Source organism: Oncorhynchus gorbuscha, linkage group LG23 (genome assembly GCF_021184085.1).
Source record: "Oncorhynchus gorbuscha isolate QuinsamMale2020 ecotype Even-year linkage group LG23, OgorEven_v1.0, whole genome shotgun sequence".
NCBI classification, from domain to species: Eukaryota; Metazoa; Chordata; class Actinopteri; order Salmoniformes; family Salmonidae; genus Oncorhynchus; species Oncorhynchus gorbuscha.
The window spans coordinates 45,655,960-45,800,138 of record NC_060195.1 but is presented as its reverse complement, the minus strand read 5'-3'; the positions used below and the strand labels follow the sequence as shown (position 1 = coordinate 45,800,138).

Below are 144,179 nucleotides of genomic sequence, written 5' to 3'. Positions count from 1 at the left end.
ACCATGTCCCCTTGGGTCCTCTCTGAGGAGGGCCTGGAATCCTCTCCTCCCATTCCAAAACCCAAGGGAGTATTTGAGGTGCCTTGCTGAGGAGACGTTATCCATGTATCTCCCCAGAAAAGCCCTCACCTCGTGTAGATGTATTTAGCACCATCTTCGCAACAAGTAAAAATAAAAACCAAAGTGACCGCGCCTATCTGGTGAAACGACACAGAGACAGGAACAATCACCCACAAAATACAAAGTGAAACTCGGGCTACCTAAATACGGTTCCCAATCCGAGACAACGAGAATCACCTGACTCTGATTTAGAACCGCCTCAGGCAGCTAAGCCTAACTAGACACACCCCTAATCATTCACAATCCCAATGCTATAAAACCCCAATACGAACACAACACATAACCCATGTCACACCCTGGCCTGACCAAAATATATAACGAAAACACAAAACATTATGACCAAGGCGTGACACTGTAGGGACGAAGACAGTATATCCCAAGAAACAGAGTATGTTACAATCCTCTGATGTCTCTCTGGAAGGAGATTCTTGCCCTGAGCTCATCTACTTTATTATCCCGAGCCTGAACATTAGCGAGTAATATACTTGGAAGCGATGAATGTTGTGCGCTCCTCCTGAGTCGGACTAGAAGTCCATTCCAAATAACTCTTCTCTGCCGGCAGTGTTTTGGATCAGCCTCTGGAATCAATTCAATTGCCCTGGGGGGTACGAACAAAGGATCCAATTCGGTAAAGTCATATTCCCAGGCGTAATGCTGGTGAGTTCTACCGCCGCTCTGATATCCAAAAGTTCTTTCCGGCTGTATGTAATAACACAAAACATTTCCTGGTCTAATAATGTAAGACATAACACACACAAAACAAAATACTGCAAAATTGCTCTGGAGCTAGAAGCAGAGCTGCGTCATCATGCACATTATGTTAACAAACAGCATAAAAAATCCTGGCAAGCTAATTCAAATTTGTGACCAGACTCTCCTGGCCATATACGGTGCTTAGCAGGCAAAAATGTTTTTGACTAAGTTGGTTTGAACCGGGTATTGCCCTTTGCAGAATTTGGTTGCTTATGTACTTAGACATTGCACAGTTGGAAAGATCTGTGTGGGGCCAAGCCCGAAACTCTGGTGAATTGGTCACACGCTCCCACTTGCAAGAGCTAATTTAACAACAATGTTAGGTCTTGCGGATGGGAGATAGCATTGCCGTGCTCTGTCTTTTTTCTGTTTTCCAATGTGGCTTTGTGTTGGTAGCCTTTGAGAATGAAGGAACATACTATGCTAACATATGTGATTATTTTAAGAAGGTCATACCAAGGATCATTTAGCTATTTGATTTTGAATTTAAAGACCACTTGAAGTATCAAAAAATTTACACTGACGTTCAAAAGTTTGGGGTCACTTGGAAATGTCCTTGTTTTCCATGAAAACATACATGAAATTAGTTGCAAAGTGAATAGAAAATATTGTCAAGACATTGACAAGGTTATAAATATTGATTAATGTAAATGATAATTATGTCCTAATAACTTTGCTTTCGTCAAAGCATCCTCTATACAGCATTGCAGACCTTTGGTATTCTTTGGCATTCTAGTTGTCAATTTGTTGAGGTAACCTGAAGAGATTTCACCCCATGCTTCCTGAAGCACCTCCCATGAGTTGGATTGGCTTGATGGGCATGTCTTATACGTACCATATGATCAAGCTGCTCCCACAACAGCTCAGTAGAGTTGAGATCCGGTGACTGTGCTGGCCACTCCATTATATACAGAATACCAGCTGACTGCTTCTTCCCTAAATAATTCTTGCATAGTTTGGAGCTGTGCTTTGGGTCATTGTCCTGTTGTAGGAGGAAAGTGGCTTCAATTAAGTGCCGTCCACATGGTATGGCATTGGGATGCAAAATGGAGTGACAGCCTTCCTTCTTCAAGATCCTTTTTTACCCTTAACAAATCTCCCACTATACCACCACCAAAGCACCCGAGACCATCACACTGCCTCAACCATGCTTGACAGATGGCGTCAAGCACTCCTTCAGCATCTTTTCATTTTTTCTGCGTCTCAAGAATGTTCTTCTTCGTGATCTGAACACCTCAAAGTTAAATTTGTCTGTCCATAACACTTTTTTCCCAATCTTCCACTTTCCAGGTTCTGTCTTCTTTTGCCCATCTTAATATTTTATTTGTAACTTCTTATGGCTGCAGGGGCAGTATTGAGTAGCTTGGATGAAAAGGTGCCCATTGTAAATGGCCAGCTCCTCAGTCTCAGTTGCTAATATATGCATATTATTAGTAGTATTGGATAGAAAACACTCTAAAGTTTCCAACATATTGTCTGTGAGTATAACAGAACTGATATTGCAGGCCTGAAACCCTGAGAAAAATAAAAAAACAGGAAGTGGCTTCTATTTATAACACTTTTTTTTCCAATCTTCCTCTTTCCAGTGTGTGTTCTTTTGCCCATCTTAATCTTTTCTTTTTAATGGCCAGTCTGAGATATGGCTTTTTCTTTGAAACTGTGCCTAGAAGGCCAGCTTCCCGGAGTCGCCTCTTCACTGTTGACGTTGAGACTGGTGTTTTGCGGGTACTTTTTAATGAAGCTGCCAGTTGAGGACTTGTGAGGCGTCTGTTTCTCAAACTAGACACTAATGTATTTGTCTGCTTGCTTAGTTGTGCACCAGGGCCTCCAACTCCTCTTTCTATTCTGGTTAGAGCCAGTTTGCTCTGTACTGTGAAGGGAGTAGTACACAGCGTTGTACGAGACCTTCAGATTCTTGGCAATTTCTCAGAACAAGAATAGACTGACGCATTTTAGAAGAAAGTTATTTGTAACCTCAGCAAAAAAAGAAAAGTCCTCTCACTGTCAACTGTGTTCATTTTCAGCAAACTTAACATGTGTAAATATTTGTATGAACATAACAAGATTCAACAACTGAGACAAACTGAACAAGTTCCACAGACATGTGACTAACAGAAATTTAATAATGTGTCCCTGAACAAAAAAGGGGTCGAAATCACAAGGAACAGTCAGTATCTGGTGTGGCCACCAGCTGCATTATGTACTGCAGTACATCTCCTCCTCAAGGACTGCACCAGATTTACCAGTTCTTGCTTGAGATGTTACCCCACTCTTCCACCAAGGCACCTGCAAGTTCCCGGACATTTCTGGGGGGAATAGCCCTCACCCTCCGATCCAATCGGTCCTAGACATGCTCAATGGGATTGAGATCCGGACTCTTCGCTGGCACTAGCAGAACACTGACATTCCTGTCATGCAGGAAATAACGCACAGAACGAGCTGCATGGCTGGTGGCATTGTCATGCTGGAGGGTCATGTCAGGATGAGCCTGCAGGAAGGGTACCACATGAGGGAGAGGATGTCTTCCCTGTAACACACAGCGTTGAGATTGCCTGCAATGACGACAAGCCCAGTCCGATGATTCTGTGACACACCGCAAACCAGACCATGACACACCCTCCACCTCCAAATCGATCCCACTCCTCGGTGTAAAGCTCATTCCTTCGACGATAAACATGAACCCGATCATCACCCCTGGTGAGCCAAATCCACGACTCGTCAGTTAAGAGCACTTTTTGCCAGTCCTGTCTGGTCCAGCAATGGTGGATTTGTGCTCATAGGTGATGTTGTTGCCAGTGATGTCTAGTGAGGACCTGCCTTACAACAGACCTACAAACCCTCAGTCCAACCTCTCTCAGCCTATTGCGGACAGTCTGAGCACTGATAGGGGGATTGTGCCTTCCTTGTGTAGCTCGGGCAGTTGTTGTTGCCATCCTGTACCTGTCTCGCAGGTGTGATGTTCGGATGTACCAATCCTGTGCAGGTGTTGTTTCATGTGGTCTGCCACTGAGAGGAGGATCAGCTGTCCCTCCCGTCTCCCAGTAGTGCTGTCTTAGGCGTCTCACAGTACGGACATTGCAATTTATTGCCCTGGCCACATCTGCAGTCCTCATTCCTCCTTGCAGCATGCCTAAGGCACGTTCACGCAGATGAGCAGGGACCCTTAGCATCTTTCTTTTGGTGTTTTTCAGAGTCAGTAGAAAGGCCTCTAGTGTCCTAAATGTTCATAACTGTGACCTTAATTGCCTACCGTCTGTAAGCTGTTAGTTTAACAAATGTTCCACAAGTGCATGTTCATTAATTGTTTATGGTTTATTGAACAAGCATGGGAAACAGTTTTTAAACACTTTACAATGAAGATCTGTGAAGTTATTTGGATTTTTACAAATGATCTTTGAAAGACAGTGTCCTGAAAAAGGGATGTTTCTTTTTTTGCTGAGTTTATATTGCTTCTTTAATCAGAACCATAGTTTTCAGCTGTGCTAATATAATTGCAAAATGGTTTTCTAATGATCAATGAGCCTTTTAAAATGATAAACTTGGATTAGCTAACACAACATGCCATTGCAACACAGGAGTGATGGTTGTTGATAATGGGCCTCTGTATGCCTGTGTAGATATTCCATTAAAAATCTGCTGTTTCCAGCTACAATAGTAATTTACAACATAAAACTTTGTCTACACTGTATTTCTGATCAATTTGATGTTATTTTAATGGACAAAATAAAATTCCACTGATTCCACTCCAGTCTCTATCACGAGCGTGTTCTAGCCAATTAAGGTGCCACCAACCTCATGTAATCTCCATTCGGAAATTATTCAGACTTTTTCCAGATTTTGTTACGTTAAAGCCTTATTCTAAAATTGATTAAATAATCTATTTACACACAATATTTAATATTCACAAAGCAAAAACAGGTTTGTAGAATTATTTATGAATACCTTATTTACGTAGGTATTCAGACCCTTTGCTACGAGACTCGAAATTGAGCTCAGGTGCATCCTGTTTCCATTGATCATCTTTGCAATGTTTCTACAACTTGCTTGGAGTCCACCTGTGGTAAATTCAATTGATTCGACATGATTTGGAAAGGCACACACCTGTCTATATAAGGTCCACAGTTGACCGGGCATGTCAGAGCAAAAAAACAAGTCATGAGGTCGAAGGGAAAAAAAGGTCTGCAGCATTGAAGGTCCCTAACAACACAGTGGCCTCCATTTTTAAATGGAAGGGGTTTGGAACCCCCAAGACTCTTCCTAGAGCTGGCCGCCCGGCCAAGCTGAACAATCGGGGTAGAAGGGCCTTGGTCAAGGAGGTGAGCAAAAACCCAATGGTCACTTCATAGTTCCTCTGTGGAGATGGGAGTACCTTATAGAAGGATAACCATCTCTGCAGTACTCCACCAATCAGGCCTTTATGGTAAAGTGGCCAGACAGAAGCCACTCCTCAGTAAAAGGAACATGACAGCCCGCTTGGAGTTAGCCAAAAGTTCCCTAAAGGACTCTCAAATCAGTCTCAGATTGTCTGGTCTGGAGAAACCAAGATCTAACTCTTTGACCTGAATGCCAAGCATCACATCGGGAGGAAACCTGGCACCATCCCTAAGGTGAAGAATGGTGGTGGGAGCATCATTCTGTGGGGGAGCTTTTCAGCGGCAGGGACTGGGTGGCTAGTCAGGATCAAGGGATAGATAAATGGAGCAAAGTACAGAGAGATACTTGATGAAAACTCGCTCCAGAGCGCTCTGGACCTCAGACTGTGGAAAAGCTTCACCTTCCTATAGGACTACAACCATAAGCACACAGCCAAGACAACGCAGGAGTGGCTTCGGGACAAGTCTCTGAATGTTCAGCCAGAGTCCATACATGAACCCGATCGAACATCTCTGGAGATACCTGAAAATAACTGTGTAGCGAGCCTCCCCATCCAACCTGACAGAGCTTTAGAGGATTTGCAGAGAAGAATGGGAGAAACTCCCCCAAAACAGGTGTGCCAAGCTTGTAGCATCCTACTCTGGGATGTAATCGCTGCCAAAGGTGCTTCAACAAAGTCCTGAGTAAAGGGTCTGAATACTTATGTCAATGTGATATGTTTTTTATATTAAATTAGCACAAAAAAACATGTCTTTGCTCTTTCATCATGGGGGATTGTGTGTAGATTGACGAGGGAAAAATAAACAATTGAATACATTTTACAATAAGGCTGTAACGTAAACAAAAGTCAAGGGGTCTGAATACTTTCCGAATTCACTGTATCTCTCACTTCAACTGACGGTTTTTGATGGGGATTTTTTTATTAGGTTAATTATATTGAACAACAATATAGACGCAACATGCAACAATTTCAAGGATTTTTATGAGATTCAGCCCAGAAGAAAATGTTTAATTTTCAGTTTAATTTATATTTTTCTTCAGTGTATAGCCAACCCAACTCTATTTGTTGCCACTATCATGTGACCCGCAACCCCCAGAAAGGAGTGGTACAAAACGTGTAACCCCCGCGCTCGCGTGCAAACACGAATATGCGCACACATTCACCTGTCATTACAGTCATAAACAGTGATGCATTTTCAAAGCACAAGATATGCTACAGAATTATGCTTCCTTCTACACCTGCATTTGGAGTTGAAAGTCATTCATTTTAACAGCCAATATCAACTTGGGATATTCTGTATAATGTCACTTCTCTGGAGTGCAGAGAAAGCAAAATCATACTGGGTACTTGTAGCGGAGGTTGCAGGATCACATGGAAAGCATGTTCTGTCTACGCGGCACCATCACTTTGGAGGATAGCCTGCCTGCAGAATGCTCGTTGCCAGCCAGGTAGCCCTGTTCTTCCTTACAAATATCCTAATACATTTGCCAGACTGTTACATCTTCATCCCATAATATTGAAGCAAGTGCGATGTTACAGCTGCTTAACTTTAGACATATATTCAGTAGCCACCCAAACTAGGCCAATCTGAAATGTGAAAATTAGCAATGAAATAGCCAGGCAGCTTATTGCTCTGGCAAAGATGAGTCAGTAAGTAGTAGATTGCTAAACCGTATTTAATATGGATGAGAAACATAGGCCTACTCTGTTTTTGCCAGGCAAAACTGGAGGTTGTGAAATAAGTTCTTCCTGGTCACTGATCTGTATATGAAAACACACCAATGCTGATGAATGGTCAACAATCAAGACGAGCAGCTTTTTCGTTTTTTTCCGCACTGATAAGAATTTGATGACGAGTTGCGGGCAGAACAACAATGTCAAAAACATTTTGGGAGGAAATTATACCACCACCGAAAAGGACACTTTGGAGGATGGAAGGTCAAAGGGGCATGTGCTCTGCACAGTTCCAGCCCTATCTGTGCACATGCCTGCCTTTGCCCTGGTGGGTGTATGTCTCTGGCTATTGAAGCCTTGAGTTGTCGCTTGAGCTCCGGGGTTTCTAATACTTGTACACTACAATTGCGTCAGTAGTGCACTGTAAAGGTAATAGTGTGCTATTTGGGATACAGCCTAGGGCCTGCCTGGGCATATTCCCCTCAGGCTATCATCACACTTAAGTGAAGCGTCGTCTAGAACCCGCAGCTCTGCCGGAGAAAACTGCCAGTGGTGAAGCTTCCCCAGTACCTAGCCCTCGGGGCCAATAATTCTCTTTGAAGGTTTGCCTGACAATTTGCTAAGCAGTTTGTAGCTCAACCTCAATTCACTGAACTGGGAGTTTTACTGACAATCATTCCATGCACAAACAGCTGGAGATGCTTGCCATCGTCCATTTATGTCTGTCTATAGGAAGACAGGCGTGCTTACACTCACACAAAGAGCTGTGTTGTGTGTATAGATCTCCAGATTACAATGAACTTGGCCAAGGTTTGAAACCTCAGGGGCCAGTAGAGTAAGGATTGGCTTCAGGTGACCTTGAGAGACATCCATTTAATAATACATGGCATAATGATCAAAACAAGGTGGAAGCAAGTATACGCCTGGGAAGGCATGAAACAGGGACCGACTCAAGCTTGGCTCCAACTAGTGCCTGTCTGTTGCTTTCTGGGTAACCCAGATTTAACACATCACACACATTAATCACTCTGCCAAGTGGAAAAATTATAAGTGTGTGTCCGCCTTCGCTATAAGCCAGACCGACACGTATATGTATGTATGTATGTATGTATGCCATTTAGCAGACGCTTTTATAAGCTTACAGACCCACATGGGTGGTCCGTATATACCACAGGCATTACTCACAGCAGCTGATGCTCATGATAGGGAAGGAGAAACTATGCAAACCCGTCCATCTCTGTCTGATGTAAAATGTTCTCCTTTCCTCGTCAGCTTAGAAACATTTTAATGAAGGATGTCATTCATCAAGTCATCTGGATAGTCATTCTATGAATATTTGATTCATAACAAATCAGTTACAGTGCGATACACTCACTTACACTGACATGAGATGACGCATAATAAATAGAGTGTGTGTGTGTTTGCTCACATTCACACACACAGGCACACACACACGATTGTGCATGCTCTCACATACAAATAAGTGTGTGTGTGTATCTCTTTCAGCAAAATAACCGCTCGTAAAGGGCACAATTTCCCAGTGGATTGAAAATCATAATTTCATATTTTCTCTCGCCATTTTCTCTCTCACAGTGAATAATTCCCAATTAACCTGTAATTGATTGTAATAAACGAAATTGCCTCTCAGCGCTAGACTGAGAAATAGGTGAGTGGGAACTGCTGAATATTCAAAAGATAAGCAATGGATCAAAGACCACTTTTAATTCACCACAACTGATTTGAATAATTAAAATATCATTAAGATTTCACGGTACTGGTGAATTAGATGTCCTTGGTGGAGTTTGAATACTATTGATAAACACACTCACAGTCCATCCCTATAGAATTGCTTGCAGTACATTTGCTATGGAGTGGCTGCATTTGCTATAGAGTGGCTGGATTTTCTGTAAACCCGAGATGCTCCCGATTTAAAAAACTGTTTTCTGTGCAGGATATGCTTTCCCATAGCTGCTGTAAACTACGATGCCTATGTAGCTGCTGTACACTACACTGCCTACGTAGCTGCTGCTCAGTGCCTTTGTATGTTGTAGCCTGCACAATTCATGATGTACACAAAGGACATGTTCAAACTATATAGTGGTGATTGGGTGAAATCACAGGGGATGCCAAGCCAGGAAAAAAAGCCTTAATACTGTATGTTGTGATAGTAGTAATGTGTTGTGATAATTGCGTTAATTGCTCTACAACCTGTTAGTTCATATGCCTTGCCACCGTAATATATAAGCCTAAGGCCGAGACAATAAGAAGACACAGCTGCAGAATAAATTCACACACACCGTTGTTTCATCACAATACCGAAGAGCAACATCTGTCCGGTGGAGTCCACAAAGCATATTGCGTGTAAAAATCAGTTACATGACCTACAGCATGGTCAATCAAGTTAATGTTTCCAACATTTTGGGACTATTAAACAACTACTGATTAAGAACACCGGAGAGTTACCCCAAGTCGCTAAGAAAACTTCCTCCACTATTCCAGCACCATTTCAAATTCAACATTTCAACATCATCAAATCACCTATGCTTAGTCTAATATAGTGACAACTAAAAGATACCAAAAACAATTTAGTTCAATCAACATGAGGTAAATATCATGTGGCTGTCCATTGTATTAATTTCTGTGTGTGTGTTTTAAGTAGAGAAAAAATGTTGAATTATCCTACGTGTAAGGAAATTCCAATATCTTTCCTGTCATACAGTACATGATTTTAGTTTTAGTTGTCCTAGGCTACCTGGCTAAAACACTTGCTCGCTAGCCTGGCTAAAACACTTGCTCGCTAGCCTAACTTCCTTTCATGTGCAACGATGGGCCAGCTAGTTAACATAAACCTACTACATCTAGCTACATGTTGAACTTCCATTCTCTCAGGCCTGGGGCACAATGTGTGAATTATAGTTGGATCAGAATAGCGGTTATAATCATTGACCAATATGGCGTATTATGTAAAACCAGAATTCCAAATCCCTATCTCCATCTATGGATAATTTAGGAAAGAGACAGTTTTTCCGAGCTAGCCACCGGAGGACAACGAGATCCAACAATTCGTTTTTTTTTCTGTCGATGATGTTTGGCTTTTAATGTGATGTGATTGGTGTGAAGCCAAATTAAATAGTTAAACCTCAATTAAATAGTAGCTTTGCTTAACCCAGCCATAGCTCAAAATGACAGTAACAGGGTCGAACTCCAACCGTTACTCTGTGCCAAACCATTTTAACCCACTAGAGAGGAGGCAAGAGTGGGGTTGACACTTTTTTTTGGTGCACCAGGACCATTCACAGTTGAGCTCACTCAGTGCTGATTGGCTACTAATTATTAATAATTTTTTGATCAAGTGAGACCAAATGCTTGCTGGCTTCCCTTGCCTTCAATAGTCTACAACTGCAGCCCGCAATTCGGGGCATTCCTTGCGTGTGGGCATTCCTGCATTGCAGGAACTTCCCCTCCTCGAGTATCCCAACAGTTCCTTCATGAATACCCCCCCTCCCCCTCCCTCTTGAACATCTTCATGCTTGTGTGATGCTTTTGAATGTGGGTCAAAAGGGAAATAAAAGTATTATCTTGAGTTTTTTTCACCACCGCCTGCTGTGTCCTCTTTGCTGAGTCCTCTTTGCGAGCTAGCGGCTGACAGTGTCCTTCGCTCACGCCTGCCAAACATCTGCCCTCACCATCATTAACAGAACTGCAGGAAAACAGTGCCAGACAGCTAACTTGCTAGTTAGTTAAAATACGGTGTCGCCCCTGCTTCTCACCTGCTGTGTACCCAAGAAATCAGGTCGGGCCAAGGACAATGTCTACCGGTCATCCCCGCATCCCGCTAATACAGCAGGCGGAAGGCTGGGGCAACATTGTGTGCTAACTAGCTAGCTTGTTAGTTAGCAACACTGTGTGCTAGCTTGTTCATTAGCTAGCACACAGTGTCGCTCCCGCCTACTGTGAACCGGAGAAAACCATGCCCGACAGGCGGTGACGCCCCAACCTATTGCTAGCTACTGCAGTCGGGGGCGACACTGTGTGCTAGCGACACTGTGTGCTAGTTAGCTAGCTAGCAGTACTAGCAAACGGTGTCATCCCTGCCTCCCTCCTACTGTGTACCTGAGTCATCCTTAGGAGTAGCTGGCAAAGCTAGCACACAGTGTCCTTTGTTCCCACCTGTCGAACACCTGCCCTCGCTGTCGTTAACAGAACTGCTGGAAAACAGTGTCCAACAGGAAGAACACTCTACCGGTGTGAACTAGCTGTAGCTAGCTACTGTTGTCGTCTTCTGTGGAGTTTATCAGCATCCAAAATGATGGTGCATTACCGTCATCTACTGAAATGGAGCGCCCCTGCCTCCCGCCTATTTAATGGAGTTACAGCTTAAAAATTGAACAGTAGAAGTACAAAGAAGAACGCCCTGAATTGCAGGCTGCAGTTGCACCCTTTTCTTCACATCCAATGCTACCGGAGGAAACAATATCATACTCTTTTTGACCAAACAGCATCAGATATCGATTGGGAGTCCCATAGGGCGGTGCACAATTGGCCCAGCGTCGCCCGGGTTAGAGGAAGGTTTGGCCGGGGTAGGCTGTCATTGTAAATAAGAATTTGTTCTTCACTGACTTGCCTTGTTAAATAAAGGTTAAATAAATCAAAATAAAAAGATAGATGGGCTACACATACAGCGACAGAGGGGCACTGTTTCGTTCGCTCCGGTGAGATACATTCAGCCTCTTGTGACTTGAAGGAAAATTATGAAACACAAAAAGATAAATTATTATAATTTTTTGTCAAATTTTAGGACAAGCCCGGCATTCCTTGGCACCCATGAATACACACCACTGTAGGCTAGGCATAAGTGCGATTTTGTGTTATACACAAAGAAAGACATGATCAAAATGCTTGTACGAACTCTCAGATCGTTTTTTGTCCCACTGCAAAACTCAAGTGGGGAGTTACATGCAGTTTTATAGGCAGCATATCAAACACAAGCAAGACACAAACAAGCAGTCTAATTAGCGATTTAATGTTATTTTTTCATCATCATTGCAAACATTGGCTAAGCAAGAGACAGACAGGCAAACAAAGTAGTTGTGCTCTCATTCAGAAACGCTGGGTAGTGGCTACGATATGGCAGCAAGTACAAAGATTACCCGACATCATCACACAAAATGCTGATTGTTTTTGCTCAAATGTAATGGTGAAGGTACTGCGTCCTGCTTGTGCAACTGCAATATCCATTATGACAGAGAAGGTTGTCGCCCTTAATAATGGCCTTGAATGTTTGTTCAAATTGCTGCTGGGTTTTTATTTCAGCTGTCCAGAAGTATGAGGCATAGACCTTGGCTACATCATCAAGTGTGAGCAGCAGCTAGCTACATAAAAAAATGTTTGTGTAAAAGAACACCTGCGCAAAACGTGATCTGGATCTGTAGCTTTGAGAAAGAGGTCTCCAGAGTGGTGGGGGGCGGAAACTCTGTTCACAACCAAGGCCTATTTTCGAACATAGGCTCCAATTTAATTAATTATAGATAAATGAAACCGTACTGCATGTTCTCTCAGAATGTTTATGCTATATTGGATGTTAACCACGTTTGAACTGACACACCCCACAAGCTGTTCATCTAGCGCACATTGTCATTGGATACAGACTCGAAACCACCTGTCCTTACAGTACAGAGTAAAGTACACAGCCTATATCCGCTAGTTGTTGAATGGAGACTCTTTCAAAAGTACTCTAAACTAGCTATTATCTTGGGAGACAAACTATATGCACGTTTATATATATATTTTTCTATGGGAGGCTCTCTGGACTAATTATGTAATACAAAACACATAAGAGAGTTCCAAGGTGACATGAAACGTGAGTCAATTCTTCATCGAGGAAGGCCTAATTAATTAGGATGTCAAATTCAAGGAGCGCCCTCACTTAAATGTTTCTTCTTAATTGGGGAATCATTTGGAAGTCAGAGAGGCGTTGGATTGCAGGTAATGAAAATTGACACCTGTTAATACCTTGGCAACCTCTTCACAACCACAACATGAGTGGCTCTTTATTGACGGCTGGTGGTGACCTTCTGTAGGGTCACCTGGACTCCTGTGTTCGCTTTGAGGTCACAGAGTTCAGAATAATAGTGACTTGATCCCACCTCTGCTTTGTTTGTCCTCAAGCGTTTTTTACTGTTATTTGGCATGTTTTGTTGCTTGACAAGAACATGTGGTAGCTAACTAGCTTGTTAGTTGTTTAGAAACAAATTAGTGAATGTGCTAGAAAGCTGTGGCTTGCAACATTTGTGATTTGTTTCACATGAAGTGTGGAGCTGCCAACCCTCATATGAGGGTTCCTCATATGAGGAAGCATTTTGCTTGGTTGCAATGCATCTTGCTTAAATACAGTGCCAAACATTGGGGTGCTGGAAACAAGTAGGGATGATGAGTGCAATCTAGATGAGATAGTCGATGTATCAGCAGTGGGCACAGAAAATTACATGTTTGACTGTTTCAAATCGGAGAGGACTTCACTTTATCCATGTGAACTCAATGAACCTGCTGCCAAAATTAGACAAATTAAAACTCCTCGCTTCCAACACACAGGCTAGTTGCTGTGTCTGAGACATGGCTCAATAGGTCAATTGAGGACAATGAGGTTGAGCTACCGGGTTATAGCATTCATAGATTCATGTGTTTTTGCCAGGAAAGATGGGCATTTTAACCCTTGTTCAGATCTGAAAATGGATGGTCTTGAGGTCGCATGGATAGATATACTTCTTCCAAAATGTCGTCCTATACTTGTTGGTGTGTGATATCGGCCTCCTAAGTCAAATAATTTACATGATTAGCTTAAATTGAATTGCTGTGATCACAATGTATTTTCAGATAGGGAATGTATTCTGTATTGTGCAGTTAACACCTAAGAAAAGTACACTAGTAAATGCCCTGTATAACTTGAATCAGTTATTTGGACTAAAACAACTGATTGTTGAGCCAACCTGGGTGTGTATTAATAGCAAATCAACTTTGGATTTGATTAGTGTATCAGACCAAAAGAACGTCTGTCAGTCAGGAGTCTTAAATATTGTTTATTTGTGATCATATGGTAACCTACTGTATCCGTAAGAAATCCAAAATGCTACTTGAGCCAGGTAATAACTACATGAAGGGACAGTCTATGAAACAAAACAATACTCAAACGTTTTGTAGAAGTACTTGGAATTTAAAATTGGTCTCATGTTTTAAACTATGATGGTGTTGATCAAGCTGGGTATCTTTTTAAAGATCTGTTTCTGTCTGCACTCGACTCTGGCTCCGATGAAACAAATTTGAATCAAACGGCGGTCAGAGAAATGGATCACTTCCGAGATCTTAGACCTCATAAAGAAAAGGGATCGCTACCTGGCCAAATTAAGAAGGCCAAATATAAAACAAGATTATGATGGTTATATTAACTGTAGAAACCAGGCAAGATACAAAATGGATAAGGCCAAATCCCAACCTTACATAGGTGCTATGAATGAAAACATATATCAGCCTCATAAACTGTAGAAAATGCAGCATTGCATTTTAACAATTTTTGTTTTACTGCTATAGCCTCATCTCTGGTTAAGAATTTACCAACCTGCTCTGGACATTCTTTCATTAAATCTTTTAGCATAGCAAAGGTATCAAATGATTTGTTTGAGCTGTGTATGGTAACATAGGACAACGTTTCCAATATACTATGCTCAATGAGCACAAACCAAACAAACAAAGCAATTGGATAACCTTCCTGCAAGATTCATAAAGGATAGTGCTTGTGTCACTGCTAAAATGATAACGCACACTGAAAACATTTCTATTGGTAGTGGTACATTTCCCAATTATCTCAAAACAGCCCAGGTGGTTCCGCTCCACAAGAAGAGCAGTAAAACAAATGTAGAAAACTACAGGCCTGTGTCGATCCTCAGAACCTCATCCAAAGATGTTGAAAGATTAGTTTTTAATCAACTTGATAGATGCCTTCTCGAGCACAAACTTCTTTTTGAACTCCAATCTGGCTTCATAACAACTCATTCCACTGATACTTGCCATATCCACCTTTTTGACCACATCAAGCATGAAAGTGAGAAGGGGATCTGTACAGGTAAGGTCATTTTAGACTTGCAAAAAGCTCCTGACACTGTGGAACATGACATTCTCCTGAAGAAACTGAAATGCTTGGGTCTAAATGATGTAGCAGTAAATTGGTTTAGGTCTTATCTGACCAACAGAACACAAGTATGTAATGTTGGTGATGTTCTGTCAGAGGCCAAATAAAGAGTACCCCAGGGATCAATTTTAGGGCCTCTTATTTTTTATATACGTTAATGAAATGCCAGATACAGTAAAGTGCAAACTCCTGCTTTATGCTGATGACTCAGGCATACTGGTATTAGGGAAGGATATAGTTTACATAGAGGAGACCCTGAGTAAAGAATTGCATTTAGTTAGAGATTGGTTAACTGACAACAACTTGTCGCTACATTTGGGAAAAACTGATTCGATTTTGTCTGGAACAAAACATAGATTGCTTAGGGTTGACAAGATAAAGGTTAACTGTGCAGGCAAGGAGATTTAATCTAAAACAAGTGTAACTTATCTTGGTGTGTCCCGAAATCAATCCCTTTCTGGAGACCTGATTGCTGCTAAAATTGTTTTTAAATTAGCAAACAAATGTACATTTTTATATTGTAACACTAGATATTTTAATATCAAAGTTAAGAAACTGATTGTCTCAACTTTGATTCATTATCATTTTGATTATGCCTGCTCTGCTTGGTATAGTGGGCAATCAAAAAAGCTTAAAGAGAATGCAGGTCATGCAAAATAATGTTATCCGGTATGTGCTGAATGTCGCCCCTAGGACCACACATAGGGGTACAGGAGTTCCCGGTGGGCTTGTTGCCTTTGGAGTCCAGAATGGACCAACTTAAACCTAATCATATATTTTACATCTTAAATGATCGTGCAACAGGTTACATGAAAAACCACATTAATATGATCTACAACCAACACAGTCACAATACCAGAGCTAGTGTTATGTCTTGTAAATTCCTAAGAGTAAACAGTAATGTGAAGAGTACGTTTTTCTACAAGGCATTTGTATATCAAATAGCCTCCCCCTTGAGATCAAGCAAATAAAAAGTAAAATTAGCTTTAAAAAGCAGGCAAAGGTCTTCATTTGGACAAGTTTGTCTGAGTAAAAGAAGCCACTCCACTGCCCCTTGTGCCCCCTACTGCTGGTCAGGTGTATTTATTTGAAGGATCGGTATGATGTGCAATTAATAGATTGTTTTAATGTGAAATGAATATGGTTGATTTTTAAGATTAGGGAAAAGTGCAGTGACTACTGCAAACTTTTTACGATGTCAATAAATTTGGGTATTTTGTCTGGGAAACTGGGAAACGTCCATGGCGGGCATTGTTGGCATCTTAGCTTGCTCCATAACTAGGAAACATGAGCACCACCACCAATCAGCCTACACCAATGCACATACACCTGTCGTTACTATGACAACCAACATAGCCTTGTCAGTAAATGACTGCTGTCTGAACACAAGTGTCCGATGGTCACTTTTAACGTGCTGTTTGGGTAGTCGAAAATGGATTTGAGCATTGAGACCTTCCGTGTGAACAAGGAAAAATAATCATTATTTTGCAAGTTGGCAGGTTAGGAAACTTGATAAGGGTTAAGCGTGAGTGGATTGAAAATGCAGGCACACATCCTTTTCCATACACTAATCTTCATAGCGCCCACTCCTAATACGTTTTTATATCTCTCTTGCCGAGGTGAAATATCAGATTAATATCCCGGCTTTGAGTATATCATATTACATTGTTATCTAACATTGAGGGACTGACTGAGTAGTGGGGTTGAATTGCAGGGGATGGGCACAAGCATCAACTTTGGCAAGTTGGTCGTTCTTTAGGAATATTGAAAATGACAGTTTGTCTCTACAAAATTGTTTTTTCATATCCTGTGATTTGCTGGCATCGGGTGGATTATGTTTCCACGCATACCTTGTTTACAATGCTGTTGACAGAAATCATTCCCTTCCCACCACTGAGGTGGCAGTTAGGAATGAATCACTCTCCATTTGTGTGCACATAGTTTTCCAATGCGCTCTGCGGTAGAAGCGTTCAAGGTAAGGCCAATTAGCCATCCCCCTGAATATACTGTATGGCAGGCAGGCTTGGAGAGTAACTGATTACTTCTTGGATTACCTTAAATTAAGATTTTTTTTTAATTAATTTATGACACCTTTGTTTTCACAATGATTAGGGGAGAGTGGGGTAAATTGAGCCAAAGGGTTAGTTGAGCCATCCTTTGTTTCTGGGAAACCATACACAAAACAATTAATCATGATACCAAATATTTAGGAAGAGGTCATGATTTCATGGTGTCTGAAGGAAGAAACCACGTAATTAGTGGTAAGCAAGTTAGGTCCAAAAAACTGTACAAAACAATACTGTAGGTTTCACGATGCTTGTATCTTAATCAAAGTACTGTAGATAGTTTTGTACATAGGTTGGGGTCTCTATAAGCTACATTATGTGGTCCTAAACATAGCATGAAAGTGCATCCTTGTAGCAGTGTTGTCTAATATAGTCAAAATGTCTGCCTTGAGGTAAGTTGTGCCATTGGCCACCACATCCCATACAAATTATGATTGCATTTTGTCATTTTTATGCATATTATGCATAGTATTTATGCATTGTGTCATGCATATAAACTCATTTTTATTGTTACAGAGAAGACATCATGCCAAGTGTCTACAAAAGTAAAACAAGTAGGGACCCCACCCCTTTAAGATTCAATTAAGTGATAGAAGGGAATAAGTCCATTTGATCAACAACAAGGGATGAACAAATAAACTGAATTACATAGAGGTACATTGATGCAAAATAGAGGCTATGATAGAGTAACAGACGCACACAAGGTCTTATCTAATGACATGGACTTTGATCTTGCTAAACATATCAATCATCTTGCGAACCAGTTTCCTGGGCTTAGTAGCCTTAAATGCAGAGAACTTGCCTGCAAATTGGCACATCAAAAAAATATCCCTGTCCCGGACAACTGGTCAAGAAATGGAAGGGTAAGTGATATTGATCAGAGAGATCTACAGATAACTGCCAAAATAATAGAAACACTTCCGTAAATGAAGGATACAAAGTACATTGAAAGCAAATGCTTTCACACAGGTGTGGTTTTTGAGTTAATCAAGCTGTTAACATCCCACTATGCTTCTGGTCATGTATAAAATGCTGGGCAGGCCATTATTGTGGCTGCCATGGCTATTCCCCCACAGGATGACAATGCCCCCATTCACACGGTATGGGTGGTCACTGAATGGTTTGATGAGAATGAAAAGGATGTAAACCATGGCCGTCTCAGTCACCAGATCTCAACCCAATTGAACACAATTGATTTTGGTGGTGCACCTTTTCCACTACTATCATCATCAAAACACCAAATGCATGAATTTCTCATGAAAGAATGGTATTACGTAACTCCAATAGTTCCAGACACTTGTATAATCTTTGCCAAGGTGCATCGAAGCTGTTCTGGCTCGTGGTAGCACTTTACGTTGGTGTTTCCTTTATTTTGGTTACCTGTATTTCTTATTACTTTAACTAAACTTTGACCTACAGTCACAGGACACCATCAACCACTTACCCCAAGGTGGCTCAACTTACCGTGTCTCAAAGCTCAATTTACCCTATTCCTTTGTTTTAAAAACTGCTACGTTTACATTAATTCTGATTATTTCCAGGGATACACAACACCCTGAAATGTATGTAGATATATTTGTTATAAATAATACTATATTTCCCTTGAAGTAGTGATGCTGAATGCAAAAAAAAAAAATGCTCAACATACCCCACTCTCATCTATTCAATTCAGCATTGGAAAAAACCGTGCAAGTTTGCTCCACAAGTTAAGACACCATTATGATCAAACACACAATGCATTTGATGGATCATTTTTGTCTTCTTCTAATCCCTCTTAAGGGGAAAGTAATCAGATCACATTACTGAGTTTAGGTAATCCAAAAGTTACGTTACTGATTACAATGTTGAACAGGTAACTAGTAACTGTAATGAATTACATGTAGAAATTAACCTACTGTGCCCAACCCTGATGGCAGCTACGTTTGTACCATATCTGACCCAGGAAGGGATGCCTGCATGCGGAATCTCTGCATTACACATTGACCATATACACACAGATAGACATATGCTCGCAAGTGTACACACACACACACACACACACACACTGATGCGTGCATCTAGGCCTAAACACAAACAGTACACACACAGTTTGGTGATCCATAGGCTTTGGAAAGGTAGCATTTTGAGCAGAGGGAGTACAGATACAAACATCTGGCAAATAGGCCACAGAGCTCTTCATCGGGCACCTCGTCATCTTTGATGTTCACAGCTCCTCCTCCATAGGTAGGATGGATTGTCCACTTCTGAAATGTCGCACCCAACTGGGTGATGCTTTCAACGACTATAAAAACAAGTCAAAGTCAAAAACACATGTTCACATGTGAAATAGCTGTTTTCACTCATTGAGCTTAAATCTCACAAGTGGAACCATATTTTCACATGTACTGTATTAAATTTAGACTTCACATGTTAACACAACCTTTTCACGTGTCAATTGCAGTTTCACATATAAAATGTGCATTTTCACATGCTAATTTGTCACATGTGAAAATCTCCCTTTCACATATGGAATTGCAAAATCACATAAATCAACCACGTCAAATCAACCGTCTAATTTGCCGGTTCATAGGTGAAACTTTCACATTTGATTGTTTTTCACTTGAACTTGCAATTCCACAAGTGAAAGTGAAAATGAAATGAGCAGTTTCACATGTAAGAAAACTCCACATTTACTTCAATGTTTGTAAAATAGTGAATGTAAACAAACACGGTATAGCCTAAAAACATGATTAAAACTATAATTTTGATATCATGGATGGTCAGTCCTTGCATACATATTGTAGTCTATGGGTTTGAGAGTGGTTGCATTTCTCCAGCCCCATCCCTCAGCTTTTTCTCAAAACTGTGGCAGGTTAATGTTGGTTAATGTTAATGTTTCAATTAAGGATTGCTGCTTTAAACAACTTTAATAGAGTAATAGTGTTGTTACTTTACACTGTGTGCAAAACATTAATAACACTTTCCTAATATTGAATTGCACCCCCGCCCTCAGAACAGCCTCAATTTCGTTGGGGCATGGACTCTACAAGGTGTCGAAAGCATTCGACAGGGATGCTGGCCCCTGTTGACTCCAATGCTTCCCATAGTTGTGTTAAGTTGGCTGAATGTCATTTGGGCGGTGGACCATTCTTCATGCACAAAAGAAACTGTTGAGCGTGAAAAACCCAGCAGCGTTGCAGTTCTTGACACAAACCGGTGCGCTTGGCACCTACTACCATACCCTGTTCAAAGGCACTGAAATCTTTTGTCTTGCACATTCACTCTCTGAATGGCACACATACACAAACCATGTCTCAATTGTCTCGTCCTCTTCATCTACATGGTTAGAAGTGGATTTTACTGGTGACATCAACAAGGGATCATAGCTTTCACCTTGATTCACCTGGTCAGTCTATGTCCTGGAAAGAGCAGGAGTAATTCATGTTTTGTACACTCAGTGGTGCAATCCTCTAGTGAGTGAGTTACTCTCGTAGTATTAATTAAACACAAGAAAAACTTCTGAAGTCGAGAACAAAATGCTCAGTATTGCAAACAAAAATTATGCTATTGAAAGCAAGCAACCCCAGAAGTATTGATAGCAAAACAAAATATTGCAAGGAAATCATTTTTAGATGCGAGAGCAAATTAATTGTAAATGGATACAAAAATGTAATTTCGTGATACATTTTTTATGATAATGTATTTTTCAAAAACTCCATCTTTTTGGTTATGCTATCATGGCCTTTGCCTTCGCTGCCTTTTTTCCAGTTAAATTTTTTGTCACCTTGATTCCAGCAACATGGAACCCTGCATCCCATTGCTGGTTAGCCTCTGAAGCTAACCAGCGTTGATCCTGGTCGTTCCTGGATGGAAGACCAGATGTAGCTGAAAGATATTAATATTTTTTTAACTTGTGGGTGTTGTTTTTTCCACGGAGGAAAGACACCTGAAAAATTGACATGTGAAACTTCACGTTTCCGCAAACCACCTGTCTGACTCGTTAAACTTTCCTATGTGAATGTATTTTTTTAACCTAAGAACAAAAGCTCACACCTTGTGTTTTTTCCACATGGTTTTTTCATGTGGTTTTTGTGTAAGGGTAGGACCGCCACACCTCAGGACCACCACACCCCCTACGAGGCGAGCCTCTGCATCCTCTCACACCGCAGTCCACTTCCCTCTAGGAACCAGAGCAGTTTCCCAAAAAGCCGATGCTGTATATCTTGAGTTCCTGCATCATACAAATCGAATTAGCTTGCCAAGTCAAAACAAAACTAACTAAATTTTACTTATTACTCACAGCCGTTCCCACACAAATTCACAATTCCTTTGCTAGGGCCTAGATTCAATTTACACGTACCGTCTTTCCCCTGAATTTTCCCTCACACTTTTATGGAAGCAATTTTTTATTTTTACAACAGTTAATGAGAAATAAGATGCCGTACGGTGTCTAATCAATGATTTTGTCCCCACGGCGGATTCTCAAAGGCCATGAAAACACGGAAAGTGTCTCTCTACTGAATACTGCATCATGTACATTATGCCGGGATCGCTATACTCGAGTGTACTCCTTTTTGCTCCTACGCCAAAATATCACAATCATTATTTATCTCACACGACTTCATGTGGGCTACTTTACAATGTCTCTGCACCTGTTTCAGAGTCCATTGATAAAACATTACTGTACATTTCCATGTCCTCTGTGAGAAAAAGATACATGCAAATAGACATTACACAAAACAATGAATGCATCCGCTGGGTTTACACACCAGGAATACAATGTTATTATATTATTATTATATTATTTTCAAATCTGGTAAATCCACAGGGTTTCGATAAAGAAAGACCCCCTTAAGATGTGCCTTGCTCCTGAGTCCTGTCTTACGTGAAAGGAAGATATCAGGGCTGAGGCAGAGTAGAGGAGAAAAGCAAAGGAGTATTCGCAGGATCTATGACCAAGGTCACTCACGCATCACCTCTGTGGCTTACGAGTGTGCGGGCGGTTGCTAGTTGCGCCGGTCCCCACCTTTACAAGCGTTCCATCATACTATACAGTGGAGCCGGGCCCAGTCAGCTATCACGCCTTGACCATAGAGAGTCCTTGGATTCTCTATAGTGGTTTAGGTCAGGGTGTGACTAGGGCGGTGTTCTAGAATGTGTATTTCTATGTTGGTGGTTTTGTATGGTTCCCAATCAGACGCAGCTGGTAATCGTTGCCTCTAATTGGGGATCATATTTAGGAAGCCCTATCTCCCACCTGTTTTGTGGGATATTGTGTTTGTGTGTGTGCTAGTTGCACCACTTATGTTACTTGTTTATTGTTTTTGTTTAAAGTTCACTAAATAAATATGTGGAACTCAGAACACGCCGCACCTTGGTCCGTCTCTCCTCACGATTGTGACAGAATATCCCACCTCCGCAGGACCAAGCTGCGTGTAACGGAGGTAAAGGTGTTTTGGACCTGGGATGAAATCATGTCCAGATGTGAAACCCTTCCTTGGAAGGAGACACCAAGGAAGGTGAAAGGACAGCGAGGAGACGCACTGGAGGCGCGCACTGCGTCAGTGCCCAGTCCAGGCACGGCGTCCAGGCACGGAGTCCAGGCACGGCGGCACTCCCGCTCCAAGGCCAGAGCCTTCCTCTGCGCCGGTGACCAGTCCAGGCACGGCGTCCAGTCCCGCTCCATGGCAGGAGCCTTCCTCTGCGCCGACGACCAGTCCCGCTCCAAGGCCGGAGCCTTCCTCTGCACCGGTGCCAAGTCCAGGCATGGCGTCCAGTCCAGCTCCATGGCAGGAGCCTTCCTCTGTGCCGACGTCCAGTCCCGCTCCAAGGCCGGAGCCTTCCTCTGCACCGGTGTCAAGTCCAGGCATGGCGTCCAGTCCAGCTCCATGGCAGGATCCTTCCTCTACGGCTGGACTCCGCACCTTTGGGGGGAGGGAGGGGGGTACTGTCATAGAGAGCCCTCAGTTCTTTATGGTGTTTAGGTCAGAGCGTGACTGGGGGGGGGTGTCTAGTTTTTAGATTTCTAGGTTGGTGGTTTGTGTGGTTCCCAATGTTATGAGAGAGTAAACGAAGTCGTTAGGAGAATGAGGAACAGCTGGAAGCAGGAACGGAACAATAGAGAGAGAGAGGGATAAAGAGAGAGAAAGAAACCTAATACGACCAGCAGGGGGAAACGAAGAGAAGAGAAAGCACAGGGACAAGACATGACAATACAATACATGACAGTACCCCCCCATTCACCGAGCGCCTCCTGGTGCACTCGAGGAGGAAACCTGGCGGTAACGGAGGAAATCATCGATCAGCGAACGGTCCAGCACGTCCCGAGATGGAACCCAACTCCTCTCCTCAGGACCGTACCGGGAAACGATGAAGAGGGAATCTTAGTGCAATTATTATTATAAAAATGAGACACGGGTAGAGAACTGTAAGAGTTTGAGCAATCAGGACCAAACAGGCCAGGAGAGTAACAACTTGGGACAGACTGAGACACAGCAAGGCTAAGACCAGGAACAGGAGAGAGGCGGTGGCTGAGGACAGACTGAGACACAGCAAGGGCAGGAGAGATGCGGTGGCTGGGGACAGACTGAGACACAGCAAGGGCAGGAGAGATGCGGTGGCAGGGGACAGACTGAGACACAGCAAGGCCAGGAGCAGGACCAGGAGAGATGCGGTGGCTGGGGACAGACTGAGACACAGCAAGGGCAGGAGAGATGCGGTGGCTGGGGACAGACTGAGACACAGCAAGGCCAGGAGCAGGACTAGGAGAGATGCGGTGGCTGGGGACAGACTTAGACACAGCAAGGCCAGGAGCAGAAGCAGGAAGAGAGTTACCGGACTTAATCTGCGCGCAGTCCAAACAAGCAGCCACGAAACGACGCGTGTCACGCTCCTGAGTGGGCCACCAAAAACGCTGGCGAATAGAAGCAAGCGTACCCCGAACGCCGAGGTGGCCGGCTAACTTGGCAGAGTGAGCCCACTGAAGAACGGCCAGACAGTAGGAACGGGACGAGCGAAAAGAAGGTTCCTAGGACAAGCGCGCGGAGAAGGAGTGTGAGTGAGTGCTTGCTTTACCTGCCTCTCAATTCCCCAGACAGTCAACCCGACAACACGCCCCTCAGGGAATCTCCCCTCGGGGTCGGTGGAGGCTACTGAAGAACTGAAGAGACGGGATAAAGCATCAGGCTTGGTGTTCTTTGAGCCCGGACGATAAGAAATAACGAACTCGAAACGAGCGAAATACAGCGCCCAACGAGCCTGACGCTCATTAAGTCGTTTGGCAGAACGGATGTACTCAAGGTTCTTATGGTCAGTCCAAACGACAAAAGGAACGGTCGCCCCCTCCAACCACTGTCGCCATTTGCCTAGGGCTAAGCAGATGGCGAGCAGTTCGCGGTTTCCCACATCATAGTTACGTTCCGACGGCGACAGGCGTGAGAAAAATACGCGCAAGGGTGGACCTTATCGTCAGAATGGAAGCGCTGGGACAGAATGGCTCCCACGCCCACCTCTGACGCGTCAACCTCGACAATGAACTGTCTAGAGACGTCAGGTGTAACAAGGATAGGAGCGGATGTAAAACGTTTCTTGAGGAGATCAAAGGCTCCCTGTGCGGAAACGGACCACTTAAAGCACGCCTTGACAGAAGTAAGGGCTGTGAGAGGAGCTACCACCTGACCGAAATTATGAATGAAACGACGATAGAAATTCGCGAAACCAAGAAAGCGCTGCAGCTCGACACGTGACTTAGGAACGGGCCAATCGCTGACAGCTTGGACCTTTCTGCCTTCAGCGGAAATGACAGAACCGAGAAATGTGACGGAGGAAACATGAAAAGCGCACTTCTCTGCCTTCACATAAAGACCATTATCTAAAAGGCGCTGGAGGACACGTCGAACGTGCTGAACATGAATCGGGAGTGACAGTGAAAAAATCAGGATATCATCAAGGTTAACGAAAACAAAGATGTTCAGCATGTCTCTCAGTACATCATTCACTAATGCCTGAAAGACAGCTGGAGCGTTAGCGAGACCGAACGGCAGAACCCGGTATTCAAAGTGCCCCAAAGGAGTGTTAAACGCCGTCTTCCACTCGTCCCCCCTCTCTGATGCCACGAGATGGTAATTACGAAGGTCCAACTTAGTGAAAAACCTGGCTCCCTGCAGAATCTGAAAACTGAAGACATAAGGGGAAGCGGATAACGATTCTTAACCGTTATGTCATTCAGCCCTCGATAATCCACGCAGGGGCGCAGGATCCCGTCCTCTTCCTTAACAAAAAAGAACCCCGCTCCGGGGGGAGAGGAGGAAGGGACCACGGTACCGGCGTCGAGAGCTACAGACAAATAATCTTCGAGAGCCTTACGTTCGGTAGCCGACAGAGAGTATAGTCTACCCCGTGGGGGAGTGGTACCCGGAAGGAGATCAATACAACAATCATACGACCGGTGAGGAGGAAGGGAGGTGGCCCTGGACCGACTGAAGACCGTGCGCAGAGCATGATATTCCTCCGGCACCCCTGTCAAATCACCAGGCTCCTCCTGTGAAAAGGGGGCAGAAGAAACAGGAGGGATAGCAGATAACAAACACTTAACATGACAAGAGACGTTCCAGGAGAGGATAGAATTACTAGACCAATTAATAGAAGGATTATGACACACTAGCCAGGGATGGCCCAAAACAACAGGTGTAAAAGGTGAACGAAAAATAAAAAAATAAATGGTTTCACTATGATTACCAGAGACAGTGAGGGTTAAAGGTAGCGTTTCACGCTGAATCCTGGGGAGAGGACTACCATCCAAGGCGAACATAGCGGTGGGCTCCCCTAACTGTCTGAGAGGAATGTCATGTTCCCGAGCCCAGGCTTTGTCCATAAAACAGCCCTCCGACCCAGAGTCTATTAATGCACTGCAGGAAGCTGCCGAACCGGTCCAGCGTAGATGGACCGACAAGGTAGTACAGGAACTTGACGGAGAGACCTGAGTAGTAGCGCTCACCAGTAGCCCTCCACTTACTGATGAGCTCTGGCCTTTTACTGGACATGAAATGACAAAATGACCAGCGGAACCGCAATAGAGACAGAGGCGGTTGGTGATTCTCCGTTCCCTCTCCTTAGTCGAGATGCGAATACCCCCCAGCTGCATGGGCTCAACACCTGAGCCAGTGGGGGGAGATGGTAGTGATGCGGAGAGGGGGGACACTGTTAACACGAGCTCTCTTCCACGAGCTCGGTGACGAAGATCTACCCGTCGTTCTATGCGAATAGCGAGTTCAATCAAAGAATCCACGCTGGAAGGAACCTCCCGGGAGAGAATCTCATCCTTTACCTCAGCGTGAGACCCTCCAGAAAACGAGCGAGCAACGCCGGCTCGTTCCAGTCACTGGAGGCAAGTGCGAAACTCTATAGAGTAATCCGTTATGGATCGATTACCTTGACATAGGGAAGACAGGGCCCAGGAAGCTTCTTTCCCAAAAACAGAACGATCAAAAACCCGTATCATCTCCTCCTTAAAGTTCTGATACTGGTTAGTACTCAGCCCTTGCCTCCCAGATTGCCGTGCCCCACTCACGAGCCCGTCCAGTAAGGAGAGATATGACGTAGGCGATACGAGTAGTACCCCTGGAGTACGTGTTGGGCTGGAGAGAGAACACAATATCACACTGGGTAAGGAACGAGCGACATTCAGTGGGCTCCCCAGAGTAACACGGTGGGTTATTAATTCTGGGCTCCGGAGACCCGGAAGCCCAGGAGGTAACCGGTGGATCGAGGCGGAGATTGTGAATATCCTCCGAGAGGTCGGAGACTTGGGCGGCCAGGGTCTCAACGGCATGTCGAGCAGCAGACAATTCCTGCTCGTGTCTGCCTAGCATCGCTCCCTGGAACTTTGAGAGCTATATAAACACAGCCTGACTTCAATAGTTCTCATAAATGACTGGAATTGCAAATGCATGGTTAAGTGACTACGGGGGAGAATGCAGTTGAAATCCCAATAAGGTTTAAGCCTAATCGTAGAGCATCCCTTACAGAGAGAGAGAGTGACAGAGAGAAAGGTGAGAGTATTGGAGTGTGGGCCCTCTCTCTCAAGTCTCCAGTGTTACTCTAGCCTAGGTTATGTGTCTAGTGGTGAGGGGAAATTACCCATGAACGAAACAACTGCTTACACAAGGAGAATTATTCTTCCCTGCCTCCACGAACGGGGCCACTGGATTGTGAAATGCTGTGATACTGCCCCGCTCTCCCCGGTCCCTCAGAGTTTAGTAAACATTAGCTGACACATGGGGGCAAGGAATCCTCATAGCCCTGGGGATCACATGAGGTTGGTGGGCTCTTGGTAATGGCTAGAGTGGAATGGTATCAAATACATAAATCACAGGATTTTGGTGCCATTCCTCCTGGCTCAATATGCAGTGCTGCTACCGACTAACTGTCGAGGCTAGATTTTTGTATTTTACCTTTATTTAACCAGGTAGGCTTTTTGAGAACAAGTTCTCAAGCTCTCATTTAGAACTGTGACCTGGCCAAGATAAAGCAAAGCATTGTGACACAAACAACCACACAGAGGTACACATGGAATAGAGAAAGTCTATATACATTGTGTGCAAATGGCATGAGGTAAGGCAATAAATAGGCCATAGTAGCGAAATGATTACACTATGGCAAATTACACTTGGGTGATAGATGTGCAGAAGATGAGTGTGCGAGTAGCGGTACAGGGGTGCAAAGGAGAAAAATAAATAACAATATGAGGTATGAGGTAGTTGGATAGGCTTTTACAGATTGGCTATGTACAGGTGCAGTGAACTGTGAGCTGCTTAAAGCTAGTGAGGGAGAAATGAGTCTCCAGCTTCAGTGAGTTTTGCAGTTCGTTCTAGTCATTGGCAGCAGAGAACTGCCAATGAGTGCTCCTATGGTGCCCAGTGAGCTGAGATAAGGTGGGGCTTTACCTAGCAATGACTTATAGATGACCTGGAGCCAGTGGGTTTGGTGACGGATATGAAGCGAGGGCCAGCCAACGAGAACATACAGGTCGCAGTGGTGGGTAGTATATGGGGCTTTGGTGACAGAATGAATGACACTGTGATAGACTGCATCCAATTTGTTGAGTAGAGTGTTGGAGGCTATTTTGTAAATGACATCGCTGAAGTCAAGGATTGGTAGGATAGTCAGTTTTACTAGGGTATGTTTGGCAGCATGAGTGAAGGATGCTTTGTTGCGAAATAGGAAGCCGATTATACATTTAATTTTGGATTGGAGATGATTATTCTGAGTCTGGAGGGAGAGTTTACATTCTAACCAGACACCTAGGTATTTGTAGTAGTCCACATATTCTAAGTCAGAACCGTCCAGAGTAGAGATGTTTGACGGGTAGGTAGATGTGGGCAGCGATCGGTTGAAGAGCATGCATTTAGTTTTGCTTGCATTTAAGAGCAGTTGGAGGCCACAGAAGGAGAGTTGTAATGGCATTGAAGCTCGTCTGGAGGTTGGGGGCAGCAAATGGAATTTTGGATGAAAAGTATGCCCAAACTACGCCCTTCTACTCAGGCCCAGAAGATAGGATATGCATATATTTGGATAGAAAACACTCTAAAGTTGCCAAAACTGTTAAAATAGTGTCTGTGAGTATAACAGAACTGATTTGGCAGGCAAAAACCTGAGAAAAATCCATACAGGAAGTAGGATTTTTTGTTGTAGTTTTCTATTCAACGTGTGGCACCCCCATAGAGACAGAGGTCCGGACAACAGGCCCTACGATTGGCAAAATTGGTATAGTAGCCAAATAATTTGTCCGAATGGCCTCTTAAGCTAACAGTTCAATGTGCTCTAGACAGCTAGAAGTCTTGCAGATGGGCCTAGCAAGGCTATCTCCAGACTAATTGGTTCTTGCTTCGGGACAGAAATGTTAGCCAGGAGTAGCCTCTCAGATAGCAGCTAGCTAGCCAAGTGATCATAGGAGTCCTGTGAGTGGCTTCAGGCAGGTAGCGGGTTGGCGCTAGCAAGCTAGCGAAGGGCCTTTGAGGGACATTGCGATGGAAGAAAGTCTGTTGTGGTCCCCTCGTTCTGTGACATCGGCAGACGGATCAACAGGGCTCAGTGTGGTAAACCAGGCCAATTGACAAAATAGGTATAGTGACCAAAGATTTTGTCCGATGGGCCTCTTCAGCTAGCGGGCCAAGCCTAGCAGGCTAGCGGGTGGGCATACAGGAGAAGTCGCGACAGAGGAGTTGAAAAGAACCCTCGGCCGGAATTACGTCGGCAGTCCAGTCGTGATGGGTCGGCGGGGGTCCAGGTATTGTAGCCCAGGTATTGTAGCCCAATGAGTGGCTGATGGGCCTCTATGGCTAGACGGGAGATGGGCCTAGCAATGGCTAACTGACTACTAACTAGTAGACAAAGAGTGTATTATCCACTATGCTATATCCACCAATTTTTCACATTTGTATTATTTTCACTAAAAATCAATCCTAGTGGGTACGTGCATGTGTGTGTAATATATAACTGTTCTCAGATGTTTTTATTAATAGACTTTAGATGTGTATTTAAATGTTTGTTGTTTTGCAAAACACTATATATCCATCGTCTAAATTCAGGAGAGAACACTTTAACTAGTTGCCTTGAATGCAACTCCCTAGCAACTCAACAAGTACAACCTGTTTGCAACACTTCAACTAGTTGTCTTGAATGCAGCTCCACAACAAGCATCAGCTGCAAGTTGTTGCTTATAAGCCTCCATGCCTGTCCTCACTCTCCTGAGCACCACTGCCGCCCTACTTTAACCTGTCCAAATTAACATTCCTCCTCTTTGTTCTGCAATGCATGTTGCGTTGCACGGCACTGTGTGCTACGAGTCTTATCAAGGTTTGTAGCCCATCTTTTGTCATTTAGGTTCTTCCAAGCCTTCTTCTGTGGGGATTGTCATCACCACAGAAGCCTAACAACCACAGCCTGACAATGATGTCTACTTGAGATTCCAAGCCAAACTCTACAAAATCAACCCCCTGGGTCCTTTATCTGCAGCCATCATTCGGTCCATCCTCATTCTCACATCCATTCCATTTCCTCAATAAATATTCTATACCCATTTCAATGTCTAGTCCTTAAACTTGGGAATGGTATATTTGATTGTGATATGTGGATGTCTCAACTAGCTATCTCAATGCGCTATCTGTAAGTTGCTCTGGATAAGAGCATCTTCTACATGTTAAATGTAATGTTTACATACAGATGTCACGTTACTGTATTGATTCATTAACTATTTTTTATGTCATACATGTGGTTACATTTGACTGTAAAACCTAGCAGTACTACATATTTCTCTGAGGCAGATATACAGTACCAGTTTGGACACACCTAATCATTCCAGGGTTTTTATTTTTACTATTGTCTTCACTATTATTCTACATGTAGAAATAAAAAACTAAAAAATAACACATGGAATCATATTTTATATGAGATTCTTCAAAGTGACCACCCTTTGCCTTGACAGCTTTGCACACTCTTGGCATTCTCTCAACCAGATTCATGAGGTAGTCACCTGGAATGCATTTCAATTAACAGGTGTGTCTTGTTAGTTAATTTGTGGAATTTCTTTCCTTAATGCGTTTGAGCCAGTCAGTTGTGTTGTGACAAGGTAGGGGTGGCTTACAGAAGATGGTGTTTACCAAATAGGGCTAAGTCCATATTATGGTTAGAACAGCTCAAATAAGTAAAGAGAAATGACAGTCCATCATTACTTTAAGACGTGAAGGTGAGTCAATACAGAAAATTTCAAGAACGTTTAAAGTTTCTTTGAGTACAGTCGCAAAAACCATCAAGCACTCTGGGCCTCCCGGATGGTGCAGTGGTCTAAGGCGCTGCATCACAGTGCTAGCTGTGCCAGCAGAGATTCTGGGTTCGAGCACAGGCTCTGTCGCAGCCGGCCCCGACTGGGAGGCCCATGGGTTGGCACACAATTGGCCCAGCGTCATCCGCGTTAGGGAGGTTTTGACCGGCAGGGATATCCTTGTCTCATCACGAACAAGCAACTCCAGTGGTTGGCCGGGTGCAGTGTACGCTGACCAGCGGGTGACGATGACCGCCGAGCACCGCCCGAACAGGGAGAGGAGTCACCTTCAGTGGAAGTCATGACAAGTGCAGTAATAACAGACAATACATACTTCCTTTCTGTACATTTTTGGGAATTGTAAGAAATATAGAAATATTAAAACGAGCAACATCAGAGTCCAGAAAATGGGCATTATGTGAATAGAAAATGTGTGTTTTATAGTAGTTTTATAGTACAGGCCTTGACTAAAATACAGTATAGACATGAAGTGGGTAAAACAGTATGTAAACATTAGTAAATTGACCACTGTGTACATAGGGCAACAGTCTCTAAGGTGCAGGGTTGAGTACCGCATGGTAGCCATCTAGAAACAGTGACTGAAGTTCAGGGAAGGGTACGGTGTGGAGTCCGGCTAGTGGTGATGATGGCTTGGAGATAGAAGCTGTTTTTCATTCCCAGCTTTGATGCAAATCAAATCAAATCAAATTGTATTGTATTTGTTACATACACATGGTTAGCAGATGTTAGTGCGAGTGTAGCGAAATGCTTGTGCTTCTAGTTCTGACAATGCAGTAATAACCAACAAGTAATCTAGCTAACAATTCCAAAACTACTACCTTATAGACACAAGTGGGGATAAAGAATATGTACATAAGATATATGAATGAGTGATGGTACAGAGCGGCATAGGCAAGATACAGTAGATGGTATTGAGTGCAGTATATACATATGAGATGAGTATGTAAACAAAGTGGCATAGTTAAAGTGGCTAGTGACACATGTATTACATAAGGATGCAGTAGATGATATAGAGTACAGTATATACGTATACATATGAGATGAATAATGTAGGGTATGTAAACATTATATTAGGTAGCATTGTTTAAAGTGGCTAGTGATATATTTTATATCATTTCCCATCAATTCCCATTATTAAAGTGGCTGGAGTTGAGTCAGTGTGTTGGCAGCAGCCACTCAATGTTAGTGGTGGCTGTTTAACAGTCTGATGGCCTTGAGATAGAAGCTGTTTTTCAGTCTCTCGGTCCCAGCTTTGATGCACCTGTACTGACCTCGCCTTCTGGATGATAGCGGGGTGAACAGGCAGTGGCTCGGGTGGTTGTTGTCCTTGATGATCTTTATGGCCTTCCTGTGACATCGGGTGGTGTAGGTGTCCTGGAGGGCAGGTAGTTTGCCCCCGGTGATGCGTTGTGCAGACCTCACGACCCTCTGGAGAGCCTTACGGTTGTGGGAGGAGCAGTTGCCATACCAGGCCCGACAGGATGCTCTCGATTGTGCATCTGTAGAAGCCAAATTTCTTTTGTGAGTGCTTTTGGTGACAAGCCAGGAACTTTTCTTCAGCCTCCTGAGGTTGCGTCCACAATCATCTTCACGATGCTGTCTGTGTGGGTGGACCAATTCAGTTTGTCTGTGATGTGACCGCTGAGGAACTTGGGGCCCCAGTGTTGAAACTTACTACCCTCTCCACTACTGTTCCATCGTGGTGGATATGGTGTTAAATGGGGTGTTCCCTCTATTGTTTCCTGAAGTCCACAATCATCTTCTTAGTTTTGTTGACGTTGAGTGTGAGGGCCCTCACCTCCTCCCTGTAGGCCGTCTCGTCGTTGTTGGTAATCAAGCCTACCACTGTTGTGTCGTCCGCAAACTTGATGATTGAGTTGGAGGCGTGCGTGGCAGTGTCAGTGGCACTGTATTGTCCTCAAAGCGGGCAAAAAAGTTATTTAGTCTGCCTGGGAGCAAGACATCCTGGTCCGTGACGGTGCTGGTTTTCTTTTTGTAATCCGTGATTGACTGTAGATCCTGCCACATACCTCTTGTGTCTGAGCCGTTGAATTGAGATTCTACTTTGTCTTTATACTGACACTTAGCTTGTTTGATTGCCTTGCGGAGTGAATAGTTACACTGTTTGTATTCGGTCATGTTTCCAGTCACCTTGCCCTGATTAAAAGCAGTGGTTCGCGCTTTCAGTTTCACGCAAATGCTGCCATCAATCCACGGTTTCTGGTTTGGGAATGTTTTAATCGTTGCAATGGGAACGACATCTTCAACGCACGTTCTAATGAACTCGCACACTGAATCAGCGTATTCGTCAATGTTGTCGTCTGACGCAATACGGAACATATCCCAGTCCACGTGATGGAAGCAGTCTTGGAGTGTGGAATCAGATTGGTCGCACATGTCCTGTCTCCGCCTTTTAGATGGTAGTGGGGATTGCAGCCCGTGGCTCGGGTGGATGAGGTCCTTGATTATCTTCTTGGCCTTCTTGTGACACTGTAGAGCAGGCTGTGTGCCCCCGATGATGCGTTGGGCTGTATGCACCAGCCTCTGGAGAGCCTTGTGGTAGTGGGCGGTGCAGTTGCCCTACCAGGTGGTGATACCCGACAGGATGCTCTCAATGGTGCATCTGTAGAAGTTTGTGAGGGTCTTAAGGGCGAAGCCAAATTTCTTCAGCCTCCTGGGGTTGAACATGCGCTGTTGAGCCTTCTTCAATACACTGTCTGTGTGGCTGGATCATTTCAGGTTGCCGTCACTCTGCACATCGAGGAACACTTTTTACCCTCTCCACTGTCGCCCCGTCAAGGTGGATGGGGGCGTGCTTCCTCTGCTGTTTCCTGAAGTCCACGATCTACTTCTTCATTTTGTTGACGTTGAGGGAGAGGATATTTCCTGTCATCACTCTGCCAGAGCCCTCACCTCCCCCCTATAGGCTGTCTCATCGTAGTTGGTAGTCAGGCCTACCACTGGAGAGTCGTCTGCAAACAGGATGATTGAGTTGGAGACGTGCATGGCCACATAGTAATGGGTGAACAGGGCGAACAAGAGAGGGCTGAGCATGCACTCTTGTGGGGCCCCTGTGTTGAGGATCAGTGTAGTGGAGGAATTGTTGACTACCTTCACCACCTGGGGACGGCCTGTCAGGAAGTCCAGGACCCAGTAGTGGTGTAAAGTACCTCAGAAAAGTACTACTTAAGCCGTTTTTGGGGGTATCTGTACTTTATTTGCTATTTATATTTTCAAAAATCTATTATTTTACTTAACTACACTTCTCTGCATTACTAAAGTAAATAATGTACTTTTTACTTCGTACATTTTCCCTAACAAACAAAAGTACTCCTTACTTTACTTACCTTATTTGAATGCTTAGCAGAACAGGAAAATGGTCCAATTCACACACTTAACCAGAGAACATCCCTGGTCATCCCTACTGACTCTGATCTGGCGGACTCACAAAAAAAGGCTTTGTTTGTAAATTATGTCTGACTGTGCCCGTCTATCCGTAAAAAATTAAGAAAATTGTTTGATACTTAAGTATATTTAAAACCAAATACGTTTAGTCTTCTACTCAAGTAATATTTTAGTGGGTGACTTTCCTATTTACTTGAGTCATTTTCTATCTTTACTTTTACTCAGGTTTGACAATTTGATACTTTTTTAACCTCTGAGACTCAGGGCCTGAGTTTAGTGATGAGCTTAGAGGCTACTATGGTGTTGAAGGCTGAGCTGTAGTTGATGAACAGCATTCTTACATGTCCAGACGGGATAGAGCCGTGTGTTGTATGATGGTGATGGCCCTATCGGTTAACGAGCCTCTCAAAGCACTCAAAGGGATAGGGAGAGATTGAATATGTCAGTAAACACTCCAGCCAGATGGTCTGCACATGCTCTGAGGACAGGAATAGGGATGCCGTCTGGGCCGGCAGCCTTGCGAGGGTTAACACGCTTAGATGTCGGCGGTACTGTGTTTTCCTCAGATAATGAAGCCAGTAGGAATGGGACCCAGCAATTTCCAGAGGGCCCAAAACCAGGGAGATGGGTATTAGTGAGTTTAGCCATTTAGAAAATGCCTCAAGGATGCTGAGCATCACACCGTGGGTGTACTAAAATGCGACTGGGAGAGAAAACAGGATAAAGAGGTAGAACAATCTAGCAGAGCAGGGTTGACTTTGTGGCATTCTGACCTATTGTTGAACTATGCATGCAAAAATGGGATGTGTGCCTCTTTTTAACGTATCAAATACAGTCATTGTATCTGCTTTATCTCATCTGGCCTGGCCATATACATCCCCATGCAAACAGAAATTAGGTCAAGGATGCAATTGCAGTGCAGATAAAACTGTGTGGACCATATGAGTTCAGACCGAAGCATACGTATATTAGAGCTAAGCTGAGCCCCAACACATCTAAAAAAAAACAATGATGTAACATACAATCTGGCCACCCCAGACTTTTTCAATATACCGCATGTGCAATTAGGTTACACTATACAGAATGCCATGCCTTTCATATGCTATTTCCTTAATCCCCCAGCACTTCAAGGGAGGAAAAATGGGTCTCCCAAGGAAAGCAATCTCCCCGTATCCTCCTGTTTTCTACACCTCAGATATCTGCAAAGGGAACTGCCACCTTCTCGGCTTGCTCCCTAAACCACCTTTTAATCGCCAGCTGCATTTCAGGGGGCAAATTTCCATACTAATTTCTTTCTTCTCTCCTCACTTACCTTAATTCCAGCGCCGGGTGCCAGGCTAGCAGACGTGTGTGTCTTTCTATCCAATGGCGGAAGACTAATTGCATTCTGGGATACACGCTCGGAATTCAGAATGTCAGGGAAACGCAGGCGGCATCTCTGCAGGCAGACGACATACAACATAGGGACAATTAATAACCCTCCTTCAGGGAAGACAAAATGGGACTGTCCAGCCCTCCCAAAGACTGCAGTGCTGCTGGGGCTAATGCTGTTATGAGGCCAAGTTAGCAGACCTGTGCCAATCATAGCAGCGCAAACAATCCCCACCAGCGCCACTGAATGCTAAGCCAGATCAGTCTCTGGGGATAAAATAAAATGACATTATTTTCTGTGTGCGCACACACACACATCTCCCATAACCAATACTCAGTGAACCATCCATTATTGCCACAGTGTGGGAGGTCTACATTGCTTAGAGCACCAATAGGCTCTTAGCAGAGAAGTGAAGATGCGTGGTTGGTTGATTAGGTGCTGTAGAAATAAACAGGGGTTCCGATTAAACCTGCCTCACGGAGCCTGTCAGAAGTGTACATTCGAGCCCTGCTGGAGTCCGACGTCAAAGGTGATGAAGTGAAACATTTAAACCTGGCACAATCATAGCGCATTACCGCCTAGCCCGGTGGCACATTACAGAAAGCAATAAATACGAGGGCCTACTCGCGACCACATTTATCAAAGTGCTAAACATATGTGTGGCCCAAAAGCGGGGGGCGTGCCCCCACCCCACTTGTGTTAACCACAGTGCTGTGGACAGTGGAAAGGTGAAAGTTCATCATTTATCAGAGGTATTATGAGGCAAGAAAATATCAACAAAGCTTTTCCCTGGTTTCCACTCTCAATATTTCACTAACAATCCCCGGTGTCAAAGAGAGAGGGGGGGTGGGGGTTATCCCCTGTCACTATAACCTCTTGTCCTCCTGATAAGCCACACAATAGCCAACTGAGACTAGGGAGGGATTTAGAGTATTACTGGGGATGTAAATCAGCCACAGCAGCTGCTCATGAACTAGATATTTAGATATTAGATTAGATAGAGACAGATTTAGGGAGGAAAATAAACACAGTCAATATGTTTCTCAGACTTAAGTCCCCCGGTGCCGTAAATACACATCAATTTACAAACACACTTACACATGCTGGCGGATAGAGCCACCACACAGTATACTTTGCTCTTGTACTGTAGTTAGGCTCATGTCAATGACCTCTTTATCCTTCATTTCCTGTCTATGGCCTTTAACTTGTGTGGCCTTTAAATTAAGCATTAGCTCACGGATCAGTACAGATACATAGAGAGACTATAATAGTATCTACCTTCCATAGATTTAAGAGTAATGCAATATTATGAAATGTATCTCTATGCTACCAACATCTGCATTCTGCATCTAAGAGGAACACTATTGATAGCGGAGCGCTAATTTGTCTTGACTATAAAAAATCTGTAAACACACCTGAGGGGATGTGGAGATAAGCGCTCCCATGGTGGGTCGTGGAGATGCTATCAGACAGAGAGGCATGCCCCACCCAGGCCTGATTCTGTTTTAGGTGTTACCATGCTCCATGTTACCCAATTAATCAGGGAGGGTGACACTGAATACACACACAGAGCACAAAGCTAATTGAATTGTGCATGCACCAGGTGTACAACGCACCCTATATGACTATAGAACCGGGTTGTTGTGCATTCAGGACGTTGTGTTTGTGTGGCTTTCTTTTCAGGTGCCGTGTCCCTCACAACAAAGCCTACTGATTTTGCGCATAGGGGTAATCTGATCAAAATCTACATCTCTGGGATTGCAATGTGTGTGTGATTGGGCCTATTGTGCTAAATGCTACGGAACCGGTTGGAGGAATGCAAAATATCAGGGTTCAAACACACAGGCAAAGCAATAACATGAGGTCTATTCAGGGCTAGCAGACATCAATAGGGCAACTCATTCTGAGTTGGGTCCTGATTCATGGCATTATTGACCTGCACTGCAAACAGTGAAATCTAAGCCAGACGAAATATCTTATATTGAGTGATATTTCATTTAAAATGTGTTCCTTGTTTTTTTTCTTACCAAGCTAAATTATCTAATGTCAACGGCAGACCAATTTAGGTTATTTTAACCTAATTGTCATCTAACGCATAAATATTCTGATGATTCATGCACAAATAGAACATATTTCTCTTAAACATGTTTAATTTCAGATGCAAATAGATTTTTCGGTGACTAACTATTAACTGCTTACATATTGACAAACCAGATACAGTATTTATGGAAGCGTTTGATGACCAGGAACCCTACCAACCCTCCTGGACATTTCAAACACACAGACTCAGCAATATTTCTTTAGTCATTTGCATCCCATTCCCATACAAATCCCATCTGCACATAATTCCCATCCAGTGCCAAAACAATAGGGGATAGAGGGGATAACATTTGGGTCATTAAACCTGCGAGAGCACCGTTCCAGAAATCCTTGACATATTTGATAAGAGAAACATCCAAATCAAACGGAAATGCAAATGTGCTGGTTGCCGTGCCAATGACAGGCAGAGAAAGCCACATTGTGTGTCAACGCCAGCCATTCACTGGGCATTAGACGTCATTTCAACATGTAGTTTTGGTGTACATTTGGCGGAGATGTCAACTAAGATGAGATCAAAGTAAAAAAAATATAATAATAATAATAATAATAATTACATGGAAACAATGCTGATGCAACCAGTTTTTGCCCAGTGGGATGGGATGCTAACAAACACCTGGATAATAGGGAATAAGGTGCAAAGAGCAGAAAGGGATTGCATCACATACAGTGGGGCAAAAATGTATTTAGTCAGCCACCAATTATGCAAGTTCTCCCACTTAAAAAGATGAGAGAGGCCTGTAATTTTAATCATAGGTACACTTCAACTATGACAGACAAAATGAGAGAAAAAATCCAGAAAATCACATTGTAGGATTTTTAATGAATGTATTTGCAAATCATGGTGGAAAATAAGTATTTGGTCAATAACAAAAGTTTATCTCAATACTTTGTTAAATACCTTTTGTTGGCAATGACAGAGGTCAAACGTTTTCTGTAAGTCTTCACAAGGTTTTCACACACTGTTGCTGGTATTTTGGCCCATTCCTCCATGCAGATCTCCTCTAGAGCAGTGATGTTTTGGGGCTGTTGCTGGGCAACACGGACTTTCAACTCCCTCCAAAGATTTTCTATGGGGTTGAGATCTGGAGACTGGCTAGGCCACTCCAGGACCTTGAAATGCTTCTTACGAAGCCACTCCTTCATGCCCGGGCGGTGTGTTTGGGATCATTGTCATGCTGAAAGACCCAGCTACATTTCATCTTCAATGGCCTTGCTGATGGAAGAAGGTTTTCAATCAAAATCTCACGATACATGGCCCCATTCATTCTTTCTTTTACACGGATCAGTCGTCCTGGTCCCATTGCAGAAAAACAGCCCCAATGCATGACGTTTCCACCCCCATGCTTCACAGCAGGTATGGTTTTCTTTGGATGCAACTCAGCATTCTTTGTGCTCCAAACACGACGAGTTGAGGTTTTACCAAAAAGTTATATTTTGGTTTCATCTGACCATATGACATTCTACCAATCTTCTTCTGGATCATCCAAATGCTCTCTAGCAAACTTCAGACGGGCCTGTACATGTACTGGATTAAGCAGGGGGACACGTCTGGCACTGCAGGATTTGAGTCCCTGGCGGCGTAGTGTGTTACTGATGGTAGGCTTTGTTACTTTGGTCCCAGCTCGCTGCAGGTCATTCACTAGGTCCCCCCATGTGGTTCTGGGATTTTTGCTCACCGTTCTTGTGATCATTTTGACCCCACGGGGTGAGATCTTGCGTGGAGCCCCAGATCGAGGGAGATTATCAGTGGTCTTGTATGTCTTCCATTTCCTAATAATTGCTCCCACAGTTGATTTATTCAAACCAAGCTGCTTACCTGTTGCAGATTCAGTCTTCCCAGCGTGGTGCTGGTATACAATTTTGTTTCTGGTGTCCTTTGACAGCTCTTTGGTCTTGGCCATAGTAGAGTTTGGAGTGTGACTGTTTGAGGTTGTGGACAGGTGTCTTTTATACTGATAACAAGTTCAAACAGGTGCCATTTATACAGGTAACAAGTGGAGGACAGGGGAGCCTCTTATAGAAGAAGTTACAGGTTTGTGAGAGCCAGAAATCTTGCTTGTTTGTAGGTGACCAAATACTTGTTTTCCACCATAATTTGCAAATAAATTCATAAAAAATCCTACAATGTGATTTTATGGAATTTTTTTTCTCATTTTGTCTGTCATAGTTGAAGTGTACCTATGAGCAAAATTACAGGCCTCTCATCTTTTTAAGTGGGAGAACTTGCACAATTGGTGGCTGACTAAATTATTTTATAAATAATTTATAAACAGTATAAATTACTGTATACTACTATACTAATATAATGGTCACATGCCATCAAACACAAATGCATCCACTTCATTCCCACCCTGAGTGCTACACAGAGAAGTGAGAGAAGGGTGGTATTACAGTTGAGTGAGGGACACCATGCGAAGATGAACTGTGTGCCTTTCATCATCAACGAGCTTCCATCCAGACCATGGCTTATTGTCAACCTCATAATACAAAAAAACATCATAAAATTGACAAAGGACAACATCCCAGTTATAGTGACATATTGAGAAGAAAAAAAAACTATTTTGTTATCTAACTGGATTCTGTGGCAAAACAACATCACTGTTATGCTGACATACACTGAGTATACCTAACATTAGGAACACCTTCCTAATATTGAATTGCACCACCCCACCCCCATTTTGCCCTCAGAACAGGCTCAATTCTTCGGGGTGTGGACTGTTGAGTGAAATCCGAGCAGCGTTTCAGTTCTTGACACAAATCGGTGCGCCTGGCACCTACTACCATAACCCGTTCAAAGGCACTTAAAATCTTTTGACTTGCCCATTCACCCTCTGAATGGCACACATACACAATCCATGTCTCAATTGTCTCAAGTTTTAAAATCGTTTTTAACCTGTCTCCTCCATTTCACCCACACTGATTGAAGTGGATTTAATAAGTGACATCAATAACGTATCATAGCTTTCACCTGGATTCACCTGGTCAGTCTATGTCATAGAAAGACAGGTGTTCTTAATGTTTCGTGTATATAGTTTCTGACTGGAATCCACCTAGCAGTGCTTCTAAGACTGTGGCAAACCAACAACATGCTTGGTTATATTAGCATAAGAAAAAAACATTGTTATCCAACTTATACCAGTGCTTTTAGGACTGTGCCCACTGATAAAAAAGAGTAAAGGAGATATTACCGGATGTATCATCACAGTCGCCATAGCGTGGAGTGGAAGGCATAACATTATTCAGGGACAGGGCCCGTAGACAGAATTAGCCTGTCACTTCCTTTGCCTTCAGCATCTGGCCAGGGCAGTGAGGGGGAATACATTTCTCGCTATGCGGTGTGGTTGAAGACTAATAATAAGGTCGTTCTAAAAGCCAAAACAAGCACAACCATCTTGCTCGTTCCGAATCAACGCTCCATTGTCGGTCTCTGCCTTCCGCTAGCTACCTGTAAGGCGTGTGTCTGAGTGCAGGACAAGCTTCAGCGGGCAGACCGGCATGGACAGGTGGGGTGGGCTGTGCAGCGAGGGGTGAGGATAGTGCCAACACAACGTCAGAGGGACTCAGCTATTCCTTTCGAATCAAGCAGCAGGGACAGAGGAGTCCGACTACAGAAGCGTGTGCCATGCAGACATGCCTTGGTGGAGAGAAAAATATTGAGGGAGACAAAATCAATTATTCTCTCTGTACTTTGAACTGTGAAGGTTCAAGTCTTCTGGGCAAAAAAAAAGTATAAATATGCTCCCCTTCACCCGAACGAGCCTAGCTTTTGCTACCATCTGTCCGTCGTCATACTCCTCCACAGTGCCGTACTTCACATAGGGTTAGAAAGAGGTGATAACAGTGCAGAGAGCAACAAACAAATGTCAGCAATGGTGGTACACTATAAAAGTACAAAGAAAAACTTCTGAGCTGCCTCAAACACTTCCAACCCTTTGAGAAGGACCGTAACAGCCATTGTCATCTATGATTAGCAACTTTTCTTCTCCCCGACTTCAAAGCATCTAGGTGCAGTCAAGTCTCTGCCTTTTCTGACAGCGAGCCATCTCATCTCCCCACTTCAGTCTATCGTCACAGCAGAACCCGTCTGACTGTCTCAGTCACCGCACAACAGCAAGTGTGCCTCGCTCCCATTTCTGTTCCATTAAAAAGAATAGAGCCAAGATAGATTAAAACCCAATTTCGTATGCATCACTACATATCGCAAGCTCAACAAAACCCTTGTCGTCTGTCTGTCAAAGGTAGAGCACATTTGTAAGTATGATAGAGAGAGAGTACACATTTCTAAATGTGTTTTTTAATACAACAGAGAGAGACAAAGAACTATATATATCTCTATGAAAGCCTGAATGGGACTCAAGGTATCTATTCCAATATATTATTAGAACAAATTAATTAAATCTAGGTGTGCGTCATGACTCTTAGGTAAACAGAACCCAGGACCATCAGGTATGGTTCCTTTAACTGCAAACAAGTAACACCCCCTCCCCCTAACCCCCCACATGCACTGTAGGGGTGTGCCAACTGTGCTCCACATGTGGTCCAATATCTGTGGCTGTGGAGAAACATATTTTCATGGCCACTTTGTTCATGAGAGCTGGAGGTTTCTGGGTAATTATACTTTGAAACAATAAAAAGTCATACTAATAATGAAGGGAGAAGTAGCCTAGTCAATCGCCATCATCTCCTCTTAGATGATAGAGAAGGATATACAGTAGATTAGTAGATTAGTGTCTGAAATCAAAATGTTGCTTTGACCAAATTATACAGATAAAATGACAACGATACTTAGCATAGAAAATGTAAACAGTTATGTTTACAACCACTAAAAAAAGCACTCAAATCATTTAAAAGCAAAAGGACAAACAAATGAATGTAATTTATCCAGTAGTATCCTCCCTTCTATTACTCATCACCTATGTGATATGCCACCACTTTCATGGAGACAGAGTGGCTAGCCTACTGAAATTATTGATTTGTTTCCCTTCCACTCTCCTATGACATAGCAACTTTGTTTATCAACCTGTGCACAATCTCAAATGGAATATTATACAGTATAAAATCCTCTGGCTGATTTGCAGACCTTTACTATGCAACATGTTTTAAATAAAAGCCTTGAGTAAAAAGCCCCACCATCACCGATGGTTGTTTTAATTCCCTGTCCATTAAAAATGTATTGTATCTAGCTTCAGAATCCACCCACTGTCTTGTAAAAGCACCAGCAACTGGGTGATTTGAGCCCTGAATGCTGATTGGCTGACAGATTGGCTGACAGCCAATATCAGACCGTATACCACGGGTATGGCGAAACATTTATTTTTACTGCTCTAATTACGTTGGTAACCAGTTTATAATAGCAATAAGGCACCTTGGGGGGTTTTGGTATATGTCCAATATGCTACAACTAAGGGCTATATCCAGGCACTCAGGGTTGCATCATTTCTAAGAACAGCCCTTAGCCATCATAGTCACAAAGAGTGATTATTGGTCATCTTAATCAAATATACTTTGAAACAAAAGTATACACCTGTCACAGGCCGGCTCATAGCCTGTGGCAAAATTGAAGGGACACAAACAACAGGTATAGGCCAATCAAAAAGGTTCTTTATTATAAACCAAAAACTATTAACTTTAAACCAAGAAAAAGGAATGAGGTGTGAAGGTATCATAAAGTGGGGTGTATGTAACTGCAGGGATGTGTGAATCTGTGTGTGTGAATCTGTGTGTGTGAATATGACTGAGTGAAAACTAAGTAAAACTACAAAGGAACAAACAATACAGGATCATACCTGGAGGAGCAGAGAGAGAGACAAGAGTGGTTAGTGAAGCAGTTTAAATACCCTGAGCCCAGGTGGCTCCAATCACTAATGACTCTCCTCTGCCTGCAGGAGGAACCGCCCATGCAATGCCGTGACACACCTCACACAAAAGGTTACGGGCTAAGAGCGTCTGCTAAATGACTTAAATGTAAATGTAAATGTAACATGTCAGCTATATGTATTGAAGTGTACTAAATTTAGAGTTTGCATCCCCAAATTACACTTTATATGCATCACAGAAGACTGAAATGTAAAAAAATACTTTGACATAGAAATACTGGATTTTAGTTGTTGTTTTTTGTCAATAATCTTTATTAATTATGAAACATATTAATAACATGCCACCCTTGAGGCCAAATAGGTCATTTTTGGTGATTGACTGCAGAAGAGGGCTACTAACTCGCATAGTAAGTTGGTATGGACTCACTGTGTGCAATAATAGTGTTTAACATGATTTGTTAATGACTACCTCATCTCTGTACCCAACACATATAATTATCTGTAAGGTCCCTCAGTCGAGCAGTGACTTTCAAACACAGATTCAACCACAAAGATCAGGGAAGTTGTTCAATGCCTTGCAAATGGCACCTATTGATGGCAAAAAAAATATTTAAATGCAGACATTGAATATCCCTTTGAGCATGGCGAAGGTATTAGTTACACTTTGGATTGTGTATCCATACACCGTCACTACAAAGATACAGACATCCTTCCTAACTCAGTTGCCAGAGAGGAAGAAATCGCTCAGGGATTTCACCATGAGGCCAACGGTGACTATAAAACATTTGAAGCGTTTAATGGTTGTGATAGAGGATGGATCAACAACATTGTAGTTACACCACAATACTAACCCAATTGACAGAGTGAAATAAGGAAGCCTGTTCAGAATAAAACTATTACAAAACATGCATCCTGTTTGCAATAAGGAACAAAAGTAAAACTGCAAAATAAATTAACTTTATGTCCTGAATAGAAAGCGTTATGTTTTGAGAAAATCCAACACAACTCATCACTGAGTACCACTCTTCATATTTTCAAGCACGGGGGAGGCTGCATCATCGTATGGGTATGCTTATCATCGGCAAGGACTAGGGAGTTTTGAGGATAAAAAGAAACGTAAAAGTTCTAAGCACAGACAAAATCCTAGAGAAAAACCTGGTTCAGTCTGCTTTCCTACAGATGTTCACCTTTCAGCAGGAAAATAACCTAAAACACAAGGCCAAATATACAGTTGAAGTTTACATACACTTAGGTTGGAGTCATTAAAACTCGTTTTTCATCCACTCCACAAATAAGTAATTTTCTCTACTATTATTCTGACATTTCACATTCTTAAAATAAAGTGGTGATCCTAACTGACCTAAAACAGGCATTTTTTTACGAGGATTAAATGTCAGGAATTGTGAAAAACTCAGTTTACATGTATTTGGCTAAGTTGTATGTAAACTTCCGACATCAGCCGTACACTGCAGTTGCTTACCAAGACCACATGGAATGTTGCTGAGTGGCATAGTTACAGTTGATTTAAATAGTCTAGAAAATCTATGGCAAGATTTGAAAATGGCTGCCGAGCAATGATCAACAACCAACTTGACAGAGGCTAAATCATTTTGTTCATAATAATGTTCAAATATTGTACAATTCAGGTGTGCAAAGCGCTTACAAACTTACCCAGAAAGACTAACAGCTGTAATCTCTGCAAAAGGTGATGCAAACATGTATTGGCTCAGGGGTGTGAATACTTATGTATATTACAGTAGATATTACCGTATTACTTTTTTAAATAAATTTGCTAACTTTTCTAAAAATAAGTTTTCACTTTGTCATTGCGAGGTAATGTGTCTAGATGGGTGAGAAACTGTTTATTTAATCCATTTTGAATTCAGGCTGTAACACAACACATTGTTGGAATAAGTCAATGGGTCTAAATACTTTCTGGAGGTAGTTTTTCTGAAAGCTTGTTTTGCTTATCAAGACTAACAGAGAAGAGAGTAGCCTACAGTTGGCGGTTTTGTATGTAAAATAACTCAAAATCAAAAATAAAATCTATCCATCAAGCACTTTCTATATCCACATAATGTTACAGATCTATAGGGATTAGTGTGTTAGTAGAGACTCTTTTTTTCACATGGCATATGACTGTGAAATGTACTGTAATTCGTACTGTATTTCACATGCAACCAGTGTTTATGCAACTTCCACAATGGAATGTACAGCCTGTAATTCGAATATAACAGTTACCTCACTCTGGAATCGGATGGCTGTTTGAGGTTTGAGAATAATAAATATGAAAATAAATGTAAATAGCCACGACTGCTAGGGTGTGTTGTATTCCAGAAATATGGTATAATAGTTTTTTGATGTTTGGCTATTTTTAATTTTCAGAACATCAAGTAAGATATGAGGAATACAAAACATGTCTTTTCAAGCATCATTTATGGACAAATATGGCAATGATGACAAAACAATAAACACCTGTAGGCCTAATACAAACAATAAATGAAACAAATTACCTCCAAACAAAATAGCCGCATATCTCAGAGCAAGTTGGTCTGCGACAATGAGAAAATTATGCAGCAAATTAACAATTGGCAAAATGTTTGACATAAATGTAGTTGGGTCAATGTCAATAACTGAGCCAAGCTGAAAACGGACGCTAGGTGTCACCCTTGTGACTTTGAAACCTGTTAGCACTCGATATGGTCTGGGTTGTCTGCAACCATGTTTACTGGAGGGGAGGAGTGAGCTGAAGAGTGAGAAGGCAGCAAAACACACGAGGGACAAATATGCCTTACAACAGACATGCTGGGCCTACCCCCCCCCCCCCCCCACACACACACACACACACACAATATATATATATATATTGGCTGCATGACCAATTCAAGTAAATATCCTACATTTTTGTCAACGGATAGCACGCAGTCTATCGTATCCTCAAACAAATTGTCATTTTACGAATAAGACCTGGCCAATTTGTATTGACATGATGCAAACAAAAATGTGTGCTTTCTGTGCTTTTAATACAACACTCAACTACATTTCCACGGAATGACATGGAAGTTATATTGCTGTTTGCACGCAAAGGCAGATCGAAGTAGCCTAGTCTTATCAGAGATATACTGATATGAAACATTAAAAGTGTTTCTTTCAGGAGACCGAAGGACTGCAGTATCATAAACAATAATTGCAAATGATTTTAATTAGAGCATGCCATGTTGCTACATCAAAGCAATCGCATTGTTTTGTTGGCATAATTATACATTTTAGTGACCATGTCATTGTATTCACATCTAAGGAATGCAGTGTGTGTGTGCGTGCGTGTGGCGCGCGCTCTGACAGAGGGGGAGTTTGCAGGCTGCAACTCGAAGCACATTTGTTTCATTGTCCTGCAATACAGACACGATGTTCCTCAAATAACATGCAACATGACACGTATCCTCATTATATTGTTCACAAATTGTCCTCGTTTTACATGGCAAACTACACCTACCTGATTCTCAAGAACGGTTCGTGTTACATTTCGCGCATCTAACGCAGTCTGAAGCCGCCAAAAATGAACCGCTTTACAGCGTTTCATGATAAAATCTATCCACTTTAACAAAATAGGCTACAATAAGCTATATGCTACGTCCATTATGTAAATAAAGCTTATACCATCTTGATGTCATCAGCGATCACGTGTAAATCAAATATTATTTCGATACATAAAAGCCATAGCATCATTGAAGGATTGGGACTCAGATCCCAATAGAAAATGCAGCTGCATTTTGGTAAAGCCTCAATACACACCGGTATTTCAAAAGAAAGCATGTAAACACTCCGATTGCATTGAAATGACAAGAAACACAAAGAGAACCTGAAATATTAAATATAGTAAACATACCAAGAGGTCTACCCGTTATATATATGTACGTGTCTGTGTTAGTTAATTAGAACTACGGTACTAGGCTTGGATCCTGTTAAATGTATTTAAATACATAATAAACATCGAGTGATAAGTAAACAAATGTAACCTATTTATATCAACACTACTTAACCCATTCCATCTACAGCTGTACAAGTGTGCAGGTAGTCGGCCGAGTTTTCGTTGCTGTAGTTTGCCCCACCCACCAGCAAATCCAAACCTCCTGTGTAACCTCTGATTGGTTGAGGGGATTGCGGGTCCTGAGACTGAGCGCTCGGCGCTGAGCTGTGCATTGGGGCAGTGTGTACTGTTGATGCGAGCGGAGCCGGGAGCGCGTATTGGAGTCAACTAGCAGCCTACTGACAACGAGTGGTGCTTTTTAGCTCATTCAGGCCGGATATTTTCATGCATTTTGCTCTGCTGCAAGCTTGAAAACGAACTGCTTCTTATTGTGACGATATCCTTTTATCTCTATATAGTTTCACAATGGATTTGATATGGACCATATCTCGCCGCGGAATGTGTTCGGTGTCTCCATGTGTGCGATCCAAGGAAATTAATTAGTAAAATAAGCTACAATACTTTGAGAGAGAGAGTAAAACCTCTAAATGCTTGCCTGGAAATAAAAAGGTAACTGTGGTCTTCACTAATAGCATTATAAGACTAGTTCCGACAACAGCATCCTTGGTCTACGTTCGATAACTGGACTTTGGCTATTCAGGGCTTTTCTCAATACGGATTCATTTTTACGTTTCAATCGGATATCTGGTGTGATATAATTGCCCAGTGAAGAGGAAAAGTCATTACAACTTGAAAAAAATCGTCAATATGAATGAATGGAACGCATGCGTAAAATCCAGTTTGTCTAAAATGCGCCTTGTGGTTTTGGTACCGGAATCATGACGCTGGGAAGAATTTAACTGGAAAATGTTTAGCCAATTATTTAATCTCCATTGAACGTTATCCTTTGATATACCTGTTCATCGGATTGTTCCTCCCTTTTGATTTTTAAATTATTCTTTTTTTGCATGGTTTTTCACCCTGCATCGAAATGGTTGGGTTTATCGTGTCAATCGCTATAGTTGTTGCTTGATATGAACTGCTCAGATTTACATGGTTAAATCAGTGTTCTGAGATCATTCAGAATGTTTTCCAAGCTCTATCCTCCCCAAAATCTCACGCGTTGCAGCAGATTGGAGAATGTGGTTTTTATCAGAAGAGTACAATGAAGTAGACCGTATCGATATAATCAAGTAACATTTATGTCATATACGAGCCTTTTCTTTTATCAAAACGTATTCCCTGGATAACTTTTCGATGAGATAACTGGATGATTTTTTCCCGTTATCTCTGACATGCATAGGTGTGCGTGATCATACAAGGTCCCAATTAAATATAAGGAAAATCAACAGGTACAATGTACGCCAGGGAGATGGATTTTATACAAATTATTTGGATAGTTATTTTATGCTGGACTGGGGTTGATTCTGTTATTAATTTGAAATACTCGATAAACGAAGAGCAGAAAGCTGGGTATATCATTGGAAACGTGACAAAGGACGCACAAACGCAAGGATTTGCCATTGCACCGCGAGCGCCGTACTTGCGGGTCATCTCGAATTCAGAGCCGCGATGGGTGGAACTCAGCCCGGCTGGACTTCTCCTCACACATCAGAAAATAGACCGGGACGTGGCTTGCCGACAGACGGCGAAGTGCACTGTCTCTCTGGAGGTGATGTCAAACTCTATGGAGATATGTGTCATTAAAGTTGAAATTGTGGATTTGAACGATAATGCGCCCAGATTCCCCACAAACCACATTGACATTGAAATCTCAGAGAACGCCTCCCCTGGTACCAGGTTCCCCCTAGAGGGGGCAAGCGATCCGGACTCGGGGATCTTCGGTGTGCAATCATATTCGATCACCCCGAATGAGCTCTTCGGGCTGGAGATTAAGACTAGGGGGGACGGGTCCAAGATTGCCGAGCTCGTAGTTCAAAAATCTTTAGATCGGGAGACTCAGTCTCACTATTCATACGAAATCAGTGCAGAAGACGGTGGAGACCCCCCAAAGATTGGCGCAGTCCAGCTCAATGTTAAAGTAATAGATTCAAATGATAATAATCCCGTTTTTGACCAGCCTGTGTATACAGTGAACGTGATGGAGAATTCTCCTATTAATACACTTGTAATTGACTTGAATGCAACGGACCCTGACGAGGGAACTAATGGTGAGGTTGTGTACTCGTTTAACAGTTACGTCACCGAGAAAACGAGAGACGTATTTAAAATTGACCCTAGAACCGGTATTATCACTGTAAATGGCCCTTTGGATTATGAAGTAACCCATATTTACGAGATTGATGTCCAAGCCAAAGATTTAGGTCCCAATTCTATTCCGGCTCATTGTAAAGTCACTGTCAATGTGATGGATGCGAACGATAACCCACCTGTCATTAGTTTATTGTCCGTGAACACGGAGCTGATTGAAGTTAGTGAGAACGCGCCTCGTGGATACGTTATTGCATTAGTGAGGGTCTCAGACAAAGACGCGGGCGCGAATGGTAAGGTCCAGTGTAGACTACAAGGCAACGTTCCTTTCAGGCTCCAGGAATACGAGAGCTTCTCAACCATCCTTGTTGATGGCAGGCTAGACAGAGAGCAGAGGGACACGTACAATCTAACTATCCAAGCAGAGGACAGTGGTACCCCCCCTTTACGCGCCACTAAATCGTTTGTAGTGAAAGTCACAGATGAAAATGATAACCCTCCCCACTTTCTAAAACCACATTACCAAGAGATGGTCCTAGAAAACAACCTTCCTGGATCATGTTTGCTGGCTGTGTCAGCTGTAGATCCTGATTTGGGCATGAATGGCACAGTTTCATACACCATCGTGCCCAGTGAGATTAAACACATGGACGTAAACACATATGTCAGCATAAATCCTTCAGGGCGTATTTATTCCATGAGATCATTCGACCACGAGTACACTAGGACATTTGACTTCAAAGTTTTGGCCAGGGACCAGGGGAATCCGTCCTTGTCCAGTAACGCGACGGTACGCATTGTCGTTTTGGATGTGAATGACAATACACCTGTTATGACCACTCCATCCCTGGTAAATGGTACCGCGGAGGTATCCATTCCAAGAAATGCAGGAGTGGGTTACCTGGTGACCCAAGTCAAGGCCGACGACTATGACGAGGGGGAGAATGGAAGGCTGACCTATACCATCTCGGAGGGGGACAGGCTTTTCTTTGAGATAGACCAAGTGAATGGAGAGGTGCGGTCCACCAAGATGTTCGGAGAGCAGGTCAAGTCGACCTACGAGATCACAGTGGTGGCACGCGACCACGGGAAACCGTCGTTGTCGGCCTCGGCATACATTGTAGTTTACCTCTCACCGGACCTGAACGCTCAGGAATCTATTGGACCCGTAAACCTGTCGTTGATCTTCATCATTGCCCTGGGCTCTATTGCTGCTATCCTCTTTGTCACTATGATTTTTGTGGCAGTAAAGTGCAAAAGGGATAACAAGGAGATCCGAACGTACAACTGCAGGTACTGAAAACAGCCCCTTCATATCCATCTCATTAGTTTGGTGTTTCAGTCGGTCATGGTTATAGGCCTGTTGTTTTATTTTATTCCCCCATATAGGCCTACATGTACGCATTTTGGTACCCATTCAGTGGTGCGCATAATTGTTGTGTGTGTGTGTGTGTGTGTGTGTGTGTGTGTGTGTGTGTGTGTGTGTGTGTGTGTGTGTGTGTGTGTGTGTGTGTGTGTGTGTGTGTGTGTGTGTGTGTGTGTGTGTGTGTGTGTGTGTGTGTGTGTGTGTGTGTGTGTGTGTGTGTGTGTGTGTGTGTGTGTGTGTGTGTGTGTGTGTGTGTGTGTGAGAGAGTGAGTGAGTTCAGGCTGGTACTGAGTGCACGTAGCTGTATATCTAGTGCATGTCCAAGGGCCCGAATGTTAGGCGCTATTAAGGAATGCAGGTGCTCCGAATTGGTAAGCAAAAATGGCTTATGGACTCCTTGACCAAGTGTCCTTGGCTTACTCCTTTTTTTTTTGCAAATCCTCACCATTACCTAGGACTAATAATCTTGGCTAGATTCGGACAATTATCTGAATTTTACAGCTAATTGCATTTATGGCGCATGTTATTCCCAAGGGTTCAAATGGATGTTCTAAAGGAGACAGCATACCCTACCATTCTGTGAGAACGATGACGTAATAATTATCATTATCAATATTACTGTTACTAATCACAATGATAAACTCAATGATGATAATAATAATACAATTAATTGCTTGAGGGATCTACTACTAAAACTAATGTCATCCACCTTTGAACCCACTATGCCTCTGAAGGAGACATACATTATTATGTAGCACATTATTATCTTGATCATCATAATAAACATATGATTTTCTTCTGTAAAAAGCATCAGCTCCCACTTTGATCTCCTAGTGATACATTACCACTTAAAACGTCCAAATTGCATTTGTGGATTTAACCTGAAGCTATTATCATATTTCATATTTTACTCTGAACAGCATTTTAGTTGTGCTGCTACATCAGGCCGTTTCAAACGTGTGGCAATTGTCTGACCTTGTATGGTTCTTCCATAAAGTAAGGCAAATGCACATCTCTCAGTCAGCTCTAGCAGATAAAGGACTGTTGACAAAAATGTTGGGTTGAGATCCATTAAACACACTGTGAAGCAGGGGTTCCCAACTCAGGGGGCATGCCCCCCAAACGTGGCGCCAACGTTTCATGGGATGCTCTGGACCTTCCTTGACCTTCCTTGATCTAAAACTACGCATAAATCTGCAATGCTTTAGGCTAGAAACAAGCTGTAAAATGCCAGTGGAAGATGGGACTCTGATGCACATGGGAGTATTGGTTTGTCTCTATGACAATCAGAAGCTGAGCTATGACCTTCTAAAGTCCAGGAGTCAAAGAAATTGGACTATGCTTGGGAAGTCATTTTATACAATGGCTCTGTCACTATCAATTGATCAAATCACTTTCTGTCAAAGAGAATAGATAAAATTAAGTTGAGGGTTCATAAAAATTATAAAACACATCTGTTAATAGAATAATATTTGGGGAAATCGGGTCTATACTTATTTTCCTTATTTGTTATTATTATAATCATTAAATAACCTTCCTAAAATATGTCACGGGTCATGTTAAACTATGTAGAATTGCAGGAAATTAGTTTCAAAACAACATTTTCCTAGGTTCCTCAAATTAAACCAAATTAGTGTTGTATTTAATATAGGCTATCTCAATTAACAATAATTATTGAGGGGACCCTTGCGAAAAAAAGGTTGGGAACCCCTGCTGTGAAGCATAGCCTACAAGAATGGACATTGTGTTGTACTTTATTTTCCTTTATTCACCTATAAATACTTAAGGTGTGCAGACAACTTTATTTTTCAAAAAAAGTGTGGACTTTCTTAGGCACACATGATCATGGATTATGGTTCATATTGGTCACTGTTGATTTAAAATCTAAAGCACTCATGGATTTGCATCATGTTTTCCCAATCCTTATTCTTCAGAGATGTAGATTTGATTAGGGGTTCACATAGTAGGAGATCACTTTTACATTCAATACTCTATGTACGGTATGGATAGCACCCCTAGGGCCTCACTTGTTATGTCACATAGCTTCTAGTTTCAAAGTTACATTGTTGTCAACACAAACAGCACACAGACAGTAATGAATGACATTGGAATAAAAACATCTGTTTGTTTTCTGAAAAAAAAACAATGCTCTTAGAGAGTGAAGCAAAGGACTCTGGACATAAGTCATTTTATTAAGCCAACTTTAAGGGGATTTAGGGCGTTTATATGCTGTTGTTTTTTTCCAAAGATGTCTGTCATTGCCACATTGAAAAACATAGCCTACTACATTTCCCAGCAAGCTCTTTCATTTGGATGTGACCCACAATGCTCTATTTCTGTAAGGAAAATACACAACCAACCAATCAAACAAAAAACTAAGCTAAATAAAATAATATCTGCCCAACACTACCTAACCTTCACCTTAAAATAATCCTGTTTTGTGGCATAAAATTCCTCTTCCTGCTGGGTACTTTAATCTATATTGCTGTGCAGTGCTCCTGAGTAGCTAGCTACCACCTCAAACCTATGCAGTACTTATCTGCAATTTATTACTAATTTTCTTTGAGTCGGCAGGATTTTTCCTGTCCATTTTTCGATGTTGGGCACAGGAGTACTAGAGAGAACAATGACAGAACGATGCACTCTCTTTTTTGATCCTCACAGTCTCTTCTCTCCCCTACTCAGACGAGAGAGCAGACACGTGCGCGAGAGAGAGAAATAACAGTTTTAAGATGACCCGAAAAAGATAGAGTCCATGGCTGCTATTGACATTTTATTTTCCAGAATGAAGGCAGGGAGGAACAGACCCGGAAAGCATCTTAAGTGAAAAGGAGAACCCATCCAGTAAATACTAAGGACGGGGGAGTCCGACATGTGCATATGCAACCAGGGCCTCAAGTTTTATTAGATGCATGGTAGAAACAAGAGTGAATAACACAATCTATCCAACCGGGGCTAAAAATAGATTGTTGGAGAGTGGGAGTCCATGCAAATGTTTGACATGTTAAAAACTCAGAGGAATAGGCTCAAGTCAGGAGGGATTCAAGGGATTCTGCTTAAAATAAAACTTCCCCTCATAAGAATTTGCAAGCCTGGATGGAGAATGGAAATTGTCTTCTTCCAGCCTGAGCATCAGCAGCATCCTTTCAATAAAGAATCTCCGGCTTTCTCATTTAGGCTGATTAGAATCAAAATGCTCTGCTCCAGTCAGGGAACAGCCACAGACACTAGTTTCTAAATGAATTTGATTTTACAGTTTTCCTGCACTCCATATTGCCAGTGGGCCTCGCTTGGTAATGAAACAAAAAAGGGAATTAACGTTAGCAGTGGGGCTGTGCTTTAAATATGATTGAAAATTTGGTTGGTGCTCTTCAGTATTGTCTGTTGTCTTGTTGTTGCTGTGTGTGCGTACGTGTGCTTTTGTGGTTTGGCATGTTTGCATTGTGTGTGCTTGTTGTTTGTGAGACATGTCGACTGTGCCAAGCATGCAAACGCAAACAAATGAGGGATGATGGCTCCATTGGTGGCATGGGGAAGGCGGTCAGGCTTGGGGGTGACTTGAGCATGGCTCCTCTCGCTCTACCCTGAATGCCCACCAATGAGCTGGCCACCACCATGGGAACTTTCGGTCAGCACCCTGGCATGGCCGGGCGGGGCGTCTCTGACTGAATGGCGTTTGCCTGTGGGCAGATACAACAGAGCACTGCTTTATTGAGTCTGTTCAGTTTCTTCTACTTGCGCAGGGTGGCGGAGTACTCATATGGCAGCCAGAAGAAGTCGAGCAAGAAGAAGAAGCTGAGCAAGAACGACATCCGCCTCGTGCCGCGCGACGTGGAGGAGACGGACAAGATGAACGTGGTGAGTTGCTCATCTCTCACCTCCTCCCTCAACTACTTCGACTACCACCAGCAGAGCCTGCCGCTGGGCTGCAGGCGCTCCGAGAGCACCTTCGTCAACGTGGACAACCAGAACTCACGCAATGCTGCACCCAACCACGGCAGTTATCAGCAGCACTCCTTCGCCAGCGGGCAGGGCCCCCAGCAACCTGACCTCATCATCAACGGCATGCCGCTGCCTGAGGTGAGACCACGCTTAGTTCGCTCTGATCTGTCCCTGCGGCTTGTTGCTGCTGTGCCAATCTGTGCCAATGCCCTTGGGAAGAGGGGGGACAGAGGGTGGAAGTACAGGGGTGGGTGCATGAGACAGGGGAGAGTGATGGTTAAGACATGTCCGGTCAACTCTTGCATAGTCTCACTAGTCATTGTCATGACTGCGCTGTGCTTCAGCTTCCAGTGGGAGTATAGTCATTTTGGGGTATAAAATAGTAGTTGTAGGGAGTACAGTCGCTGTGGATTCACCTGGTGTATGTGAATGAATTGTCACGTTGACCGGGTATGTTCTCTCAACAGAAACGTACCAGATCATACTTCTATACCCTCAGTGTAACAGTACATTTCCTACTCGTTTGAAATAGAATCTGATCCGCCATGTGTGGTCTTGTGTGTTAGTAGCTGCATTTGAGAGAAATAAATCAAAGGCATGTCAGAGGTTTACCCAGGTACAGGGATTGACCTGTGGATGAGAGCGAGCCGTGCCAAGCGCGAATTTGGAGGCCTGACAAAATGGATTATTTGGCTTCCACCTACCTGCCTTGTTTCTTTGTGAGCTGAGCTATTGCAAAAGAACAGGAGTTTGAACACCTGCCAGACGCATTGACCCGGCTAATCAGCTCCACCACATGTGGTAGAAGAAAGAATAATCATTGCTTAAATGCTCCATGTGCAAACAGTGCGAACGGCCCAATAGGCTCCAGTGTTAGTCATGCAGTCAAGGCCAAGACTGCAGCTTTGCACCCCACGCAGCCAGCTATTATAGAGCTATAGTCAATTCACTATGCATAGGGTTGATTGTATTGACGTAGCGATGTATGGCTGAAGACAGCAAAGGCCTCGCTCGACTGGGCTATTTAAGCTGACAAGAGTGTACACCGACTAGCTGGTCTTTAGAGTATAGATTTTTGCCTCTATGCCATAGTCTATTGGATTCCTTGGACATCCTCTCTAGCTTGACCTACCTCTATGGCCCTCAGTGGGGTAGGGGGTTCTCACAATCCTGTTCAGTCCCAAATAAAGCAACCCCAGCCATCACATATTTGATGACTCCAATCCTCATTTGACATTCAGTGAGAAGAAGGGTGGAAAAGCCTCAAATCAAAACCAGAAACATAAGAACAGTTATTGAGCCATTGATTGGCTGATCCACTGAGGATCCCCCGGGGGTCGACGAGGCCCCACTTACAGCCACGCTGATTTACTGTAGACTGTCTGGGACGGATGGAGCCAGATAGAGGGTGAGTGAGAGGGAGAGGAAGAGGGAGAGAAAGAGATGTCCCGTAAAATTCAAGCGCTGGTAGGGGGGAACAAGTGCATGCCACCATGCCGTGCCCAGGCCTTTATGTACCCGCAGGTAGCATTCAGGTCACAGACATCTCCATGAGCAAAACACAGGAAAAAACTTCAGTCCGGCAGGCACAAAGAAATGACTGTGTGGTTGTAAAATCCAGGTGGAGTAGCCTGTCTTGAAGGCTTAAAGCATCCAATAAAAAATGCACATTTTCTGGATTAGAGAGGCCTTTATTTGTTTCTGTTAATGAAAAAGAGAAGAGAGGGAGACAAAATAAGGTCTGAGTTTCTGATATGCAAAGCTTGGAGGTGTCTGACAGGGCTGAGTTAGGGGATGGAGGAAAGGAGGGAGGGAGAGTGTCTTCATGCCAGGTGTCTGGGCTCCACCACGTTTTTACATGTTTTTTTTTCTTTTTGTTTGTGATCGGCTTGATAAAGGCAGAGGGTCTGCTTAACATGCAAGCTCTGTCGCAGCTCCGCGTTCCACATGACGTTGACAAACATCCCTTTGACCGCGACCCTGTGCATATTTCCTGTGGACAGACGGAGAGAGGAGATGCTGATTGTTAGTCGATGGGAGAGCGGGAAAGAGGGAAAGAGGAAAAAGGATAGATGAGCTGGGTGAAGAGAGAGAGAGAGAGGGGGAGTATGTTCATGTGCCTGTGTGTGTTTGCATTCTCCCCCTCAAGCAGGCTGCAGCTAAAGCCACATATTTATTCTCCATTCTGACATTTAGAAGACAGTAGCTAAATATTCACACATTGCTGTTAAAATACAAAAAGTGTTGTCAAGTGCAATTGCATAGCCATTAATGTAGACCGCAAACAAACAGTGCATCTGTGAAATGACCAATAATAGCTCTGTCACGGTGAGCAAACCCACTTGACTCCACAAGTCCACATTTTCACGAGGTCTAGCTAGGACACAGGGGCACTTTTGTGATTAGTGAGGTTCATGCTTTATCCTCAAAAACGTTTGTCTTCACCCTGGCCTGAGGGCGCTCCTGCAATCATCTGTGAGTCAACCACCGTTTTACAGTTTTACACTAGGGCATCATATTTCTTTATTTCCAACTTATTCTATGAACTCTAAGCTGAGACACATGGAATAATGGCATTAGGATTTGAATAAGAGAAAAAAACGAATAATCGAAAACAGGAGAGTGAAAGACTTCATATGTAATAATGAGGATTTGATTTTATGAGATTCATTAATGTTATAGGATTTGATTTATTGGTGTACAGGTATATGGGTCTCATCAGCACCCAGTACATGTATTAAGTCGTTTTGTATTTTTCCACCTTTATTTAACCAGGTAGGCCAGTTGAGAACAAGTTCTCATTTACAACTGCCACATGGCCAAGATAAAGCAAAGCAGTGCGACAAAAACAATGACACAGAGTTACACATGGGATAAACAAACGTACAGTCAATACCACAGTAGAAAAATCTGGATACAGTGTGTGAAAATTAAGTAAGGAGGTAAGGCAATAAATAGGCCAATAGTGTTGAAGTAATTACAATTTCGCAATTTACACTGGAGTGATATATGTGCAGATGAAGATGTGCAAGTAGAAATGCTGGTGTGCAGAAGAGCAGAAAAACAAAAACAAATATGGGGATGAGGTAGGTAGTTGATTGGATGGGCTATTTACAGATGGGCTGTGTACAGCTGCAGTGATCGGTAAGCTGCTTTGACAGCTGACACTGAAAGTTAGTGAGGGAGATATTGGTCTCCAACTTCAGTGATTTTTGCAATTCGTTCCAGTCATTGGCAGTAGAGAACTGTAAGGAAAGGCGGCCAAATGAGGTGTTGGCTTTGGGGGTGACCAGTGAAATATACCTACTGGAGCACGTGCTAAGTGTGGGTATTGCTATGGTAACCAGTGAGCTGAGATAAGTCAGAGCTATACCTATCAAAGACTTATAGATGACCTGGAACAAGTGGGTTTGGCGACGAATATATAGTGAGGACCAGCCAACAAGAGAATACAGGTCGCAGTGGTGGGTAGTATATGGGGATTTGGTGACAAAACAGATGGCACTGTGATAGACTGCATCCAATTTGCTGAGTAGAGTGTTGGAGGCTAATTTGTAAATGACATCGCCGAAGTCAAGGATTGGTCGGATAGTCAGTTTTACGAGGGCAAGTTTGGCAGCATGAGTGAAGGAGGATTTGGATTGGAGATGCTTAATGTGAGTCTGGAAGGAGAGTTTACAGTCTAGCCGGACACCTAGGTATTTATTGTTGTCCACATATTCTAATTCAGAACCGTCCAGAGTGGTGATGCTGGGCAGGCAGCGATCGGTTGAAGAGCATGCATTTAAGAGCAGTTGGAGGCCACGGATGGAGTGTTGTATGACGTTGAAGCTCGTTTGGAGGTTAGTTAACACAGTGTCCAAAGAAGGGCATCAGATGTATAGAGAATGGTGTCGTCTGCGTAGAGGTGGATCAAAGAATCACCCTCAGCAAGAGCGACGTCATTGATATATACAGAGAAAAGAGTCAGCCAGAGAATTGAACCCTGTGGCATCTCCATAGACACTGCCAGAGGTCCGGACAACAGGCCCTCCGATTTGACACACTGAACTCTATCTGAGAAGTAGTTAGTGAACCAGATCATTAGAGAAACCAAGGCTTGTTGACATTGGTTGTATTATCCTACTTCAGAGAGATAGAGATTTTTAATAGTGCTTTACTTCAAGCTTGGTGTACTATGAAACGACATGGTAAAATGGTAGTTAAACAGGAATAACCTATGTATTACCAGCTGAGAGATGTTTGGTTGACCTGCCTGTGGTTGTGGTTGCAGATTAAAAGACTACAGGTCGCTGGTTTAATTTCTTCTTCCATGGCTTAATTGTAGCAGATCAGTTGGTGGGGGAGACAATTAGACAGTAAAGGAATGGCCTTTGGCTATAACGTGTTTTTGAATGGGTAATGTGTACTACCGTGGCTTTATTATATCTCCACCTGTGATTCCAGATAATGAATATGGCAGGCAAAAAAATAACTTATCTCTGGTATTGATTCAGTTTACACTCATCCTTATGCGGGAAACAGATTGCATATTTTTTATTTTGTTGGGTTTCATTATGGTGTTCAATGAAATAGAAAAAAGGGAGGCAGTCTTTGTGCTCCCTGGTGTTAAAGTGTGAGACGTTCTGTGGAGAAACTGGAAGCAGATATTTTTTGCCAAGTTTAGTTCAATGCTAATTGAGGTAAATTCACATCCAGATGCTCCCATTCTGTTTACCTGAAATATGGCTACATAACTAGCTATTGTAAGCATATGGCACATGTCGTACAGTTCAATTTTGGGCTTTCTGCAGTGTGACGAGTTTAGGCACTTGGGAGCAATTGGCAAAACCAAAGGCATTTCTGTTACTGTGTCTTGAATTTGTTCCTCTCACAGTCAACAGCAGAACACCATGCTGCAAACAAAACCAAGGTTGCTAGCTACAGAAATGTATTAATCACTAACTGTTTTCTAAGATAGCTTGAAATAGCCTACATTTTGATATTGCTGCAAGAGAGGCGATGGGGAGCGGTAATGGGTTCCATATTCTACATGCCTGCACATCATCCCACCCCCCATGCAATCACTTCACATCAGGACAATATGCACAGAACACATTCCAACATGCCACATTGAGGATGCAAAGTAGATGTTGTGCTGTCAACACATACTACACATCTGCTGTGCATCTACATACTACACACATCTACATACTACACCCCCCCCCCCCCATCCGTGCCTATACAGTGCACTACTGGTTTGACTGGCACAACACAAACTCAAGCCGCTCTACGTTTAGTCTTTGATCTTGTGATGTTTCCATTGTAATTGGACGATCCAAGCCCCCTGTTTCCCTCCTTCCATCTCACTTAGCTTTTTCTGAGAAAAATGTCTGTCTTCTCTAATCTGGTTGCCTTCCTCTTTAAGCCACTGACTAATACATGTGACAACACATATGGCAGGATAATATGTTGCGAACTACAGAATTGTACATTTTCTATGACTCCCATCGAGGCAACAGACTAGGGCTTTTGTATTTCACTAAATTTCATCAGGCTAATCCAATTAATCATCCCTAAATCCATACGATAAAGTAAAGGTGAAAGCATGCTGTCTCGTTGAGGGGCTTTATGCTGAGAAGAAATCTCAGTCAGGCTCCAGGAAAAAGCTCTGATGAGGGAGTACCATTTAAACAATTTCAAAAGGGGATTTTCGAAGCTCAGGAAGAAGAAAAGAGAATAATCAGGTGGTGAAAAAGCGAAACAAAGATTTTACAGAGTGGCAACTGACGCATTCTTGGCTGCTTGAACTTGAAATGTTGAAATGCTAGTTTTATCTGTTGAAGGAGTTGGGGGCGAACCTTTGCGTGCTTTAATGTCTCCTCTTCAGAGGGATACGAGAGAGTGAAGCATCTTATCTGAAGCCCCTGATTGAGTAACTGGCAGATGAGTGCAGGAATTATAGCGAGAAAGGTTTGATTTGTGAGTGAGCCATGGATTTGGGAACGCTCTTGCAAAACCATCAGTCAGTCTGACAGTCAGTTAGTCAGTCAGCGAAACAAACAAATATTTCAACATTCATGCACAGTCATGTACAGTATGGACACACCTACTCATTCAAGGGGGTTTTCTTTATTTTCACTATTTTCTACATTGTAGGATAATAGTGAAGACATCAAAACTTTGATGTAACTAAAAACATGTTAAACAACTCAAAATATATTTGAGATTTTCTTCAAAGCAGCCACCCTTTGCCACGGTGACATCTTAGCACGCGCTTGGTATTCTCTAAACCAGTTTCTGGAATGCTGTTCGAATGCTTTTCGAACAGTCTTGAAGGAGTTCCCACATATGCTGAGCAGTTGTTGGCTGTTTTTCCTTCACTCTGCGGCACAACTTATCCCAAACCATCTCAATTGGGTTGAGGTCGGGCGATTGTGGAGGCCAGGTCATCTGTTGCAGCACTCCATCACTCTCCTTCTTGGTCGAATAGACCTTACACAGCATGGAGGTGTGTTTTGGGTCATTGTCTTGTTGAAAAACAAATTATAGTCCCTTTAAGCACGAACCAGATGGGATGGCGTATCCCTGCAGAATGCTGTGGTAGCCATGCTGGGTAAGTGTACCTTGAATTTTAAATAAATCACTGACAGTGTCACCAGCAAAGCACCATCACACCTCCTCCTCCATTCTTCACGGTGGGTAACACACATGCAGAGATCATCCGTTCACCTACTCTGCGTCTCAAAAAGAAATGGCGGTTGGACCCAAAAATCTGAAATTCGGACTCTTCAGACCAAAGGACAGATTTCCACCGGTCTAATGTCGATCGCTCGTGTTTCTTGGCCCAAGTAAGTACCTCTGAGTCTTCTTTTCCTGTGGTGGTCCTCATGAGAGCCAGTTTCATCACACGCTTGATGGTTTTTGCTACTGCACGTAAATACACGTTCAAAGTTCTTGAAATGTTCCTGATTGACCTGTCTCCGGATTACATTTTCAAACTAAGAGAAACCATAGCATCCGTCAGGAGACACATCCATCCATGATGTATATGGGTAAGATAGTCTAGCTAGTTAAATTTTCAGATATTACACGCTTCTAACTTTGACAGATAATGGTTTCATTTCAAGTTAAAGTGTACTGTTAGCTAGCTAACGTTAGATGGCTGGCTCGCTAGCTAACGGTACATGTATGATCTTATTTTTCGCATCTCAGAGACATTTGCTTGAATATTAGCCTAATAGCCTAATGTTAGCTAGCTAACATTAAACAATGTAGAAAATAAAGTAAAAATAAAGAAAATCTTTTGAATGAGTAGGTGTGTCCAAACTTTTGAGTGGTACTGTATATGTGTCAACCAATAGCCACGTCGGGTCATTTAATATTCGGTGACTGAAATTATGCGCTGATGAACACTGAAATGGGTTTCACTTGAGCCTTTATGGATGAGTAACATTAACCCATGGGATGCTTTAATTCCCAGGGATAGGCCTACCCTGTTCCTATTACATGGTCTAGCTAAGTTGACCTGTACTTGACTGGCCTGGTTGCGCATCCACCATAATTCCTGGCAACTTGCTGCAAATAACATGTGAAAAGAAAACATCCATGCCAGCACAGTACGGTTCAGGTCAACATGATTGACAAGCTAATGCCAGTTCAGTGTATATATATATAGCCTTGCCCCTGAAACACTATTCCTTGCTTCGTAGCCTCCTCAAGCCCCAGGCTGCTGCCCTCTTCTCAGGATTGGGGGGTGCAGGCAACAGCTGAGGTGTCAAAACATACAGTACATGAGTGAGAGGGCCTGTCATATGCATGTCACTGAAGCCCGCCTGTAACCACATGTGATGGCTGAGCAGCCCCTCTGTCGGGTGCATCAAGGCCAGGGAAACTGTGGACACGGAAAAAGGCTGGAATTATGATGAGAGGAGGGAGGAAAGAAGAGAGAGAGAGCAACACATTCTCCAAAGAGGGAGGGAGAGAGAGAAAGAGATAGAACCTCAGCTTTATCTGTAAGTCTATTTATAGGACCCCGAACGATTTTCCATAACCTGTATTAGTCTGACTCCAAAACACTCTTTCTCTTCTTCCCTCTGAAATGTAATTCTATTGTGAAGTTCAGATACAGTTATTATACTGAAAGCCCATCCTTTGTTCAAAATATAACCCAAATGAAACTATATTGCAGGAGGGAAAGAAAAGGGCTCCCTTTTAGTGTTGGTTCGGCATGCACTACGTCTGCTAAAGAAAATATCCATATCAAGCACCTCCATGAAGTTGTGCATAGTACATGAAAATACTGTAGTCATTCACCAAAATGTTTATTTTTGCACATGTACAATTTGCCTGGCAGCAATGGCAGTCCAAACTGTAAACCTTAGATGGTACGAAGAGGTAAGCACTTATGTGCTTAGAGCCGAGTCCAACGTTAAAAATAGAACGTTGAAAAGAAAGCACATGAGTTCTCTTAGTGGGTTATATAGTCCCAGTAATTTAACAACAGGCCTGCTACACAATCTTGTGGTGTTCTTGCAATATGACGCTAATGAATAAATACTATCATCTTATAAAGCTGTACCCAACCCCCCCCCTTGTAAAACAAAATAATATGCACTAATATAATGATACATCCTACCACACATCCCAAAATGCAATTCACCTATTGAATCACGTTTCAATGCATCATCCAGCAGCCGTGACCCACAGAACAAAAACAACAACCTCAGTTATAAACCCAAAGCAATGTGAAATATATTACACTTCTCAATTAAAGCTGAAATTATACTTACTGTGATCCAACCCGTGATCCATTGCTGACAAGAAAACACATTTTGTGCTCAAACAAAATTAGTTTCACAATGGAATCAGAGCATTACGAGCCGTACATTAGCAACATAAACCAGCCAAGATTTTTCATAGATCCCAGAAAGGCAATAAGGAGATAATGACCTTGGGTCTGGACTGAATGTTGTAGAGGGGTAAATGAGAGAAGGCGAGACCGAAACCACCACAAATAAATGGAGTGAGTAAAATGGACAGAGAGAGAGGGAGAAAGGGCGAGAGAAGGGTGAGGTTTATCCCCGGGGAAGGGGGGACATCATTATGCACGTTGTTAAGCCCTTCCAGCGATGCCGAGCCTTGGACGTAATTACCCATTTAAAGGACTTTCCTCCAACCACTGTTTTAATTTTTTTTTAAATTAAAGCCTGTGACACAAATATGCCACACTCGGTTTGCGTCCACCCTGCAATCCAATGGACTATACTGGATAGGCCTATACCTCCAGCATTTGTACTTTACGTATACCTTTGAGCATGTTTAGTCAGGGATCTGTACTACCACTAACTGTCAGTAATGTTAGCAGTTTTAAGGTACATTGATTTAGCAGATCCAACTCTATAATTTTCAATCTATTCTACTGTCTGTTATGGAACAATACATTTAAGCATATGTATTCTGCATATGTAGGCCTACTGCATCCAATGTTGGGAATATTGGCAGTTTGAGGTACATTGATGTTGAAGGTCATTGAGGTACTATGTCAATAGTGGGAAATCAAAGATATACAGCCCACTATGTCTTGCATGGAACCCGGCAAGGTATTCCAACACAGTTTGCCACGGTTAGAAAAAAAAAGAAGATGATTTGCACAAATCCATATGCATGAAATATCTTAAATAATATAGACATGTTTATCTTCCTACAAGCATCGTTGTATCTTTTAAAACCTTTTACTGCAGTGGGCTAAATCAGGGTCACACAGAGTGTGTCTTGGTAATCTTAAAGAAATCTACTTTGAAACAAAAGTATATACCTCATACACATGGTTATGGCCTTAGAAGAAAGAAGACACCTGTAACATGTCATAGAGCTGAAATGTATTCCGTTTTGAGTTCCCAATATTACAGTTTATATACATCACAAAATACTGAACTATATCAAAACCTTTATATGAAATATGAATAACTTTCCACCCATGAGGCCACTGGGTCATTTGCCTGCAGGGAAGGGCTACTCTCATCTTAATCTTGGGTGAGATTTTAAGTGTAGCATCTCCTGTGGATGCCTGTCGGTATGAGAGAAGTCCAATAAACAGCAGGCTTCACATCTCCTCTAATTTTTAAGACAAGCCTTTGGAAACCATCCCTGAGGGTTGCGAGAAACATAACACACTTTTTTTCATATCATACACAATTCATATGTGAGTTGTCTTACTGCCTTTGGTGGGAAACGATTCAAAGGAAGGTGGCTGCGGAAGAACACCTAATAAAATACCACTGGTCTCAGGGAAGAAGTGTTTGGTGTCTAACGCTGCAGGAGAGAGGGAGGAAAAAATAACTTAATTAAATTCTTTTTGCCTCTCTTAGCCTCTTCTCTCATTAACACAGATTTGGCTGCCAGCTTCCTTTTTTTACGCCTGCAGTTCAATTAATGGGATAGGAAAGGTCGGCCTACATTCTTCGACACAAGCTACACCACTTGTTAATGCCATGAGTTAGGGAGGAAAGGCTATTGACTTTCACATAGTAGCTTACACTCAGTTGAAATCAAGGTATGCTCGTTGATCTCATTCCAAAATCATGGGCATTAATATGGAGTTGGTCCCCCATTTGCTGCTATAATAGCCTCCACTCTTTTGGTTAGGCTTTCCACTAGATGTGGGAACATAATTCCAGGGACTTGCTTCCATTCAGCCACAAGAGCATTAGTGAGGTCGGGCACTGATGTTGGGCAATTTAGGCCTGGCTCACAGTCAGTGTTCCAATTCTTCCCAAAGGTATTTGATTGGGATGAGGTCAGGGATCTGTGCAGGCCAGTCAAGTTCTTCCACACCGATCTTGACAAACCATTTCTGTATGGACCTCGCTTTGTGCACGGGGCATTGTCATGTTGAAACAGGAAAGGGCCTTTCCCAAACAGTTGTCACAAATTTGGAAGCACAGAATCATCTAGAATGTCATTGTATTCTGTAGCATTAAGATTTCCCTTCACTGGAACCAAGGGGCCTTGCCCGAACCATGAAAAACAGCCCCAGACAATTATTCCTCCTCCACCAAACTTTATAGTTGGCAATATGCATTAGGGCAAGTAAGTAGCATTTTCCTGCCATCTGCCAAACCCTGATTTGTCCGTCGGACTGCTAGATGATGAAGCGTGATTCATCACTCCAGAAAATGTGTTTCCACTGCTCTATAGTTCAATGGCGATGAGCTTTACACCACTCCAGCCAAAGCTTTACACGCAATGTGCTTCAGCACTCAGCATTCCCCTTCTGTGTGCTTGTGTGGCTTACCACTTCGCAGCTTAACCGTTGTTGCTCCGAGACGTTTCCACGTATCAAAAACAGCACTTAAAGTTGACAGCAGCTCTAGCAGGGCAGAAATTTGACGAACTGACTTGTTGGTGGCATCCTATGACGGTGCCACGTTGAAAGTCACTGAGCTCATCAGTAAGGCCATTCTACTGCCAGTGTTTGTCTATGGATATTGCATGTATGAGTGCTTGATTAAACAGAGCATTCAGAAAGCATTCAGACCCCTTGACTTTTTCCACATTTTGTTACATTACAGCCTTATTCTACAATGGATTAAATTTAAAAAACATCCTCAGCTATATACACACAATAGCCCAAAATGACAAAGCGAAAACAGGCTTTTAGAAAGGTTTGGAAATGTATTAAACGTAAAAAACAGAAATATCTTATTTACATAAGTATTCAGACCCTTTGTATGAGCCTTGAAATTGAGCTCATGTCCATCCTGTTTCCATTGATCATCCTTGAGCTATTTCTACAACTTGATTGGAGTCCACCTGTGGTAAATTCAGTTGATTGGACATGATTTAGAGAGGCACATACCTGTCTATATAAGGTTCCACAGTTGACAGTGCATGTCAGAGCAAAAACCAAGCGATGATGTCGAAGGAACTGTCTGTAGAGCTCCTAGACAGGATTGTGTCGAGCCACAGATCTGGGGAAGTGTTCCAAAACATTTCTGCAGCATTGAAGGTCCCCAAGAACACAGTGGCTTCCATCATTCTTAAATGGAAGAAGTTTGGAACCACCAAGACTCATCCTAGAGCTGGCAACCCGGTCAAACTGAGCAATCGGGGGTGAAGGGCCTTGGTCAGGGAGGTGACCAAGAACCCAATGATCACTCTGACGGAGCTATAGAGTTCCTCTGTGGAGATGGGACAATCTTCCAGAAGGAACCCAATCTCTGCAGTCTCAGAATGTCGTTGAGTGGCACAGCCAGAGCCCGGACTTGAACCCGATCGAACATCTCTGGAGAGACCTGAAAATAGCTGTGCAGCAACGCTCCACATCCAACATGACAGAGCTTGAGAGGATCTGCAGAGAGGAACACCCCAAATACAGGTGTGCCAATCTTCATACCCAAGAAGGCTTCAACAAAGTACTGAGTAAAGGGTCTGGATACTTATGTTCATGTGATATTTTGGTTTTTGCTTTGTCATTCTGGGTTATTGTGTGTAGATTGATGAGGGGAGAAAACAATTTAATCCATTTTAGAACAGGGCTCTAACGTAACAAAATGTGGGGTCTGAATACTTTCGGAATGCACTGTGTATACCCGTCAGTAATGGGTGTGGCTGAAATGGCTGAAACCACTAACTTGAATGGGTTTCTACATGTGTATATATAGTGTATGTATTATAGAAAGCATGGGGTAGGAAGAGTGTAGCAATGGAGCTAGCTAAGATATCTTGCTAGCTAAATTGCCCCTCATAATATAGGCTGACAAATATTGAGTGATCGCGTAGTTCATTTCAACTTTATGTAATGGCCGCTATTATTCGAGTGCACAAAAATTAATTTAGTCCAAAAGGCAAGTGTAGGAAAGGTATTAATTAAAATGGATGCATAACTACATGTGGCTCTTCTTTCGGGGTCCCACACTCTTAGCTGAATTGCTAGTTACACCACCAGACTTCCCACTGCGCTGGCTGACAAGGTTTCTCACAACCTCAGCTTGAAGTGGTGATACTGTGTGGTGGCTAGAGTGATTGAGTGATGGGGGAGGGCCGTGGTGAGAAAACAACAATGCTCATTGTGAAGGAGGGTAACTGAAAACACTATTTTTCCAGGCATCCAACTCAGACAACAAGTAGAGAATGACCTAAAACAAAGAGGAAGTAGGGAGGATGCTAGTTAGTTAGCATTTCCCACCATCCGATTAAATGTCAACTTCTGCATGCGTAATTGTTGGATGGTACAGGAGAAAAAAAGAGAGAGAGATGAACCAATTTGCTGGTGAAATTGATTTTTTGTCTTGTTATTCTCGGCAGTGCTAGGATAGTGGATAACGTGATCAATTATGTGCATCATTATATTATAGTCATACACTTTAAGCATGACTGGGCCCATGTTAATCTCATTGAATCTGCATATAATAAGAGAGATGTCATTTGGCTGTCCATTCCCTAAGTCAATTGAAAATAAAGGAATTAGGCTCACATTTACTCCTCACATTGTCATCTTACTTTAATGTCTGAATTTGATATCTAATAAAGCTGAAATATGTAGCTTTTTGGGTGACCAGACCAAAATCACATAGAAAAGGGAGTTATAGATCTGTCATTCTCATTGAAAGCAAGTCTATGAAGCAGTAGATCTGTTCTATGTGCGCTATTTCCATGCTTCCCATTAGGCACACTATTAGAATTTTAGCAACCATGAAATGGTGGAGCAATTTCTGCATAGTGCATCTTTAAAAATCGAGCTGACCATCAAAAATGAAAGAAATCATATAAAAAATCACACGATAAAACACAGCACATTCCTTGATGTATTACTTTATTATCTATTTGAATTGTACACCATACTTCCCCTCGTTTCATAGTAAGCCATTTATACCTCTTCATAGATTTAGCATTAGCGCAGCTAGTAGCTATAGGGGTAGTTTAATGAACACAGAAGCCTGTTGGCATGCTATAGCCACAGCAGTAGCCTCAGAGGCAAACAGCGGTAGGGCTGTGGAAACAGCAGGCCGGCGTAATTGTGCATTGTTCATCCCCAGAACAGGAGTCAGAGCATGTAATGAGCTGTAGCACTCTCTCCCCGCGTCGGGTTAATGGGCTATGACCGGCCATAGGACTCACAGGCCTTTCAGAGCTAACCCCCACATGCATCTCTTTACCCCACGGCACAATGCCTCTTTATCTTTCTGTCTCTGGGTCTCATCTCTTTCTTTTGTGCGTCTCTTATCTTCCCCTGCCCTACCCTCTCTTTCATTTCCTCCCCTTCCTCCTCCTACCCTCATTCCTCTCTTTTACTCCCCTCTTTTCTCCATCCCATGTCGCCAATGCCTCTGTCTTTACTTCTCAGGGCTTTATCTCCCTTTCTCATCTTCCCCTTCCTCTTGCCCCTGCCCCTACCCACATTCCCTTCTTTTCTTTCCCCTTTCGCTCTCCTCCCCTCCTTTTGTCCCCCTGTCTAAAGAGATGGGGGGACCCCTAATGTGTCACAATGCCTCTAGTGCTTTTGTATTCATAACGCCTGGAAGGCCCCAGAGCAGGCAATCCTCTATTCTGCTGGCCATAAAGAGACTTCAGATAATAGATGTAGTAGTACATTGACTGGTAGGGTCTGGGATACTATATTATACTACATTAAAAAAACAGATGACTACGAAGTTTATGAAGATGAATGCAGATGTTATAGGTATAGGGATTTGCACTAGATCTCCAGTGACTCAACTGTTTTGAATTTTGATTATCCGGTTTTCCCTGAAAACGATTCAGGATTAGGCGACAGACAGACAGACAGACAGACAGACAGACAGACAGACAGACAGACAGACAGACAGACAGACAGACAGACAGACAGACAGACAGACAGACAGACAGACAGACAGACAGACAGACAGACAGACAGACAGACAGACAGACAGACAGACAGACAGACAGACAGACAGACAGACAGACAGACAGACAGACAGACAGACAGACAGACAGACAGACAGACAGACAGACAGACAGACAGACAGACAGACAGACAGACAGACAGACAGACAGTCAGTCAGTCAGTCAGTCAGTGAGAGAGTTTCCTGGGAGACAGAGGAGTCATTTATTTGGTTGACTGATAGCAGTCAACTTGGAAAGACAAGAATGTGTGCCTGTAAATATATATAGTATATACATTTCAACTCAGAATTTTTTTTTTATGTGGAATGTTCAGTTTATGTCTCAGTTGTCATGTTTATACAAATATTTACAAATGTTAAGTTTGCTGGAAATAAACGCAGTTGACAGTGAGAGGACGTTTATTTATTTGCTGAGTTTATAAAATATAATATAAATGTATAAAAATATAAACTCAGCAAAACAATAAATGTCCTCTGTGTCAATTTTCAGCAAATTTAACACGTGTAAATATTTGAATCATAGTTTTCAGCTGTGCTAACATAATTGCAAAAGGGTTTTCTAATGATCAATTATCCTTTTAAAATTATAAACTTGGATTAGCTAACACATCGTGCCATTGGGACACAGGAGCTTTTAGTTTCCTCTCATGTCCAAAGTTTGACATCCCGCTGCACAAGTGGCCTAGTTAATTTATGAAAGCACCGGGGCTCTGACACGCTGGGTCATTCTGGGGTGTTCTGAGTGCAGTGCCTACAGCAGGAGCCTTAAGCTCACCTACTCCTATCTGATCGCCAGCTGTTGCCAGACCTGCCTTACGGGAGAAGGAGTGGAGGAAGATGTGGCGCCGCCATGGTGGAGGCAGTGGAAATTGGGACTTGTTTCGCTTGCTGTAATAACAACTGGGATTGAATATTCCCTATGGGAGAAGGGTCACCATGGAGTTGTGTTCAGGTGCTCTGATCACACCCACTAACACTGAAGGATCATTATCCTAAAGCAGCCTGACAGGGACATTAATAGCACACACACACACACACACACACACACACACACACACACACACACACACACACACACACACACACACACACACACACACACACACACACACACACACACACACACACACACACACACACACACACACACACACACACACACACACACACACACACACACACACACACACACACACACACACACACACACACACACAGACAGACACAAACACGTACAGCTGTAATGTAGTTGAGGAGAAAGGGGGTTCATGTAGTTTTTACTCACAACTGTCTTAATCTGAGCCACATCAGATTCTAATAATTACATTTTGGGCATGTCATGACATGAGTCAAGACATTGTGTTCTCCAGGGTTTTTACAAGTTGCATGAGTAATGATTTTGCACATTGCTCTCACTTTTTTTCTCCCAGCAGCGGGAAGAGATAAATTACAAATCATTGCTTTTTGCTGTTTTCCTACTGCACAGCTATGGTTGATGTACAGATGTTGATCTTAATTTGATCAATCTTTTGTTCCTTAGAATTATCCTGCACCGCAGGAAATGCAGATGAGTTTTGTCATTTACACATTATGGACAAGACATTAAAATACTGTTGCTGCAGGATTATTTTCCTGGGACAATACAGGTCAATACTGAGGGGTAGGGTTAGGATGGGACAAGGTTTAGCCGACCCTCCAAGTACCTGGGTGTCCGGGTCCAACGTCAGACAACAGAGCAATATCATTTGAATATTCTTAATATTCTAATAATAGCCCTAACCCTTTTTCCGATTTCCTTGTTGTGGTTGGTTGGTGGGACAAAGGCCACCAAGGGAAAGCAGCAGCTTGCAAGAGCAATGGCTAGAAAGCTGACTTTTGGTTTAATTTGGAGGACTAGACCTAATCCAGACTAAGTCTTTTAAAGCTGCAGTTTCCCCTCGGCTGGATTACCGGGTGGTGTCTCTAAACGGATAAGGGGCTGCTTATCACTGCCTCCCTCAACTCTTTGAATGCCTCCCAAATTACACCCTATTTAGTGCACTGCTTTTACCAGGGCCCATAGAGCTCTCGTTAAAAGTAGTGCACTATATCGGTAATAGGGTACACATTTGGGATGTAACATTCTAACAGCGACTTTTCAAATCGGATGAGAGAGCGACGTCATAGAATGTTGGCAGTTTTATTTGTTGTGTCTTCTCGAATATGCCACCTGACAAGTAATATGAACGATAATTGGGATATTCACAATTTAGTTTTTTTTTACCTGTGAAGTTTTTAAAAAGGTATATGGATTTTAATATAAGCACAATCATGTAAACACACGCGCATGCACACAGACGCGCCCCAACATGCTCACACCCAACTAACGCAAGTCAAATCTGTTCCATTGTGCAGCAGAGTGGCGTATCCAGCTGTTCTGTTTAAGCTGTATGGTTCATGCTTTTATAATCACATTCAGCGCATGCACTTTCGTAACTCAATTGGACACGATTGCCTGAGCGTTAATGAAAAGGCAAATATGGATGTATTAAGCCCAAATGAGAAGGTATAACTAGTTAAATGTCAGAGGCAAAAAGGGTAAAGTATCATTAAAAAATGAGCACATTTGCAGATATTTATCTTGTTATTTCTCTATATTTACACTCGCTGTTTTTTTTTTGTAAACAACTCGCATTTCCTTTCAGGAAATCAATTGATCTAGGAAAAATATATGATCATTTACATTTTTCCCTTGTAGAAATGGCTTTTCAATCAAAGTTTATTAGTCACATACGCAGTTTAGCAGATGTTATAGCAGGTGCAGTGAAACGCTTATGTTACTGGCTCCTGACAATGCATTAAAATGTCAGTCAAGTACACAAATTAAATGATGGAACGAATCCAATTAAACAACCCAAATAGGACTGTAACAGTCATCTAAATGCAATCTATACGTATGTACACAGATGTACACTAAGAATGGTACAGTGTGTAGCAGTAGATACTGTACTGAGTGAGCTATGTCAATAACTCAGTGTATGTGTGTAGACTGTATAAACAGTGTAACTAAAATGCAATATACAGTAGTAGAAGTATTGGAATGAGCTATGTTGAGAATACATGATTTAAATAAACAGTGGGAAACAGGAAGTGTCCTGTGGTTTCACGTCTCTCTAACATGGGACAGCAGCATTGGCTGTGTACAGCGTGTGTGCATGAGGTGTGTGTGTGTGTGATAGCTTGTGTGTGTGCATCACCTGGTAAACGGATAGTGTTGCCTATTCAACAGTCTGATTGCCCGGTAATAGAATCTGTTTTTTAGTCTCCCTGTCTTAGCTCTGATGCACCTGTACTGTCTCAGTCTGTCAAACGGTAGCCGAGTGAACAGTCTGTGGCTCGGGTGACTGAGGTCCTTGACTATCTTCTTCTTTGTTCATGGCTTTGAGGTTTTTCTTTTAATTGTTCTCCCCTGTTTAAAAAAAGAGGGTGCCAGGTGGCGATGTGTTATTTTACGCCGCTAATAAGCACAGCAGTAAGAAAAACCTGTTAAATTTAGCAGCAGAATGGCGTGTCCAGCTCATCTGATTAAGCTGTACGGTTTACGCCTTCATAATCACATTCAACACATGCACTTAGTTACTCGATTTGACATGACTGCCTGAGTGTTTATGTAAAGGAAAATATGGATTTAAGCCAAATGGGAATGCGTAAATACTTCAATGTCAGAGGCAAAAAGATCAAAAAAGCATTCTGAAATTAGCACATTTGTAGAAAGTTTATCTTGTTATTTCTCTACTTTTACAGCCTACACTAATAAGCACAGCACATTCGGTGAACTATAGCTGCTGTGAAGTTGCTATCGCACAGATCTGGGTGTTATCTAGGAACAAAGAAGAGTTGTTTTAAGGAAATGGAGCAGGAATAGGAGTGATAGCAGTCTTCTTCCAATTTAAGCCTGTTTGTCTCACTACCTTGCTAATGAAGTGTTGTTTTTTGGTTGGCTGACTGGCTGTCACACAGTTGCCAAGGGAATTGGCACCAATCTAGCACTTGCCACCTGATGTGTTATTTTAGATGCTCTGAAAGTGCGAAGCCATCATGCATCTCATTAGGGAGAAAGAGAGGGAGGGAAGGAGGTGCTGGTCTGGATCCCTTGTGGGTACAGCCTGAGAGCCTCTGGGTCTTGGGTGAGGATAGAGGGAGGGATAGAAATAGAAGGTGCTCCTGTGTGTGGATACTTGTTTACGGTGTGACACCATTTCTGTCTCTCTTTCTCTCTCGTAAACCACACTACTAATTAGGTTTGATCGAAAGGGCAATTCTGCGATTCCTCACCGGCTTTGTCATGGTCTACGTCCAAAATGGCACCCTATTCCTTACATAGCCCTGTCGGCACCCATCAAAAGTATTGCACTATAAAGGAAATAGGGTGCTATTTGGGACGGAACTGCCGTCAATGCGGGTGATCTACACCCCGGAATAGGTTAAGGTGGTGTAATACAGCAACAGTAATTATAGTTACAATCATTAACATGGGTAGTTAGAACAACAATAAGGATCATGCTATTAGCTATTAGTAATAGGCCCCGAATTAGCCTGGGTACACGCATTACAATACTAGATGCAAATGAGGGGAAAATGTACTGCCAAATAACGAGAGAGAGAGAGAGACAGACACGGAGAGGGAATGTGAAAACATTGTTTTGTAATGCTCATTCTAATGACCTTATTACTGAGTCAGATCATTGTCTTTTTCATCTTTACTACCTCACCACCACGCCATAGATGTTTTAAGAATGGGATGGTATGAAAGAGGCATTTTCAAAGAATTGTGTAATTGCCCATCAACATAGGGTTAGAATAGCGCCTCCCGCAGGTGACAGATCTGTTGTATCTCACAGTGAGCAGGTTAGTGCAGGAAGCAGTATTTTCAAAGCGTCCCACATGAATGAACGGGGACAGTCGGAGCACTCTTTTGGCTGGCGTGCCACTCATGTAAAGAGTCTGAGGCCCAATTATTCTACTTGCGATCAAAAAAATTGAACCAGAATACTTCTCTTCCCCTTTTTTCTCTTTCTTTCTTTGACATTTCCCACAGTAATATCTTCCGATAGGAGCAGGGAAGGATGAAAAAGCATCTATATTCTGAGTGCCGCTTGATAGTCTCGAATGAAGGAACTCCGACAGTGTTTTCTTTTTCTGTCAGAAGGACCCTCCAAATGCATTTGTAGCTCTCCCAAGGTTTTCTCTCTTTCCTTTAATGTTGTTTAGATCTGCCTTGTAATAAAACAACTTTTCCCAGTGCATGGTACATTAGCTCGCTCTCATGGAGCCTGTCACCTGAGCGAGAAGACATAAAGGAGGCTTTTAGACCATCATGCCTTTGGGTTTTAACAGACTAGATGGCTACACAGTATTGGCATATTTTTCACAGCACACTATTGTAGATGGTCAGGCACTAGGATGTCTACTCATTCACTGGAATAGCCCACGTACTCCGCCTACTCCTTGTTGTTACTCTCCGGCTGCTCGGTTTTCACTTTTCATTTCACTAGGCCCGCAGTTCAGCTCCACAGTAGTTTTTTCTCTCTCTTCTGCTTAACATTGTAAGTCATCGTCTGTCGACTTCGCCAGTCGTGGACAAAGGGGAATGTAAAAATGATTATATTGTGTGCAGATTCCTACCTCCTTTTCATTTAATTAATTCCCAAGATTACAAATAAAATCACATTAGATATCTACAGGGTAAACAGAATGTTTCTTCTATCCGCTATAGGATATCAAACTACATCAGCCTGCAGTGAATAAAATTGCCTGTTAATCAGAAGACATGAATAAGGATAAGATGAATTACATTATCCTGCCATAGTTGCCGCATTGAGACAAAGACTAACTTCACCCAATCTGCATCAGAATGGATAAACATCAACCCCCAAGATATGTTTTCATCAGATAACCACTGAGAATGTTTGTGTGCAGTGTAAGTGCACACAAATGCACACACGCGCAATTACACACACGCACAATGTCACTCACACGCACCTACACACACAGACAGCTCAGCTGATAAGTCAACAACAATTACGACAAGTTGTTTACAATGGCAGAACAAAAGGGTTTGAGCTTTTCATTTCAAGGAAGTCAAGGTGTGTATTAAAGGCAGGCGAGCAATTTCATTATGTCAAAGAGGTAAAGCACAGGCAGCAGACCTATTCAAGCCGCAAACAAGATGCTATCCGGCATGCTAGGGGCATCAGAAGAGTTGTGTCCTGGCGACTCCAGCCTCCCTGCAGTATGCAGCAGACCACGCGGCTCCAGGACTGCGGTATGGAGACACGGGGTTTGGGAGCACCAGAGAGACGGGCCTTCTGTTGTTGTTGTTGTTTTCAGTTGCCCTGGCGTTCCTCTCTCTGTAACAACCTGTTTGCCCCCAAAGACAGGGCCTAATACAAATTAAATCAAGACAGTGCAGGCTAGGGTAATCCCTTTGTGTATCAGCAGTTTGAACCCCCCCCTTGAATTAGTGGGTCAAACCCGCTGTATCTGGCCCGCTCTCTGCCCCGGCTGCGATCTCAAGCTGCTCCGCTGCTCACCATTCGCTCCCTGACTCGAGATGACAGCAGGCCCCTGCTGAACCCCCACCCCACCACTGAGAGTGTGTGTGTGTGTGTGTTGGTGGTTGATTGTGTATGTGTGTTCTTCTATGTGCGTGTATGTTTCTCTCTACGTGCATGCATGTTCCTATGTATATATTTACAATATTTGCACTCCTATAGCCATGTTATTTGGCAACATTGGCATACTCCTCTATTCTATCACTTACATTCATTAACTTCCCGGGGGGGGGGTGACACTTGCTTATCGAAATAAGGTGGTTGAGCTAAACCAACATCAGTGTGAATTACATTCACCGTAGAGTTGTGAGAGATAGAATGTTGTTGTTATGACTATGATGACCTGATGGCAGCCTGTCATGTCCCCTGTTGACCAAGCTGCTACTCCTGGCTGTACAGATGTGTGAGTGACGTGCTTGAGGTGGTGACGTGGCTCCCATCAATCCCACCGCTAGCTGACAGCTGCCTAGAAAGACTAATCCGAAAAACTTAGACCAGATGTGCCCCATCGGCAACAGGGGGGCTCAAAGCTAACTAGGGCCTTCCATTACTGGATGGGAGCCGTGATTGGAGCAGCCTTGCTGTGGTTAGCAGCCACCGGTACATGCCCATCTGTCTATTAACCTCCCCCCGTCTATGATTCATCAGTTAGTGAGCCTGCCCTATCATATCCACCCAGTGCTTTGAGCACATATAATAGGCTTTCATTTCTGTGAAACGAAAGAGCATCCGTAGTGGTGTGGTACAGCTAGTGCATGCAATGTGTGTGTGTGTGTGTGTGTGTGTGTGTGTTGCCTTTGGAATGGGAACTGTGTACTGTAGGTGTATACGTGTGTGTGTGTGTGTGTGTGTGTATGAAGCTCTTAGCACCTGCATACATGCCTTAGATCAAATCCACCCCCGCCACCCCTCCTGTCACAGTGGCCAGCCCAAGCCCATTGTGTACATGTGGTTTGTTTGAGTATTCAGGGCTAGAAGGATTAATAAGCACTGATGAAGTTCCACCTGTATCCAAATCAGACGCAACCTCTGGAGGCAGAGAGAGAGTGTGTGTGTGTGTGTGTATGTGGACTGTTACTCCCTTAACCAGTGTGTGTGAGACTCATCCTTCAGCAAGTGTCAGATTAACGCATGTCAATAACGAGACCCACTCAATCCATCTCAGAGTGAGTGCATCCTCTCGCCGAGCCCCAGTCTGTAATGAGCTGCCACAAATCTTAAAGGCACTGCATGGTCAATCCGACGTCTGCCATACATCATTTACCGTGATGCAGCCTCCGACAGAGGTCTGAGCAAACATACGTTTTGCGCTTCGCAGAGCAGCAAAGAGCCGTTGTGAAGGAAGTTGTTTGTGTTGATACAGAACCTCCCACCATCACCTACCACATTGTTTAAAAAATTGAGAGACGTACGACGATGCGGAACGGAGCTCAATTTGGCCTCTGTATGCCTCCGGAGGTTCCGCAATTGCGTGAAACCATCCATACGGTGCTTCAGACCACATTTTCAGATCAAGCATGAATGGGCTTTTAATCCAACAAAAATGTCTTGAAAGATGCCTTGTCAGTCTCCCGAGGACAGGAGAGCGAGTGAGAAAGGGGGGTGGAATCTGAAGAGACAACCCAACATGGCGACCGCCTGCCTGCTAGATATTTCAGGGGGGGGGGGGATATAGCCACAGATGAACCATTTCATTACTTCACTTTGTTGTGTCAAGCGGTCACAACAGTGTTCACTGTCTTCGATTGATAGCTCTCCCTAAGCCGATAGGACCCGGAGACGTCGAATGTTGTGTCATAGGGAAGTATTTAATGCACACAGCTTTTGCTCATTTGCATAGGTAATTGTTTAATTCCAGCTTTCTAATCCATTTACAAACTCTCTCACTTTTCCTTGGCAGAATAATTATTCTCCTCTTCGACTGTGCATTTTCAGCAGTTCTTACTTCCACCACTAGAGGGCAATCTGACGATTTATAGGGGTCTGTACTTCCGAAGTTGTTGGCTGTTTTCATTCTTGCCAGTTAGCCAGCAGTTCTCAGCCGTTAGCATCCAAGATGTTTCTTACTGGTGATAAAAAGTAATGATTAACATTTTTTGTTGTTGTCATTACTGAATTATTTCATGTAACAAATCAAACAATGAAACTTGTAAATTATTCATGCTAACTTCATAAACAATTCATTTAGTCCCAGTGTTTATTTGAAGCAGGCGTTTATTTGCTGAAATAGTGATGTTATATATATATATATATATATATATATATATATATATATATATATATATATATATATATATATATATATATGCAGGCCTCAATCACTACCCCGAGAGCACTTGATTCAGTGTATCATGCAGCCCTCAGATTCATTACAAATCAGAAACGTCTAACACATCATTGTGAACTCCACAGCGCTGTTGGCTGGTAGTTATTGACCTTGCGTAGGCTTAAACACTGGTATACACTGATTTATAAGGCCATATTGGGTAAAATGCCATTTTAGCTCTGTTCTTTTTTTTTGTCAGGTCGGTAAATAAATATCAATTACGGTCCCATTCTCATTTGCTTCTAACAGAACCAAAATATAGAACAGGTCGTGGTATAAATAGTTTGTTACTTAGCTCCGTGTTCCTGAAATGCTCTTCTGAACATTTTAAAATGTCATGATCTAGTTACGTTGGTGGAGTTTAAACACTTGATTGATGTATATATCATAGAAGAGTGTGATTGTTTTTAGTCAAGACTTTCTGTTTTTTTTACGTACAATGTTTTGTTGTCCTGTATGTGTGTTTATACACTGCTCAAAAAAATCAAGGGAACACTTAAACAACATAATGTAACTCCAAGTCAATCACACTTCTATGAAATCAAACTGTCCACTTTGGAAGCAACACTGATTGACAATAAATTTCACATGCTGTTGTGCAAATGGAATAGACAACAGGTGGAAATTATAGGCAATTAGCAAGACACCCCCAATAAAGGAGTGGTTCTGCAGGTGGTGATCACAGACCACTTCTCAGTTCCTATGCTTCCTGGCTGATGTTTGGAAGGGTGGGGGTTGTACTTAAAGCCCAACACCGTGCAGGACGTTTGGCATTTGCCAGAGAACACCAAGATTGGCAAATTCGCCACTGGCGCCCTGTGCTCTTCACAGATGAAAGCAGGTTCACACTGAGCACATGTGACAGACGTGACAGAGTCTGGTGACGCCGTGGAGAACGTTCTGCTGTCTGCACCATCCTCCAGCGTGACAGATTTGGCGGTGGGTCAGTCATGGTGTGGGGTGGCATTTCTTTGGGGAGCCGCACAGCCCTCCATGTGCTCGCCAGAGGTAGCCTGAATGCCATTGGGTACCGAGATGAGATCCTCAGACCCCTTGTGAGACCATATGCTGGTGTGGTTGGCCCTGGGTTCCTCCTAATGCAAGACAATGCTAGACCTCATGTGGCTGGAGTGTGTCAGCAGTTCCTGCAAGAGGAAGGCATTGATGCTATGGACTTGCCCGCCCGTTCCCCAGACCTGAATCCAATTGAGCACATCTGGGACATCATGTCTCTCTCCATCCACCAACGCCACATTGCACCACAGACTGTCTAGGAGTTGGCGGATGCTTTAGTCCAGGTCTGGGAGGAGATCCCTCAGGAGACCATCCGCCACCTCATCAGGAGCATGCCCAGGCGTTGTAGGGAGGGCATACAGGCACGTGGAGGCCACACACACTACTGAGCCTCATTTTGACTTGTTTTAAGGACATTACATCAAAGGTGGATCAGCCTGTAGTGTGGTTTTCCATTTTAATTTTGAGTGCGACTCCAAATCCAGACCTCCATGGGTTGATAAATTTGATTTCCATTGATCATTTTTTGTGTGATTTTGTTGTCAGCGCATTGAACTATTTAATAAGAATATTTTTTCATTCAGATTTTAGTGTTCCCTTTATTTTTTTGAGCAGTGTAGTTTAGTTTAATGTTGTGTTAGTATATGTAAGTTGTTTTGCCTGAAACATTGTTCCCCCTGCTGCTATTGGACCAGGTCTCTCTTGGAAAATAGATATCTCAATGAGAAAAACCTGTATAAATAAAGGTACTATATGTGCCGTTGCCTGGCTATTAAAAGGGACATGATGCTATTTTTATATTATATATGCCATTTGATACTTGGTGTTTCATTGAAGTTTTACGGTAGTATTCTGTATTAGTTCAACTGTATCCTACAATAGGTATTTTTCTACTCTACTGTATATTTACATTATAGTGTAAAGGAGCAGTTTGAATGTCTTCTGACTGTGTTAATCATGAAAGCTCAGCCTACTTCCAGTTCCACTTTTAAGTATGTAGGATTATTAGACCTAAGAATGTGGGAGAGATACTGCAAAGGGGCTCCTATTTGAGACTTGGGATTAGTGACAAGGAAGTAATGTTCACCAAAAGCGGTGGGAATGATAAGAACATTAAATTACAGTCTCCCCTCTCCCCTTTTACATTGGTGAACAGAGAAAATCCACAATTTGAGTCGAAGCCCTCCGAAAATCCTCACTAGGTTAATTAACTTGGAAAGCTAAAATGGTTAGTAACCACACCGGTTTCACGCCTACCACCGGACGAATGGAGAACTGAGGAAATCTGCGTGGATTCGACATTCTGATTAGATGTTCCGACTTTCTTTGAATGATCTTTCTGGAATTCCAGGGCCTGTTCAGGGAATTTCGATGCAAATGTCCACCTGTCCCAGTTGACATCCGAGCAGACTTCCCCAGTTTGGGATGAAGTTTTTTTTTATTTTATTTTTTTAATCCTGACATCCAAATTAAGGAAAATCCCCTGGGACTGCCTCAGGGGAAGTTCCTGCTATTTGAGTTTGATTAGGTTTCGCAGGCTTAAGAGGAAAGTAAGCCTATTTACCCCTTTGAAAAAGCTAGCATGTGATAGCCAAGAGTTTTTCCCTCCCCTTTTTAGTATGGAAAACCCCAAATCTTAATCTTGACGCATTCCTTCAGGATTTCGCTCAAAACAGACGGGTAGACAGATAGCTTTAAAAAAAATGCACACACTGACATACACAAACAGGCACACACAGTTGTGAAATGTAACCACAGTTCCCCATACTCCCTTCTCTCTGTGTCAGTGGTGTGAATCTACTGAGCGGGATGTTACACTGATAGCCTACTACTCTCAGTGGATACATTGTCTCGGTCTCATTTGCATTTTACCACAAAGGCAGATACACTGACAAAGCACAACACAGGTGCTATTCCGATCCTTTCCGACTCTCTCTGACTGACACTTTAGAAACGGGAGCAGTGGGCTTGAACAATGCTCCTCTCTAGTAAGAAAACAACAACAAGACCAGGCTAAAACCAATGCTCTCAGCCCTGTCCTCCAGAATGCAGCAACAGACATCTCGACGTGGGCCTATTATTTAAAATATTTTAATCACACGGAAAAGGAGGGAAAGTAGCGTTAACGTTTGACGACCTCATGAATTATGAATGCTGTTGCTATTAATGTATGTATAATTAATCACATCTCCACTCACTCGCACACAAATGGAGCCGAAGGAGATGGTGCCTATAAGGGCCTGACTGGGATGTTATAGCCTGGGATTGGCTATTGAGGCTATTACATTATTGCTGGTTCAAAACTCAAGGGCACGAGAGCCTCCTCCTCTTGCTCTTTGTAACTACAGATGCCAAGGCAGGAAAAAAGTACTCAAAATGTATCCACACACCGTTGTCTTTTCTTTTCCTCAGTTTATTAAGACAAGCAGATGGCAATTGTTTCTGAACAGAATGGGCAAATGTTTGTTCCGTTTCACACGGGAAGGCGGAGAGAAAGAGACTGAACGAGAGAAAGACTGGATTCAGGAAGTAGGAGCATTGTGTTGACATATACTGTTTCATTGTGTTTCCTCCCTCGGCGGACGGGTTGGATAGTCGGGTTCAAACAATGCCGACGACACCAACACGTGGACAAGGGCAGTGGTGTGATCGCGTTTGATTCACTCTGTCTGCTATTAATGTATCTGTGCTTGTGACCCAAATGGCAACCTACACCATGCATAGTGCATTACTTATGGCCAGAGCCCTATGGGCCCAGGTCAAAAGTAGTGCACTATATAGGGAATAGAGTGCCATTTGGGACACATCCTCTGTGTGAACATAGTAGCACTACCACAGTGCCTGCAGACACAAAGAATGGGGAAAAATGCATTTCTTAGCTCTGCTTTCAGAACGCCGTTACTACATTCACTACTCGCAAAAAGTCACTCACTTTCATAATAAGTTTGATTCCAAATTGGGGGCTGAATTGACAGGTGATAAAGTGAAATGATGCCGGGAACTTTACACGTGCCCACGGATCGGCCGTAATTAGAGTTTGCAGGGTGCCCATTGATATTAAATGGTAACAACACCCTCGTATTCATCGTGGGGAGGGCTCCAGAAATGGAATGTGTAATCTCATCCACTAGTTCCATGGGTGTGGTACCTTGGGCGCTTTTCCACCCATTTTTACTGGTTGAGCCTCCTGGCTGGGAAAAGGGACATCTATAATCTAGCAGATGTAGAGGATCTATAGGACATTCTATAGGTGTGTGTGTGTGTGTTGGGAAATAGGAGAGGAGAGTGGTGAATGTGGGGATATTGTCTCCCCCGTTGGTAAATGCTGCATAAATCTCACTCCTAGCAGGTACTGTGCTGATCTGGTGTGCTGTCATGGGTAGTGCCACACAGCGCGAAGCCGAGCTGGTTAGAGAAGTGGGTTATACAGTGGCAGGTCTGGTGTGGCGGCCGTGTTAGCAGTAGCAGTTGTGGCGGGGGCACCAGCACAGGCATGCAAATCAGAGTTTGTCAGAGCAGCATTTTTTGGAAAGAGAGAAAGATGTGCGTGACAGAGAGAGTGTGAGAGGCTTATGGGTGAGCGTTTCTATTCGCGATCGGAATGTGCAAGAGCGGGGTGTGGGATGATAGGACACACACACACACACACACACACACACACACACACACACACACACACACACACACACACACACACACACACACACACACACACACACACACACACACACACACACACACACACACACACACACACACACACACACACACACACACACACACACACACACACACACACAGTATCTCCTCTGCAGCTTCACTGAAGCATTATACAAGGAGGAATACCTACGTGTGTAAACAGATGCTTCTTCAGACAGTAAGCCTTCCCTCTGCTGCCCCCCCTTCCCTCCCTCTCGCTCACTGAGCCCTAATATCTGACCCCTTCCTGGGGAAGAGTATAGAAACAACATGGCTCATTATGGGTAACATTTCCTTCCCAGGACTCAAGGGACCGTATGAGTAAGCCACGCTAGATGACTCAAGACTGCAGACTGAGAGTGTGAAAGACCAAATCAGGCATGAAAATACAGTCTGTTTTAATCGTGGGACTTTGTGTTTTTTCTATGTTGATGATATTGTGGACTATTTTCATATTTAGTAGCCTACAGAGGGAAGGGTGTAGCCAGAGGCTGTGTGGCTGACTTAATTGATACAGCCTCGGCTGAGTGTTTCTGCAGAACAACTTAACATGATTAGAGGCCTGCATCCACGACGGGCATTGAGTTCCTCTTTCCAGACCTTGTTTTTTCCCCAGTGCTTATTTTTCCAAACACGTTTTTGTCTACCACCACTAACTCACTTCTTCCATCCCAACTACATCTGTGGAAGGTTGTAGTCGTTTAAATCTTAAATGATTTAAAACGGCAAACTTATAGGAGTTTTATCTTTGGAAAATGAAAACAAGGACACGGGCACGATAATTAATCATTTGAGTTTTAAGCGTGCCGCTTCAATTAGTCAATTACTTTTTTGCATCCCTCCTCTGTAAACGCAAGTTGATTTGTATTGGTTGATATATCAGGCCACGGCGGTTATTTTTTTTAAAGAAACCAAAATTGTGACTTTGTGTCAATATTTTCTTCTCCTTTTTTTCTTATATTTTCCCGACAACTCCAGAACTTGCCTGGTGCTTGTGTCTGCTCCCAACCCGTCCTCTCCTACACACACACAAACAATCACACACTGGGTGCCCCTCTCCACTCCCATATACAATGAATACCTATTGTCACGCTAGGTAGGAAGGTAAATCAAATCTCATGGCAGAGACTAAGCGAGAAGATTGCTTTTCCTCTCTCTGCTGCGGCAGAAAGAGTGTCACCGAGGAGGATCCCACTAGTGCCCCTTTCATGGGAGAAAAAGAGGGAGGAAGAGAGAAGGGGAAAGGGGAGGCCTTCGGGCTGGGGCTAGAGGGTGAGTAGAAAGAGAAGTCTCACCTATCTCCCCCTCCCTTGTACCCTCCCTCGTTCACCACTTTCATTCGACCCATCTTCTTTTTTTACTCCCCCAAGCGCTTTAATCCTCCTCTCCTCCTCTTCTCCAGATGAAACGGAACAATAATTATAGGGATAGAGTGACTCTGGCTGTCAAACTGGGGCCACTCAGATCACAACAACACATTGTCCAACGTGATTAAGTAGCCATTTGCAGTAGCCTAGCGATAGTTAAGAAAGTCTCTCCTCGTCCTCCATCGGCCTGAAACTCGATCTCAGCGCAAGAAATATCGACATTTCCTCCTCCACTTTTTAAAGTTGGTCAGATAGATAAAGGCTGACGGGGGGCGGAGGGCATTTCTTTACAGGAAGCCGCCCTGCTAATTTATCTGGCTATATTCTCCCTCAGAAAAGCCCTCTCCAGAGTGCCTCCTCATGAACGCAGTAGGCAAGTTTGTGCCCTTTTCTGATTTGTGTTTGCTCATTGCCATTGACTATGTGATAATAGAGAAAATGTGCTCGCTTTATTGCTGCTCTGATTTTACTGATGACTAGAGTCCCTTGGCGGAGCACAGGTCCATTGAAGCTACTCTACTGAACGGTTGAATGGTATTTCAAACCATTATAAGGGCAGAAAACCAAGAATATAAGGGGGCATTAGGGTGTCTTGAAGGGATTACAATAGGATTACCTGTGGTGAATATGGAGCAGTGCATTTGGGGAAATGCAGTCCTGATGACGTAGCCCAGTGTATAGACTACTAAACCAGTATAGTGCCTAAGCATCATTCTCCCACCATCGCTACTCCCAGGGGGACTGACGACACTCAATGCTGAGCTTACTATTCCAAACCAATTACAGTGCTTGAGCCAAAGTGAGATTCATCAGGAAATGTATATTAAGTTTCCCCCTTGCTACTCCCGCCATGCACTTTCATTAGCCTCTCACTGAATGCCTGGGCTAGATGGAAATCCTGGCCATAGAAATATAATACATTCATTATATTTCTGTGATCCAGGCATTATAATGAGTGCTCACTGGGACCAAAGTGGAGCACAGGTGGCACGCTCCACCAAGTAAAACCACACGATACAATATATGTATATGTACAGTGCATACACATCCAACCACAAAATAACTATCAACAATAATTACAGATGAGTTAAGGGCCGCTAATAAAATGTTAATTAAAATAGCTTTTTACAAATGATCTCCTTGATAACAATGAGTTAAGGTTTAATGAATTAAGATTGAAATTTGTGAGATGACGATGCAATCAGGAGGCCGCCTGCCCCGCCGTCGTCGCTAATTACAATATTATCTTGTTACGGATGTAATTAGCCGGTGTGGAGGTGAGATGACAAACAATGGCCTTATTTGGTCAGTGATTGAGGTATTTTGGCAGGCCTAGTCTACTGGACAGAGGGGGTGGAGGAAACACCATATTTCAACCACAATAACAACTGTTACTTATATTGCTGGGGGGAACGTGATATTTCAACCACAATTACGTCTCTGATTTATATTGGTCTCATTTTAATTTGTCAAAATGTTGACATTCAACCATTGCAGTATAGCTGGTATGTAAGTTGTTGGGGGGAACGTGATATTTCAACAATACTTCTTTAACCTATAGTACAGTACATTGCTAAAGCTGATGACATTATTATATTTTTGATCGCATTGTGTTTGTCCTTGAAGCTAGGAGAGAATATGGCAGGTCTACTAAAGAGTAAAACAAACACAGACATGCATTTCCCTAGCATTAATAAACAGTAAGCACACACCCATGAGGGGCTACTCTCACCGCCTGGGGGCTGCCCGTCAGGAAGTCCTGAATCCTGGACCTCCTGATGTGCCGCCTCCAGGCGGTGATGGTAGGCATCAACACATCTGCCACACTGTCCATCAACACAGGCCCCTCAGGGGTGTGTGCTTAGTCCCCTCCTATACTCCCTGTTTACCCATGACTACCGCACAAGACTCCAATACCATCATCAAGTTTGCTGATGACACAACAGTGGTCAGAGACCTGGCAGTGTCAGAGACCTGGCACTGCCAGGACAACAACATCTCCCTCAACAACAGCAAGACAAAGAAACTAATCGTGGACTACAGGAAACTTAGTGGCGAGCATGCCCCAATCCATGGGGCTGTAGCGGAGTGGGTCAAGAGTTTCAAGTTCATTGGTGGGGCATGCGTTTCATCTTCGGTTCAACACCAAGGAATTAATAACATGTTCCACACACACCCACACAGTTGTGAAGAGGGAACGGCAGCACCGCTTCTCCCTCAAGAGAGGCATGGCCCCTCAGATCCTCAAAAATTGGCACCTGACAACAAGGCGCTACAGAGGGTGATGAGTCCCTGGGCCCATGCTCCTTGTCATCCAAGACCTCTAAACCATGCTATGAAGGCCGAAACAATTACCAAAGACTTTTTCCCACCCAAGCCATAGACTGTTCTCTCTGCTACCGCACAGCAAGTGGTATCAGTGTACCAATTCTGAAACCAACAGGACCCTAAACAGCTTCTACCCCCAAGCTGTAAGAGTGCAAAACAAGACTGCTAAATAGCTAATCAAATGGCTACCCTCTGCTGCTACTGTTTACTACCTATCATGTTGCCTAGTCACTTTAACTCTGCATAGTTGAAAAAGTAACCGTAAGTAAGAATTTCACTGTTTAAAATGTTGTTCCATTGTTTCAAAGACCATACCAGGGTGCTATTTTCCAGAGGTAAACACGACTCTGGAAGGCCACATCAAGTCCGCATCAACCTGGTCTCAAAGCAAAACTTAATAATATTTGACCAAAATCCACACCACTTCATTTAGAAAGATATGTTACATAGGCCTACCGATGTAATACAGTGCCTTGAAAAAGTAGTCACCCCCCCCTTGGTGTTTTTCATAATTTGTTGCATTATATCCTGTAATTTAAATGGATTTGTCTTTAGAGTTCATTAACGGACATGCACAAAATAGTCCAAATTGAAGTGAAAAAAAAAGTTGTTTAAAAAAAAACTAAAAAATTGGAAAAGTGGAATGTGCATACGTATTCACCCCCCTTTGCTATGAAAACCCTAAATAAGATCTGGTGCAACCAATTACCTTCAGAAGTCACATAATTACTTAAATAAAGTCCACGTGTGTGTCACATGATCTCAGTATATATACACACCTGTTCTGAACGGCCCCAGAGTCTGCAACACCACTAAGCAAGGGCTACAACCAATTAAGCGGCACCATGAAGACCAAGGAGCTATCCAAACAGGTCAGAGACAAGGTTGTGGAGACGTACAGATCAGGGTTGGGTTATAAAAAAAAATCTGAAACTTTGAACATCCCACAGAGCACCATAAAATTGAAAGAATATGGCACCAGAACAAACCTGCAAAGAGAGGGCAGCCCACCAATACTCACGGACCAGGCAAGGAGGGCATTAATCAGAAAGGCAACAAAGAGACCAAAGATGACCCTGAAGCAGCTGCAAAGCCCTACAACAGAGATTGGAGTATCTGTCCATATGACCACTTTAAGCCGTACACTCCACAGACCCGGGCTTTACGGAAGAGTAGCAAGAAAAAAGCCTTTGCTTCTAAGAGGTTAAAGAAAAAAGTAAGCGAACAAGTTCGGTGTTCGCCAAAAGGCATGTGGGAGACTCCCCAAACATATTGAAAAAGGTACTCTGGTCAGATGACACAAAAATTTAGCTTTTTGGCCATCAAGGAAAACGCAATGTCTGGCACAAACGCAACACCCCTCATCACCCCGAGAGCACCATCTCCACAGTGAAGCATGGTGGTGGCAGCATCATGCTCTGGGGATGTTTTACATCGACAGGGACTGGGAAACTGGTCAGAATTGAAGGGATGATGGATGGCGCTAAAGACATGGAAATTCTTGAGGGAAACCTGTTTCAGTCTTCCAGAGATTTGAGACTGGGACGGAGATTCACCTTCCAGCAGGACAATGACCCTAATCATACTGCTAAAGCAACACTCAAGTGGTTTAAACGGAAATTTTTAAATGTCTTGGAATGGCCTAGTCAAAGCCCAGACCTCAATCCAATTGAGAATCTGTAGTATGACTTAAAGATTGCTGTACACCAGCAGAACCCATCCAACTTGAAGGAGCAGGAGAACTTTTGCCTTGAAGAATGGGCAAACATCCCAGTGGCTTGATGTGCCAAGCTTACAGAGACCCTACCCCAAGAGACTTGCAGCTGTAATTGCTGCAAAAGGTGGCTCTACAAAGTATTGACTTTGGGAGGGTGAATAGTTATGCGCGGTCAAGTTTTCATTTAAAAAAACAAACATTTTTGTTTCCCAATAAAACATATTTTGAATCTTCAAAGTGGTAGGCATGTTGTGTAAATCAACTGATACAACCCCCCCCCCCCCCCCCAAAAAAAAAAAACTCTATTTTAATTCCAGGTTCTAAGGCAACAAAGTAGGAAAAATGCCAAGGGGGGTGAATACTTTTGCAAGCCACTGTAGGTAGCCCGGTCACCCGCTTATTATGATGTAACTTTTGACTGCTTTAGGTAGCCCGGTCACCCATTTAGTATGATATGCTATGTTCGACTGCTTTGTTGCGTTGGACTGCTTTTGTAGGTCAGCAGTTAATGTTAGGGTTAAGGTAACAGGATGGCTTAGCTAACATTAAAAGTAGTTCAAATGTAAGTAATGTAAGTAAGTGGTTGCAAAGATGCTAAAGTTGTCTGTGATGAGATTTAAACACACAACCTTTCGCTAGACATTCGCGACCAACCACCCTGCTTTCGCTTTTGCTCTAAATCAAATCCAAATAAACGTTTGTTGGTGACATACACATAATTAACAGATGTCATTGTGGGTGAAGCAAAATGCTTGTGTTCCTACCTTCAGCAGTGCAGTAGTATCTAACAGTTCACAACAATACACACAAATCTAAAATTAAAAGATTGGAATTAAGAAATACATAAATATTAGATTGAGCAATGTCGGAGTGGCATTGACTAAAATACAGTCAAGTAGAATACAGTGTATAAACATTAGTAAAGTGACAACAGTTCCATTATTAAAAGTGGCCAGGAATTCCAAGTCTATGTACAGTATATAGGGCAGCAGCCTCTAAGGTGCAGGATTGCGTAACCGGGTGGAAGCCGGCTAGTATTTTGCTTTTTAATGTTGTTATTTCTTACACTGTTACCCCAGGAAATGTTAAGTCTTATTACATACAGCCGGGAGGAACTATTGGATATAAGAGCCACGTCAACTTACCAACATTATGACCAGGAATACGACTTTCCCGAAGTGGTTCCTCTGTTTGGTCCACCAAACAGGACAACGGATCGGATCCCAACAGGCGACCCAAAGCAACGGCGCCTCAGAAGGAGCAGACGGAGCAGTCTTATGGTCTGGCTCCGTAGATATATACCGTAGATATATACCTACTTGGGAGTATACCTCTCCCAAGTATACTCCCAAGTATACTACTCGCCAATGTCCAGTCTCTTGACAAGGTAGACAAAATCCAAGCAAGGGTTGCCTTCCAGAGAAACATAGATTGCAACATTCTCTGTTTCACGAAAACATGGCTCACTCGGGATACGTCATCAGAGTCGGTACAGCCATCTGGTTTCTTCACACATCGTGCAGACAGAAACAAACATCTCTCTGGTAAGAAGAAGGGCGGGGGTGTATGCCTTATGATTAATGAGTCATGGTGTGATCATAACAACATACAGGAACTCAAGTCATGTTGTTCACCTGACCTAGAATTCTTTACAATCAAATGCCAACCGCATTATCTACCAAGATAATCCCCCCCCCCCAAAGCAGACACCTCGAAGGCCCTGAAAGAACTTCCTTGGACTCTATGTAAACTGGAAACTACATATCTTGAGCCTGCATTTATTGTAGCTGGGGATTAAACAAGGCTCTCTAAAGTTTATCAGCATATCGAATGCACAACCCAGGCTGGTAGCATTCTGTATCATTATTACTCTAACTTCCGCGAGGCATACAAAGCCGTCACTCGCCCTCCTTTCGGCAAATCTGACCACGACTCCATTTTGTTGCTCCCAGCCTATAGAGAGAAACTAAAACAGGAAACGCCCGTGCTAAAGTCTGTTCAACATTGATGTATACGCTGATTCGGTGAGCGAGTTTATTAGCAAGTGCATCGGTGATGTTGTACCCACGGCGACTATTAAAACCTTCCCCAATCAGAAACCGTGGATTGATGGCAGCATTCACGCAAAACTGAAATTGATTAAAAAATGAAATACTGCCAAGTTGCTTAGGAGCTAGAAGCAGAGCTTCCGTATCAGAGCTTCCATATCTTACAAAAAAGTAACTCTGTCTTATGTAAACATACCAAATGTAACATATCACACTAAAGGAGTCAAATGTAATACTGTATATGTCATACTAAACAGGTCAAATAATGTAACTTAACGTATCATACAAATTGAACTACTAAAACAGATTTGAGTAAAATATAATACATTTTGCTCTGAGACCAGCCTACCTCCTTGCTCTTGTGTAGTGCCTTTTAAAAGCCACATCAACATACAAGAACACAAGGGCTAGTGTTGCATCTACATTCCCGTCTCCTGCCTCTCCTTCCCCTCTCTCTCACACACTCTTGCCTTTTTAATGAGGGGGGGGTGGGCGGGTGTTTCATAGGGTGTTTAAATCAGGATGTCTCAATAAAAAGCATCAATATCTCTATCTCTCTCTAACTTTTATATTGTGGTTTTTGCATTTTGGTTTCTGCCTCAACCTACACAGGTTGGAAAAAATAGGGTGGGGATTGGGGAAGGGTTTCACTTTTCAAAAAAGCCAACACCATCGCCAGTTAACAAGCTACATTTTTTTATACAAATGCATTTGGTCACCCTGCCTCACTGCCTCACTGCCTCACTGCCTCACCGTCGCACACAGCTCCCCGTTCCCCCGAACAGCAGGACCGAGCTGGCAAATATTGTCCCTCCTTTGATAATCAGTGAGTTCGTGCCACCGCCTGCATTAACGTCTCTTATCATAGGGGTGACTCTTTTGTCAGAGGAAACACTTCCTCATTGGATGTGAGCCATTGACTATCCCTCGATCCCTTATCCTTTTTCTGAGATAGCACATCATGAGTCTATGAAAGTGGAATTTAAAAGGAGTGATGTCCTTTTCTCCCTCTTCCCACAGGAAAACACCTGCATCAAAGTATGTTGAAAGGGTCGGATCATGGAGTTTTCATGGGCAGGCTGGGGAAGTCCTTTGAGAGTGCCTTTGATACCCTCTTGACATGTTATCTGGGCGTGAGTGGATGTTGGCCAGGCACAAGGGACTACCTGTTCAATGTCCCCTCTCTCCCCTGTCACTCCCCTGTCTAACATACTATAACAGTCTTTCTATAAATGTTGGGGGATTTTATTTTTTATGTTGAATACAGGATGCCTTTGACTGAGTAGATGCTCACCAGACACGAGGGGACGTCTCAAATGTACCTTCTCTCCCCTGTCATAACACCCCTCTCCAAGAATGATGCACAATGCCTTTGACTGAGTAGAGGCTCGCCAGACACGAGGGGACGTCTCAAATGTACCTTCTCTCCCCTGTCATAACACCCCTCTCCAAGAATGATGCACAATGCCTTTGAACTATGTGGGTCAGAGATCCATCGTATGCAGATTCCTCCATGCTTGTTTTTAATCTGCAATTGCTAAAAGTTAAGATTCCCCCTGGTACGCTCTCAATTTCTTCTTCTCCTCTTACACTTTTATTTATTTCGAATTTATAGATTCAGATCTTCTCAAAAAAGTTGAGGAGAAAAGAGAGAGATTTGGAGAGGAGAAAAGAGAGAGATTTGGAGAGGAGAAAAGAGAGAGATTTGGAGAGGAGAAAAGAGAGAGATTTGGAGAGGAGAAAAGAGAGAGATTTGGAGAGGAGAAAAGGGAGAGATTTGGAGAGGAGAAAAGAGAGAGATTTGGAGAGGAGAAAAGAGAGAGATTTGGAGAGGAGAAAAGAGAGAGATTTGGAGAGGAGAAAAGAGAGAGATTTGGAGAGGAGAAAAGAGAGAGATTTGGAGAGGAGAAAAGAGAGAGATTTGGAGAGGAGAAAAGAGAGAGATTTGGAGAGGAGAAAAAGAGAGATTTGGAGAGGAGAAAAGAGAGATTTGGAGAGGAGAAAAGAGAGAAATTTGGAGAGGAGAAAAGAGAGAGATTTGGAGAGGAGAAAGAGAGAGATTTGGAGAGGAGAAAAGAGAGAGATTTGGAGAGGAGAAAAGAGAGAGATTTGGAGAGGAGAAAAGAGAGAGATTTGGAGAGGAGAAAAGAGAGAGATTTGGAGAGGAGAAAAGAGAGAGATTTGGAGAGGAGAAAAGAGAGAGATTTGGAGAGGAGAAAAGAGAGAGATTTGGAGAGGAGAAAAGAGAGAGATTTGGAGAGGAGAAAAGGGAAAACTTTTCTTCCTTCCCTCCGTCATTTTATCTCTGCATGATGCACTGTCATCCCTAATGATCACATTTTTGTGACTTTGGTCTGATGGAGGGATGGAGAGGACTGAGGAGTGTCTCTCCTCACTGCAGCACTCTCCTTAGTTCTCTCAGCTCCTAGCCGGCCCTCTCTCTCTTTCTCTCTCTCTTCTTGTCTCTGTGTAGGTACTTTGAAAGAGAATGGCTTCCACCTTTGAAAGCTGAGGCTCGCTCACTTTATGTAAAATAACATTTCTATTGAAAGGCAATTACCGTTGTAACATTATTTGTTTCCCTACGAAATTAAATGCATCTCTTCTGTTTTTTTTCTCTACTTTCCTCCCCCTCTTCCCCCTCTTCCCCCAATCTTCTGTTACAGACGGATAATTATATCGACTCCAGCTATGTGAACAGCCGAGCACATCTTATCAAAAGGTATGTCTTGATTAGGCAATTTGATATTTTCCGCTGTCACCCGTTGTGATCCGTAATTGTCATATGCTATGGGCTGCAAATGCATGAGTGTGCATGTTGTGAAAACCCGTGTTTGTTCTGTGTATTCACTACAAATTCACACAGTCAATAATCTCATTTGGAATTAGACTCTAAAATGATCCCTCACTACTATATTAGGTACATTTCTTCAAGTCTGTGTCTTCAAAGCACATATTTTAACATGATCATGAATAATTCCATCCATTCCCATAAAAACCAAAATCAAGACACGTCGAGCAATATGAAAAACTCCTGCTAAAACACGGCTCGTAAAACGACTTATACATCGTGAATAAGATTGAAAGAAATCAAATAGAATTTTGGCCGGGAATGTGATTTCAATAATGCAAGAGGTTCGTAGCACAGTTGGATCTCAGTGTGTTTTTTAAATTATTTTTTTTACATCAGCTCAATACTAACTCAAAACTAATACCAAAGTACCAATAATTAAGTTCATTTGAGTCGCCCATTTTGAGAACATTGAGCAGGATATAAAGGTATGGGGTATGGGACTAATGGTGCATTCCTGATTCCACCTGAAGCAGGATATACGGTGAGCTCGTGGTTCCGGCGGGGTAGTGTAGACAACTCTAATAACGCCCTGCAGCAATTTCTTTTTTTGTTGTTGTGGCCAGGCCTATAATTTCTCACTTTTTACCTGCAGCTGCTGAACATTCCAACCTCCCTTTGTTTGAGGCCGTCCCCGGCTTTTTGAAAAGCCATTATGGCAATTTTACTCCCCCAAAAATCCCTATGTTTATGTAAACAAAAGCACATTTAAGCGAGGGGCCTCTGCAGCACACTACAAAGCTATCCCCTAGGAGCCTGTGGGCCTGTAGTCTGGGACAGGTGCAATTACACTGATAACATCAGAGAGAGGTAAAGCCAGCTTTACCGTCACTGCAGTACCTCTCTCTCTCCCCCTTTCCCAGGCAACCCTCTCAAAGGAAAGCTGGGAACTGCTGTTGCTACTGTTTTTTTTCTTTCTTTATGTCTCTTCTCATTCCTTCTCTTATATTTTTTCTCTTCTCCTCCATTCTCCTCTCTTCTCCTACGTGAGGTTCTTGATGTATACATTCACCTCCTCCCTCAATAGCAGTCTTGTTTGTATAGCACAATTTGTTCCAGTGGGGCGGCAATCAAATGAACGGAAATCATGCATACACTATGAAGCTGTTGATTGACTTTAAGCCCCAAACAAGACAGATTCAATCTGTGCACATACGTACATGCTCATAGCATTTTCTATATTCCTTTCCTTCCTGGAATGCTTGATTATCATCTGATTGTTGAACAGTAGAGTGTAATTGCAAGGCGTTTTAAAAGCCCACTCTGTTATTTGAAAAACACAATGGCAGTCTCCAACTCTTGGTTTGCTCTAAAGCTGAGGGACAGGGTTCATGAGGCATTTACGTCTGATATTCTTAATTAATCAATAGGTATATAATTACATACATTTAAATTATTAAAAAACAGGATTTAAATATCCGGACAGGCCCTTTATAGCCACAACGGTTCACACTAGAGATGCCCTTGAAGTCAGTGCATCGCCATCCAGACGGTCCCTTTTAGAAACAGACTAAAACAGCCTGCAGCCTCTTTGCTCCACTATCAGCAGAGTTTGAAAATGGCCTCTTAATCCCAAAAATCCCCAACAGAGTTAATCTGTGCCTTCACCACCACAACCCTCCGATTACTACAGTAGTAGCAAGGTTCGTTTCCCTCCAGAAATAAAATGTGGAACGCTGTGAAGTCGTGTCCTTCTAGACAGCTGAGGCCAGAGTTAAGAGTCCTCCTGAAGATCATCATCCCTCTCCTTGTCTCAAGATTCCGAGTGCTGTGAGAAATGTGTGAGAGAGGAGGATGTGGAGAGACACACATGTTAGAAAGTCAAGTATGAGATAGTGAAAGAGAGACAATATGAAGAAAATGTTTAGATTATTTTAGAAGAGAGCTAAGAAGGAAATAGTGAAAAAGAGATGGACACAGGAGAGAAATGGATTGAGGGAGAGAGGTGATGAAGGAGAGAGGAGAGAATCTGATAGAAGTTGATGTGACAGTAAATCAACATTCTCTCCTTTCTCATCCCCCTCTCCCTCCCTCCTTCCCTCTGTAGCACGTCAACATTCAAGGACCTGGAGGGCAATAGTCTGAAGGACAGCGGGCACGAAGAGAGCGACCAGACGGACAGTGAGCACGATGTCCAGAGAGGCCACTACATAGACACGGCTGTCAACGACGTGCTCAACATGACCGTACCCCCCAACGTCTGCCAGCTGCCTGACCAAGGTAGGAGAAAAGGTTTGTTGAAAGTTTGTGTGTGTTACTCATCATTCATCTCTTAGTGTTAGAATTACCCCATCAGATACTTGGTCAAAGCTTGTGTATGTAAAACGAAGCTTGTTTATACCTCCAACTAGAGCAGCTTCAGCAGGCCATTATACCCACTCCTACATAAGGCCCCAGACCTGTGAGTGTGTGTGTGTCTCTCTGTGTCTCTGTGTATCTATAGAATTTGAATTAATTCCATTCCTGTGTGTGTATTCGCGTGCTTACATCAAGCAGAACACATTTAGCAGTAGCATTGTGCCCACTCTCAGATAAGGCCCCTCAGATCTGTTTTTGTGAATAACAACTTAGTACTTTCCCTTTGATGTCCCGGTGCTAAGGCTGCTAATGTAGAGGGATCTCTCCCTACCAAGGCTACCCTTTATATGATGCTCTGGTAACATTATTGACTGATTGTAGGCCTAGCCATGTCTGTCCGGAAAGTATTTGGTGGCAGCCAACTTCTGATGCGCCTGAATGGCTGACAAAGGTGGGTTGAAATCTACATATCGCGTTGTAACCACTCTCATACATTATTCAGCAGGAACATTTAGCAGAGGAAATAATGTTGATGTTTCTTTGCCGACTTCCAACGTTTAAGAGGACATCCGATTCCCTGGCAGGGGAAGTGGAGGTGGTCATGTTAGTGTTTCCTGGTTCTATGGTTTTAGAGTAGTGGAGAGGGAGAGCTTATGTGAAGAAGTGTCATAGAGAAAGGGAGGGGGGGGGGGGGAGAGAAAGAGAGGGTGTGTATTTGAGGAAAAGGTAGTGGGTAGAACTGGCACCGACCTGTGAAGAAATTGAATTGAATTGAGAGAGAAGCAGAATTAAAGATATGCCTGTAGACGGAGATGGAGCGAGTGAGAGAACAAGAATGAGTGAGAATTAGGTGGATAGAAACTGGCACAGACCTGTATGCTACCATTGTATGCACATGGGAGTGTTTATCCAGCTCAAAAGGAAACACACACAGGTGCTCAGACTTGGGAGAGCATAGAGCAGTGGATTCAGTGCATGAACTCAAAATGTACGGCAGCCATTTCACTGGCTTGCCTCCTACTCCAGTTAACAATTGCTTTATTTTTTGAAGAGACAGGAAGCTGGTGAATTGCCTTGCTTTGTTCAGTCCTGATGACTAGGCCTCTCATCTTAGCAATTTGAAACAATCAAACAGCTCCATTATAGGGAAAACTACATCTGCATATTACCCAGCAGGCTTCACGTCGCAGTGTGTCTTTGTTTGGTTTGAATTCGCCTACTCCTTGGTCATTGGCTTCTGCTATAGAGGAAAATTTAGGACAGGTTTGGTGAAATATGTTGAAATTCTAGTCGAAGTGTGGCGTCTAGTGTTAGGCACTTCCTTAGCCATAACCCTAGCCTTTACCCCTCCCCCCAAACAAACAAACACACACCTTATGCTAAACCTCTGTGATTTTTTCCCTCCAATTTCTCAAAACCCCTCTAGTGATCCTCTCTAGCTATATGTTCACATTTTCTGAGTCTTCCATTTTAATGCTCCCTGCTCACTCCTCTAAGCCTTGATCCGAAAAAGGGAATCAAATGAATGAAGGACTAACAGATGAAGAAAAATTAAACAATCACACTTTAACCCAAATTATTTATGAGGGATTTTTTTCCTGGCAACATTTTCCATCTTGGGGAATGAGCTGCGGAGCAAATTAGAAAGTTAGCTCGGGATCACGTGGACTCATGCACGGATGTTGAATTGGGCTAATTATCCAGCCATTTTACCGCACGGCATTATGGGTAGGGGAAAGAGACATCATGATGTCATGATAGGAGGAGAATAGGTAAGTTCAGTCTCTTCTACTTCCGTTTTCATCTGGGAGCGGATGCTGCTGTAAAGGCATGTGGATTGAAGCGGATCTGGTTCAGTTGCTGGTGTTGAACTCGAACATGTCTTGTGATGTTGTGATGATTGAGTGTTTGCATGTGTGTCTATGTGTGTATCTGTATGTTAGCTGCATGGGGAGGCTAGCTGTGTCCCAATCCAAAGGCCTCCAAAGGCACCAACCTTTAATAGGTAGCACTTTTCTAGTAGGTAACTGCCATTTGGGATGGGATTCGAAAGGCAGCATCACGTGACAATGCATTCGCATTCCACCGAGCGCTAGACATTTGTTTACCTTGTAGGCACTGTAGCAGAGTGAGCAACTAGTGCTAGCAATTCAGTGAACACCTATCCCAAAATGGAAATACTGTATCTGCCACGAATAGCAAGTAACAGAATCGATCTCCTCAGTACCTGTTCATGCATGAAGTTAAACACCAAATAGAATAGTTATCCTACGGTATAGGGTCCTCCTTTCACATATTGCTTGGTCTGCAGCTCAACTGTGGACATGATAGGCAAGCTTGCATGCAGGATACAGGAATTTTTGAGATAGCTTTTATACTGACTGTTTAAGAATGATTAATAACAAGAATAGTGGTGTTTCACTGTGAAAGATGATTTGAAGGCCTAGGCTACTTCATCCTAATGTAAGCTAAATGCATTGGATAAAAATACTGGCATATAATAAAGGATAACAAAATGTCCAATATAATTATATACAGTAAATACAGTAAGCTTATTTAGTCATGACCGCCACAGCTTATTTATACACAATTTTTAGTTCCAGCCCTTTACTAACACCTCATTTCAACGAATTGTGGACTACATTGAAGACTTCCCCTCACGTCTGTATTTTAGAATGAGCTTCATAAGTTACAAATGTTCTGACAAATCTGCGTGATAAACAACAACATGGGGGGAAATCTGGTTCTATTTAAGATTGTGATTTTGCACATTTCAAAATGAAATCCCTGGGATATGGTGATTGTCCTGGTGGCCGGGGAAGTTCCCAACAAAGTCTGTCCCATCTTCTGGATGTCAGGGTGACGTCCTTAAAGCTGGAGCGAGTGGAGACAATGGAGGTTGAAATGAACCTCACTGCTCAAATTTCAGTGCTGGATCAAGTCAATGGAGCTACAACTACCTTTATTAATGTGCAAATCATGTTGTCAACAGTTTAGCATTTTTTTAGGGCAACTTACTGTAAGAGTTGAATAACTTAACCTCTCATTTTAAACCCAATCGTGTAACACAATAGGGGAAGGAAAAATGACAAGAGAAAGTTAGCTAACTTTAACGTAAGGTAAACCAAATGCACAATCAACTTCACTGGCTAGCAAGCCTAGAATGAACAAAACACAGCTAGCTGCATTTTCTACAATTTTCATCAGATGAAAAAAAAAAGTATGTCTTACCTCCAAACGAGTCAGGCGGGACATGTTTTCTGCCAAGTCAGTATAATGCAATGGAGTGAAACATGATCAGATGCCCACTGAAAACAAATGGGGGAAAAATATTTTCTTAGTCTTTAGCTGGCTAGCAAGTTTAACCAATTCATGATTTAAAATATTTTTGTGTCTTCACAATTGACACATTGCTGAATCTATGATTAGGCCTAGTTAGTTTAGTTGTTCTTCTCTAAACAACCAATAACCTGTACAAGTCTGCCTACTAACATTAACCTTAGCTATCTATTGCATAAGATGTGCTAGCTAGCTAGCTAGCTTGGCAACAGGTTGAATAAGAACAATACATCTGATGAATTAACATTTGAATTAAAAATCATATGAAAGTCATTTGTTGAACATTTGAACATAACTTGGTGAATAAATAAGTTAGAAACTCAGCAAAAAAAGAAACGCCCTCATTGTCAACTGCGTTTATTTTCAGAAAAATCTGTAAATATTTCTATTAACATAAGTTAACATCAGTATCTGGTGTGGCCACCAGCTGCATTATGTACTGCAGTGCATCTCCTCCTCCTCATGGGCTGCACCAGATTTGCCAGTTCTTGCTGTGAGATGTTACCCCACTCTTCCACCAAGGCACCTGCATGTTCACAGACAATTCTGGGGAGAATGGCCATAGCCCTCACCGTCCTATCCAACAGGTCCCAGACGTGCTCAATGGTATTGAGATCAGGGCTCTTCGCTGGCCATGGCAGGAAATCATACACTGAACGAGCAGTATGGTTGGTGGCATTGTCATGTCAGAATGAGCCTGCAGGATGGGTACTACATGAGGGAGGAGGATGTCTTCCCTGTAACGCACAGTGTTGAGATTGCCTGCAATGATAACAAGCTCAGTCCGATGATTCTTTGACACACCGCCCCAGACCATGACGAACCCTTCAACTCCAAATCGATCCCGCTCCAGAGTACAAACCTCAGTGTAACGCTCATTCCTTCGATGATAAACGCAAATCCAACCATCCCCCCTGGTGAGACAAAACCACGACTCCATCAGTGAAGTGCACTTAATGTCAGTCCTGTCTGGTCCAGGAACAGTGGGTTTGTGCCCATAGACGACGTTGTTGCCGGTGATGTCTAGTGAGGACCTGCCTCACAACAGGCGTACAAGGCCAGCCTCTCTCACCCGATTGCAGACAGTCTGAGCACTGATGGAGGGATTGTGGGTTCCTGGTGTTACTCAGGCAGTTGTTGCCATCCTGTACCTCTCCCACAAGTGTGATGTTCAGATCCTGTGCAGGTGTTGTTACACGTGGTCTGCCACTGCGAGGGCGATCAGCTGTCCATCCCGTCTCCATGTAGTGCTGTCTTAGGCTTCTCACAGTACGGACATTGCAATTCATTGCCCTGGCCACATTTGTAGTCCTCATGCCTCCTTGCTGCATGCCTAAGGCATGATCATGCAGGCCTCTTTAGTGTCCGAAGTTTACATAACTGTGACCTTAATTGCTTACCGTCTGTCTGAACGACTGTTCCATAGGTGCATGTTCATTTATTGTTTGTTTCATTGAGCAAGCATGGGAAACAGTGTTTAAACACTTTACAATGAAGATCTGTGAAGTTATTTGGATTTTTACAAATTATCTTTGAAAGAGAGGGTCCTGAAAAACATTTATTTTTTGCTGAGTTTACTTACATTTCTCAGCTATTCCTTATTCTTCTGGAAAATGTTCTCCTATGCTGGGTCTTGTGTCCTCTATTAATTCTGAATTGTTTCGAATTTTCGGTGCGCCGCAAGGTGTTTTGGTACAGCCTGTCCAGGAAAGGATACATGGGATTCCAGCTTCAAAAATGCCCGGATGAAGGCACCTTAGAAGGCAGCATTTTAAGGTTCGTTAGGATTGGGACATGCTAATTGTGACGCCCTGCAATGAAATGCTGCCTGAAAAGGCCTTGGACTGCTGCCTTGGCAGTGTCAGACAGTAATGAATAATGATTAGTGGGTTCACTGCCTATTTGGTTGGCTGGCCGTAATTATTTCACAACCCTCTTCACAACATACATACTGACAGGTCCAACAGTCTAGCAAAGTCATTATTTGAGACAATTAGAAAATATGTACATGAAGAATATTACAAGTGGAGAAACAGGGATAGACAGAGAGGAATGGGGGAGACAAAGAAAGAGAGAGCGAGGCTTTTTTGATTGTCACTCGCGAGATGGATGCTAACTCCTGGAATGTATGTAAACAAATAAACGCTACTGGTAAACAGAACGACGGGGACTATTTACCGCCACCAGGCAGACGTTCACTGCTTGCTTTGACCATAGCAGCAAAAGAGAAGTACAAAATATCTATTTGGATTTGCAATTGGATCCTTGTTGCTATTGTTATTGCACTCCCCTTCTCCAGACCTAGTTATAATATGGTCTTGCAACAGGCCAATTTCTCCCTCTGTTGAAAAAGAAGCAGTGAGGAGCACTGAACAAAATGGCTTAATTTTTTCTCTAAGCTTGAATTCCAAATGGCACTTTATCCCCTATATAGTGGGCATATGGGCCCTGGACAAAATTAGTGCACTGTGTAGGAAGTAGGGGGCCATAGGGAATGCAGGCAATGTCTGTCTTCTCTCCTGTCTTTAAGGGAAGTCTTTGGCAGTAAATCAGCATGAGGGTTCGTCAGTATTGAGGGCTTGTTCATAATTATTAAATGAATTGACCAAAAGACCCTTACACATGCATGAATGTAACGACATAGCCAAATGGAATTGTCCTTTCATTAACATCTCAGCATTCCAATTACACAGTTAACGAGTATGATGGGGCCGGGGCTAAGCTCGACAGAATCTGCACGGCCACACTATACTATACTTCCGATACCCCACAGACAAGGCTCTTGTTGCATCCTCCTACCTTTTTCAAGAGGATGATATTAGCTAGTGCTGAATACTCATTTCCGATTGGCTTGAAGGGCGTTCTAGAGTGTGCATTATTTACTTATAAGGCACCATGCATTTGCACGGTAGAATTCCATGGCAATGTTTCATTCTTACATGTTCCATGTTTGAGCTAAGTCGAATTGAAATCATTATTTTTATTGTTTGATTATATTGTCATAATAGCAAGCTAGGACTGATGGTTTGGTTAGCTAAACTAGCATGTTTGTTTGGTTACCAAGGCAACCACTATTGCCATCAAGTAAACTTGCTAGCTACTTTAGTAGATGTTGTATACATTTCTCGCGGCAAATGTGTTAAATTATAGTCGTAGTATGAAAGGGATATTTAATTTGCGGCTCTATGCATTCTCTGGAAAACAATGCACTCCATGGAAGGTTAGTTCCACTCCGCTAGCATCAACGAATAATGATTGTCCCTTACTTAGCTAACTTGCTGAAATCGCTGCTATGTATTTGCCGAAGCTAATCGACTTGCGGGACCGAGACACAAGTCAGACAATTGTGGCTTGTGTGAATTGTGACAGCCCTAAGACAATGTGAAAGGCAGAGAAGATACTTTGCTGAACCAATACTGTGTCTCAAAGAGCACCCTATTCCCAACATAATGCACTGCTTTTGACCAGCGTCTCCACAGGCCCTGGTCAAAAGTCATATAAAAACATTTTGGTGGATGCTTAAATTTGTCCCGTTTCAATGGAAATGTTTTTCTTGCATAACTCTCGATGCCCTCGGGGAGTGCCGTTATCATTGGAGGCTCTGGAGCAATTAGGCTTAACCTGTTGCGACGAGCAATCCCGTATCCGGGATCCTATTTATAGCCTCAAGTTCATTACCATAACGCAACGTTAACTATTCATGAAAATCGCAAATGAAATGAAATATATATATTTGCTCTCAAGCTTAGCCTTTTGTTAACAACACTGTCATCTCAGATGATCAAAATATGCTTTTGAACCATAGCTAAACAAGCATTTCTGTAAGAGTATTGATAGCCTAGCATAGCATTAAGCCTGGCATTCAGCATGCAACATTTTCACAAAAACAAGAAAAGCATTCAAATAAAATAATTTACCTTTGAAGAACTTCCAATGTTTTCAATGAGGAGACTCTCAGTTAGATAGCAAATGCTCAGACACCTGGTGTAATGTAGTCTCTTATGGTCAATCTTCCAATGATATGCCTACAAATACGTCACAATGCTGCAGGCTCATTCCTGGCGCATTCACAGCCATATAAGGAGACATTGGAACACAGCGCCTTCAGAATCTGGGGCATTTCCTGTATGAAATTTCATCTTGGTTTCGACTGTAGCATTAGTTCTGGGGCACTCACAGATAATATCTTTGCAGTTTTGGAAACGTCAGAGATTTTTCTGTCAATTACATGCATAGTCGAGCATCTTGTCGTGACAAAATATCTTGTTTAAAACGGGAACATTTTTTATCCAAAAATTAAAAGAGCGCCCCCTATCTCGAAGAAGTTAAGTGCCAAGGGCACATCAACACATTTTATCCCCCTCCTTGTCGTCTCAGGGATTCAAACTAGTGACATTTTGGTTACTGGCTCAATGCTCTAACCACTAGGCTATCTGCTGGCCAAATTAGCGCACTGGGAAATACGTGCCATTTGGGATGCATCCTATATATTTCCAGAAGTAGGAGCAGATCAGGATAGCTCAGTTACAGCAGCAACATATACTAGATGTGAGAGCCCCGATGGTTCGGAGTGAAGTGAAAACGCGGTTTGTTCGGACACATCCGTCTTAATTGAATGTGAGCGGGCACCGACAGGGCACCGACTATGCAGTAGCCCTGTTTGGCGAAGGGAACTGTGTGAACAAAACAAATAGTCTTGTTCGCAAAACACCCCGCCATTTAGATACTGTATGTTCTATAGGGAATAACTTAGATCTACAGTTTGCCTCTCCTTCTGGTACTACAGCAACAAAAAACAAAAAAAAACATAACACACTGCAATTGCCCCAAAGGACAGGCTCTGGATACAAAAGTGATTTTATTGTGATGTTTCCTTGTGTTCGGAAGCGAAACGCAAACAGGAAGGAATGGAGGGGGATAGAGGGAGTACAGTAAACACCCCTCATGTGGGTTCCCTAAGCTTTTTACAGTACAAATGTTTACCATTCTCATAGGCGCCATGTAAAGGTGGTGTTTGCACAGTGGGACGTACCGTTACCTTTGACAAAGAGGAACACACACAACCCCCCCCCCCCCACCCCTCCTTAAAAGTCTCAGTGTGGGAATCCGCTCATATGAGACAAGGAGCTCTCTGCGAGGCTCTGCGTTTCTCTCGCACAATACAAAGTTATTCCTTTGTTACAGGCTTCAGTTTTGCACTTTTTGATTATGTTACCGGCTTGTTTGTCCATTTCCTGCGTTTCTATTTATCCTTCTAGATTTGAAATGTGATACTCGATAATGGATTGTGTCTCTGGAATCCAGCAGTAGCTAAACTATTGTCTGATTTCGTGGAGAGGTATTTTGCCCATAATCAACAGAGGCTACCTGCGTGACACTGAGACGATACCAAACATTGTAAGAAGGTACTCTTCTTCCTAAGAATACCTTGGTCTGAAAACTACTCTGCCAATGGATTACACTAGGGAAATATATAAAATATCTTAAAAATCACATTACATTAAATATATAGGCCCCATATCGTCAAATATCTTCAACTATTAATGCTTTCTCTTGTACAGTATCTGGCTATGGAATGACTATGGATGATATCGCTCAGCTATAAACGGTTGAGGGAAGGGAGAGGAGCTGGAGAAAAATGTATAAAATTACCTCTATAGGCGTGACTGTGAACGTCAAGGGGATTTTGTTGAAAAAAAATATACAATGTGCTAGCTTTGGCTCTAGAGAACCATTAGTGTCTCACGGGAGAAGTGGGTGAACAGCCGCACAGGGCTCTGGTAACAAACAGCAGCGGCCATTTTTTTTTTACCCCCACATCCTTTGATTATCCAACCTCTTACTTAATTCCTTGCAGACACGGATGAGCCATGGGTTTTTTAAGGGCTCGAGATTCTCTAGTTAAGTGCAAAAATGATCAATGCACAGAAACTCAACTTTTCCATGTCCTTTTTTGCCTTTTTGTGTATTTTTGTTGGTGGCCATTTTGAGGGTTTAGTTTACCAGGGGTCTTTGGTTCTTGGATTATGACTCTAGGGGGAAAAGTGTTGGTCAGAAAACCATTTTTTTCCGGTCTTTAGCACCACATGGACTCTTGTCAACTACATTTGCAGTCGCAGGGCAATAGTCTCTCTCATTCCACACATATTCCATATCCTTCACCCCTGAGGGGGTTTTCCACTCATTAATCCCATCCACACCCCGTGGGTGTGTTCCCGAAGCAGAAGCCCAGGGATGAAGCTCAGCCAATGGAGCACAGATCCACCAGGGTCCAACTGCTCTTAATTGATTAATTAATTGATTTCACAAGGCTTCCCCCATCTTAACTTCACTGCTCTCCTAGTCGCTCTCTCTCTCCATATATCTCAACACACAAAGCCCCCATCTGCCAAGTCAACTTCCTGCCAGTCAAGCACTCCCCTTCCCCTGTTGAATTAAAGAAACAGCAAAGCAGTGTTGCGTGTTTATGCCGCAAAACATGCCCTAAATTCAACACAGGGAACATTTTTAGTTTGCTACTACTCTGATCTACTAATGAAAATGCTGACAGGTGTCAGAATCAGGACAGCAACAGGAACGGGGTTTGTGCTGACAACCTGAGAGAGGGGAGGGAGGGAGAGGAGTTGAGAGTCTAGTAAGCAGACTTGACGAGGGAAAATAAAAAATTTCTGACAGGTAGGAGTATTTTTTTCTCTCCTCTTTCTCGTTCTCTCTCTCCTTCTCAGAAGGCAAAATACCCCCATGAATGTGTCAGAGGATCCGAAGGCTGCTCAAACAAATATTAACATTTGATTGAATTAAACGTCAAACTCCAAAAACGCGCAGTTGTTTATGCCCGCCCACAGTCCATGTCGTCTGTTATATTAACATACATAGACATGAAGTGGGGGCGTCCATATTGATTTTCCAAGTCTGTGTATCTTTTTTGAAAAACTGTTGACAAAATGGCTGACAACAAGCCAACCGAATCAATATAAAAACTAGAATTACATAAATGTCAGAAGAACCTCCAATATTTGCACATTATTCTTTTAAAAAATTGTTCAAGCTCTGTCAAGTTGGTTGTTGATCATTGCTAGACAGTCTTACCATAGTTTTTCAAGCCAATTTAAGTTAAAACTGTAGATAGGCCGCTCAGGAACATTCAATATTGTCTTGGCAAGCAAGATTTGGTCTGGTGTTTTAGGTTATTGTCCTGCAGAAAGGTACATTTATCTCCCAGTGTCTGGTGGAAAGCAGACTGATCCAGGTTTTCCTCTAGGATTTTGCCTGTGCTTAGCTCCATTAAGTTTCTTTTTTATCCTGAAAAACTACAGTCCATAACAATTACAAACATATCCATAACCCGATGCAATCACCACTATGCTTGAAAATTTGGAGAGTGGTACTCAGTAATGTCTTGTATTGAATTTGTACCAAACATACCACTGTATTCAGGACAAAAATGTAATTTGCTTTGACACATTTTTTGCAGGATGACTTTAGTGCCTCGTAAACAGGATACATGTTTTGGAATATTTTTTTATTCTGCACAGGTTTCCTTCTTTTCACTCTGTTAATTAGGTTAGTATTGTGGACTAACAACCATGTTGTTGATCCATCCTCAGTTTTCTCCTATCACAGCCATTTAACTCTGTAACTGTTTTAAAGTCACCATTGGACGCCTGTATCACAGGAATGATGGCTGTGTCTTTGTAGTGACTGGGCGTATTGACACCATCCAATGTGTAATTAATAACTTCACCATGCTCAAGGGGATATTCAATGTTGGCTTTCTTTATTTTTACCCCTCCCTGGTCTTTTTGGTTGAATCTGTGTTTCAAATTCACTGCTCTACTGAGGGACTTTGCAGATAATTGTATGTGTGGGGTGCAGAGATGAGGTAGTCACTCAAAAATCATGTTAAAAACAATTATTGCACACAGAGTGAGTCCATGTAGCTTATCATGTGACTTGTTAAGCAATTTTTATTCCTGAATATATTCAGTCTTTCCTTACAGGGGTTGAATACTTATTGACTCAAGACGTTTCAGCTATTCATTTTAAATTAATTTGTCAAATTTTCACAAATACATTTTTCCACTTTGACATTATGGGTATTGTGTGTAGGCCAGTGACACACATTCTCAATTTAAAATCAATTTACAATTCAGGCTGTAACACAACAAAATGTGGAAAAAAAACCAAGGGGTGTGAATACTTTCTGAAGTTACTGTAGCTGTTCTAAAATTGGTCTGAGGCAGGCATTAGATTACGAACATTTTCAAGTGCATTGTTGAAAACAAGGGTTTTGGGAAACAGCTTGGATATTTACAGATGCTGCTACGAAGGTTCTAACGATTAACTTAACCTTAAGATGCTTTTGGGAATCCAGGCCCTGGTGTATTCGTGTTATTATCAGTATATGCCTCAAGCAGGCCCCCCCAGTCAGTCAGTGTGCCATGTAGGTAATTACAGATTCCGTTGGGAAGAATAACGGCTTCCACTCAGGCTTGAGGCCCTCTCCTCTCTTTCTATACCCATGACATAGCTGCTCGCTCTGCACCACGCACACACACAAAATATTTCTCTCCGCCTCCCCTCCACTCCATCCTGTGACTCACAAGACATCGCTCTAATGTTGTATCAACTTCCCCTGAACCTTCGGCTTTACATTACCCTAACGTTCCAGCCCTCCTCAATAAACCTAATGTATTTAATCAGCTCGAGAGGGATGACTGCTTATCTCCCCTGCACTTGTCATGGATAGGAGCATATTGAACATATGAGGGAGAAATGGTGGAGTCCTTCATTATTTCCTAGGGCTTCGCCAATGAGCCTGATGTATCTCCTCCACTGACAGCTCATTTTCCACACAATCCCTTGCATTCATTGGGAGCGGGGGAGAAAGAGAAAGTACGGCTCTTGGATACTTCTTCCCATTGCTTATTCATGACCCCGCTGTAGCTACTAGGCATGCTAGGCTAGGTGTGTTAATAATCTCCTCAGAAACCAAGTAGAATCACAATTGTTTGTCGAACACACAGCTAGTAGCCAAAGGAGGAGGGCACAGGGGGGATCAGGGCAGTGCTGAACAGAGGGGGAGAGATTAAGAACAGGTCATGTGACAAGTTGATAGGGAGGGAAAAAGAGAAAAGGAGAGTGTGTGTGTGTGTGTGTGTGTGTGTGTGTGTGTGTGTGTGTGTGTGTGTGTGTGTGTGTGTGTGTGTGTGTGTGTGTGTGTGTGTGTGTGTGTGTGTGTGTGTGTGTGTGTGTGTGTGTGTGTGTGTGTGTGTGTGTGTGAGAGAGAGAGAGAGAGAGAGAGAGAGAGAGGGCAATGTCTGGAGGGAGGGTTTGCCTGTTTCTATGTGCACGCTGGTGTGTGTATGTGTCTGTTTGTGTCTGTGTGTTAGATCAAGCGAATGAGTGTGTGTGTTCAAAGGTTAATGAGAGAGAGAGAGTGGGGTAGAGCGATAAAGCGAGAGAGGAGATAACTGTGCTTGGAGGAAAGAGAAAACGGACTGAAATGTGAGTACCCCATCCCTGGCCTCGTGCTAGCTGTCTGCAGTCTACCGCTTGTGCAGGCTATTGTGGTTCTGAATGATTGTGTTTTTGGACTTTGGAAGCCTGTGACAGCACTAGGTACTCCCCTTCCCCCCTTACTCCTGTCCTAGTACCTCCAGAGTCCTCGCTTTGGCAAAGCCCCATTTCCATTCCAACACAGTCTCCACTGGTAACAAGGCTCAGGGGGTATAGCTAGAGGTCTGCAGGCTAGATCTCTGTAGTCTAATCAGACACTAAATAATGGCCAGGAAACCATAGGCTGGAACCAGAGGCTGAGCCCAGTAGAGATGACCTGACCATCTCTGCTCTGTCTGGGGGTAAATTCCAGGCCCCTACTGGATGCTCTGTCCTGGATCACTCATCAAAACACATTGGAAATGTCATGATTATACACTGAATGTACAAAACATTAAGAACACCTTCCTAATATTGTGAAGTGCACCCCCCCCCCTTTTGTCCTCAGAACAGTCTTAATTCGTTGACTCTACAAGGTGGCGAAAGCGTTCCACAGGGATGCTGGCCCATGTTGACTCCAATGTTTCCCACAGTTGTCTCAAATTGGCTGGGTGTCCTTTGGGCGGTGGACCATTCTTGATACATGTGGGAAGCTGTTGAGTGTGAAAGACTCTGCAGCACTGCAATTATTGACACTAATCAGTGCTCCTGGCACCTACTGCCATACCCCATACAAAGGCACTACCATACCCCTTGCACTGAAATATTTTGCCTTGCCTATTCACCCTCATAAAGGCACACATCCATAATCCATGTCTCAATTGTCTCAAGGCTTAAAAATCCTTCTTTAACCTGTGTCCTCCCCTTCATCTACACCCCCCCCACACACACACACACACACACACACCTTGCTAGCAAAACATTTCAGCGGCTTCACTCGTGACAGTGAAGATACTTCTGGGGGTTTTAATGTTCAATTCCTGCGACAATACACATTTTTTCCATAGGGTGGAGGCAATTGTTTGCAGTTTTTTATACGATAGCTGATCATCAATTGCATCATGCTTACTACAAGTTTCTATAGCTGTCGCTAGACTAATTTACCAATACGTTTTTTTTAGCTAACATGGGCTAATTAAGTGACTTCACAACAAAAATGTATACATTTTCACCTAATGTATTTTATTATTCTAACTCTCAACAGTAAATTGAGACCCCGACTGAGTTCCCCCCAGATTGAAAAAAGGGGGGCGACCGGTTGGTCATCCTTGATCTACACTGATTGTGGGTTTAACAAGTGACATCAATAAGGGATCATATCTTTCACTGAGATTCACCTGGTCAGTCTATGTCATGTCCTTAATGTTTTGTACACTCAGTGTATATTGGCTTGATTGAAATAGCATATAATTCTAATCTTAGAATGACACTCTGAGAGAATTTTATTTTTGAATTGAGGATAATATAATATAATAATATATAATATAATAATAATAATAATAATATAATATAATAATATAATAATAATATAATATAATATATGCCATTTAGCAGACGCTTTTATCCAAAGCGACTTACAGTCATGTGTGAATACAAGCGCCATGCTCTACCAACTGAGCTACAGAAGATGATTTGGAACTATAATAGTGGGACCTGTGTGTGTGGCAATAACTGAGCAGACAGGACAGATATCTCTGGGAGCAGCTGTGTGTGTGGCAATAACTGAGCAGACAGGACAGATATCTCTGGGAGCGGCTGTGTGTGTGGCAATAACTGAGCAGACAGGACAGATATCTCTGGGAGCGGCTGTGTGTGTGGCAATAACTGAGCAGACAGGACAGATATCTCTGGGAGCGGCTGTGTGTGTGGCAATAACTGAGCAGACAGGACAGATATCTCTGGGAGCGGCTGAAAGTGAAGACAAAATAACTGAGCAGAAAGGACAGATATCTCTGGGAGAGGAAAGAGGACAACAAACTGAGCAGACAGGACAGATATCTCTTGGAGAGGCTGTATGTGTGGCAATAACTGAGCAGACAGGACAGATATCTCCCAGCAGCTGTGTGTGTGGCAATAACTGAGCAGACAGGACAGATATAGCAGCACTGTAGTATTGGCAATAACTGAGCAGACAGGACAGATATCTCTGGGAGCGGCTGTGTGTGTGGCAATAACTGAGCAGACAGGACAGATATCTCTGGGAGCGGCTGTGTAGTGTGGCAATAACTGAGCAGACAGGACAGATATCTCTGGGAGCCAGCTATTTGTGGCAATAACTGAGCAGACAGGACAGATATCTCAACAGCTAGCCTGTGTGTGTGGAATAGAACTGAGCAGACAGGACAGAATCTCTGGGAGCGATGTGTGTGGCAATAACTGAGCAGACAGGACAGATATCTCTTTTTCATTTCATTGGCAATAACAGCAGACAGGACAGATATTCTGGGATTTGCTTTGTGTGTGGCAATCAAATCAAATCAAATCAAATCAAATTTTATTTGTCACATACACATGGTTATCAGATGTTAATGCGAGTGTAGTCTAAAGCGATTTTGTAGGTTAGCTAGCCAGACAATGCAGTGATAACCAACAATAATCTAACTAACAATTCCAAAACTACAGTCTTATACACAGTGTATAGCAGGATAAGAAACATGTACATAAGGATATATGAATGAGTGATGGTACAGAGCAGCATACAGTAGATGGTATCGAGTACAGTATATACATATGAGATGAGTGTGTAGACAAAGTAAACAAAGTGGCATTTTTAAAGTTTTAGTCAATAAGATGTGTTACATAAGGATGCAGTCGAACATTGTAGAGTACAGTATCCACATATGTCATTCCAGATGAATAATGTAGGCATTAGCGTAACATTATATGTAGCATTGTTCAAAGTGTCTGTGATATATTTCATCATTTCTGCATCAGACCATTATTAAAATGGCTGGAGTTGGGTCAGTGTCAATGACAGTCTGTTGGTCCCAGCAGCCACTCAAGTTAGTGGTGGCTATTTAACAGTCTGATCTTGAGAACAAGCAGAGTCTCATCGGTCCCAGCTTTGATGCACCCCTCCTGACCTCGACTTCTGGATGACAGAAACATGGGTGAACAGGCAGTGGTTCGGGTGGTTGATGTCCTTGATGATCTTTATGGCCTTCCTGTAACAACGGGTGGTGTAGGTGTCCTGGTGGAGGGCAGTAGTTTATCCTCCCGGTGATCATTCTGCAGTCCTCACTACCCATCTGGAGAGCCTCCTTTGAATTTCATGCTGTCACAGTTACCAGCCCTTTCAAGCTTAACATCCCGCCATTTATCGCCTCCAGGTCCCATCTGAGAGTTTCAATGAGCTTGATGCCTTGATAAGCCTCCTTTCCTGAGGACGGCTCACCTCTTCACAGTTCTGGGTGGACCAATTCAGTTTGTCTGTGATGTGTATGCCTTTGAACTCAAAACTCTGCCTCCTTCTTTCCACTACTGTTCCATCGATTGACCTCAGGGGGTGTTCACCTTCTGCTGTTTCACTGAAGTCCACAATCATCTCCTTAGTTTTTTACTAGATGCTGTTATTTCCACTAACACCATTGCACTCCCCTCCAAGTCTCCTCACCACTCCCTGTAGGCCTCGCTCTCATCTCGTCGTTGTTGGTAATCAAGCTTACCACTGTTGTGTCGTCCCAAACTTGATGATTGAGTTGGAAGCGTGCGTGGCCACGCAGTCGTGGGTGAACCCCTACAGGAGAGGGCTCCATCCACCCTTTCCCCCTGTTGAAATCAGCGGGGAGGAGATGTTGATTCTGCCCTCAACCCACCTCTCCTCCCTTTCTGCATCCTTTGAAGTCCATGTCCCCAGTTGCCAGGCGGGGTCGAGACCCAGGGTCGCTCCGTGGCTTGACGAGCTTGGAGCTCACAGAACAGGGTTGAATGCCGAGCTGAAATGGATGAACAGCATTCTCACATAGGGATTGGCATCCTTGTCCTCCCTCCTTACATTTTGCTCCTCTGTCTCTGCTGCTAAAGCCACTTTCTACCAGCTAAATTCCAAGCATCTGGGTCTAAGGTAGGGTGGAGGTGATATTGCCACATTCTCTCAAAGCACTTCATGATGACTCCCCCTGAGTGCTACGGGGCAGATGAGTCGTTTAGCTCAGTTACCTTAGCTTTCTTGGGAACAGGAACAATGGTGGCCCTCTTGAAGCATGTGGGAACAGCAGACTGGTATAGGGATTGATTGAATATGTCCAAACACACCGGCCAGCTGGTCTGCTCACATGCTCGGACCCTGTGCTGGGGACCTCTGGGCCTGCAGCCTTCTCCAGATGAAATTTAAATGTCTTACGGCCGGCTGCAACAAGGCCCGACTGCATGTTTCCGTTCCAGACCATTTCAGTGGCACTGTATTGTCCTCAAAGCGGGCATCAAGTTATTTAGTCTGCCTGGGAGCAAGACATCCTTCCGTGACTGGGCTGGATTTCATCTTGTAGTCCGTGATTGACTGAAAAAACCCTGCCACATGCCTCTTGTGTCAGCCATTGAATTGAGACCACTTTATCTCTGTCTTTCTTGTTTGAAAGCCTTACGGAGGGAACGCTGCACTGTTTGTATTCAGTCATGTTGCCAGACACCTTGCCCTGATCCAAAAGTCATTCAGTGGTTCTCTGCTCTCACTCTAGACTGAACCATCAGATTCTCTCCACATCCTCAGTTTCACGCGAATGCTGCCATCAATCCACGGTTTCTGGTTAGGGAATGTTTTTATCCTTGCTATCCGACATCTTCGCACGTTCTAATGAACTGTGAACCATCAGATTCTCAATATTCCCATCTCCGAATTGAAACATGTCCCAGTCCACGTGATGGAAGCAGTCTTGACAGGTCAGCTTGGTCTGACCAGGTGGACAGGCGGGAGCCTCTTGTTTTAACCACTGCCTGTCACCACTGCAGGGTCCCCAAAATGGCTCTGTGGTCAGGCCCTTTTCTCACTATACACCAAGTCAGGGCTCTGTCATAACCTCACATGGTTAGAGTATCATTGATCCAGAGGTTTTACACACCCCTGGTTCCTTTCGATATGCTGATGACCAGGTGGGAGTCTTGTTTTCAGATTCAGTTTGATGAAAATCACCACTACAATGAATGCAGCCTCCGGATAAATGACAACTTTTCCAGTTTGCAAAGAGTTAAATAAAGTTCGTTCAGAGCCATCGATGTGTCTGCTTGGGGGGGATAATACGGCTGTGATTATAATCGAAGAGAATTCTCTTGGAAGATAATCCTGGTCTACATTTGATTGTGAGGAATTCTAAATCAGGTGAACAGAAGGATTTGAGTTCCTGTATGTTTCCTTCATCACACCATGTCCCGTTAGTCATGAGGCATACGCCCCTCCACTCCTAACCAGAGAGATGTTTGTTTCTGTCGGATTACTGGAGAAACCTGTTGGCTGTACCGCCTGGCCATTAAACCCCTTTCATCCAGTAAGCCATGTCTCCGTAAAGCAGTGTTCAACGTTGCAGTCTCTGATGTCCCTCTGGAATGCCACCCTTCCACTGGATTTCATCAACCTTGTTGTCAAGACCATGGACATTGGCAAGAAGAATGAGGGGAAGTGGTCAGTACCTCCAGGCTCTGATCAGGCCCTACACCAGAACACCGCCGCGTTTCCCTACCTTTTTGAGGAGTCGTTTCCTTGGGTCGCTGCATGCGATCCATTCCGTTGTCCTGTTTGGAAGGCAGAACACAGGATCAGCTCGTCAAAACATATTCTTGGTCGTACTGATGGTGAGTTGACGCTGATCTTATATTCAGTAGTTCTTCACCACCTTATGAGAATGAAACCCCCTTTAAGAATACCTAGGATAGGATAATGTAAGAAATACCCCCTCCCCACGTAAAATATTTAGAAAAAACTGTAAAGTTTGTTCCACTGGATGTCATAAGGTGAATGCCATTTCTAAGTCGCTCCGATAAGTACATAAATGAAAAAAATAATAAAAAAAATAAAAAAAATAAATAAATAAAATAAAAAAAATAACTGAGCAGACAGGACAGATATCTCTGGGAGAGGCTGTGTGTGTGGCAATAACTGAGCAGACAGGACAAATATCTCTGGGAGAGGCTGTGTGTGTGGCAATAACTGAGCAGACAGGACAAATATCTCTGGGAGAGGCTGTATGTGTGTGCTTGCTTGCGTATGCGTGTGTATGTGCGTGTGTTGCTGCCAAAGCAAAGCTGGGCCTCGTATTACAGGGATCCCTGGGTATGAGACACAAGCCTGTATGCGCTCGGTCTAGACCGGGCCAAGCCTGGCAGCTAGCCTGCAATGAGCCAGCTCTAATCAACTCTATTTGCTACACTGTAGACTCCCATGTAGGAATACTTTACAGTACTATAGTCGGAACGTCTCAATAGGCTACAGAGGCACAAAGATATGAACAGCCATGCAGTCGCAACACTGATTTAATATGCTACTCTCTCACACAGACATGCATGCACACACTCATGTGTGCATACAGGCAAGCCCATAATATGCTTACGCACGAATACATACACACTTACATTGCGCACACCACACATGCACATGCACATGCACACACACACGCAATGAATGGGGTTCGATTTTCTGGGCATTCCAGTCCTTGGCAATAGGCATTTGTTTTATTTCCTGCCTACACCAAAGGGAAAGATTAAGCATATACTGTGCTCTGTTTAAGGGAGAGAAAATGAGCTGTCTACTGACAAGTACATTGTAGCCCTGCAGTTTTCTGTCCAGAATACAAAGAGACATTTATCACTGCAGCAGGGGAGGAGAAGAGAAAATAGGGAGAGTGAGTGAGAGAGAGGCACATCTCTCCACTGCTGCAATGTGTGCATCTCTGCTTTTACCTGGGTCTCACACTTCCTGACAGATAGGAGAAAGCTTTTCTCCTCCTCTAACTGTGCGAGATATCCCTCAGTCTCACCTTCTCTTGTGCTTCCCGTGTGTATCAAGAATGGTCCAACTTGACTCAACTGTGGGAAGCATTGGCGTCAAAATCGTCCAGCATCCCTGTGGTATGCTTTCGACACCTTGTAGAGTCCATGCCCCGACAAATTGAGGCTTTTCTGTTTATCTAATTATTAGGAAGGTGTTCTTATTGTTTTGTACAATTAGTGTATTTAAAATATATGGAATTTGTTGTAGAGGCCACTTCCTTCTCCTTTTACGGTAATTAAGGTGGTTACAAAAGGTTACTACCCTGGGCAGCTGGCATTTCCTTTATCTCTCACTGCTTCATGTATATTCAGCAGCAAATGATTTATTCTTTAAACATTCAATCATTTGGAAAGCAGACCCCGTTTTTCAATGAAGAAATACTAGCACACCAGCCCAGCCAACCCACCTATAAAACATGCATAATAGCAGGCGGTGTTTTCGCTTATCTCCTTTGTAGGGGCCACAGGTTGAGGAAACTGAAACAAACCTCTTTTCTCCCTCTTAGCCTCATTGATTAGCGTCTGAAGTGCATGGAATGCAACCTCCATTCCTCCACGAGAAAACTAAGAAAACAAAAATCCCAAAGAATATTCAAGGTATGACAATCAAATAGCTATCCCTTGGAAAGGAAGACATTCCATTTAAATCAGTTAATTCTCCTTGGTGAGCCAATTATGATTTTTCAGCCCTTACTCGTCTTCCACCCTTCCACCCCTTTAAAAAAGGAGGATAGAAAGTAATGGGAGAGGTTGGCTGTTAAGTTTAATGGCAGACAGGAAACCCAGAAAATTGCTTTTTTTATGATGCACCGTCCTGTTCTCATGCATTCCCCATTAAATCTCCGAGCCAGACTGCACATAGACAGCAGAGAGACTGATCGCCATACCCCAGACAATGAACAAGAGCCGCCGTATATAGGGGACTTAAGCCCCTTATTAATATGGCCTGGAGAAGACTGACACACATGACCATAATGGGAATCCTGTGTTTCCTTGGATTCATCTCAAATGGCACCCTAATTGCCCATCTAGTGCACTACTTTTGACCAATGCCCATATAGGGCTCTGGTCAAGAGTAGAGCGCTATGTAGAAAATATGGTGCCATTTGGGATGGACACCGTCTCCTAGTTCGGCTCTCATTGGCATCACAAAGAGATCTTAAACAACTTAATAAGTCTCAGATGACACTGATATCATTCAGCACTCACAGGTGACGTCTAATTTAATATCCCACCACACACGATTATGAGTTTAATGACATGGGTTTCCTTGAGGATATGAATGGGCCTATCCTAACCCCACCCCCATGCAACAAACCTTGTTATGTGCGTGTGTGGCCCCATCCCTAAATGGGGCATTCTAACTTGCATAGGGGGTGGCAGCGTGCCAAGCTAAGCGCATGCTTCTTTGCCACATATAGGCCATTTAATCATAATGAGTATGTTTACATGCACACTAATAATTCAATATTAAACTGATTATGGCAGTAGGAGGAGTATGGCATTAGTCATGTAAATAACTTACTCTGTTTAGCTTAATCAGAGTAAAGTTACAATCGAAGTAAGCATACACCGATTAAAACACCTGGATTTCTGATCTTCCAAATTATTAGGACATGTAAACACCTTAATCACAGTTCCAGCTGTGTATTTCAGCTAGCATATGTGCTAGCACCAGCAGAAGGAGCTTCCCTCTTTTGCCTGAGTAAAGTGTTCATCATAGAAATAGTTTCACAATAAACTTTATATGTCCAAACCCAGAATCAAACTAGTCTTCCCAAAAATAACATGGTGGTAGAAAGTTTATTTTGATTGGCAATTTTCTGCATTTATCAAAGTCCCATCAAGTTGCCTGATTTTAGATGTGCCCATGTAAACAGGATTATTTGTAACGGTTTTCTTGACTTGAAGGAGAGGCGGACCAAAATGCAGCGTGGTTTCTATTCGTGGTTCTTTAATAAAGACTCTACACATGAACAGACTAACAAAACAAGAACGTGACAACCTAAAACAGCCCTATCTGGTGCAAACACAGAGACAGGAACAATCACCCACAAAACCCAATACCAAAAAGGCTACCTAAATATGGTTCCCAATCAGAGACAATGGCTAACACCTGCCTCTGATTGAGAACCATATCAGGCCAAACATAGAAATAGACATACTAGACATGTAACATAGAATGCCCACTCAGATCACACCCTAACCAAACAAAACATACAAAGCAAACTATGGTCAGGGTGTGACATTATTAGGCAAATCATCTTGCTAAGCATGTAAACCAAACTAGTTTATTAATCTGAGTATTCACAATAATCGTTTTATTGTGTGCATGTAACCGTACCCAATGTACGATACACAAAGCATCCAGTGAGGAGCCCCCACCCCTCCTCCCCACCATCTACCTTATGTCATAGTCAAGAAAATACATAACTGTTGGTTCCCTCTTCCTTTCTCACTTCAATGGTTTTCTTTTCTTCACCCACTCTGTCTTCTGTGGGTGATACCAGCCCACCACAGTTCTCCGGGATTGCTGTACTGCTGACAATCCCCTCTCCGCCATAGAGGCAATGGCTAGAGAAACAGAGTGGTGTGGAGATGGGCTCGGACTCAGTGCTATTAAGTGCCATCACAGCCAGCGCCCTCTCAGCTGTGAATAATGGAGACCCTCTGAGAGAAACAGCAGGCCTCCAGACACCAAACAAAAATGGCCTTTTTGTGACTGGAGAAAATCACAACAAGCCCCTGTGCAACATTAGCCTCTATGCGTCACCTGCAGTTTACTTTGGCTAGGGGTTGCTCCGGTGACCTGCGCCAGGCCTCTTATCAAGCCTTTCTACCGGACCGCTCGGCTCTCCCCAGGGGGGCCATCCCCTGCTTCACTGTGTTCCTACATGCACAACCAACCTCACCCACATGGTTCTACTTCCATAGATTGTTCAATCGAGCATGAAGAGAAGGGGACATGGAAAGAAATGGAGGACAATGAAAGAAATAATAACAGGAAGAAAGAGGGAAGGGTGAGAGAGAGTGAGATACAGGGAAGAAAGAGGGAAGGGTGAGAGAGAGAGTGAGATACAGGGAAGAAAGAGGGAAGGGTGAGAGAGAGAGTGAGATACAGGGAAGAAAGAGGGAAGGGTGAGAGAGAGAGTGAGATACAGGGAAGAAAGAGGGAAGGTGAGAGTGAGAGTGAGATACAGGGAAGAAAGAGGGAAGGGTGAGAGAGAGAGTGAGATACAGGGAAGAAAAAGGGAAGGGTGAGAGAGAGTGAGATACAGGGAAGAAAGAGGGAAGGGTGAGAGAGAGAGTGAGATACAGGGAAGAAAGAGGGAAGGGTGAGAAAGAGAGTGAGATACAGGGAAGAAAGAGGGAAGGGTGAGAACGAGAGTGAGATACAGGGAAGAAAGAGGGAAGGGTGAGAAAGGGAGTGAGATACAGGGAAGAAAGAGGGAAGGGTGAGAAAGAGAGTGAGATACAGGGAAGAAAGAGGGAAGGGTGAGAAAGAGGGGGAGGGAGAGAATGAATGCTCTGGCGTCTTTTCTGCTGGGAGATAAAACGGAATATAAAACACATAGTCCCAGCAGACACAGAGTGAACATGACTGAATGAGAAGGCACATTACATTAATTATGTAAGGGGGCCTCTGTTCAAGCAGTGCCGAGTCTCACTGGGTAGAGACAGAGATGGCCTGAGTCCCAAATCGCACCCTATTCCCTATTTAGTGCACTACGTTTGACCATGGCTCATAGACAGAGCCATAGAGCTCTGGTCAAAAGTAGTACACTATGTAGGGAATGCCATGGAGTCTAGCGATGTTAGTATATTCAATGTCTCTGCATGCTGGGCCCAGCTGTTTAGAGGAAGACACATTGATTTGTTGAACTCAGGCTGCCGGATGTCCAGGTGGGTTCGTGGTCAGATGGGAACTGAGCTATTGTGTTGGGTTTCCTGAGTGAATAAAACACCACACTTGGAAATAAAAATACAAAAAGTAAGGGAAGTTGGTTTATGGTAGCACTGGGGTGAGAGTGGGGTGGCTTTTTTGAAGAAACCTTATTGTCATATATGGCAGAGCACCCAGCTGTTAAAGCGAGGTAGAGCATCTTTTACCCTTGCTACTCTTTTAATATTCTCAGACTCCAACTCTGATTCTACAAATTCCACAAATAGACTCATTTGAGAACTGTCCCATAAGGGACTCCTTAGCTAAGACTGCTTCCCTGGAGATGGGTAGAAAGCCTCAGCGATGATTATATCCTGCTTACCTCGTCGAAGGGACTTCGACGTCTTCCTGCCTCTGCCTACTCCCCCCTCTCCATCCCTCAACCCCAAAAGCCCAGCTCGTCCCTGTCCCTCTATCACAGATGTAATTTACTATCTGCGTTTGTCCCTCCTCGATCCCTTTCCCAGACTCAAGGGTTTTTGCAGAAGCAAATTAGCTCGCTAGCTCGGTCAAGCTTAAACACAGCAGAAATGCAGCATTTGTTACAATGTATTTAAAGATGCCATTACAAAGAGAGGAAATGAGAGAGCCAATGGCAGGTCAGGGATTGGGACTGTGGAGAAAATGGGGATTGAGTGTTCTGGGGGTGCGTGCCACTGTTGTTGTTGTGGCCCTGCAATGAGCCAGGTTAATTTGAGGGTCTGCTAATAGGGTGAGCAGCACCCCTAGAATGGTATCCTTCATCTAATTAGCCGGTCACCTAGGATGCAGTACAGATCCTACTCTTGTTGATATGTTGGCCTGAGCTGGCTGTGTGTGTGTGTGTGTGTGTGTGTGTGTGTGTGTGTGTGTGTGTGTGTGTGTGTGTGTGTGTGTGTGTGTGTGTGTGTGTGTGTGTGTGTGTGTGTGTGTGTGTGTGTGTGTGTGTGTGTGTGTGTGTGTGTGTGTGTGTCAGGCTGTCGTCAAATCAGAGCCTTGGGCGTGAGCCGACCCCTACAACCCCTGGAATTATTACGCTGTGATCCAAGTTGCCTACATCCTACATCCCAGTAGCTCACACAAGATCAGTCATGATCACTTTGAAACCTGCCCCTCTGAGCATTCCCTATCTCCCTACGCCATGTTCCCAGTAAAGGCTGAGCCCCTGGAGCCAGTGATGGCATTTTTAGAACCTTTAACCAGGCTTCTGTGACCTCTAGTTGCCATTGATGGTTATATCTCCTATATAGAGCCACTGTTTGATAGGGTGCGGAAAGGTGCCTCCCAGCAAAATAGAATTAGTCGCCTGCCAGGGCACTTGGAAAAAAAGTCCCGCCAGCCCACTTGGGCGTATTTCATAATGACAACCAGCTCATGTTCGTTACCACTATATAAAGCAGTCCATTGGCTCGCCACTTCTGCCTTTGTCATCGCTGCCTACTGCAGCGTTTTGGTCAAAGTGATTTATGAAAACAGCATAGCAAAAAATATTATATATATTTTATTCTCCCCGTCACAGTTACACAGCTGTTAAACATATGGTGTTTGTACCAATTTAGAAGCCATTGCATTGTTTGTCAACACCAGTTTGGAGATTCATTCTTTAAAAAAAGAGGAACCTGCGATGGAATGCACACACGCCAGGAGTTGATGGGGCAGTAAAACAGAGACTTGGGAGGAGGAGAAGGAGAACGTTCTCTGGAATTTGGCATGATTTATAGTTTAGCTTTTAAAATAATTAATGAAAGAGGTACTTGTAAAATAAACAGGCTGTAAGGGTAGTGGTTGGTGGTGTTGACCAGAGATATAAGATAACCTGTCAGTCTACGTTAGCCGCCAACTAATCACACAGCCGGGGCCTTCACGGAAGAGACCGGCCTGTCAGACACACACCCGGCTGCTCGATGGACTAGATAGCAAATCACTTCCCTGATAAATTTACTGGTACTAATGCTCCGAAATGGAGGCAGCTTAGGGCCCCCCGCTCTCTCAGTTCCCCATCCGTATGACAGTCGTAACACGGCTTCCTAGCGACTCTAATTTCCTCCATAATTAATAATCTGACTGACGGTAAAGAGGAAGAGAGGAAGAGAGGAGAAGGAAGTCTGGAGGGGTTGGATAACGACACCAAAAAAAGAGGTAGATTTAATAAAAGTGATGTCCTTTATGTAAGACGAGGGAAGACAAGAGACAAGTTGAGAGGACGGAAGAGGGAGGCAGAACAGGGGATGGGGAGGAGGGATAGACTCGCGGTTGGGAGGAGGAAGGGGGTTGAGTGAACCAGATGCTGTTGGGAGTAGGAGGCAGTGGATGGAGAGAAGGGAAAGGCCTCGGCTGCCGTGGCGGTGCTGGGAGAATGATGGGCTTGCACGGCACGGTAAGGATGCCCCTCCAATGTTTGTAAAAACAAGACCATCACACTCCATCTTGCACTCCCGCAGGAACCAGGGCTCACGGCTGATTAATGGCACCGGCCGACTGAATTGGCTGGCTGGGATGACAGCAGCGCTTGGACTCTCCCTGGTGGGTAGTAGTGGAGGAGGCTGCCTCACTGGCAGGCCCCGCTCAAGCCCAGTAATAGTGGATGGCAAATAGCATTAGCCCTAGAGCTAGCTAAAGCATGACCAGACTGTAAAGCCCCTGACCCACCATGTCTGGGTAAGCCATGACCAAGTTAATCAGGGTTGTGTTCATTGGGGCACAGTGTTTAAACATTTTGCAAATGTGCATATATTATTGTTAAAGGTAGTGCCTCCCTGTTTCAGTCCCCTTTCTTTCACTTGATGCCTAATATACACAACCCAGGTTTTCAGCAGAGTCCAGGGTTGCATGAGAATTCAACTTAGCTCTAGCACCAAGCAACCACACAGACACTAAACACTCCATTTCTGAAATGTCTCCCTCAGATTTTTCTGCTGAGGGAGCTTCTGCATCAGCAGTTGAGCATTGAGAGACTGTGGTACAAATGAGATGTAATCTTGGTAATTTAGTCTCTGGCTGGTAGAATGGAAAATTAATATGGAGAGCAATTACAAAACAGCAATTCCACTGTCACAGATAGGGACTGGCACCTCAAGTGCAGCAACGTGTGGGCTTTGTTGTGGTGCATGAGGAGTGATGACAGACAGACATGGAGGAGGAGAGGCGGCCTGCCACCAGCCTTGTCCGTAGCCTTTTCCTGCAGTCAATGACCATAAGCACCCTCTTTTGGCCTCATGGGTGGAATGTTATGAATATGTTTTTCACAATTTCATCATTAATATGTCTATGTCTTTGTCTATGTCATATTTCAATCTTCTGTGATGTATATAGGGTAATATTGGGATATAAACGCAAAATGGAATACATTTCAACTCTATATCTGACATGGTACAGGTGACTTCTTCTTTAAGCCTATAACCATGTGTGTAAGGTGTATACTTTGTTTCAAAGTAGATTTGTTTAAGACTACAAAGAATCACTCTGTGTTACCTTGATTTAGCCCACTGCAGTAAAAGGTTAAAGGGGTCAGTGGCTGGATAACTGCTCAGATTTCGTACCAGTCAGCTACAAGCAGCACCTCTCTTGCAGCGAAGTGAAAGAGACAAAACAGAATATCAGCCATAGCGGTTTGGTCTTTCGTTCTCCCAGAGCCAATCACTTTTTCTTCTCACACAAACAAGCTGTAAATTCATTGTTTCAGCCATTGGACACAGACCAATACCGAAGATGACGGGGGTGGGGGTGAAACAACAAACAGATATACAGTAGAAAAGTAAAGCTTTTGGGGCAGTAAATGAAAATAAATAAATGAAAAGTTGAAAATCTCTCCAAATCATGTTTTTGCCAGTGTAGCGTCTGATGAATGATCTCAACATGGCATCGTCTGACAAGTTTCTTTATTTTGGTGCAGCACAGTGTTGTTACGGTAATATTGGGCCATCATAATCATTATCAATAGCACTAATCATTGCTAAATAAAGTGGAATAAAATGGTACATGGTCCCAACCATAGGGTATATGACTATATACAATTACCTTTAAGAATATATCCTCATCCACCTTTTTTCTGATACTACTTTTTAAAGAGTCTTACTGCTCTAAATCATTTGTAGGGTTCATTGTTCAGAGAACCCACACTGACTGAACGATGTCATACAGAGAATCTCACAGCGTCATGGCTGCAATTAAGCCCCCCAATAGAAACCGAGCTGTGAGTCGTCTCCAGAATTTGTGCCTGCGTCGAGTCACCCTTGGCTTTCTAGTCAAAGCCGCCTTATTCGTTAAGACTATTACTCTGCCTTCTTCCCCCTCATTTTATAGGATTACCTGGAGGTTCTCTTGTTGCACTTTTTAGAGGGAAAACAGTGTTTGTTTTCCAAGTGAAAGCACATTACCCTGCCAAACAAGGCAACAGATTTCTGGCGCGAGTTATGGGGGTAGAGTCTTTTCTACATATAACCAAAAAACTTCCCTTTTTGTGCTCACTGTGAGGAGATTTCATCCTCAACCATTTGCTAGTTTAGCCGACTCTTTCACTTTTGCTACATTAGCCACAAACAAATAGCACCTCCAGGTGATCAACTAGGGTGGATCATTAAAGGTCTGCTAGCAACGGTACACTGAGGGATGGCTGTGAGAGGCTCAAAGAGCTACCCGCTGACTTTCTATCTGCCGTGACCTAAGGTTCTGGCACATTCCTGTGAATGAGGAAGGGGGCAGAAAGTGTGGTGGCAGAATAAGCGGAGCTCCAAGTGAATGAATACAGCAGGAGCGAGGGGGAAACAGGTGGGCTCCCTTCTTCATGCTGATGTAAAACCAATGTTGTTCTATGTAAAAACACGGGCGATATCTACCAGGAGATTTTGGCTTTTGCATTTGAAGTGCCAATATGTATTCTTCGCCTACACTATGTGTTACGTTTATAAGGGCATACATATTTAAAGTGCTCCACAAAGCCTTTGCTATTCTGTTGACGCCCCGATGCTGAAAGGCACAACATTTCTGAATTGTCAGCAGTACTGAGGGACTTGGATCGTTGTGATTTATTTTTCCCCCTTCTCTCCATTTAACTCGATTTCTATTTCAAATCTGGAATGACTGAAAAACACAGGCGAGCTTCCGACTCCCGACGGAGTGCCCTCAGTAATTAATAGGTATTAAATCCTAGATAGGAAATGATATAGAACGAACGGCTCTGTCTGTACTCTAAGTTTTTTTCATGGAACTGATTGGCAAGCTTATTTTCCTGATGACTTTCAATAGGCATTCACAGCAGGAGGGTGCCTCCTTCTTGCTCTTCCTCTCAGCTTGTGGCGTTTCAGATCCGGCTATAAAGAGCATTTAATTGCTTCATTTGTGAGCATTAGATTTAGCTTCTTTAGATCCCCCCCACCCCAAGAGATTCGGCTTTGTCAGGGTTCGACCGAAGACCCGTCGTACATCTTAATTTTTCTTTATTTTCAATGTTGTTTTGTCGTCTTTGGGGGTGAACCGTTGAGAATGACATCTGCTTGTGTTGTGAACCTCTAAGCGGAGTCAGGATGTGAAAGTTTCATTAATAGCGCTCAGGCTTTCAGAACCGCTCTCTCTCTCCGGAGGTCCCCTAAAGGAAGTGGGTGAGAAAGGGTATATTCACTGCATGTTTCATAGATGGCTCAGTATAAAGCATAGGCTTTAAATAAGTCTTCTTTGTGTTCTGAGATCTTTCAATCAAATCTAGCTTCCCTGGAAAAGGAGGAAGATCCTCATAGGAGAGCAAAAGTTCTGAAGAGGAGAATGGGATTGTACAATATGCCAGGTGCTCTACAGCCAGTCTCTGCCACAGAGAGCAGTATGGATAATGGTAAAGCTCAACCACTCGTTTCCATGGTGATAACATTGACTTTAGGTGATTTGTGTGTGTTCACAGGCCCTGGTAATTACATACTAAATTTGAGTCACCAGAGTTGATCCAGAGCTTTATTTTCTATTCCATTTTAATTTCGCCATGTTCCCCTGTGCACATCAGAGTGTGTGGGCGGGAGTGTGTATGGACAAGCGTGTGAATAGAGGGAAGGAGAGAGGGTGTGTCTGTGTGTGGCGTCTGTGTGCATATTGCAGACACAGGCAATATGCGTCAGGGTACACAAACCCCTCCACACACACACACTGCAAAGCTCAAGGTAATCCTTCAGCACAGCCCTTCCATGAAACATTCATGATGGAATTGACGTCGGTCACCCATGGTCATGGCTGCCTGCTTGGACTCTTGAGCTCCAGTGTCCCTGGCCTTGAGCAAACCCACTTAATCCTCCACGGAGATCAGCCATAGTATGGTTTAAATGTCCCATGAACCTAGCCAGCCAGTTAGCCAGCCATTCAGTCATCTTTCAATCTCATAGGATCACAGTTTAAGAGGGAGACAGGTCCGGCAGCCTTGCCCCTGGAACGCGATCTTTAAATATCGATCTGAATGCCCAAAGCAGAGGTGTTCCTCAGAATGCAGAAAAGAGGGGAAGGAAACAGTAATTAGGGATTTAAAATAGGTGATATGTAAATGTGTGGCGCGCTGCAATTTCTACCCACAATCCCTTCTTGTCACCTTGGGCCTCTCGTGTGGGAGGAGGGCCCCTTGCGCTTAGGAGGCGAGGACCAATCGGGAGGCTTCGAAATGTGGTCACTGAACATCTGCGTGTCAGTTTCTTTTACAAGGCCGAGGCCAACAGAGAGAGCTCGGAGGCACAGCAGTGGCATACTGAATGGTTAAGATTAATGACTGTGTATATTTGGGCATTAACATGGGTAGCTCTACTGTAGATGTTATTTCTTCACGAGTGCGATTGTAGTGAGATGCTACATATCCACAAACATCCTTTTCATTCTCATAACAGAACTTCACTTGCGTTCAATATGTCAGTATAAAAGCCATCCTTTGCCTGCTTTGTGATGGGTGTGTGATTTGGTGAGAGGCTCACACTCTTTGATAGTATTCGTAAACACGAGGGCATCCTGCATGGGCCCTTGTTAGGTTATCTGTCCAGATGGCCAATAACAAATGTATGGATTCAAAAGGCCTCAGCATCAAGAACTGGCATATGGATAACAAAAAAAAAAAAATCTTAAAAAAGAAAGGTAATGTCAAAATGACAGACATTTTTCACTTAGATAACAAAAAGACAGAAAAAGAGGACGACAGCTCAAAACTAGGAGCGCTTGGCTCTTTTATTGTTTTTATAATGATACAAAAATCTCGTCTTGAAAGCCCTTCCCTTCGACACAAAGGATATGTAGTTATGCAGACTCAGCCAAATATTATTTTCAGCATTTAAACATCATTATATATTTATAACTCGGTGCCAAATGACAGAGACTGGGCTAGATGAACTAGGCAACAATATGGCAACGTGGCTGCTGTCTCTCTTAGTGGGAATATCTGATTGCACTTTTTAAACCCTGGCATTCATCAAGTGTTGCTATAGAAAACCTGATGGTGCATGATCTAGGAATTGACTTTTGATTTAATAATACGTCCTTTAATTGGCGCATTAAAAGTGCCTCAAACTTGCAGATCTCGAGTCGTCTGGAAGCAACGGCAAGGCAGCAGGAGAAGAGTCTTGTGTAGATGGCAGAAACGCCATACATGAAAGAGAAAGCAAATTACCCACGAAAAATATAAACTGGGGCTGCCACAAATTTTTCTTCATTTTTTTCACGTTTCTGACACCTTTCAATAAGATGAAAGTACCATAAACAAACCATGGTGAAATCCATGAAAGCAAAGCGTGAATGAGTTAAAGTGCTGGAAAATAGGCCAGTTCAACAGACAAACCTAATGATCCCCCCCCTTCTTCCCCCTCTCTGCAGACTCAAGCGAAGGCTTCCACTGCCAGGACGAGTGTCGCATCCTGGGCCATTCGGACCGCTGCTGGATGCCCCGTGTGCCCGGCCCAGCCCGTGGCAAGTCTCCTGAGCATGGCCACCCACGTAATAACGTCATTGCCCTGTCCATCGAGGCCACCACCGTGGATGTGCCCCACTACGAGGACTGCGGCACCGGCACCATCAAACGGACTTTTGCCACCTTCGGCAAGGACGGCCCAGAGGACCCAGAGCGGGGCGAGCTAAAGGGCAACAAGCGGACAATGATGGAGTCGCAGGCATACAGCCCCAAGGCCAACGGCGGCGCCGTGCGCGAGGCAGGCAACGGGCGCGAGGCAGCCAGCCCCATCACCTCCCCCGTGCACCTGAAAAGCCCGCTAGCCAAGGCGCCATCCGGCTACAACACGCTCAAGTGCCGCGACGCTGAGCGCATCGCCAACCACAGCATGCTGCGACAGCCCGAGGGAAAGGACAGCGAGCCGGCCGTCCGGGAGATCAACACGCTCCTCCACGACAGCGTCCATCTTGAGAAGGAGTCTCCCAGCAGCAAGCGCCTGAAGGACATTGTGCTCTAACGGGCCTCAGGGGAGTCTATACACACACTCACACACACACACAGAATAAACAAACACGTATATATATATACACTCCGCCATAGCTGTGTGTACGCAGGAGAAACTCAAGCCGAGGAAAGAAAGAAAGAAAGACACCTTGAACATAGTATACAGTACCTAACGACCAGGTCTGACACAGCCCAGATATGGAACCGTACTGGAATATGCTGAGCTTTGTGTTGTGTTCCTCAAGAAAAGTGATGGTCTTGGATGTGGCTTTGTTGTAGTCGCAGTACTTTTCTTGTTTGCTTTTCTGTTTGTTTGCTGCTCACCCTGTCTGCAGCCAGTGGACAGGCAGGTTACTGTTGATTGTGTGACTCGCCCAATCGTGCCCCTTTGGCCGGATTCGGCCTCTTTCCCCGCCCGAGGCTGGCACTGTTCGGATTTTTGTGTATTGGACACCTACACTGACAGATATAAAAGTACAGTTATGCCTTTTGAACTTTTTTGTATCACTAACTGAGATTGCCTTCTTTGGTTTGCAGTTTGGCTCGGCTGTCAAATCAGCTTGTTGTTTCCTTTGTAGAGTGAGCTCACCACAGTGCAACAGATGGCAACAGACAGACATACATCTTCTTTGAACAATTGCCTCCATGCGCATCTTGAACAGTGCTCAGTAGTAAAGACGGAGAAAGGAATGGAAGGGAGGGAACAGTATTTTTTGCTTATCACTGATGGAGCTAAATGAACTCGCTATCTGTCCAGGCACTCCAAACACTGGGACTCGGGACAGACCGATTCTTTCCGTCACGACCGAGATGTATGGAAGAGGGGGAAAAAAACATTGCTTTAGAAATCTCCTGTGCCCAATCTTGATTGTAGCCAGTGGAGCACAATTAGAAACTTTGTGCTCTGGTCTTGTACTTTTTCTGAGTTTTGACTATGGGGCTAGAATAGAGGGATCGTCACTCACGTCTTGCTATGTGAAACTCTGTATAGGGTATACTAGTATCATTTTTAATAACCTGTTGTTATGTGACAATCCCTTTAATGTTTTGTTTCATGAGTAAAAAATAATAATAATAAACATTGGTGTTCAACTGAAGCTACAGTAGCGTTTGTTACACAAACACAAAAATAAAAAAACATATGCCAAAATATATTTTATAAATAATTTAAAAATGTATAATGAGAATATTTAATGCTGTGTAGTTATTTTAGTTATTTTATCAGTAAGTTAAACTTGAAATTAACTGGCTTTTGTTGATTCATTTATTTTAGCTTTTTTATTGATCATGATTATTATAATTTTATTTTCATTAAACTTGGATTATTTTGTTTACTGTGTTACCCCTGGCAACTGTTGACTTGCAGTCTACCTTGTTGTAAAGAGTTTCTTATTGGTCAGTTCTCGTGCCATGAAGTTTCTGTGTGGGCAAATAGAAAATGTAAAAACAAAAAAAGCAATTTCAGCAGCAACAGTAGTGTGCCAGTTGAGCTTAGAATGAGATAGCAAAATAAATCAAAAGGGACACAAACAAAACCTTTAAGATTGCTTAATTTATTTAAGTGAGATGAAGAGGTTTAAGATCGTTTTTTTTTCAGCTATTGAGATGATTCCAACCATTTCTGTGTGTCTGTTTTTGGACGAAGGTACACCTCCGTAAATTCCTCACCTCAGCACTGGTGAGAGCCCTGTTGACACTTCAAGTAAGAGACTAAGGATGAAGGAATGCTCAACTGTTGTGTCATCAGGTACCATCTCATTTGAATTGAGTTTGAAAATATAATTAAGAACAACAAGTCAAATCTTACAATCACAACCAAACAGATTTGGTGGAATTGTATGTTTGGAGGAAATTAAGGTCTTTGAAGAAGCGTATTATAAATCAGCGATGCGGTTTTCAGTTGCTTTGCAGTTAACCTATGTACAACATGGAAAATTGTAAATGAAAAAAGGCCACATTTGCATACAACGAAATAGATCTTGTAGCTGAATGTTTTTTGCTGGTCTCACCCATGGCTTCTGGCATCATGAAAATCTGAATAATCACTGAATGTATACAGCAGCTTATTATTAAACTATTAAATGTTCTCCACTTTGTTTCCTTGTTTTTCCTGAATGTATAGTATGAGCGAGAAAGTCGTCTTTGATAACACTCCTCAAAATTACCATCAAATGAAATGTGTGTTGTAAACGATACGAGAGAGTGTGTGCGCATTGTTGTAAATTAATGAGCATGACAGCATCCCAGCATATTGCAATTATCCATTTTTTTAAATGATCTTTTGTCTTACCATAATTAATTAAAATGTATAAAGTGATCTGAATATCGTCTGGAAGCCTTTCTTGAAAATGGCATGCCAGTACATAGAGTGATGACAATTATGTCTATCACGATGGAAATTCATAGGTTCTGTTCAGGCTCACTCTAGTCGCATTTCAGGCAGGTGCTGCTCTCGTTATAAGTGCTCTGTGACATCATTTCTTTGTTTGTTGATATTTGGGGCGACGGGCGGTAGATACACCTCAAGCTTGCAAAGCAAACCAGTCTTTTGGGACTGCTCCAGCCAAAGTGCCCATTTCTAATGGCAGAGCCCTTTTCATTTGCAGGAGTGGGTCACCCATGCCATTTTAGAGGCATTTAACATTCACCAACTACTCCTTAGATGTCACGAAACAGACATTGAGGCATGTGAAGCCTTGCGTGGCCATTCCTTTTGCATTAGGTGAGTGAGTAATGCACATTCGTACCCAGCAACATAATATCCTTTTGACAGGATTTTGTCCTTTACAAACCTTATTAATTGATTAGTTGCCTTTGATGCACTGAAGAGCCTGAAGCGATGAAATAAGTAAAAAGCTATGTCAGGACCTCACTCATCTACCACTCCTACTCTTTCTCTATCCTTGACATATTCACTCAATGGTGCTTCCACTCTTCGAGCTGGGGAGCAGTCTGTGTCTCTAACAGTTCCAGAACTAAAGGGAGGCTTCGGGGCTTCAGTTTTTGGTCTAGAAGGATTACCTCCCCCATAGGTGCAGATGACTCCCTTGAGCGAGTTGTAATGGATTGATGCTCCAAATGAGAAAATGCAGGTTGACAAGGAGACATTCTACAACTACAGCTTAATGGAAGAGGAGGAGGAGGAGGAGGAGGAGGAGGAGGAGGAGGAGGAGGAGGAGGAGGAGGAAAAAGACAAAGAAGAGAACCCCCAATGCATGGAGATAAAATTGATGCCACACAGCTGCCCTCGCAGATAAGTGCGGAGAGCGGGGTCGTTTTTATATTCTCTAATTAATTTGGCATTGCCTGTCTACCCTCTGGTCAAGCCAACATGAAAGTAGTTTAAAACGTACTCGCTTACAGTCCCATTAATCTATTAGGAGAATCTTGTTTCCTCCAGCTAACTTTTCCTCCCCTACGTCACTATCAGTAGACCTGCCCCCATTAATTTAGATGATTCATGCCGTTCTAATACTGTTTAGACCCCTGGGTTCTTCACATTTACAGTCCTACTCCAGTATCCTTTTCAGCTCATTCATCAACCGATTTACTTAACAAAAGCCATCTACATTTTTGGTGTCTTCTGACAGCAGGGTGGGAGGCCTTTCTTCTTTGTTTTTTATTGTTCCTCAAGCTGATGACACCAGAGGTTACCATCAGGCCAACTCAATTAAGTTTATTTTTATATATTTTTTATTAACTAGTCAAGTCAGTTAAGAACAAATTCTTATTCATAATGACAGCATACCTCGCCCAAATCCGGACTACGCTGGGTGTGATACAGCCTGGAATCGAACCAAGGACTTTAGTGACGCCTATTCCACTGAGATGCAGTGCCTTAGAGCGCTGCGCCATTCGGGACTTGTGTCTAAGGAAACCCAATTTTGCTCAAAACATATTTTTGTACCCTTAAGTGTGTTTATACATGGGATATTGTTTTTCAAAAGGAAAAGTTCAAAAATAGCTGGAGTGTGTCTTTAACCTGGAGCTAGCCAGGTTTTACTTTCACTGCAGTGGGCTGAATCAGGATCGAACGGAGTGTTTCTTGGTAGTCTTAAACAAATCTACACCTCTCACACGAGATAATGTGCTTAAAAAAGAAGACACCTGTACCATGTCAGATAGAGAGTTGAAATGTGTTCCATTTTGAGTTTGCATTCCAATACTACACTTTATATACATCACAGAAAACTAAATAATAACGAAACCATTTGACACAGAAACACAGGATTTTGGGTGGTAAAAAAAAGAAAAAAAAGTGTATAATGAAGAATATTAATAACATCCCACCCATGAGGCCACTAGAGGGCACATTGGTCATTTGAGTGCAGGAAAGGGTTGTAACTACGGTCAAAGGCAGTGCATATCGTCATAATTGCCATTACAAACCAGCTAAAACCACAATACAGTAGCACACACATACTGTATACACTCAATGCCTAATAGGGTCTACCCTGGGATCCCATAACGGTACCTTTAATGAGGAGCTAGCAGCTATTGTCTTTAAGGTCAAAGTATGAACTTCACTGAGTGCACAAAACATTAGGAGCACCTTCCTGATATTGAGTTGCACCCCATTTTGCCCTCAGAACAGCCGCAATTCACCTGGGCACGGTGTTGAAAGTGTTCCGCAGAGATGCTGGCCCATGTTAACTCCAAGGCGTCCCACAGTTGTGTCAAGTTGACTGGATGTCTTTTGGGTGGTGGACAATTCTTGATACACACAGGAAACTGCCAAGTGTGAAAAACCCAGCAGCGTTGCAGTTCTTGACACACTCAAACCAGTGTGTCTGGCATCAACTACCATACCCCTTGCAGATAAATATTTTGTCTTTCCCATTCACCCTCTGAATGGCACACACACACACAATCCATGTCTCAATTGTTTCAAGGTTTAAAAATAATTATTTAGCATGTCTCCTCCCCTTCATTTCAAATCAAATCAAATCAAATCAAATTTTATTTGTCACATACACATGGTTAGCAGATGTTAATGCGAGTGTAGCGAAATGCTTGTGCTTCTAGTTCCGACAATGCAGTGATAACCAACAAGTAATCTAACTAACAATTCCAAAACTACTGTCTTATACACAATGTAAGGGGATAAGGAATATGTACATAAGGATATATGAATGAGTGATGGTACAGAGCAGCATACAGTAGATGGTATCGAGTACAGTATATACATATGAGATGAGTGTGTAGACAAAGTAAACAAAGTGGCATAGTTAAAGTGGCTAGTGATACATGTATTACATAAGGATGCAGTCGATGATGTAGAGTACAATATATACATATGCATATGAGATGAATAATGTAGGGTAAGTAACATTATATAAGGTAGCATTGTTTAAAGTGGCTAGTGATATATTTACATCATTTCCCATCAATTCCCATTATTAAAGTGGCTGGAGTTGGGTCAGTGTCAATGACAGTGTGTTGGCAGCAGCCACTCAATGTTAGTGGTGGCTGTTTAACAGTCTGATGGCCTTGAGATAGAAGCTGTTTTTCAGTCTCTCGGTCCCAGCTTTGATGCACCTGTACTGACCTCGCCTTCTGGATGATAGCGGGGTGAACAGGCAGTGGTTCGGGTGGTTGATGTCCTTGATGATCTTTATGGCCTTCCTGTAACATCGGGTGGTGTAGGTGACCTGGAGGGCAGGTAGTTTACCCCCGGTGATGCGTTGTGCAGTCCTCACTACCCTCTGGAGAGCCTTACAGTTGAGGGCGGAGCAGTTGCCGTACCAGGCGGTGATACAGCCCGCCAGGATGCTCTCGATTGTGCATCTGTAGAAGTTTGTGAGTGCTTTTGGTGACAAGCCAAATTTCTTCATCTACACTGATTGAAGTGGATTTTACAGGTGACATCAATAAGGGATCAAATCAAATCACATTTTATTAGTCACATACTGTACACATGCTTAGCAGATGTTATTGCGCGTAGCGAAATGCTTGTGCTTCAAGTTCCAACAATATCAATATCTAACAATTCCACAACAGATACCTAATACACACACCTAAGTAAAGGACTGGAATGAGAATATAAAAATATATGGATGAGTAATGACAGAACAGTATGTAATGCAACATATTCAATCGTTATTAAGAGGCATTATTAAAGTGACTAGTGCTGCATTTATTAAAGTGGCCAATTATTTCAAGTCTGTATGTAGGCAACAGCATCTCTGTGTTAGTGAAGGCTGTTTAACAGTCTGATGTCTTCTCGTCCCAGCTTTGATGCACCTGTACTGACTTCGCCTTCTGGATGTTAGTAGGGTGAACAGGCAGAGGCTTGGGTGGTTGTTGTATTTGACAATCTTTTTGGCCTTCCTGTGACATCAGGTGCTGTAGGTGTCCTGGGGTGCTGTAGTTTGCCCCCACCACCCTCTGGAGAGCCCTGCGGTTGTGGGCAATGCAGTTGCCATACCAGGCGGTGATACAGCCCGGCAGGATGCTCTGAATTTTGCATCCGTATAAGTTTGTTAGGGTTTTAGGTGACAAGCCAAATTTCTTTAGCCTCCTGAGGTTGAAGAGGCACTGTTGCATCTTCTTCATCACACTGTCTGTGTGGGTGGACCATTTCAGATTGTCAGTGATGTGTACGCAGAGAAACGTTAAAAAAAAAACTTTCCACCTTCTCCACTGCTGTCCCGTCGATGTAGTTAGGGGGGTGCTCCCTCTGCTGTTTCCTGAAGTCCATGATCATCTCCTTTGTTTTGTTGACGTTGAGTGAGAGGTTATTTTCCTGACACCCCACTCAGAGCCCTCACCTCTTCCCTGTAGGCTGTCTCGTCAATGTTGGTAATCAAGCCTACTACTGTTGTGTCTTCTGCAAACTTGATGATTGAGTTGGAAGTGTGCATGGCCACGCCACCATGGGTGAACAGTGAGTACAGAAGGGGGCTGAGCACGCACCCCTGTGGGGTCCCAGTGTTGAGGGTCAGCGAAGTGGAGATGTTGTGTCCTACCTTCACAATCTGGGGGGCGTCCCGTCAGGAAGTCCAGGACCCAATTGCACAGGGTGGGGTTGAGACCCAGGGCCTCAAGCTTAATTATGAGATTGGAGGGTATTATGGTGCTGAATACTGATCTAGAGTCAATGAACAGCATTCTTACATACAGTAGGTATTCCTCTTGTGCAGATGGGATAGGACAGTGTGCAGTGTGATGGCAAAATGCATTGTCTGTGGACCTATTGGGGGTCATAGCTTTCACATGTATTCACCTGGTTCGTCTGTCATGGAAAGAGCAGGTTTTCCTAATATTTTGCACACTCAGCGTATATCATTACCATTACAAATAAGCTACAGTATGTAGCACAATACCATAGCACACACACACACACACACACACATGCACACACACAGACTCACAGCCTTGTGTGAAAACCGTGCCCTTCTCTATCAAGCGAGTCCCGAGTTTATTAGCTGTATTTGCAAATCGTTAGCCGTATTTGTAATTTAAGCCATCCCCAAATGGCACTTGTCTCATATTTAATTACTTCTGATTCCCATTGGTCAGGGTGAATTGTCCCCCATTACGGCACAGAGATTTATATCAAAGGTTACCGGGACACACGTCCTATTAATGTCCTATTAATGTTTCAATTATCATTTAGTGAAATTGCGAGAGGGGAAATCATTTAACAATTAAAATGATTTAATTCTGACACAGCCATGCACTGTAGAGGGGGGCACCACCTTCGACAGCCCAGCCCAGAATTCCTCCAATACAAAACAGTTTTTCGCCTGTCCTTTTGAGTGCACTAGCCCCCCCCCTCCTCCCTTCCCCAATCACGGCCACCGATCTCCATTTCTGCACCGACCTCATTCTTTCAAAAGGAACTGCAGCTGCTTCTCCTGCAGAGGGACAGGCCTCATTGTGGCCCCCTATTCCTATTAACTGGATCCTATGGGACCATGGGACCAGTTCAGGAACCCCACAACACTTTCACAGGGGGATTAAATTGGAAGCTAACAAAATGTCTGCCGAGAGAGTCCAGCACCATCAAATAGCAAAGGCTTGAGTTGCCACTAAAGCAACGTCAGATCTCAGTTCAGACACATGAATTATGGACTGAATTAGGGATCATGAATACAGTATATATGCTTTTGTAGAGACAAAAATGGGTGTAGACCTCACATTTGTCTTAAGCTCTGAACAATTGAGGCATTTAGTCCATTGAAATGCATACACTATTCAAGCTGACTTGAAGGCCCAAGCTGTTGCCAGTCAACAGTGGACTACCAGTGGCACCATAAGTTTTTATGGGGAGGTGTCTGGCCCATAAATATCAAAGGTCCAATGTGCTTTCTTCTCCACTTCTCTACTTATCAATTGCCAAACTCATTCATTCTAATGGATGCAAATTAGGTGTTGCTCCGGCTTAACTTCAGGCGCTTCCCATCCCACATCTCTTATTTAATTTTCCAGTCACATTTCAGCTGGAGCTCCACCAACCACGACCAGGAGAAAAGGTACTCAGCCATGACCAAAAAAAGGACAGTAGATGTTGGTCCATATCAAGGACAAAGAAAAACAACACCACGTTCCCGCTCTTTTTTGGCAACCATTCTATTACACAAAAATGATCACACAAAAATGATTTCTTTGTTTTGGCCGGGTATGGTTCTCAATCAGGGACAGCTGTCTATCATTGTCTCTATTGGGAACGATACTTAGGTAGCTTTTTCCCACCTGTGTTTTGTGGGTAGTTGTTTACTGTTTAGCGTTCTGCACCTGACAGGACTGTTTCGTTTCTCACTTTGTTATTTTGTTCTAGTGTTCAGTGTTAATAAAAATCATGAACACATACCATGCTGCGCTTTGGTCCGATCCTTCTTCATCAGACGACCATTGCATAAAACGCCTCTCCAGTCATTTGTGTGACCAAAGAAATAGCGGTCCTTGGTGGATACCACTTTGCTGTGAAGCCGGAATATTAGCTGGCTCAGAGTGAATGTCGGAGGGTCTAATTATTCCCTACTGTCACGTTCTGACCTTAGTTCCTTTGTGATGTCTTTGTTTTAGTATGGTCAGGGCGTGAGTTGGGTGGGTAGTCTATGTTCTTTTTTCTATGATTTGGTATTTCTGTGTTTGGCCTGGTATGGTTCTCAATCAGAGGCAGCTGTCAATTGTTGTCCCTGATTGAGAACCATACTTAGGCAGCCTGTTTTCACCCTTGAGTTGTGGCTGATTATTCTCTGTTTCGTTTTCATTTAGTTCTTTTGTTGGTTTTTTATTTTAGTGTTCTGGAGTTCTATTAAAGAATATGAACACTTACCACGCTGCGCATTGGTCCTCACATTCTTCCACCACCAACGGCCGTTTCACCTACACCCTCAATGATTTGGAACGCTTGCGATTATGGTAGAGGAGCAAGTGAACGCACAAATGGTAATGGTAAAGGCACCGGAAGGGATAGCTGTTGTATTACGGGCTCCTAACCAACTGTGCTATTTTGTTTGTTTTTAACTTTTTTTGTAGATAACATTGCTGCTGCCGAGCTTCTGGTCATCAGAACAGCGATTGTTGACCTCGAACTGGACAAATATTTTTCTTTAACCAGTCCTACGCTAAGGATATACTGCTTTCTCGAGACCAGGCCCAAATCCCCTCATTTACGTGAAGAGAAAAAGGGGGAGGGGTGCCTTGTGATACATCTTTTGACCAACGTGCAATCATCATAAAATCAACTGGAAGATCTACGATTAAGACTATCTTACCAATGGGACATTAATAACTAACATCTTATGTTTCACCTAGTCGTGGCTGAACAACGACATGGATAATATAGTGTTGGCTGGATTTTCCATTCATCGGCAGGACAGAGCAGCTCCGTCTGGTAAGACAAGGGGCGGTGGTGTGTGTCTGTCAAAAACAGCTGGTGCGCGATATCTAATATTAAAGAAGTCTCAAAGTATTGGTCGCCTGAGGTGGAGTACCTCATGATAAGCTTTAGACCACACTATATACCAAGAGATTTCTCATCTATATTTCTCATCTATATTAGTCATAGCCATCTAAGCTGGCACTAAGACCACACTCAACAAGCTTTGTAAGGCCATAAGCAAACAAGAACATGTACAAATTACCTTGACTAACCTGTAACCCCCCCGTATATACCCTCGTTATTGTTAGTTTTTATTTTGTAAATATTTTCTTAAATCTACTTCTTGAACTGCATTGTTGGTTAAGGGCTTGTAACTAAGCATTTCATGGTAAGGTCTACAACACCTGTTGTATTCGGCGCATGTGACAAATACATTTTTATGGAGGGCTGAAGGGGCGTGGGAAGGGACTGATTTGCGAGGACAAAGTGGAGGTGTTTCATTTATTCTTCCTGGACTCTCCATGTTTTGCATTAGCACTATTTAGCTTCAGCCTTGTGTCAGGACCTAAGGACCTCAGATTGGGGATAGAAAGGTGCAAGGACGAAGAGGTGGGGGGTGTCAGGCAGATAATGGTCTTGGTCTGAAGATCCACACCTTTAAAAAGAAGCCATTATCCTCACGGCAGGAGAGTTATCAGATCGACCCAGCGCCGGGGCTCTGCACACATCTACATTGGACTCAGACTTGGCTCAGCATGGGGCCTGGATGAGGCCTGTGGAGCTCAGAAGCACCACACAGGAGTAATGGATAAGGAATCTCCAGTACCGCTGTTACATGGTCACATTTATTTGGAGGTGACGGGGCCAAAGAATGGCAGATTATCTGACAATAGACATTCATTTTAAGAGAGTGTTTTGCTCTAGAGGAGGGTTACTATTACTTTCCGAGAATAAACTGCTAAGATTTGAGCCTGTAATTGTGGAGATACAATGTCAAAGAAAGGGATGTGCATTTTGCTTGTAATACAGCAAAGAGGTGGGCTGGTCATTGCTATCAGTGAGATTGTGAGAAACTCATTACCCTTTCCATCTCTCGGCCACCATTACATATCTAATATACCCAGCCGCTTCCTTTTGTGGTGAGCACAATCGAACTTTGATCGCCCTTCTGAAATGAAGAGGACAAACAATGCCTTGCATTCATGGTGCGTTGCTGCATCCTCAAGAACCAGATACCCTCCCCCCCCTGTAATTGGCATTGATGCTATACAGATGATATCCTAACCATTGGAGATTCCCGGATAACGTTGACCTGGGAACAGGGCTCTTTGAGGATTCTCTGTCTGGACACGAGCCCCCTTGCCCTCAATCTGCTATCTCCAGCAGCAATCAGACACTGACCCCCAGGCATCTCTCGCAGCCCTCAAACCCCCAAAACGAGGTTCTGGAGCTGGGGAACAGATGCGATTGACCCTCCTCACTCTGGAGGATAAAAGCGCTAAACGCCGGGACTAGAAATTAAAGAGTGTGGGGTTTCAAAGCCTCCATTATTGTCAACGCTAGCACGGCAATGAATCTCCCCGGGCCTCTCCATGGGCGTGCATTATCGGAGGGATGATTTGTTGACCTTAACTCCTTGCCCACCAATGATTTATTTTACTTTGGCACAGATAAGCTCCCTGACCTCTCAGATCCCGATGACGTTTTAACCTGTTAAACTCTGCGCGGTTTATTTTGGGTCCCTGTACAGGGCCTGCAAATTTTGGGTAAACAAAAACAAAAGCAGTACATTTCAGCTTTGTTTTGAGCTCTGCAGTAAGTCACATTGTTTCTGATACCTTTATAACAGTACGAAGCACGTGTGTTTGTAGGACGTATAGTTTTGAAACCGAAATGCACTTTGAGGGTAGAAAGGAAAGTTGTACAACTGAATGCCTTCAACTGAAATGTGTCTTCCACATCAGAGAGGTGCAGGGAGGGCTGCCTTAATCGACATCCACGTCTTCAGCGCCTGGGGAACAGTGGGTTAAATTGCCTTGCTCAGGGGCAGAACGACAGATTTGTACGGTGTCAGCTCAGGGATTCGATCCAGCAACCTTTCGGTTACTGGCCCAATGCTCTAACGACTAGGCTACTTGCCGGTTAGTATACAATGTTATGTGCCATTTAGAAAATGCAACCAGAAGGGAGTCACAGTTTAAGTGGTTTAAAGAAGAGCGACAATAGAAGGCCAGTTGATGTATGATGCAAACAATCAAAAGTAGTTCCTTCAACAAGGACTACTTAATGAGATCTACTTTTTTAATCCGTCTTTGGATCAAACTCAAATGTTTCCCTGTCTTGTGCAAAGCCTTTTAGTGGAATATACTAGGGATTTAAAATGATCGGATCAATTGTTCCGGTACTACAGCAATTCGGAAAGATGGATCACAGTCCAAAGTGAGACCCAAAATGCGCTGTGGATAGTTAAAATCAGAGGAGCACGTCACTTTAAAATTTACATTTACATTTAACTCATTTAGCAGACGCTCTTATCAAAATGTCAGTTCCCATGGATACTGAAGGTATGCTCTGTAACATGGGGGTAGAATTTTATGAAATATGCAGTATATTCAATAACTCTCCCTGGAATATCAGTTCATTCCACTCTTTCTCTATAACAGCAGTGATTTGAGTTGTTTTGACATTGGCCCCATAGCCAGTTAATTGCAACATTTTTTATTGTGTAAATGCCAATATTAAGCCTATTACTCTACTTACTAAAAGTTTAATGACTCAATAATTATGCAATGAAGACTTGTGTTATGGATAGCACTGTCTTCCATCCATGCATGTTATGTAGGTGCTCCATCTTTATATCAAGCCGTGTTGTGTGCTGTATCATAGTACACAATGCATGCAACAGTGCCAACATAATTGACCCTGATAAAGTAGGGCCCATATTTTTTTTTTTTTTACATTTGAGTTATTTAGCATCGCTCTTATCCAGTGAGTGCATACATATCCTTACTGCTCCCTTAAGGAATCGAACACACAGCTGAGCCACTGGTGGCCTGGAGGCAAAACACCCAAGGTGAGCTCGAGCTGAGGGTGTTATTCTCATTGTGTGTAGGAGAGCCGAATGTCACCCACACGTTGAAAAAAACTTGGATTGTTGACAGTGGTTTTGGCCAGGTACTTGAGCACTTTACTGAGAGCTGAACACATGACAACGAATGCAGAGTAGCTCTTATGGTGAATAACGGCTGTCATAAATCTGAGGGATGAGGAGGTGGAGACGTAGGCGTGGAGATGCGTAGGAAAAGTGGTTATACTCTCTGATCAGTTGGAATATGAATTGAACCCGAGGGTGTCAGCGAGAAAGCTGCTACTACCTTCTCAAAAATGGCTGGATAGGGGCCTATGAAAACATACAAAATTATCACAGCTTTTCTCTACTTAATGTTTTTGCTGTATGTACAGTGACTAGTTCAAGTATCCACACCCCTTACACAGTCTTCACATTTTGCTGCCTTTAAATTAAATTTGACAAAATTGGATTAGAAAGAAGTACATATAAATACACCCACATTGACAGCTTTCTCCTTCCATGACCTTGTTTACCCCTAAGGCGAGCTCCGTTACTTTCCCCAACCCTAGAGCCACTTATCGATAGGCGCAGTGGGAAAGTTCTCTAAATAATGCAACCCCCCCCCCGTTTTCCTATTTCAATACCAATTCCAAAAAGGAAAATTAGCTCCAAAAGAGAACAACAGGCGCAGGAAGCTACAAGGACACATTTATACACCAGCCAGAGAAAGCATTAAACCAGTGGGAAGATGACACACAGGCTGCAAGAATATAACTCCTCTGTTGAGACCGGTTTAATCCTGCTTTTCTGTGTTGTCCAAAACAATATTTGTTTATTCTATTAGTGAAAATCAGTTCTCTTTAGTGTAGGGAAGTTGTCCTTTCGCCTCGGGAACAAACAAAAAACGTCTAATGCCGAGGAACTTGAAAGATGACAGTGATCTATGCTAACTCTCCCTGAAGATAAACAGGTGGCTCTGATTCACAAGAACAAGGTATGAACGGAGGAGTGTGATTTAACAATAAAGGAGGGAGATCTCCAAATATTACATAAGACTTTACTATAACGTTTCCTAGACACTGTGTGCCATGATTCATGGTGAAATGTGACAACGTAACTTGCAGTTGTCCATCAACTCCTGTGCAGCCATCATTTACTGTGGTATGGCAACAAGAGATGGCGAGTGAATACAAGGTCTTGTCTCATAACGAGCAAACTTGCAGATCTACAAATATGATTGACAACACCACTCTAGCGCTAGCATACTTACTCTGACTGGCTACATGTGCATACACTGTGCAGTTGGACCATCAAACACACAGAGCCCCATTAAAAATTACAACAAACCTGGCAATTTCCATCCAGTCACCCTATTCGAGCCAAGTAGAGTGATCCAAACACTAGTCAAATCCCAATCACACACCATTACATGTTCTCCCTGTAATGCAAATAATTAGAGCTTTCCAATCAATTGAAAGGCTGACGAAGTGGCTGCAGATGTGGATGGGGAGTGTAGAGTGCATGCTTCTGCATCTGTAGGACAGACATTAGTGAGCTTACTCACAGAGAGCCATTGTTGTGTAGAGGGGTCAATTTGGAACCATGCGGATATATTTTACCCTATTTCTGAAGAGTTCAACAAAGTGGATAGTTGACCAAGCATATCTAGCTTCATTTAGGACGACAGGCGTAAATTTGCTCTATTGCTAACTCTGGCAGATTTCTGTGGATGTGAAGTAATATTTCTGGAGGTGCGTATAATATAGTTGTCCTGTTATACACAAATGTGTTTCTTACATATCCCATCTCCCCATGAGACACACGCAGGGAGCTGGGTGACAGCCACCGCCCCTGGAGCAATCAGGGTTAAGTGCATTGCTCAAGGGCACAGCTACCAATTTTTCACTTTGTCAACTCTGGTATTCAAACCAGCGACCTTTCATTTACTGGCCAAACACTTACCTCGAGGCAACCTGTCGCCCCAAACAATTTGATTAATGTGCACTGTCCCTGTCAAATTAATTCCATAAATAAATACAACTGGATAGTTCCAACCACGCAAACTGATTGGTCGATGAGCTTTCACAATTGTGTTATATTCCTTAACACCTATAATGCATTTTCCAGTACAACAAGCACTGTGCAAACATTTGTTTACAGTTTGCTTTCTAAGGAAGTGTTCCTCAGAATGACATCACAAATGTACGAGACTGGTTAAGCGTGAAGGAATGTGTCACAAAGTCCTCTGAGCTATAACTATGAAACATAAATCTGCACATACATACACATGAATACTTTATGTTGGGCAGATCTGCACATCACAATGGCACAGGCTATGCATACATGCATTAATGTACTGTATTAAACATGCGTGTCCACACATGTATATGTCGAAGAACATGCAAATGCATGTTCATTTTTGCTTCATTCTTCCATATAATGAAAAGTTAATGTGTTTGAGTGTTACGAGTGGTATAGAGAGGCTTTTCTACAGGCTCTTAGATTTGAACAGGTTGACTATCGAGATTTTGAAGGAGTATGTGTGTGTGTGTATACCTGTGTGTTTATGTGTATGACTGTGCGCGTGTGTGTTTTGTCACCACCTTTATTTCTCTGATGTTAATTAAATCTCCCAACAAACGCAAGGAAGAGCTTGCCAGGAACTTTGAGGACAGGTGTGTCGAGCTTCCAGTGCAGCAGGTGGAGGAAATTGGATTTGGTTTCTCCTGAGCCTAACTTTCTGGAGATTGCCGAAGACAGATTTCCCCACAACGAAAAAAAAACAACATTAAAAAGCCACCTAAAACAAAACAAACATTAAAAGTGCAAAACGCTAGGTGTGGTGAATTGTGAATATATAAGAACC

General features: G+C 43.2%; 1 protein-coding gene across 8 annotated transcripts; it reads left to right on the top strand.

Moving 5' to 3' along the window:
* The first annotated feature begins 47,881 nt into the window (after positions 1–47,881).
* Positions 47,882–130,502, top strand: LOC124010572 (protocadherin-19-like). Of its 8 annotated transcripts, none has more exons than XM_046323165.1 (5): positions 47,882–51,153; positions 54,970–55,084; positions 93,791–93,846; positions 96,023–96,195; positions 127,835–130,502. In XM_046323165.1, the coding sequence occupies exons 1-5, from the start codon at positions 49,007–49,009 to the stop codon at positions 128,422–128,424; spliced, it is 3,081 nt and encodes a 1,026-aa protein (XP_046179121.1). In that variant the 5' UTR covers positions 47,882–49,006; the 3' UTR covers positions 128,425–130,502. The 8 variants fall into 8 exon arrangements, with proteins under 8 accessions (XP_046179121.1, XP_046179120.1, XP_046179118.1 ...); XM_046323164.1 differs by having other exon boundaries at positions 96,023–96,207; XM_046323162.1 differs by having other exon boundaries at positions 54,970–55,306.
* The last annotated feature ends 13,677 nt before the right edge of the window (positions 130,503–144,179 follow it).

What these genes read in the sequence shown, in the direction of transcription:
- LOC124010572 (XM_046323159.1), top strand. Translation starts at nt 49,007, where the DNA reads ATGTACGCCAGGGAGATGGATTTTATACAAATTATTTGGATAGTTATT. An exon ending in ACGGCATGCCGCTGCCTGAG is followed by an intron (nt 55,307 to 93,790) that starts GTGAGACCACGC and finishes CTTCTGTTACAG; the next exon opens with ACGGATAATTATATCGACTC. An exon ending in CGAGCACATCTTATCAAAAG is followed by an intron (nt 93,847 to 96,022) that starts GTATGTCTTGAT and finishes TTCCCTCTGTAG; the next exon opens with CACGTCAACATTCAAGGACC.